General features: G+C 40.5%; 4 protein-coding genes and 2 long non-coding RNA genes across 8 annotated transcripts; 4 read left to right on the top strand and 2 right to left on the bottom strand.

Moving 5' to 3' along the window:
• Window positions 1-10,995: 10,995 nt before the first annotated feature.
• Window positions 10,996-11,730, bottom strand: LOC122773797. Its single transcript, XR_006360918.1, has 2 exons — window positions 11,638-11,730; window positions 10,996-11,534 (listed from the first exon to the last, which is right to left on the bottom strand). It is a non-coding gene; the product is annotated as an uncharacterized LOC122773797 (long non-coding RNA).
• Window positions 11,731-27,606: 15,876 nt separating this feature from the next.
• foxo1a (forkhead box O1 a) lies at window positions 27,607-61,759 on the bottom strand. Its single transcript, XM_044031644.1, has 3 exons — window positions 60,595-61,759; window positions 30,695-30,886; window positions 27,607-29,626 (listed from the first exon to the last, which is right to left on the bottom strand). The coding sequence occupies exons 1-3, from the start codon at window positions 61,297-61,299 to the stop codon at window positions 28,460-28,462; spliced, it is 2,064 nt and encodes a 687-aa protein (XP_043887579.1). The 5' UTR covers window positions 61,300-61,759; the 3' UTR covers window positions 27,607-28,459.
• LOC122773182 lies at window positions 41,088-44,909 on the top strand. Of its 2 annotated transcripts, none has more exons than XR_006360861.1 (3): window positions 41,088-41,264; window positions 41,362-41,447; window positions 44,711-44,909. It is a non-coding gene; the product is annotated as an uncharacterized LOC122773182 (long non-coding RNA). The 2 variants fall into 2 exon arrangements; XR_006360862.1 differs by having other exon boundaries at window positions 41,362-41,451.
• A 650-nt stretch (window positions 61,760-62,409) lies between the features above and the next one.
• Window positions 62,410-70,662, top strand: slc25a15a (solute carrier family 25 member 15a). 2 transcript variants are annotated; one of them, XM_044031646.1, is made up of 8 exons: window positions 62,410-63,056; window positions 63,139-63,425; window positions 63,624-63,692; window positions 66,018-66,276; window positions 66,831-66,971; window positions 67,077-67,252; window positions 67,966-68,124; window positions 69,300-70,662. In XM_044031646.1, exons 3-8 carry the CDS (start codon window positions 63,638-63,640, stop codon window positions 69,419-69,421), a joined length of 912 nt encoding a protein of 303 aa, XP_043887581.1. In that variant the 5' UTR covers window positions 62,410-63,056; window positions 63,139-63,425; window positions 63,624-63,637; the 3' UTR covers window positions 69,422-70,662. The 2 variants fall into 2 exon arrangements, with proteins under 2 accessions (XP_043887581.1, XP_043887580.1); XM_044031645.1 differs by having other exon boundaries at window positions 62,410-63,425.
• Window positions 70,663-71,363: 701 nt separating this feature from the next.
• Window positions 71,364-73,975, top strand: LOC122773938 (stomatin-like). Its single transcript, XM_044032932.1, has 5 exons — window positions 71,364-71,518; window positions 72,249-72,352; window positions 72,995-73,067; window positions 73,239-73,321; window positions 73,813-73,975. Exons 1-5 carry the CDS (start codon window positions 71,440-71,442, stop codon window positions 73,816-73,818), a joined length of 345 nt encoding a protein of 114 aa, XP_043888867.1. The 5' UTR covers window positions 71,364-71,439; the 3' UTR covers window positions 73,819-73,975.
• On the top strand, window positions 73,819-126,717 carry LOC122773533 (phospholipid-transporting ATPase ABCA1-like). Its single transcript, XM_044032293.1, has 17 exons — window positions 73,819-73,854; window positions 75,001-75,075; window positions 76,522-76,691; window positions 81,370-81,547; window positions 82,612-82,727; window positions 83,255-83,399; window positions 88,892-89,015; window positions 90,729-90,858; window positions 91,160-91,283; window positions 95,809-95,871; window positions 96,953-97,059; window positions 100,600-100,741; window positions 105,824-105,958; window positions 107,490-107,593; window positions 109,185-109,277; window positions 118,363-118,606; window positions 123,976-126,717. Exons 1-17 carry the CDS (start codon window positions 73,819-73,821, stop codon window positions 124,096-124,098), a joined length of 2,109 nt encoding a protein of 702 aa, XP_043888228.1. The 3' UTR covers window positions 124,099-126,717.
• The last annotated feature ends 13,791 nt before the right edge of the window (window positions 126,718-140,508 follow it).

The following is a 140,508-nucleotide window of genomic DNA, read 5'->3' as shown; positions in this document are numbered from 1 at the left end:
CAAGAACGTGAGATAGCACGGTATTTGATCGTCTTAGGAACCTCCAACTTTTGCTCTAGATCAATGAAATCATTTGGGTATGGCCATCATCGTGTTGACCTGATGTGAGGGTGTGACCATAGGGAGAGTTTACATTATTTCTGTAGTTTCCTTGGGAAAGGGATGAAGGAATCCTACATTTACTGCACTGTCTCCATTTAAATGTCACTAATTCTTACACACAAGACCTGTAGAACAATTATTAACCTTGCGAGATACAAGAGTGCTGTACAAGACTGTGGGAAACTGAGCGACCTTGGTGAAAGTTTGCACTCTCGCTGTGACTACTTTCTCAAGTTACTGATTCATTAAACTAAAGAAGCATCAAAGGACAGGAAAATAATGATAATTATAATATTTTTAAAAAGTCATGGTATATAGTGGAGGAGGTCGGGGTTTTATCCGCTTGATTTTCACTTTTTGATTTTTGCCATCAAAGATCTCCGTGTTCTCCGCCAGCACACGACCAAATCTTCGAGCTGAGGGACAGTCACTCCTCTTCACACCACCACAATCCGGAGAGAACAAGAACATGCAACAAATCCACCGTGACTAATTCCCTCTGTGAGTAATCTAACATGCTGTCAATCATTACTCACACAGCCAGCACTGTCTCTGCTCTCATTGGTCCGACTGCTGCCGTGCTCTGCGCTTCTTCAAAGCAGAAATCCCGTGACTTCCATACTGAGGCAAAAAGAACACAACCATTTTCACTGTGTGTGTGTGTGTGTGTGTGTGTTCAGGAGAGGAAGAAAGGGCAGCATTTATTATGGAGTTGTCCTTGTCACCACGGGTCACAGCCAAAGACTGGGTCAACCCGCTTTCATGTGTCCGTGTTCAGGGTCGATAAACAAACACGAGTGCGAGAACAAGGCTGCATCACACACACACACACACACGCGCGGTGTGTTTTTGAAGTTATGATTCCTGGACAGTGACGCAACAAGAAGTTGCTGTGAGCCAGTCACAGGTGGAAACATCCACACAGCTCCCAACTTCCACCACGTGTTCAATTAAAGGCTCATTGTCTCCCTTTTTTAAGTTAAAGTTCATTGTTTTTCATGTTTTAAGATGCACAATCATGTCACCACTGTTTTAGCTTCGCCTACACTGGCTCCTGTTTCGTTTTAGAGCTGATTTGAAGGTTTTATTCATCACTTTTAGGGCTCTACGTGGTCTCTGTCCAACATATAACCCTGTCTCTTTAATACCATATGCTCTGATGTGAACTTAAATATCCTCAGGCAGAGCCTTTTGAGATGTTCCAGCTGCACAGCTGACAACTCAAGGAGCACTTTACCCAAGACTCTGGAAAGACCTCCCTGAGAACATCAGGTCAGTGGATCCCTGAATTTAATTTTCTTACACTGTATAAGTTTTATTGACCAAATTCTTTAAAATTTTACTTGTAAAAGTGAAAACTTTATTTATTCTGCTGGTTAACCTGTTGATTAATGGTGAAGCACTAGTACTATTATTACATTTGTGGTCACATCAGCTGCGTCGGAACCAACTTCCAGATTATTACAACATTCGTTGAGATCAGTGGCACCTAATTTCTTTGAATTATATGTTTTATATGTTATAATATAAAACATAATATATTAATATTTGTTTTATAGCCCTCTAGAGTTAGAAAGCTATAAAACTGCATCCACACACCACATATTATGTCATGTACAACGGTTTTGTGGTGAGTCATTAGATTAGTTTTGTCTCAATACTAATTCTTTTTAGATAAATATCCTAAAGAAAGAGAGAACACACTGATACTGTTGTAGTGTGTGTGTGTGTGTGAGCGTGTGTAAGAAAGTCATGGTGGTTGCACAGAAACAGCCCCAGAGGCCTGAGAGGGGAAGGAGAAAGCCCCGGTTACTGAGTAACCCAGAGCAGCAGTCCCATGCTCACCTTTCCCCTAATAGCCCTTCACCTTCAGAACCACGTGAAGTGGGCCTGTATGCTGACTCCCCACAGTGTGCACACTCGAACACACACTCAAACACACACACACACACACCAAGAAAGCTTAGCCAGTGAAGGAGAGTCACGGCACACACACACATACAAACACAAGAGCGTTAAGTGGAATTTTCCCTTTGACAGCAGAAAAAAAGCAAAGTAGCAGGAGGAATATGTGTGACTGGCCAGTCCTAAACACTTAAAGCTGTGGTCAGTGAGTCACTTTAGTTCAAATCTGTGTTAAATCGCTGCTTATTTTGACAGCGGTCACCGCTCGAGCCCAGAGTCTCTCAGACTCAGAGCTGTGACATTGAATCAAGGAGAGACTGCGATACGTGATGCGGTTCGGGAGGCAGGTGGTCCTCTCACACACTCACACACTCATGAGGCGATGAGAACTAAAGAGAAGGTTACAGCTTTAACAGCCCAACATGCTGTTAAAGCTGTAACGTCTGTCACCCTTCCATTGTTTGGTCCATAAAATGTCAGAAAATGTTGATCCGTTGTTTCCAAACCTCAACATGATGATGTTCTCAGATGTCTTATTTTGTTCATAAACTGAAAATAATCAGTGCTAAGGATTTCTTTGTTATGTGGAGGAAAGAAACCGGAAAACGTTCACAATTAAGAAGCTGAAAAGTGGACTTATGAAACACTGCACTGTTTTTTATTTTGCTCCATGCAATGAAGAAATCATTGCAACTGATTAATATCAATTTATGGACAAAAGAGTGAATGAAATCTCCGTACTGTGGGCACCTGTAGCCTAAAATAAGAATCAGATTTTGATTTATCCAGCAGGCGAACAATAGCGTCAGCGCTTTCACGTCCTCTGACTGGACTGTATCTGTAGCTCCTTGGACAAGAGAAAATAGTTTTTTCTGAACATATTTGTTGCGATGTAACGTGGGTTTTCTCAACCCACAATGGCCGATGGAGGGTAAGAAACTGATTTGGTCGCAGAATTACTGACCAAGACATTTTCAAGAAGGACTTTACAAGAAAAGCTGGGCATTGTTGAGAATGGGCGGAAGTGAGACGCACAGCTCATCTTTACAATAGTGTGATTGAGGAAAGAAAAGAGGACGGATTTTGGTGAGTAAATGCATTTTGTTGTCATTTACTTAGGTTTATTGATGTTTTTTGATGTGTGTCACAGTGAGACTTGTTGAATTGTTGCTACGTGGGTTTGTTGCTTTAATAAACGCTTTTATTCTCACGACACCTGCGATGCAACGATTTGTTATACTGCATTCCTGCATCATACTGATGGATTCTGTAGCCATAACGATGCTATTAAGAGGTGGATTCATTCAGACAGGATTAGATTAAGAGATGCAGCCCTAATTTATATTAACATATATATATTGTGCTTTTTCTTGACTTTGTGACTGATTTTCTAACTGTGAAGATGTGACTTGTACTTACAGGCCTCAGTGAAGCCACTGAGGCAGAGTGAGTTTTCAGAGACTTACGACTTAAGTAGAACCTGACTGAACTTTATGGAGCATAAACTACAGTTTGGAATGAGAAGTGTGTGTGTTTGTGTGTGTGTGTGTGTGTGTGTGTGTGTGTGTGTCAGCACAAAGCCACTCCTTCCCATTGTAGCAGCTGAATGAGTGAGCTGTCAATGGAAAGTGTGAGTCACTGGATCTACAACTCACAACAATAATATTTAGCATGAGCAGGGAACTCGGAGCAGCCCGAGGAAGGTAGATGGGTGATTAGTGGCTTTATACGCAGACGGGGAGTGGCAGTGACAAAACTGCTCGCCTGACATCATTAATCCATCCCAGCCCACACACTCTCTCCATGACAGACTGGTGAGGGAGGAACGGGCTTAAACATTCAGTCCAGGGTGACGAGCAGAACCAGAGCGATCCAGATCGGCCGCACTGAAACCTTTTTGCACGTTCCCTCATCACATGGGTGTGACGGCGAGCGTTAAACGCCCTGTCTCCAAAAAAAGAGAAAGGAAAAAAAGAAGTGTGCTTTCCCACACTGTGGAGTGCCTTCTTCTGCGTCACTATAAAAATATGTAAATATTTTGCACCAGTCAAGGGTTTTATGTTTCATCAGTGTGGCCAGCAGCTCTGACAAAGGAGTTCTTCACTGTTTTTATGGAAAACTGGACGAAAACTGTCAAACAGTACGGTGAAAATGAGAAGCTTGAACCGTGAACTCCGTCACCTGACTCGGCTAAAAGAGCTTTGAACAACTGTCCGATTTTAACAAATTACAAAACATTTTCCACATCCATTATTTCTAAGGATTTGTTGAAAAGCCCAAACAGTTTGCGTTGGAAGGATCAACAAAGTCTCAAGGACGACCGATGATTCAGACATGGGTGTCGCATTCGAGGAAACGTCCTGTGTCTGCCCAGAAACAGGACATTATTCATGCACATTTGACATTTTGATTAGATTTGTATGTGTTCTGGTTTATTTTTCAGGGAAAAAACAAAGACAAAAGAACTTCTAAATGTAGAATAAATGTATTAAAACTTAGTTACACAAATAAACACATGATAAATGATAGTTTTTACATGTTTATATTTTGGCCAGAAATCAATAAGTGTCTCTGTTATCTGAAACATTCTTTAACTGCCATTTGTTAGACGTGCAAGAGTCGAGATATCAACAATTGTCTTCATAACTATTAGGTTCATATTCATATTGTGTTTTTTGTTCTTTGCTGTCAACAATACTGCAATTTATACTTATACTAAATTTGTCTCCTTCTACTTTCAGGTCAAAGAAACGGGGAGGAGCGCCAAGTCCAACTCCAGTCCGACTAAGCGTATGCATGCAGGAGTAATCGGACTATGCATCGCATTATCCAGGTATGTTAGTCTGACTAAGACTAGCTGGATGTTAGTCGGACTAACGTGTTTACGTGACTTTAGGAAAACCAAATTATTGTCTTAGTCCGACTGAAATTAGACTTTTAAGTGTAGTAATGTTGTCCATATCGTACATGACGAGAGACTGTGACATATGTCGTTTAGTCATTTTTATAGTTGATGTACCATCAAAATGATCTTGTGCTTGAAGGTCGAATGTCTTTCACAGATTTTCAGGAAACGTTGTTGAAGAATTGGGATCTGAGCCAAGAACGTTTGCTGCACGTCCAGGAATTGAAGTGTTGTTTCCAGTTTGTAAATAGGTTTGTTGACGAACATGCGCGCCATGTTTACCCACAAACCCATGAACTAATTGGCAGTCTTCCAAATGTTGACCCCACGCTCCTTCCTTCCTTGAGAGTTCAAATACAGTAACAAGCATCTAATCCCTCGTGTTGGTGGTCTTTCTTGGCCTTTATGTCAGATAAACACTCGTAGTATTCAAGCCTGATACACAGCGCATTCAGTTACTATTGAAATGCACTCATCGGCCCGTGAATCACGACTGTGTCGAAGCTGAAGCTCAAGTTCGTGATGTTGACTCAGAAAATGAATCATGGAACCTGCAGAGAGTCCAGATCATCTGAGCAGCTGTCCCAACAAGCCGGGGGCCGGGGCCAGATCGGGCCCTGTTTTTACTGAGGAGGGGGGGCAGAGAGAGAGAGAGAGAGAGAGAGAGAGATCTGCAAGCTTTCCACATAATCATGGAAGCAAATCTGTGCTGGGAAAACAAGCGTTTGGTATTTAACCTGAACACGGAGAAGCAAAGAAAGAGTGTTATTTTGGAATGACTGGCACGGCGGGTAAACTCTCCAGTCATTTCCTCCCATTCAAACTCTGAAAGGTCTTGACTTTCTCTTAAGTGATGTCTTGGCCGCGACGTATGAACTGATCAAGAGGTAGGAAACAGCGTTTGACCTGAAATAGGAAATCGTGGTAGGAAGTAAGATAAAAAAGTTAAGAATGGGGGTGATCGGGCTCTCGGAGAACACTCTTCCACGTGTCAAACGTGCAGGATTTATGTGGATTTTTTTCAACATCTGTACGAACATGCCAAATTATTGAAAGGATCCTTTCAAAGGCTCCATTTTTAATCAGTGCTAATGTGAGAGAGGAACTCGGGCCTTTTGTGATTATTTTTTGCTGAAATGTTGCAAAAAAAAGTCCAGAAATTGACATTTGGAGCCCAGAAGCTGGTTTCTAATTAAAATGTCTTTTTGTGCAAGATGAAAGGAAAAAAGTTGTTTGGAAGGTATGAATTATGGTTGTCGTGGAAACAGTGTGTGATTTTAGCTTGCCGCTCTCATACGTGGGTGGCCCAAACATGTGAGTCAGTGAAGCAGACCGCTCGCATTGCATCTGCTGTCACGATATGAGAGAGATCGTGAACTCCATCTTCGAGTTGTTTTTTTTTTTTTAATATTTTAATCCCTGACGAGCGGCCATATGGTCCATCCTCGTCTCCGCTTGGTGCAAACCCTCAAACTGCGCCGTCTCGTCCAGGTCAAAGATGGAGAGTCAACTGAATGGGGAGCAGGAATCTGCTGCGTTATGCAATCACAATAGGTAATAAATGTGGCCATCGTCAGTGTGTGTAAGCGGTGTGTCAGTGTGTATCTTGGAACTAAACTGCTCTTTAAAAGAATTGGAGTTGTTTCTTTGGTGATTTTCTTCTTTTATTTTAGTTTTTTGGGATTATCCCAACACGTGTGCTGTCAGCACAAGTGTCATTTTGTTAAATTGAGTGATTCATTAGTGGGCGATGGTGGACGAGTGGTCGCACGAGTCGTCTTTCAATTAAGTGTTCGACTCCTGCTAGTCTACATTCTGATGTAGGAGACACTTAAAGACACTTAACCACAAGCGATTTACGCTCCTGGCGGCTGTGTCGGCACTGTCTGAGGGATTATTTGGAAGATGTGTGATAGGAAAAGCGCCGTGTAAATGGGCGAATGGCAAAACCGGAGTGTAAAGTGGCTTTGATTGGTCATCAAGCCTCGAGAAGTGCTACATAAACGCAGACCTTTTGCTGTAATTGTCTCATTTATTCAACAACTGATTCTTTTTTTCTGTTGTTAAATTCTGACCCCCTGGTCACCTTATTGGGTTAGGGTCAGGGTTAGACCTGATAAAGTGACACCTGGTGTTGTTCTTTCTCCTCGTGTATACGTGGGTTCTCTCCAGGTTCCCCAGCTTCCTCCCACAGTCCAAGGACATGTAGATTAGGTGAACGGAACACTCTAGATTTACTGTCTGTGTCATTTCCTTGTGATGGACTGGTGACACCCTGTGTCAGCTGGGAGTCACTCCCACTCAATGCCCCCTGTGACCTTCATGTGGAGGAAAAAGATGTAGAAAATAGATGGAAAATGGTCTTTAAATGAGCACCTCAGACCATTAACTGATTGGGAAAAGGTTCAAAAATCAAGTGAGAGGTTGAGGCTCATTTTCCCATAGACTTCCAGTCAAATGCAGCTCTTTATTTGCAACCAGCAGATTCGCCACCTGGTGGCTATTCAGTATATTTTTACCTCCACATTGGCGTCATTGGAGGAACCAAAACTGAAATGTCCAGTCTTTTAGTGCTATCTATCATTTAAAGCTAATTAAATGACCTTCTTCCTCATTCTGATGCTCAGTTTGAACTTCAGCAGGTCGTCTTGACCATGTCTACATATTCGAATGCACTGAGTTGCTGCTATGTGATTGGCTAATTAGATATTCACAGTTGAACAGGTATACCTAATAAAGTGACAGGTGAATATGATACATTTTCAATCTTCCAATGAAAGGGTTTACACGTACAGATTGAGTTTCAAATCTCCATCAAGAAAATCCCTTGGTTGAAAGAATGTGGTGATAATAAGAACCCGTTGGCAGGACTCCTACTCACCTTCCTTCTTCCCTGTAGACGGTGAAAAAGTCTGGGCCACTGATGAGCTCAGGGAGTCAAAGAGGCAGCGAGACCTTCCACCTGCTCCCTGGCTCAGGCTCCTATGGGAACCGGTCAGGATCTCACCTTGCATGCAGAGATTTGCCCCAGGAGATGCCAGCTACGGAAGACCGTGTCCAGACTTGCCAGCTTACATTCAGTCTGACTCCCACTGCTGTACAGGTCAGGCCTGTTTTCCTCCCGTCTAGCCCCGAGCCCTTGTATGAGATAATTAGCCAACTTTCAAGGATGAGTATAACATTGGATTAAGTGTAACCACCTGAGCCACCGTCACCTCCCGCCTCGCCGTGTGTGACTTTGTGTGTGAAATGATCACGGCGGTGTGAAATCAGTCATAATCTGCTGCTTTTACAGTTTCTGTTTCTGCTTTTTTTCCTCACATTTAACTCTTTAATCTATCTGTACGGTTTGGTTAAAACGCATATAAATAAATGTATATATGATTTAGCTTTTAGGTCAAAACCTCACAACTCTTCAGAATATAACAAAAGTAGATGAACAACACTCAGGCTTACTGATATTTGAGCCCTTAATAAGGATAATTATAACCTTTTATTATTTACTTAGCTTAAGGGCTAAGTAAGTCAATAACTCTTTGTCACTTAAGCCCAAAAAAAATCCCCATAACATGGATTTCTGACATTTTTCTCCCTTTAAAGGACCAGTGTGTAACATTGAGGAGAGTTTATTGACAGAAAACACTTCCTCATAAGCGTGTTTGTAAAAGTGTAGAATTGCGTCGTCAGCTGACATGCTTTCTGATAATTATGTGAAGGCCACCATAGTTTCCTGACACACGCCCACATTAGATGTCGCTCATTCTTACGCACTGGACCTTTTATTCTGTTGTTACACATCTAAGTAACATTATTTGTTTTGTTTAAAACAGGCTCTGTCAAGCACAACTATCAGACCTGACTGAGGGAGCATTTGTGTGTATACAGCAGCAGCGCACAGGTGGGTGGAGACAAGAAGCATCCATCCAGTCGTAGAATTCACTTCTGAAACTTTTTTTATCTGAGTTTCTTTGTGTTTTCAGTCAGACTTCAACCTATTTGCAGTCGCACAATGTTACTGTCACGTCCGTCTGTTTTAACATGACACAAATCACTTCCTGTGTGCAGCATGCTAATGTTGCCGGCGCGCGAGACGAGAGCTAAACATCACTATTTTGCGAACTACAGAGAGAATCAAAGTGTTTGAAAGTAACATTGACATTTAAAAGTTGCACATTACAGCTTTAACATTAAAAACAATCCATTTGTTTCATAAAGCTGATGCTTTTATTTGTAGTTGCCGGGGGACAGATAAATGGATTTAAGATAGCACATCCATTTGCTGTCACCATTAGTACATAGAGCTCTCACTGAATAACCACTTAAGACCAACAAGCTATAAATCATGCTCCACATGCCTCTCTGGATTCTGTCTGTCATTGCATGCAATCACAAGCCTCCCACACTCTCACCTGATGCTGCATTAGTGTGCTGCAGGTCCCCCGGAGGCCTCGGGCCTCTGGGGGACTAATAATGTCTGTCATGCGTGCTGCAATGGCCCCGCAAATGCAAATGCAAAAAAAAAAGGTTAGAAGCGTTATTAGCGAGCAGCCGTGACAGATCCCTGCAAGAGTGTGGCTGCGTTACACCAGGCCTGTGGGCATCAGCTGGGAAAACAAGCTGAGACTGATAACAGATCAGGCCCACATTCCATCCCGGGCTGTGCCGAGGGACAAAGCAGACCACCACACGCGCACGCGGCGGCTGCAGCAGCAGCAGCAGCAGCAGCGGGCGTGGGAGTGAAGGTGAGGTCTGAGGAGGTGCAAGGTTGGCGGTGTTTCACAGAACTCCTCTGGCTTTGACATGTATCTCGTGTCACGTCTAGGTTGCATGTGAATGCCTCTGTGAGAGGGGGAAAACACAAACATAAATCTCAGTGGCTTCGTTCGGTATCAGTTTTGGGCCTGATCTGTTTTTAATCACGCGAGGAATCAGCTTAAGGCCCAGGTGCTGACAGGCGTCCCGCCGCGCCGAGCAGACTCTCCGCGTCCATGCTGCGCCGGCCTGGCTGGGCCCTGCTGGACGGCTGAGTGCAGGTTGCCCAGCAGGCTGTGTTGTCTCAGCCTTCAGCCAGGGATGATGGATGGAGCTGGAAATGCTCCCAGAGAGGGGGTGAGCACATGTGTGACAAGACGTGGCAGGTGGTGAGCGCTGACTTGACAGCAATTAAATGTACAAATCTTTGATTAAGCTCATGGGAAGGCAGTCATTAGCAACAGTGAATCGGTTCTCCCACAACACTTAACACACATGCACGGCCTCTCTGTCTCTCACAAACACACACACACACACAGAATACAGTACAGTCAATTTTTTCATACTGTTGATTTCAAGACGTTTTGTTGATTTTTAACGTGTGAAAAGCTAAATTGACATGAGTCACAAGTAATGTCTTAAAAATGGGAATGATGACAATTAACTGCAGGTTGTAAAACTGTACAAGGATCCAAGGGTCTCCATTAAGTCCCCTAAAAGGACTGAAATGAAAGCACCACGACTCAGCCATCACAGCACTTTGGGCAGAAATGGTTCATAAATGGCAATACATGCACTCCATAATGCGTTTTAAAATGTACTGTGTGTGGAGTCTCTCACAGAACTATAATTACGTCTCATTCCAAATCATTTTCATCATGGCATCAGCAGCCTGCTTTAGTAGAAGACTGGTGAATTTAGACTAAAAGTAAATGCACGGCTTATTTTGCTCAAATCACTCGGCTTGTGCTTCAACAGTCTGTGAACAGTGAGCGCAGTCGGCCTGTTTTATTTGATGAAGAAACAAATACATAATGTTGTACTCCTCTTTGGGTTTGTATCACATAGTATATATAGTATAGTATAAGTACTGTAAAGTAGGGTAGTGTAATTTTATATAGTATAGTAGAGTGAGTATAGTATACTATAGTATATACAGTAGAGTACATTATAGTAGAGTAGAGTAGAATATAGTAGAATACAATATCACATAGTACAGTATATTATAAAGTATTGTACTGTAGTTTTGTGTAGTATAGAGTAGAGCAAAGTATAGTATAGAGTATTGTACTGTACTTTTGTAAAGTAGAGTACACTATAGAGTAGTGTAATGTAGTTTTCTAGATTACAGTAGATTTTAGTATTGTACAGTAGAGTACAGTACATTAGAATACAGTAAAGATAGTACAGTGCAATAGAGTAGTAGATTGCAGTGTCGTACAGTAGAGTGCAATACAGTAAAGTACTATACAGTACATTAGAGTATAATACTGTAGATTACAGTACATTAGAGTAGAGTAGAGTATATCCAGTATATCCAGTATGTCAGTGTTTGAGATGAGGAAAAGCTTTCACAGTTACTTTATCCACCTTCTAATAAATTCCCCCTTGGATTTCGTTTCCTTGTGGGACTCGTTGCCTCCGTCTCCTCCGCTCGCTAATGAGAGCTCGGTCATTTCCTACATCCATATCCACACCATGTATCTCACTGTCTATATCCCATAATCCCATTGTCTAGGAAACAGAGGAATGCTTGCAGCATTGCACCTGACGAGCCTCCACTGACTTTGATCCGCTCTCTGTGGCGACGCAGCATCACTGCGCACTCATTACAGCGGGAGTTAAAACTTCCCGCCTCTGTTCATCTCAGCTTTAATGGAAACAGACGGTCATTTCGTTTTTTTCTTACCCAGCATCACCTACAGCTGATCGATGTTTTATGAAGAAGTAGTTTAAACACCCGTCTGTCTCACATTAGGACAAAGAAGCTCGTCTTCTGTGTTGCTCTCCTGCTTTCATGGGAATCTGTCACCGTGGAGATGTGGAGGTGTTCCCTCCCTGCCACAGCCAAGAGAGACAGCATTAACTCCCCCACTCCCCCCCCATTACACCAGTGAATCTATGTGAGGATGAGTTCATATCAGACTGTTTGATCTAAACCTCCTCCTCCAGATTTCAAATATGAACTTGCAGAACTCTAAAGTAACACGAGGCAAGGCAAGTTTACTTGTGTCGCATTAGTCGTACACAAGGCGACTCAGAATGACACTAAATACATTAAAATGACACTAAAAAATAACATTAAAATTAAAATAGACATTAAAATCAAAAGAGGTTGAAGTGTCGTTTGGCAGTAAAAGTGCACTCTAAAAACAGGAATGCACTGATAACTTAAAAAAAGCTGTTTTCAGAGTCTACAATAATAATTTATATAATAATGTAAAATAATTAATCATTGAAAATAATTCATTAATTGTTTAAAAGAGTGTAAAATGTATTGAGAGTTTAAAAGGGTTAAAAATGTTCAAAGATGTAAAGTGAGCAACATAAATAGATAAAGGTCATAAAATGGTTAAAAAAAAGTAATGTGATAAATAAAAGTCAAATAGAAAAATAAGATTAGATTTAGTAAAAAATAATACAACAGATAAAGTGAAAACAAAATATTTAACAAAGAAAATCATTAAGATTATAAATAAGTCATTTTAATATGTAAAAAAACCCTAATCTAATCTTTCCTATAAGAAGCAGCAAATTTAAAATAAATGAATAAATAAACTTCATTATGCATGTTATTTAAAACATACACATAAATCTTAACTAAAAGAAAACTCTGCCAATTAGTTTAGGTCCGCAAAAAATCTCCCACGGCCAATCTGAGGGTATCGGCCCAGTGTTTGGGAACCACAGTTCTACATGTTTTATTGAAAACACAATTTATTTTTTTCCAGTGGCCGTTTCGAGCAGATATCATGATGTTGAGATGAAATGTGTTCCCGATTGTTTATTTTTCATGATACATTTGCTTTAATGGAGTCAGGATGTTGCTCTGAGGCCGTGTCACGCTATCATATTGAGACAGTTCATGTCATCAACAGCATTTCCTGGGTTTTTGTTTTATTTCCACCCATGTTTTCCTGCTCCTCCCCTCTTCTAAGAATACGCTGCCAGGCCTAATCACAGGAACCGACCCAGGCTGGAGGTGCATGCCTTTGCACATGGCAGCACAAATTAAAATGTCTCCCGCCGCCCGCCTCTCTAATTCCCTGGCACTGTGCCGTGGCCTGTCCCACGAATTACAACCAGGCCTCTCCATATGGTGCAGCCAGCGTGAGGCAGAGCGGCTTATTGACACCAGCTCCTCCCTGAACTCTCCGTGTCAATAACAGAGCAGCTCACAACACATTGTATGGCCGTGCAGCCACGGAGCACTAACTCCATTTCATGTTATTAGGAGCAAAGAGTAGAAAGGCTAAAGGGGATTTTTTTTTTTTTCTTGTCCCATTAAACTTAAAGAGTCAATACCACAAGCCAAGATTTGTATAGAGAAGAAAAAAAACCCAGAATTTATCCAATTCTGGCTCATTTAATCCACCAAGAGCTGCACAGTATGGTTCTTGGGCAAAGGTTCTGCAGGTCATTTGCCAGTTTGGGCTGAAAACAAAGAGACTGGACTGTTTCCAGAGTGCACTTTGGCTTTTTAATCCCACATTTATTGTCCTGCTCACGGTTTCAAGGGGTGGGCGGCTACCTTTCAGGTTTTTTCGTAGTACTTTTGGAGTACTTTTCATACTGATAAAACTGAATTAATTAAAAAAAAAGGAAAAAAAAAATGGGGTGTAAAATTAAAATATGCCAGACTAAATTAGGCTGAGAAATGATAGACATCATGATGACAGGCGATCGGACAATTCGCCGAGTCTGAGTATACGGGAGAAAATGGATTTATTGGCCGTGTACATCTGACTCTGCCTCCGTAGGTGGCGCTATATCTCTCTACAGAGGGGACAACATTTTGGTGCATGCGCTGAACACCAAGTCAAGTCTGACTAAGTGTGTACATGCAGGAGTAATCAGACTATGAATCACATTATCCAGATATGTTAGTCCGACTAAGACTAAGCTCGATTCAAGTTGGACTAACCTGTTTACATGACATTAACCGAATCAAATTTTTGTCTTAATCCGACTTTTAACTGTGCATGTAAACGCATGAAAGAGTTGCCACCTTTCAGGTTTTTTGTAGTGTTTTTCAAGTACTTTTCATACTGATAAAATACACACCATGCTTCCCACCCCCCCACACACACATACAGACACATTCACACACCTCAGTGTGTACGAGTACACCATAATAAGGTGACAATTAATCATACATGAGAGCAATTTATGAATTGAAACACTAGGTTACAGATAACAAAAAAACTGGATACCAAAATTCAAAATGGCCGACTTCCTGTTGCGTTGAGGCCATGGTTCCAATGGACTTTTTTGTTCGTCTTGGGCTCTAACATCTTCACACCGAGTTTTGGGAAATTCGGTGGAACTCATATTTGGCTCAGTTTTTTTGGTTTTTTTATGCATGTTAACCTCAAAAATGACCACAAAGCCACGTAATAATGATTGAATATTGAACATTGAAAATCAACAGATTGAATATGTCAGTTAATTACAATATTAATTGAATGAAAATAAAGCATAAAATCAGGCTGAGAAACGATAGAAATCCAATTAAATGTCAGATTTAAATGGTATGTATTCCATCAACACTCACACTATTGTTATCATCATTATTAATATTATTATTATTGTTATTATTATTATGACCTACTTGAAAGCCACTGGAAAATGTAATGACACATAAATGACACACAGCGTTATTTATTTTTTTATAGTTTCCCTTAAATTCAAAACAGGAATTTCCCACTTTGATTAAGTTATTTGTTTTGAAGCTGTTTCGGCCAAATTGGGAGCATCCGTGGGGTGTTGCCATGGCGACGGTGCAGAGTTGGTGGCGACACTTGTTTTATAACTGCAGCAGAGGCAGTTACTGAACATAATGATGTTTTAGTGTCAGTGTAAAATAAACAGATAGAATCAACAGATGTGTTAAATAAGGAAGTAAAAAGATCACACGCCGTCTGATTACTACGACTCTGAGGAGCGTATATTAATAGATTTAGTTGTAAAACATTTCAGTTTGAGAGCATTTTTCAGTCACAAGGCATAAACACATTTCTTTATAGCCTAATCCGTATAAATCCTTCAGGAATAAAAGTTTAGACCATAAATTGCAGCATGAAAGAAGTGAGTGGAGGTTACATGGTGGGAGTTTAAGCTTTGATAATTGATAACTTGAAATAAAAGTGTGAACCACAACAAAGCGGAGGCTTAAAAAACTTAACAAAAATGGTTACTTACAGATGAAAATAGAATACATGCTATAAATTTGAAAAAAAAAAAAGGCGGGTTATGGTTAGCGTTTCCTTTGCTTTGTTCTCTTTGTTTATTTCCCCCCCACTTGTCTTATGTTTGCAGATGATGGCGTTGGTGCTCAGAGTGCCATGGCTTCCTCTGTTTGCTGCTTGGAACACAGGTACGTTGGCATATTCTGCCTATTTTAAGCTTGCATTGATAAAAATCAAGTCAAATTCCTGAGGTAAGAGTAGTGAGGAAGAATCCTGATGCCAAGCCAAGACCCGCAAAAACAAAAACAAAACCCTCTACAACTGGCGAGGCGATTATCAGACGGCAAATCTTTGATCTCAACAGAAATTGGACGACTCCCGCGGACGGAACTGCTTCCACATGCAGCTCAGTGCCAGACTCTTTTCCCAAACACACACACATGTTGCTTTGTTGGGATCCGTGTTTGTCTCACGGTACCGGGTTGTTGTTGAGGGTGTTGTTTTCAAATGTCCTGCTGGTACCTGGTTCTCGCCAACGCGTACCCTGGATGCAGATGATTTGGCCGAGCCTCAGGTAACCGATATGTTCCTGGATGACACGTAAACAAGCGTGAAACACCTCCCGACACACAGAGGCGACGACACAGGATCTAATTCGCTAATGAATAATTTCATCCCCCTGGTTGAATGACCTACAGCTGCAGCAGGATACCTTTCCCCTGCCATTGATGAGTAACACCTCAACACTCGCGACTTACGGCAAGCTACAGCCAACCTGTAATGAATACTAACAAGTGTGTCAGTTTGCTGCGCACATACAACGGAAGTAAACTCTGAGTCACAGTGATATTTTGATAGCAACAAACTAAAAAAAAAATAGTGATTTAAAATCTACACCCTATGAAATGGAACATCCCTTCACAGAGACGCTGTATCTCTCTATAAGCTAGTTTCCTGTTGACCTCCTGTTGACAGAAAATGGTCGTGATTAAAAATTAGATGGAGCATGTGGTTACTGTGTTGTCTGAAGGAAGACACGGCTGTAATTTGAACGTTGTCTCCTTCTACTTCCAGGTCCAAGACTGGGGAGGACATTTTGATGCATGCACAGAACGCCCAGTCCGACTCCAGTCCGACTCCAGTCCAACTAAGCGCATACACGCAGGAGTAATCGGACTATGCATCACATTATCCAGGTATGTTAGTCTGACGAAGACTAACTTGATTTTAGGTGGACTAACGCGTTTGACGTGATATTAAGAAAACCAAAATCTAATTTTTGTCTTAGTCCGACTAAAATTGGACTTTTGACTTTGTAAACACACTGAATAAAATGCAGCTACGCGGCTGTGACATCATCACAATTAGTTAAGGTAAGGGCGGTGATAAATAACAGCACGTATTCTGTCATTAGGGGTAGGGTTACCAAGCTACACTATACCAAGAACATCCTCAGATTAGGAGGTGGCTCATTTTTCAGAAGGAGAAATGTGTTTTGACATAATTAACTGCCTTAAACTAAAGGCAAATTCAATGTAAAACCATAGGTGTCTACTGGTTTTGAACGTGAAAGAAGTAGGACTAAAAAAGCAGTTAGCCACCAGGGGGCGTCTCCGCTGATTGCAAAAAAAAACTTAAAAAAACAGCTTGAATGGAAATCTATGGGAAAATCGTTAATCATCTTCCTGTGGAGTAAATTGTCCCAATCACTACTTTCAGGTCTTCATCATGATGTCCACTTGGTCCCATCCATCCATCCATCCATCCATCCATCCATCCATCTATCTGCCGCTTATTCCCCAAGCCCAGCTGACATGGATTGAAAGGTGGGTTAAACCCTGGACAGGAGTCCATCACAGGGTCACACATAGAGACAAAAATCCATCCACTCTCACATTATGGTCAATTTAGAGTGTCCAATTTGCCTAATCCCCAAATGTGCATGTTTTTGGACTGTGGGAGGAAACTGGAGAACCACCACTCCACCAACAAAGGTCCCATTTAGAGTCAAATAAAAGCATGACACATCTGCGCGGACACCAGTGTGATTGACAGTTGGTATCGTCCAATAGGAGACATACTAACAAGGCGACGCTCGAATCACAAAATCTTGAGACATTAGATCTGGAGTTCCTTTTGAAACCAGAAACCATTGTTATATACAGTTTAAAATGCAGCACGCACACACACACACACACATGCACCCAGTATAACCCAGTGTGGCCCCGGTCTGATGCTCTGCAGCTAAATGAGCCGTTCAGCAAATGTTAACATGAACACCTCTCTTTCAACGGGAAGCCAGACAAACCACAAGCCATAGTTGTCGGGTCTTAAAAATGTCCCGGGGGCGGCAGCGGCGTCCACAAAAAGAGGGGCAGACGATCCGTGTGGGTGTATTATGGGGTATAAAGTTAAACATGCAAACGAGCAGAGGCTACTCCAGCACAGGAACTGCACTGTCTGTGTTTTCGTTTGAGTCCGTGTACGGCGGCAGGTTACGAGTTCGCCGCTGGATTGATGAGCACGAGAGAAGCAGACGGAGTTTTTCTTTTGTTTTCTCTTTTAGAGACAATTTTAAAAGGCATCGCTGCGTCTGTGAATCCCGACTATTCAAAGCTCTTTTTTGCCTTTGTGTCTGAAAGGTGCTACACAAATAAACCTGCCTCAGCTTACTTCTCTTTCAGCTGGCGTTTCACATTTAGCCATGTTTTTTTTCCCCCTCTCCCTCCATCTTTCCCTCTTTGTTCTCTTGTCATTTTACCATAGAGACTCCAGTGTTTACATCCTGTGTGCCTTTCAAGAAGACTTTGTTTATTCTTGAGAGTGCCGGTGTGTGACTCTCTTACTATCATTCTGGAGGAAATGCCATGAGTCGCGTGCCAGTCGCAGCTAACCACAAAGCCGAGCTGGGTGGAGAGGGGGCATTTTTCATATAAATCATGGAAATATGACTGTGGCTGAGTTTTTTTTCGCCCAGGCTGAGTGAGTGAACAGCCATAAATAGAGTCCAATCGCATGCCATGTAGTAACAGCTCTGAGCGACACAAAGGCAGACTGTAGTAACCATTGCCTGTGGTACAGCGCAGGGAAAAAGGGCTCCGATTGTTTCTGTGTGCTGCAGATTTTGGGTCACAAGACATGACCAGGCTGTCAGATCCAGTTCAATCTGTTTCCAATGCTTCACATTCCCTGAATTCTCGCTTCATGTGTGCGTAAAGTGACAAAAAAAAAAAAAGTGCTCTCTTCCGCAGGCCGGAATGTAATTCTGTATACAGCCAAGGTTCTCAAAATGTGGTACGTGTCCCCACCAGTGGTGCGCCAGATTTCTGTGGTGGCACTTGGAGGAAAATCTGAAAAATGGTGAAAATGAAGCGCAAAAAAAAAAAAATAATAATAATAATTATTTGTCTCTTGTTCTATCTTAATCTAATTTCACCATTGAAGTGTGTGAAGTATATGTGAGGAAGAGGAGGATGATGAGAAGGCAAATGATCTTATTGGGGATAAATCTGACTCCTGTGAAAAGTCTTTAGCTGCCTTTTGCTCAGAAAATCAATCCAATCCAACTTTATTTATAAAGCACTTTAAAAACAACAACAACAGATGAAACAAAGTGATGTACGTCAGCGATAAATAAAGCAAATACAATATAAAAACATAACGTCCAAACAGACCTAATACAATAATATAAAAACAAAAAAACTGTTGAAAATAAACAACATACAATGAAACTATAAAAAAATGTCTCACACCATGGTTCTACGGGGTTGCCGGTTTGAATCCCGAAACAGCCACAGGTACATCCAGCGTACTTTTAGTGCCTGGATAAATGGGCAGGGTTGCGCCAGGAAGGAGGCCATACGGCGTAAAAACTCTCTGCCAAATCAAATATGCACACCACTGAAAAGCCCTATAAAGGGAGAGGCCGCGCTTTTACTCGACTCCTCCCTGCACTGGAGAGTCTTGACAGCAACTATGACAGAAAACTGCAGACATGAAAAGCCCACTTGAGATGTCAGGGAAGCAGCAGCGGCATCTTTGACACACAAAAAGACTCTGCTCTGTCTGGCTTCATTTCCCAAGAATGCTTACTTCACATGACATAAACGACGCTCCCAGGGATATAGATATAGATATAGATATATATCTATATCTATATATACATACAGTATATATATATATAGATATATATTTATATATACATACAGTATATATATCAATGTTATACATCTGGTGCGGTGATAGATAGTAAAACAATGTCAAAGGTGGTTAACAAGGGGCGAGGAGAATGTGACAGTACAAAGGCTGCAGGGAGCAGAGAGTGATGTGGAATGTAACAAACCGAGAAGTTAAAGTCATACGATGCTAATCGGTTCCAGCGAAGAATAAATGACAGAAGGAGAATTGGTCAGCAGCACGGTCAGAGAGACACGGTCAAGATTAAACAGAGAGAGAGAGAGAGAGAGAGAGGGGACGGAAAAAAGAGAAACAATCACATCTGTGTGTGTGTGTGTGTGTGTGTGTGTGTGTGTGTGTGTGTGTGTGTGTTCTGCCTGTTGGGTGTCTTATCGGCGCAGCTACAGAGGTCAAGTCAGGACACAATTCACAACCCCAGGCTGGGCTCACTCCTCTCAACTTACTCAACAGTTGGGCTACATCTGTTTCTCTTTTACTCGCTCTATCTCTCAGCATCTCTCTCTCTCTCTCTCCCGTCTCCTGAAATGTGGTGCTGCACACTGACGTCTGTTGGCCCCCAGTGTGAGGCTTCTTTGGAGGAGCCATGACGTGATGTGGATCAGTAGAACGTAAAAAAAAAAAAAAGGGAAAGGGATCATCTGATCAGTGGCATCTGCGGGCTTTCGTGGGACAGGAAGTGTGACGGGGGCAGACATATGTTTAGTTTTACGGTTTATTTATCCACAAGTTCACTTGACATTAAAACTAAGTCAACCGCAGGGTCACGGGGCTGCCAGAGGAGCAACAAAACTGGCTTTAAAACCAGGGTTCTTGTGATGGTGGACCGGAGTGGTTTAGGGCCAACCAACGGGGATTTAGACCAACAACAAGGGGTACTTCAACATAATAACAACCACAAGAACACATTGGTCAACCACAGGGACACTTGTCAAACCAAAGGGGTATTTGACCAAGTGGCCCAGTGAAAGCATTTAACATTTAAGTGGATGTAGAGCAGATGGAGCTGAAGCAGCAAATATTAAGCACACAGCACAACATCTACACAAACTAGAGCAGCCTGTGTGATAACTAGAGTGGTGCACGTGCCTACACGTCAGGCATATGGGCTTACCAGAGCATTTTTAGACGTTAATCTGGACCTACTTGGGCCCACCTGAGAACCACTTCAAAATGCCATCACTCCAGTTGTGGCGTCCAAAATAACACCTGAAACATCACCTGGTGGTTTTAGAACCATAACAATGGAGAAGCATTGTTCAGGTTTAGCCGCGCTTTAGTGTGGACGGGCAGAAATGGAGAACTTTGGAGCACGACTTTGCAGTTACCCACGGTTGCTTTGTGACTGGTTCTTATCGGACAAGAAAAGCTGTGTTAAAATGAAACCCTCAGTTTCTGTTGTCAGTCGTTTTCCATAGTTTGAAAGTTGTAATAGTTTCTGAAACTATAACCGTGTTTTCACCGAGTGGAACAGTTCGCTTCAGTTTGGTGTGGGTGGAGCTCCACTGGCTCCACCCATGCAGTCAGCTGATTGGTCAACGGAAAAAAACGGAACTCCCTTGCAACCGGTGTTTCTTCTACAAAACCTTGACGTCATGTTGAGACTATGTCCTCCGTGGTTGTCCGTGTTGTGTCGTTGTTTGTTTGTTGTTGTTTGTTGTTTTTATGTGAAAACAGAATGTATGTAATGTAACATACAGACACAAACCAGTTTAAATCAGGCAATAAATCAACAAATATCAACATGTGAAATGACGGCAGGGTCAGCTGCGCCCGGTGTCCACCCATGGGTTCTGTCATCCACATCGGCACTTCACTAGTTACAAGCCCCAACGCTGGGTGTCTTTTGAGCCCAAAGTCTCTGTGAGACTTATTTGTGCTGCCAAGAGAGCGCTGGGGGACGTCTGACACACACACACACACACACACACGTTGTCATAGATCACCTTTGGGGATCGAACTCTAACCTAACCTACCTTATCTTCCTTTCCTCCAGACTACAGTACCTTAACCTCACCCTGCGTTAAATCTCCGATTTTACCCAATTAGAGAGACGGAGACCAACCTTTCTTTTTTTCTCCACTTTTTCTCCAACCTGACCTGAACTGACTTTTTGTTATTGTGGTAGAAACACACACACACACACACACACACACACAGTCTTGCGTGTTAGCTGAACAGGATAAAGTGCAGTAAATAAGTCTCAAAATGCAATTTAGGTTCAATTTAATCTTAAACGTTTGGGTTTTTTTCATTACACTGTCAAACTGTTCAAATCAACAATTCAAACCTTTATCTGAAATCTAGACAAACCCTTTGAAGTTACTTGTAAGGCAAGAGAGTAATGACTTTAAATATCCTGACTTTTTTTCTCCTTTTTATTTTGAGAAACTTTATATATACATATGTATGTATATACGTACTGTATATGTATATATATATATACCTTTTGGTCCCTCGAGAGAGGCCACCAGTAGTTTGTTAGTGTCAATGTACTCCAAAACTGCAGGGGGAGCTCTGTAGAGGAAGAAGTTCCCACTTACACAGACAAGCACATTGTACAGTAAATCAGGGGGGTTACCAAAGACTGGGTCGGAACCCAAAGATGGGTCACGGGAGATCTTGTTTGGGTCCCCAAAGTGATTTTGTCATTTAAGATTGACGTGTGTATGTTTTAAATAACGTGCATGAAGTTGCTCTACATAAATACGTATAAGGAGATGATTTGTTTACAAATTTCTAAATGGTGTAAATGAGTCACTACATTATGTGTTTTTATTTGTTGATGATGATTTATATTGTGATTCAGGACATGCACCATGTGAGTGTCTTTGCCGTCTTGTGAAGCTTTCCTTCTCTCTTTGTGTGCGTGTGTGATAATTTCACCCACTTCAGCAATATCCAGTTCAAACGAGGGGCACACACACACACACACAGACACACACACACACACACAAACTCAGTGGATGGAAAGACGAGTTTGCAGCAAAGAATGTGAACTCCATGGCCCTGCTACTCTGTCCTCACGCTGCATCTGTGTCCTGATACGGACCCAGCCGTCTAACCGCATTTTACCTCCTTTCACCCAGGGGAACATAAGGATCGCATATGCGTTTGGCAACAGTCCACACCCACATTCCTGCGCTGTGTGCTCACAAGCGCCCCCACCCCTCCACCACCCTCCTCACCACCAACCAACCCCTCTCTCTCTCTCTCTCTCTCTCTCTCTATATCCCACTTCGCTCTGACACCAAAACCTTGGCCTGCATTGCATTGCATTTCTTCTCTCTGGACACTGAAAAGTGTGTCAGCGCGTGAACTGAGACGTCGCTGTGACAAAGTGAATGTGACGGCGTTCGCGTAGGCTTTCCCGACATTCGATTATCGGCGGTCGCTGGAGGAGGAAGAGCGGAACTTCCAGAGAAGCCTTTCTTAGAAAGAGTTTGTGTCGGTGGCTTTGTTTCCCGTGCGTGTAGATTATGTGTGGACGTACGAGTCAGAGGCAAAGACAGGGAGGCGGTGCAGTTTGCAGTTTGCAGTTTTGCAGTTTGCAGTCTGGGGTGACTGAGTTCAGTGGTAGGGGGTGTATGGTGCGGAATGTGGCTGTAAGGAAAAGCCAGGAGGAATCATTATAGGGAAGAAATGAGACGCCAGAAACTGGGAGTGTAAGCACACGAGCTGAGAACTTTTCTTCTTTCTTTTTTTTCTTTATAATACAACAATACAAGCGTGTGCACATGGATTAAATCTCCTCTTCTGTGACCCTTTATCCTCGCAGGTTAGGTTTTAAGCACAGAATTTTGGGTCAAAGATAGGAAACAAACGTAGGACGTAAGATCGTAGACCTTGAATGTACAGGTTTAATGTTTTCACAGCACGTTTTACTTGTGTGTATTTGTATTTGCATCCACGCCAGTGTCTCCCCCAACTGTGATAAAGAGCTCATTTGTGCCTCATGTAGCGACACATTTACAGCCACATCTGTAAGAAAACATATCCAAACAAGTCATTTCCAAAAAGAAGTTTGGTAACTTGGTTTTATGCATAGTATTTAAAACATACATTTTTATTTACTTTTGGGAAATGTCCTGCAAAGTTGTCTTCAGGGACCTCAAAAAAAATCTTCCGCGACCCATGTGAGGGGCCCCGACCCAGTCTTTGGGAATCACTGCTACTGGAACTGTCAGAAATGTATCAAAGACGGTGTGAGGACACAACTGCAGGGAGACGTAATCAGATTAGAGCGGGATACATGTACATGGACAGCAATAATCTGACTATTCTGGAGTCAGGGTTGTTGTGGTCCATCTCCTGACACCATGTTACCTCTGGTGATGTGGAAGAAAGAGAAGGTTCCGTGTGCAGATTAGATGAAAGCGTATGAACTAGAGCGACTGACAACAACTTGACGACACTTTGAGCGATTGTTACGACTAAAAAAAGCAACTACAGCCCTTAATGCTTCAGCTACTTTATCTCGTCAGCACAGTTTTTCCTCCATGTTTACATTTGAATCACTCTGTGCTCATAAATACAGTCTAACATCTCACTCCTTGTATCAACAGATTTAATCCTGAACTTCATACTTTAATCTCTTCCACAGAAACACGGTTACATTTATAAATTGTTTCTGTTTCGTTTGTCAAATCCTTTTTTGATAAGATTGTCTTGACGAAGTGTAGTTTTAATGTTTTAATGTAAGAATTCTGATTTTTTTTCTCAGAATTCTGAATTTAATCTCAGAATTCAGACTTTAATCTCAGGAATTCATGTTTAATTCAATTTTTACTCCTCCATACAGACCTTTACTCTTAAAAGATATTTCTTATTACCTTTGTTATATTCTATATTTATATTATCTTATTGTATATTGACTTAAATCGTCCTCTGCCACTGGCTGTTTCGTTGAATTTAAATATGTAATGACATTCAAGGTTTCTGCTCCAGTTTACCGAGACGCACCCTCGGTAAATTGCCACGGGAAAAATAAACAGCTCCTTATATGGATGTCCTGGGGGCGTGTGTTTATAGGTCACATCTTCAGGCTTTAAGGTATTTTGTTCGTTGTGGAGTCAAAGATTTTTGTTCATAAAAATGAGCCAAATTTCACAAATTCAATCTGATTTTAAAACATTTTGAGTACCTTTTGGTGAGTTTATATCGTTGGGGAAAATGACAACAATAATAAATTCATGAGGTTGCATGTAAGACACTATACGTTGCAGTTTTTTATAGCCTCTGTATATACGTTTACACATTTTTCCAGTTTATAAAAGTTATTTTCTGTTCTATATGCTTTATCTTAACCATAATATCCACTTCTTCACCCCCTGAAAGACAGACGGGACACAGCATTAACACAGAAAGTACATTTATTCAGGTCTTAATACATTAATATTGAACAAGTTACATATTTGTATTGATTGCAAATCACACAGCATCATTCCAAATTATTCCTGCATAAGTTAAATGTAACAGATTTTGTATTTTAAAATATGTATTGTTGTTTTTTTTTTCTTCCCCGTGTTTCGAGGAGCACTTTATTAAAAAAACGTAAGTAAAAGTGCAATATGTTTCCATTCATAAAATTACAAAAAAATTGGTCCAGAATCTGCTTTTTTTTCTCCGAGCAGGAATTCCTCCGACAGACTAAATATGTTTTTTTTTCATTTTAAAAATGCAATATATCTGATCTTTTTTTTTTTTTCCTTTTTCTTTCAATAATCGATGCTATTTTCTAGAAACGGTAGCTAAATACAAGAAGTACGACATCGTCAGTTTACAAAAGCTTAGCCTATCAATCACTGCATCATCTAGTTTCTAAATAAACTTCATTTATTGTCTTTTTCTTTTTTTATTATTATTATTCCCCACCATAGAACTATTCTGGAACATAGAGTTTTGACAACGACGACAACACCATAATATCTCACAGCGCTATGTTACAATAAAATATCTCTGTCATAAGTTGAAAATGAAGAAAACAAAAGACAAAATATAACAACAGCAACATAAAATTAAGGAATACAATGCATAGATTTTAATTTTTTTTTTTTTTTTAAATGTAGAGATATAATTTACTTAGTACAGCTCTTTTTTGTTTACTTTATCGCATGAACCCTGTGACACTGACTACATGGATCCATTACAGTTTATCCTGACTTAAGTGACCGGCACAAATATATATATATGTATATATATATATATATATTTATAATTCTTGAAAATATCACATGATAAAAATGCTAAATATATCACTTTTAACTTCAAAAGGCAAATTTTGGCTATAGTACATTACATTATGGCATGTTTGGGTAAGAAAAGAAGGCAACACCTGGCACCAGAGCCAAACAGCAGCGTCTTTATCGGCTTCTCTGCGGAGCCTTTTTCTTTTTTTGTTTTTTTTGAAATGTTAAGAATTCCATGTTAGTCTTCGTAAACCTGCTCGCTCCCAGGCTTTTTTTTTTCTTTCTTCTTCAAACCCTTTTGTCAGTGCGGTGACAGGATCATGTGTTATTCCTGCTGCTGCTGCTGCTGCACAAAAAACACAAAAGGCGTGTGATAGAGCTTTTCTCCCCCGCGGTTGGTTTGGAGGTGAACTTGACTGCACGCTCCCTCCCAGTTCTTGACGACACATGACCTGACACACACACACACACACACACGTATGTGGTTTCTGTACAAATCAATCCATAAAACGCAATAAAAGGCAGTCTTTAGTAAGTTTTCCTGCTCTAAGCCATTTGGTCTTTTTCTTTTTTCAGCCACCGACACCCAAGTCGACTTCATGTTCACGTTGTACACCTGCGATGAGATGAGTCGCCGACTGGCTGACGATGTTCGGGAGAAGCGAGCGAGGTGAAATTATGCAAATGTACAAGCGAGATAAGATACTTAACACTTAGCGTAGCGCCTTTTTCCAGGGGAGGCAGAAACGTACGATTAAGAAAAGACGTTTGGAGCCTTTTACACGTGACCGTTACAAAGACGGGTAAGAGAGGTAGAGTGAAAGTGGAGTCTTGGTGAGCGAGGTGAAGCCGGCATCAGGTGGGAATCGGGCTGAACGCGTTTAAATCAGGAGGAAAATGAACCACGGTGGGACGACGACGACAACGCACAGTGTCTTCAGCGAGATCTCCAAGTGAAAACAAAACAGTAGCACTGAGAATTCTCTCTCTCTACTTCGTTTTTCTACGACCTGCCGTGACACGCAACATTCACAAAGTGTTCGGGGGGGCCGGGGGGGCCGGGGGGGCCGGGAACCTAACAATAACACTCGACAGTCTTCTTGTGGAAAAAAATAAAGAATTCACTGTGCTTCTCTTCAAGGATTTGAGTATCTTCTGGACCATAGACATCAACAATATATATATACATATGTATATACATATATATATATATATATATATATATATTTAAAAAACAACAACACAACAACCTTCAAGCCTGCAGTCAATATCTAGTTAGGCACAATTAATAGGCCTCTGTGGTATTAAGGTTCAGAGTGACAGACGACTCTTCTTTAAGGTCTGAGTGCCAGTTTTAGCACCGGCGTAATAATAACAATAATCTATCTTCACCTCCAAATAATTTAGGCGTCAAAATAAAATCTAGTAGTAAAAACACCTACTGCATCCTTTTTAATATACATTCTTAATATATATATATATATATATACATATATATGTATATGTATATATTACATACAAGAGATCAGATTTTACAGCCTGATTGAGAAGGATTCGCCGAGCGCGCGCACGTCTGACGGAATCTGCTCCAGTTTTTCTCTGCGTCTGTGAACTAGCTCGCTCTGCTGCTGCTGCTGCTGCCTCAAATTTTTGCTTCAATTCTGTAAACACTATTTACAGTCTTCAAAAAATACACTACCGGCCTGATTTTACAAACTATACCATGACTTTGTATTTATATTTATATTTATATATATGTATGTACATTCAGGCAATGACAAAGTGAGTTTTCTTTGTTTTGTTTCTTTTGTTTTTTTTCCATGTAACATCGTCCGAGAATCCCCTGAAATCTGTCCATGAGCCACGTTACCTTCATAACTTGTCCGTAGTGGAGATCGATGATCACTACAACGCGCGCACAAAGACACAAAGAAAGGTTGATTGTGGGAACAGTAAACGGCGTGGTGTGAGTCTGTGCGACCTCCACGGATTGTGCTGCTGCTGCTGCTGCTGCTGCTGCTGCTGCTGCTGATGATGATGATGATGTTGGCAGTGTAATATTTCCAGCCTTGGTGAGTAAACCAGAGAGAGGTGTGTGCTTCCGTTTGGCTCTTAGGTTAAGGCAAAAATGTTTGGCACTTTTTTTTTTTACTTTATTTTTAACTTAAAGGTCCAGTGTGAAACAGTTAGGAGGCGGAAATGTCATTTAAGAATGAGTGACTGCTTTAAAAATAATAATTGTTTAGGTTTAGAATGAGTACTTTTACAAGTCCTGCAGGCAGGGTCTTGCTTTACAGAGGCCGCCATCTTGACATGTTTCTACGGCAGCCTGAAAGGACATGTGAAGTCAAAGTTTACGACCATAGACCGTATATAAGAAGTGGGCGTAGTCTTTTCCAGTTGTAAAATGTGTTAAAAACTCGGTACGTGCTGAACAATACGAGCTGTCAATCATGCGCTGAAGGTTTGCTGATGTTATGAATCAAGTTAGCAGTAGGCTATTAACCATGGTTATCGCCCCCTGGTGGCTACTCAGTAAATTGTGACTTCCCTGCAAACCAGAAGACTACTTGTTATAAACGGTCTGTGGTTGCTACGCAAATGAAGAGCGGCTAACGTCAGCGTAAAAACCAAGAAAGAAGGAGGTGTTTACATTCTTTTGAGCCGCGAAGGCCACCGTAGTTCCCTGATTGCGATATGTTTTGAAACATTTGTTGCGATCTGCCGCCTCGCCATTAGATGTCACTAATTCTTACACACTGGACCTTTAAGGTTTGATATTTTCAAAATGAACTGATTGATGATGTCATTGTCTTCAGCTCAGAGCCTCTGAGGATGTCGTGTCTTCAGCTGGTCTCGGTCTACAGACGAGTCTCTTTTGAAGTGCGCATGATGATTAATCTGAGATGAAATTGAAACGTCACATTTTGTTTTTGACCAAAACAGCAACAACAACCACAGTCCAGAAGTTCAGGTGAACTTTCGTTTTTCTGTCCACAGTTTGTCTACCCGGACACCCAGCTGTGTGTGGTGGTCTTTACCCCGTGAGGGAAACTTTGCTGGGTCACCATTGGCTCAAAGTTGAAGTCCAGCGAGTCCCCGTCCATCAGCGTGTCATGGAGGACCGTCTCCATGTCAAACTCAAACTTCTCGATGGACATGTCGTCCAGGTCGCTGGGCAGCTTCTCTGAGTGCGACAGCGGCGGCGGACCCGGTCGACCGTATCCGTTTGTGTTGAGGGGACAGAAGCCTCCGGGCATCCCTACCCCGCCGAGGTGCCCGGGGAGGCCGTACGGCATCTGCATGGGGCCCTTGGTGGCAGGCAAACGCGCTGAGCCCCCGCTGTGGTGTAAGGACATGAGCAAATGGCCGTTCTTGGCCTGGCTGTGCATGCCGTGCGGATGAGAGTGAGGGAGCGCGTGCAGGTGACTGTTCCCTCCGGCCATGAGTTTGGCCGCATGCTGACTGCTGCTGTACGGTGGCAGCATGCAGCCGCCGCTGGACTGAGACACCACGGTGTCCACTGACGGCATCAGCTCGCTGTGCTGGTCAGAGTCTGATGTCAGCAGCTCCTTCAGGAGACCCGCGGGGCAGCTGTACTGACCCATGGGCACAAAGCTGGGCTTACTCTCTGGCAGAGTCTGCAGCGGCATGGACGACAGGCTGTTCATTCCCGCTTGGCCGTATGCACACTTGCGATACTCCTGCGGAGGCTGCGGGGCCATACTGGGGGAGCTGTAGGTGGGGTAGCCCGGGCTCGGCTGCATCATGGCAGACGGGGAGGACTGGGAGGAGCCGGGGGTCGTGGCCCCGCCGCCGACCTGAGAGTTGTTAGGCGAGAGCAAGTTCAGGTTGTCCAGAAGGTTCTCCATAACGTTCTCAGTACTGTGTCCCAGAGAGCCAGTCATCTCCGTCAGGCTGGGCAGCGTGGCCGTCATTTTGCTCCCAGGAGCTCCCGGGTAGCCCATGTGCACGTCTGCCTCCCCGAGGTCGTCCTCCGGCATGAAGGGCGAGAGGCGGCCGCTCAGAGTGCTGGCGTTGGAGCTCGTCCGAGGCCTGAAGCTGTTCCACGCATCGAAGTCGTCATTGCTGTGGGAATTGGGGCTGCCGGGCCATTTGGAGTAAGAGCCCGGACTGTCGGCGCCTCCGTCAGGGCCGCCCTGCAGGGACAGCTGTGGGGAGACAGAGAGAGACACACATGCTTTAGACTTGGAATACAGCAGAGGGCTGCGTGATGCTTCAGACATCCACAACAAAATAATCATGTGAAATACCACAATATGATAATAGGAGTGGCTCTTCAGAAAACAAGATCGAAACGAATCCATATTATTGAGTTATTATCAAACACAGAATAATAGTTGAATTAACTGTTAATTGTAATGAATCTTTCAGGACCTCTCCTCCGCTTTGGCTTCATCGCTGTCTCTAATTAAAAGAAGTGAAAGATACAAATACATGAAAACGCTGAGCACTTTATTGATCTAAATGCAACGTAAAGCGATCAATCACCCGTCTTTTGATATTTTGGATCCGTTAAATTAAGCAGCTCTGTTGTTAAATCCTCACAACATGTCACGTCATTCACAGATTTAATAAATTGGATTTTTTTGGGTCTTTTATAAAATCGACCTATTTGAAGGTATTTTTATCATAATATGAAAAAAGAAATTGGATTTTTTGGGTCTTTTATAAAATCGACCTATTTGAAGGTTCTCGAAAAAGAATGTTATTTAGCAAAGTATTGTATTGTATTTTTGTTCCATAATGTAAAATATCTTGCCATAATCGTATCATAGCCCATGCATCTAGATACTGTAGGTAATGAATCATCCTCTACACACATGAACACTGTCGTGTATATGCCGACATTTGTCTAACTGAAGCAAACGAAACGTCTGAGAGAAGTTCAAAATGTAGGATTTCTCTATTTATTCACATCATAGAGAACAAAGTGCATAAAGTCTATGTATTGAACGTGGATGGAGCCTCGCTTAACTCCCTCTTCTTCCGCCAGGCAACTTCAGCCTAAGTTCCCCTCATTTATTGGAGCAGCTCCACCGTGTGGAGACATGAAGTAGTGACGGTGAGTAAAACGGGCAGAGACTGTTTACTTTAGAACGCCTTCATTTGTCAATTAAAACTTCAATTGATCGTATTGCAAGAGGAAGGACGGCGATATATGACCGTATCGGTATTTTGACCCACATACAAAACTGTCTCTGGTGTCCTTTGTTTACCTTTTTCTTCGCCGCTCGTCCTCTGCTCTTGGTGAACTTGCTGTTGTTGTCCATGGAGGCGGCTCTGCGGCGCGGGGACTTGCCGCTCTTCCCGCCCTCGGGGTTCAGCATCCACCACGAGCTCTTCCCCGTGCCCTCGTTCTGGACGCGGATGAAGCGGCTGTGCAGCGACAGGTTGTGTCTGATGGAGTTCTGGAGAGGAGGCAGAAAACAGACGGTGAAGTGTTAGAAACAAACAAACCGGTAGAGAGAGAGAGAGGGAGAGAGATTTGTGTTTGCCCTTTCCTCCCCCCCCCCAAAAAAAACAAAAAACTCCTCAGTTCTGCTTTATCATCCCAGTGTAAATCCCCCTGTACAGGTGCTCCTCTTTTTTTTTTTCGCTTGGCTCGACAGCTGACACGGAAGAGAAAGGGCGGATTTTAAGGTCTGTTTACAATCTAATGCCAGTCGTTATTTTAAGACACACAATAGGTGTCAATAAGTTTACTCCATGAGCAGTACTTCCCGAACAGAACAGGGATTAAGCTGCAGACGCGCTTATCTCCAAACCTACTGTACAAGTGGGCCTTTATTTCCTTTTACAACAACAGAGGGGCCCTTTGTGAAACGCTGTTGTACCAACACACACATTCCACCTGGGTACGTGTCTCGTCGACAGCAGCAGCAGAATCAAAGGGAGGAAACAGACTAATCTTTCCTTCTTACTGTCACATTAATTCTGCACTCGAGCGTTGCTTGGTGACACCCCCAGTGGAAAAACTAATTTTTTGTGCAGGAAGCTAGTGATGCGTTATTAAACCAGTGCAAACAAAAAGAGCTAGAATATTGTGCGAACGTCTGCAGAGCAAACCACAGAAAGTGACACACACACACACAGAGAGAGAGAGTTTCTGTCCTGCTTTACTGGAACGGCAGCCGCGCCGGGACACAAGTGTGTGTTGTTGTTGTTGGTTTTTTTTTTAGCCCGTTTTAAACCGTCAAGACTCAACAAAGTGTCGTTTAAGTGACCGTTTACACTCTGACTCTCTGTTATGACCGGCCTTGTTTTGTGTCCAGGCCATAACATGAAGTAATGAGCCTTGGTCAGACATTATCGTGCATGCGTAGAGCTTGTTGTTTTGGAAGGCGCACACACACACACACACACACGCACACACACACGCATGCAGAGCTTAGCGTGCATAGTGGCTCACGTCATCAAGCCTATTCCTGCCGTGAGTCACTGCTTCACATCTGGCGCGCAGCCTACCCACTGCTTCTCCTCATCTCCACCGTCTCTTCTTCTCCTTCTTCACTCTGAACTCTCATCACACTCCAGCCTACAACATTCATCACTACGGTGAAATCGCAGCAGGAGAGCTTGAACTTTAAACTGTGTTTAAAGTTGAGTTTAAGGACAAAATGCAGTATTTCAATAACGATATTTATCTATTTCATTTTCTTCAACAGCAATATAGCTTCTTTTTTTCTATTTTCTGTCAGTAAAAAACAGTTCAAACCCACAAATTGTTGCTTTCTATTTAAAGGGCCAGAAACTATACAGTTTTCTTTTACTCATTTCCAGAGATAAATGTGTTATTCGATCATCGGACAGTGGATCTGAGATACGCTCGTTCCCACATCAACAGGGGAAGATGGAATTGCAAAAACAAATAGAATTGAGTCAAAAACAAAAGTCCTACACTGGTCTTTACTGTATTTTATGAGTAAAAGATTAAAAAAAATTATCCTCCAGCTCGTCTAATATGTACGAATACATATATATATATGTCAATTCATTTTTCAGTGCTAACTTTTTTTTTAACTTTAATTAATAGGTCATTCATTTTGTCTTGTGGTGTGGGCTTCCAGCTGGTGCTGCACTAGCTGTTACCTTGGTTACCAAGGTGATGGGCAAAAATGACTTGATTTGAGACTCTACTGTGGGTCACTGGATGATTTCCCCCCCCCAAAACAACTTCAGTTTGTCCTTTATTAAAACCCTTTCTACTGGTTAAATAATAAAACAATGTAACTTGGTTGTAACAAAGACTTTCTGCTGACACCTATTAGTACAATCAGTGCAGTGCCTTGTTAATCCATGAGTAACGTTGCCAGTTTCTAACCATCGTCTGCTAATCTGATTCTCTCTCTGCATTTGCGTCTCCCTTTCCTTTCGTCCTCCTCTGTCGTCCCCTCGCTGCAGGACACAAACACCGGCCCTTCAACAAATGAATGAAATTACCACCAAATCAAATGACCCGGCCGCCTCAGCCGACGGTCTCCGGGCTTGTTTGCGTGGTAAATACATCCCTCCTCCCCTCCCCGCCCCGCACATCAGAAGTTCTAACAAAAGGCGACGGAGTAAATTCTGGTCATATGCCTCTGTCTCCCATGACCACTAAGAGCGCTGGTAATTTCAGCTGTGCTGCAACAAGGAATGACTGCAATGTGAGCACAGAAATGTCCTGTCCTGAAGACACGAAAACGCCGTTTTGGCTTATGTCACATATGACGCGCTGGCTGAACATGCAGCTCGTAACAATACCATTCCATTAGTGTCACTCAAACATCATTCAGGAAGCATTACGCTCACTTGGTTCCACCTGTAAACGTCACAAACCTTCATTTTCAATCAGTCTCATTCATGCTGCTCTTCAATCATGAGTCAGATTATAAAACAGGGCTTCAAGTGACTTTAACTCAGTGTTTCCTTTGTTATCTTTTTACATCTGCGTGCTCATTTTCTTTTCTTCTTTTCTGTTGCATAAAACTAACTGGAGCATGTAAATGCTATTTCACAACAACAAATCAATACACAAGGTGAAGGAAACTAGTAGTGACAGTAAGAATATGGGGATACTTCTACTAATGTAGTAATATTATGGTCATTCTATGTTATTTCTACAGGAATAGTACTCAAATAATGTGTGTTTGTGTTGTCACGACTGCTTGACAACTCATTGTATGTAGCTAAGCTAGCAAGGCAGCAAGCTAACACTATGTCGAGCAGTGTACGTAGATGCTAGTTTTTTTGTTTTTTTTTTACAATATTCTTGGTATTTCAATTTTTTGCTTTGAACATCTTGGTTTGCAGGTTAGAAATAAGTAGTAGTTTGGTAAAAAAAGGTATAGAAAAATAAAGAATTTAACTTTATAGATGAGCAGATAGTGACTGTGTGTGTAGTTTTGATGGAAGGGATCAGTTTTGAGTGGAGAGATTTTTGACAAAGTAGTTTTCAGACTGAGTTTTGAGAGTTTTCTGGAAAAGTGTTGAGGAAAAAACGTAAAAGTCTTGATGTAAAGCGGGAGCATGAGTAAGGAGGTCATTAAAAAACTGCTCTGATACGAAATACCAGACGTCAGTGCTGTGTTATAATGTGGGAGTGAGACTGAGGGTGTCTGGTGGTGGAGCCAATGGAAAAGCCCTGTGTGAGTGTGTGTGTGTGTGTGTTTAAGTGCCGTTGATTTGGTTGCTCCCTCCATTGCAGCCCAGTTATGTAACACACTTAAATTTAATCTGCTATTTTTCATTTTTAATCAAGACCTTCTTCTTCGCCTCTCGAGCCGTGCGTCTCTCTGTGTGATGTGACACAGATTTATCTCGGGCTGCCCTGCGCAGGAATCCTAACATTCCAGCTAATCACTGTGTGCAAAGTTCAATCGTAATCACACCCAACTTGTTCGTATCTCTTAGGAAACAGTAAAGGCCAGGATTCCCAGCCGACCAGCCAGCCATCACAATCAACATTCCTCAGCAAGGTTACAAAACCTGTGATTTCTCACAACTGAACTCTGATGATTGCTCGCCTGGAGGACGATCCTATCTTGTTTTGTGCTCAAAAGTATGACAATAACTTTGCCCCATTTTCGAAAAAGAGTGCAGTTTCCAGCCACTCCTGGCAAAGAAGCCTGCTCTTAACACAACATCAGCGCAGCTGAATGAGTGGTTCAACTTTTGTTTTCGCCCGGACTGGAATTTAATCAGACTCATAATAATTGGTAGTTGTCCGCAGCCAGAGATAATAACAACAATAATAAAACTCTTCACTGCGAGGAGCGGACCACGTCCATTCTCACGAGTCAAAGAAAGGAGAAAAAAAAAAGGAAAAGAAACACACCAGGAAGTGACACATGAAAGCGGACAGTGACAGGAAACGGCGCTGACTTCCTGCCTCGCAGGAAACAAGGCGATCGTGAGGGAGAGAGAAAAAAAGGCATGGAATGTGGAGCCGCAGAAGCGGTGTGAGCCGAGTGGACGCTGCAAATTTAGCCTTCAGACCCCCCTTCAACCCCCCCATCAACACACACACACACACACACACACACTGCCAGACAGTTTATGTTTAGCACCAGGCACAAATCCATGATGTCACACTATATCACGTCAATCACTTCTCTCACTAGTGCAGAAAATGAATGACATCCCTGAATATGTCATGACTCAACAAGTGACTGCAGAGTGTGAGTACTTGTATTTGTTACCACTTTAGGACCTATTCTGGCATAAACACTGACCTCGTCAGGACCACTAGGAGACCGAAACCTGGTCCTACTCAAAGATATTATAGTTAACGAAAACTAACAAAAACAAAAATTGAAAAAAACTTGCAGTGTCCTCAGAAGAATATCTGTGCAAACCTGTGTGTGTGTGAGCATTAGAGTGTGTATGTGTTCTGAGTGACGGCTGAAATAGACAAAGTGTGTGTGTGTGTGTGTGTGTGTGTGACCAGTAAAGAACACACTGTGCTGGTTTAAAGTCCCTCCCTGGACTGGCAGCACAGCTGAAAGGCCACAGTGTTTGCTGCATCACCCTCTCCCTCTCCGTCTTCTCCTCTCTTTATTCCTCCCTCCCTTTCCGGTCTCCTCCCTCTCTTGGTTTCCTCCCCTTCTTGCCTGCTCTGACCTCCTTTCACCCCCTTTTCCTATTCTTGTCCTCTCGTCTCCTCTGTCCCCTCCTCTGCCTCGTCTTCTGTCACCGCTCCTTCTCCTTTCACCTCCGTCCTTCACATTTTTTTCCTTCCTCTTCCTCATCTCATCTCCTGTCTTGTCTTTCTTCCTTATCTCCTCTTCCTCTGCATGTTTTCCCTCCTTCTTCTCCTCTCCCTCTCTGCACTTGCCCTTTACTCTTAGACTTTATCTTTACAGAAAGTGGCAAAAAAAACCCACTGGAGACAATTTTCTTTTTGCCTCATTAGATGAAAAGGACTGTTCCTGTCATCCTATCTCCTTTGTCCACTCCTTCTCACCTTGTCTCCTGACACCTCACAGCGGTTAGTCACTTCTTCTCTTTCCTCTCTCCTCCCCTCTCCTTATATTTTTCCTTAACTCCTCCTGCCTTCTCATCTCCTTACCTCCTTGTCCCTTTTCTTGTCCTCTTTCTTACAGACTTCTGACAAACTATATACTTTAAATTAAAGGTTCAGTTCAGTATTTTTACAGTGTATTTACTACTGCAAAGATATGAATTCATTGTCATTTTCATTCTTTCAAACTCTGAGTTCTACGTGAAAACGATGAATTGTCCGCACTCATTACAGACGGCAGCAAAGCAAAGGAAAATACAGGAGACCAACCAGACTGCACCAGACCGGACCCAGTGACCGAGGTGCTGACGCTCGCAGAGAAGCTCAAATGTCAACTGATCTAACGAGAAAAAAAGAGAAGGAAGAAGAAGAAGAGGAGAAAAAAAAATCCCCAGCCGACTGCGACACCTCCCACACGCAGAGGCTGCTTTGAATCAAGCGAAGCCACAAGTGAAACCTCAGCTGCAAAGGCCACACAGCTCCAGGTATGAAGAGCGTGCAGCACAACTCCCTCCACGCCGACATGAAAGCGTGCAGCAGGTACAAAAACCCACACATGATCAGGTTTTATAAGCAGTTTCACATGCTCTTATCAAAGATCTGGGTACTGATGAAATTGAGAGAAAAAAACCCTGTGGTTTGCCTGCTCTACATTTCCGATGAACTCATTAGAGAACGGTGCTGTCCTGACGCCGCCGCTTCACCTTTTCATTATCTACGTTTTTTTGGAGCCTTAACTGTAGGTTTGTTCTCACACTGAAAGCAGCTATTTTCTGTGTAACGTCTGCGGCCGCGAGGAGAACCTATAGCGGCCGTTCCTAACCGCCGCAGTAAGTGGCCCGTAAAGCTGTAGCCTGATTACGTCTGGAGCTTTGTGCTGAGTCCGGCTGAGTTTGGCGCGGTGTGGTTAACACGGTGGGGGGCGGGGCGGAACCTGTTATTAGGCGAACACCAGCTCAGCAGGTCTCGCTGCGTCACACCAGCACCAGGCCTGATCACACAGCTCCAGGTGAGAGGGTGAGGACAACTAGCAATCACCGCGGATCACAGAGTCATCATGTCTTTCCACATGTATTCCAGACGCCGCGTCCATGAGATCACGACAGCGGGTTCACTAAAAGTAGCGCTTTGTGGTGAACGGGTGATAGAAAATGAGTGAAATAATGATACAGAGAGAAAAGGGAAGACAGACATGAGCAAGAGGGAAGAGGCTACGGTTATTTTTAGAGATTCAGGTGTTTTGGGCTTCAAATAATTTGAGCTAACGTTTTTGAAGTTGCTATCATCGCATTAGGGTTGAGTACACAATCAGTCAATTAAGCAATTAGTCAACTATTCTGTTTTCAAGTTTTCAGATCTTCTTAAATGTGAATATTTTAGGTTGTTTTGCTCCATATAACAAGAAATCATCAAGTTATGCAAATAATTATTAGTTGCAGCCCTGACGCAACTTCAAATAATTATTTGAGTGCAGAAAGAAAAATGTCCGCGGTCCACAGAACCAAACACTATCATCGCAGTAGGGTTGAGTACAAAACTCTGTAACTTTAATGCTACTTTAATTAATCAATTATTGAATCAAATAATCAACTCATTTGAACGTCAATCAATTTTCAGATTCTTTTTTGCTCTATATGACAAATAAATCATTAAAACTAAATAAGTTTGGTTTGTGGGCCAAACCAGACATTTAAGAACTCCATCATTTCAAGGTTTCAGATCAAACAACTGATAGATGAATCAGTTATGAAAATAATCTTTAGTTGTAGCCGAGGCGACCAAATAACATCAGTAAAATCACTTTGTGCCCAAGAAGCTACATCTAAAAGAAGACAGTGACGTGAACTTCCGCTCCAACAAAACAATGTATTTTTAGATTCTTAAACGTAAACATTGGGTTCGTACGCACACACTATCTGTGAACACATGAACTACAACAAACATTTCAGAATACTCATGTCTCCATCTGCGATTATTCATTTTGAAACGTAAATTCACCACAATCAACTTTTTGCGATTAGCTTAGCTTCACCTTTGCTACAAAGAGAGTAAAAGTACTTTAAAAACCAGTACAAATCAAACAGCTGCTTGTTTTTCTTTTCTTTTTTTTCTGTCTGGGCCGTTTAATGAAAGGAGATCTGTGATTTACTCGACATCAAACGTCAGTAATGACAAGATCCAATTATTTCAATTGCAAACGTCTGCGCCTACATTTTTTTTTTTCGTGGAGTTTCTGTATCATGTGATTTTTTTTAGTGATTTTAGTTGCATTGAATAGACTCATGGTTTTTCTGTACCTCTCATCATCTTAATGTCGTGTTTCATGGTAAACTGAAGGGAAGTGACAGGGAAACTGCTGCAGGCTGTACATACACTGGGTCTCACACATGCTTGGCGACACACAAGGAAACGCTCTCTCACACACACACACACACACACTGGTTTCCATCACTTCAGAGGGCATTGCATTGACTTAGAATAGAAAATATAAATAGACTAAAGACTTTATTGTCATTGCAAAACGTGCTCTTTAAGATGCTCAACAATAATAAAACATATAAATAAAATAAAAAAACATAACAATATAAAAAAAATATATAGTATAATGCCGCTTTTCCACTACATGACTCGACTCGGCACGACTCGACACGGTAATTTTTGCTTTATCATAAGTGATAGTACCGTCCGACACAAGAATCAAAGCGAACAACGTTGAACTGTAGATCAGTTACAAAGAATTAGAAAATCCTGAAAATGAATATCCAACATTTAGCTCAAGGAAATGTCTAAAAAAAAAGACGTATTTAGCGACAGCACTGCTGAACGACGGCGATCGTGAGCCGAATCGCAACCCGTTCAGTCGTATTAAGGAGGACTGAACAAATCTTTTTAATTCTAATGATTCAGTTACACCGAAAACAACTGCTTTACAAGTCACTAGTTTGTGTGTCTGTGTCGCGCAGAAAACTCCGCCCATGTTTAGGAGGTACTAACGTATTTGAAACCGAACCAAACTGCGTAGAGCCGTGCCGAGCCAGGCTGAGGCGTGGCAGGAAAAGCGGTATAAGTAAGACTAAGCTTTGCAATGTTAGCGGAAATTGTGCAAAGGTAAATATAAGTATATGTATAAAAATAAAATCCAATTTCCTGCCGACTTACTCTAACCTTAACCATAATTACTACTGGCTTAATCCTAATCCTGACTTTAACCTCACTTTAAAACATGTCTTCACCTTAAAATGTAGTCATTTACATTACAGGGACTTGATTTTTGTCTCCAAAATGGATAACATGTTCCCATAAATGTGACTGTGTAAACAGATTTAGGTCCCCACAACATCAGGAATACCAGACACACACACACACATTCAATCTGACTGTAACCTGTGGTGACGACTTCATGTGTTTGATAAGTTATCAACATCAGTGAGCGGTGATAACCACAGACCTATTTACTTGAGTCAATAGAGCAATGATCATAAAAAGCTGTGGAAATAAAACGACAGGTACAGGAAATGTAGAGGAAACGTCTGGGGCCTTTTTTAAAAAAAAAAAATAATAATGATAATAATAATTCACACCACCAGTTTCATTAAAAAGGAAATGACTGTTGTGATTAATGTTGCACAGCACCTTCAGGGGAAAAAAGCACAATCACGTTTGCTGTGACAAAAGACAGAAATCTGTGAAACCACAATTTCATTAAATTAAAAATAGAAACCGACCCCAGGATATGGTTTGGAGACGGAATCAGGTCCTCAACTTCCATCCCACCCTCATCCCCCCCCCCTTCCCATTTCACTTGTTCCTCTGGGACATCACGCACGTACACTGCCGGCCACAGCTGATCGCACACTCGTGTTGCAGCGGGAAAAAAAAGAAAAAGCCCAAAGGAAAAAAAAAAAAGCTCCCTTTCTCACCCGCTGACGCCAACGTCCAATAATTCAATTTGGCAGGGAGTGGAGGGAGAGAGGAGGAGGAGGAGGCCCAGGAGGCCCAGGACAGAGAGCGCTCAGTGTGGAGCTCCTCAAATTCACTTTGGAGTTCATATGATCTCGAGTCGCAGCCGATGACTTCCAGAAAGTACCTCATCAAAATGGTCATTATCAGATGCTTCAGGAGTTATATGACCATTGAGAAGCACACATGGAAAAAGAGAAAAAAAAAAAACGCAAGTCATGCAGAAGCAAATCTGTCTGCAAATGTATTTACTGATGACGTCGTCCTGGCAGCAGCTACTTTGCTTTTTTTTTCACAAGCCTCTGCGAGGAAGGAAGGAGTGCAAAGGCACACACACACACACACGCACACGACCAACTGCTGCACATTAGACATTTATGTCATAAACGCTGCCATAAAGTTGGGATTTAACTAACTGTAATTGTTTGCGTGACCTATTCCACCTACAATATTTAATATTCAATATCACAAAGTCCGATACAAACATTTTGAACATGTCAAACACATTTGTGCTGAGTCATTACGAGCCATTTCAATGCCATACTTTTCCAACTTTTAAAGTCTGTAGACTATAATGTGTATAGATCAGGACAATAATATTTGATCTAGCATGCTTTGATTTATGTTTCATGAATTTGTTCTTACCATCTGCTTTTAATGCTGTGTGTCTCTAACGCTTTTATTTTGTACAGCACTTTGCGCTATAGAAATACAGGATATTACATTAAAATGGTAACTTATTGTGCATTGTGAAGTTTGAAAATTGCAGTAGGTTTTATTGCAATTTTGATAAAAGTTTGATTAATTGTTCAAGCCCTAAATCAGACCGATACTGAGTATGTATCGGCTCACCCCTATTTAATATCAGGTTTATACATTTTGTACTATTTAAACTATTATTAACTGTTTTATTTCATTAAATGGAGTAAAAAAGACACATTGGCTGCACTGATTTCTAAAGACTGGCATCAGGTACAGCAAATATCCACGTGGTGAACTTGGTGACTGTTTCACAGACGCTGCAGGCAAACCATCCTACGAGTCACTGACACTCCGTCTCTCATCGCCGCATGATAGTGTGAGACGCGTGACGGAGTGGACGGGATAATAGCAAACTTCCTGCCGCATTGTATCCGCACAGGAAGAGCTGGCGGGTCCTGATACTGATCCCGCCGATGGATTCTGGATTCTGTGCGGAACAAAAACGAGGCCCTGCCCGGTCGCGTCGACGTAAGAGACCAGCTGAAGAAAACAGCAGGTTCAAGAGCCACCACTTCCTAATCAAAACTCTGCAGCCTGACGGGGCAAAACAAGAGGAAGTGCAGGTAGACTTTTCCAATAACAGATAAAGCTCTCACTGTACATCTTAGAAACAGTTCCACACACTTAAGCTTTGCCCTTGTTATGGATCCAAATAAACAGAACCCTCAGCTGCTTCCCCGTGGTTTGGTCGAGTCGGACGTTTGGACCAACGGCTCCTGAAGGACAACTTATGACCGACTGAGCAAGTGAGTGAGTAATCACAGCTGAATATCTCTCACCTCACTCTTCCCTTCCTCACGTGTGAGAGAACTTATCTCACGTTCAGTTATCGTTAAACACTCGATGATGTTTAAAAAAGGGCTCCTGATATAAATGGACATGTTAAAAGGTCATTCTGGGGTCATGAAACACAACAATTGATGCAATCGGGCGATCATTGCGACGGAATAAAGTCGTAATATTATGATGTTTTGTCTTGACGCAGTTCGCAGCTGATCATCTGAGATTTTGCTTGTATACAAATTTATTCTCATAATCTTACGACTTTATTCTCATAATCTTACAACTTTATTCTCATAATCTTACGACTTTATTTTCATAATATTACAACTTTATTCTCGAAAGATTACCACTTTAATTCTCGAAAGACGACTTTATTCTCATAATCTTACCACTTTATTCTCAAAATATTACGACTTCATTCTCGAAAGATTACGACTTTATTCTCGAAAGACTACGACTTTATTCTCATAATCTTACCACTTCATTTCTTCTTCAGTTCGGCCCTAATACTCAAATCAAAAATAATTCACCTAACTCTTGCACTGGGACCTTTAAATCTTCAATGATACATCATTAATGAGTGAAATTGTAAGAGAGGTTGTTGTTTTACGAGAAGCAAGTCAAACTATTTGTGTGGGTTGGCTGTAAAACCTTAAAAATCCAATCTGGTTTACGCTCTCCGTTGTTTTCATTTCAACAGCCTTGCAGGAGACGGAACTAGAAAGAGTGAGAGTATTTAAGACAAGTCAGTGGCAGTTAACATCTAATAGAATGATAGATGATAAAAACTAATACATGTTCTCTCAGCTTAGTTTGGCCAAAACGCCACAGAAATCAAATGTTGCATACAAGCTGTTGTCTTTAAGAAATGTGAATCATGCAACGTGACTGTAACTGACTTTAGACCAAACTCTAAGTAAAAGTATTCTACGTATTCTGTGTTTTTAAACGTGAAATAAATCACAACAAAACAACTAAACTGAAGAAAAGAACTCGCTTCTGTCGAAAAGAAGAAGGAAATGCACTTTCATACAATAAAACCACTGCTTTTCTTTCACTGCCATATAATCTAATCCGACATTGATGAAAAAAATAACAAACTGCGTGATTCCCATTAGATTCAGCTGATTAACCATATGCTGTTGGTGATAAATGTTGCACCAGTCGTTTTGGAAATAAGCAGCGTGTGTTATCAGCCGCAGCCTCGCTCGGGTGTTTTCTCCACACTCACTCTCTCTCTCTCTCTCTCTCTCTCTCAGGCGCTCGCTGATTTCCTGACTCAGACTTAAGCAGCACGTTGTTCATGTGTACAGACAGGGACCGGGCTGTGCTGGCGGAGCTCGCCATGCTAAAATATGTGCATGTGTTTTCCGTGCGCGACACAATGCGGGTCTGTAAAATGCACAGAGCTGCGTCTGTGATATTTTTCGCCTCTGATCGGCGGAACGACCGGGCTGGGCCCGCTGCCTGCTCGGCCGGGATAAAGCTGCAGTGTGCGCATCGCTTCTGGGTGCATGTGTGGTGGCCTGCGTCCACAGGTCTGACCCGACATGGTGGGGAGGGGAGTGTGAGGAGAGAGTATGGGCTCTATATGTGTGTGCCTGTTGGCCCAGTTCGACCTGTATATCGAATATCGCCATTCGAACAAAAAAATATCTACAAAAAATGTAGAAAACAGTGCATTTTTGCATTGGAGTCATTGTATGTGAGACTCTCCTGCTGTCCTGCACAGCATCTCTGCTCATGTTTCATATCAAACTTGACCAGTGTACAGTTTGTTGACATTACACCAGCACTGTTTGATTAAAAGCCTCGTGTTGTTATGTTAAATAAAAGTGTTTATTTTGCTGGAAATAAAAGACCAGTGATTAGAAAATAAGGATAAAATAATGCTAAACATTCACAATCTCCTCAGTGACCTCAACTAATCAGTCACAGTCTGACATTAAACCAGGGCACGGAGACCGGGACTTCCCAATCAGAGAGGCCATTATCGAGCTCGTCCACAGGCAGGGACGTGCACATGAGTGGGCCTCCTTCTAGCATTTCTCCTGGCTCCATTTAACTGATGCCCATGCAGTATTCTTTAATCCGTTTATGAGCGAACCACAGAGTATCTCAATATGAGCATTGTCATCATTAGAGATGATGATACCGATCACTGAAAACCAGTCAAACTGATTTGTTTCACAAATCTGAGTGGAACTAAAAGGGAAGAATGAGAGAGAGAGAGAGAGAGAGAGAGAGAATGATGCAGGAAGAGGAAGAAGCCACTGAATCTGGTGTCGCACACACACACACACACACACACACACACACACACACACACACACGGCTGTGCATGTCTTCCTCTCGCTGGTGACATCACTGCCCTGTTGCTGCATCGTTTCAGCTGCTCACACAGCACTCACTTCCTGTCAGGCTGAAAACGGCCTCTCTGAGCATGCAGGGTCAGGAGAGGAGGAGGAGGAGGAGAGTGACAGAGAGAAATCATTCATTCATTCACTCACTCACTGCACTTCACTGCAGTGTGTGTGTGCTGACTCATAACCAGGCTCACAATCAGTCTTGTTTTAAGTACCATAAAAGTGGTACTTTTTGATAATGTTACTTAAGTAAAAGTCTTAAAGTATATGACATTTACTGTACTAAGCGAGTTGTCTTTCAACTAGAAGGTTGTGGGTTCAATTCCTGGCTCTGCTAGTCTATACAGTATGTTTCTATGAGCAAGACACTTAACCCCATGTTGCAGCATGTGCCAAAAACTAGAGTGTAAAGCAGCTCATCAAGGCTAGAAAAGCTCTATATAAATACAGACCATAATACCAAATCTTCTTCTTTCGCTTTTATTTGGTAGTAACGAGTCACAAAGAGAGTTAGAGGAAATGTAAATGCGGAGTAAAAGTAAAAGTAAAAGTACAAGTTGCAAGAAATATTAATAACAAACTGTACTTTGTTCCATAACAACACTGCAAAATATAACAAATGGTGTTAATTCTGTGAGATAATACAGTGTCATCTATTATTTATTTGAACCTTTTATCTTATTTTATCACTGAGGCTGAAAATGAAGCATCAAGTGATTAGAAAAGATAAAAGGTTTCCATAAATGATTGCTTAAACTAAATTGCTTTATTGTCTACTTTTACATTCTCCATTTTATTGTAGATCTATTGTTATATTTTTATTGATTTTCTTCTTTTCTTCTCCTCCTGTTCAATTTCAGAATTTTACCTTTGGCGACTTTTCATCATTTGGGAGGAGATGAGTAATTGGTGAGTGAGAGGCTTTATTTTCTATCTTGTGAAGCACTTTGAGATCCATCATTTGTATGAAAGTTGCTATAAAAATAAAGTTTGACTGATTATTTGATTAGTTTTAGGGGCCTTAAGCAAATCACGGCTGACGCTGAATCTGTCAATCACTTTTGCGATGAATTGATTATTTCTTTGGTCCATATCATGACATAAAACGATGAAAGATTCTCAAAATTGTAATTGTTGCAGCCATCCCAACGCAAGACCGACACACAAAAGAAAACAACCATTCACACCTACTGTCTCCACTTAATCTAATCTGGACTGAGAAACTGCAGAATTTGACGAGAATCAACGTAAAATGCCGCAGAATAAAGGGTTGTAACAACCAGAAATCTTGTTTTAATCATAAAAAAGCTTCAAAATGATTAATCGATGATCAAAAATCTAAATAATAATCAATAATCCATTCATGGAGTAATTGTTTCAGCTCTAGTGTTTATACAAACCACTTTTTTCTTCTTTGTCATCAAATAAGCAAGAAAAGTGAAGGAGCGGAAGATCAGGAAATAACAAACAAATTCATTTCAGTTACGACTGAATTCCACTTGTATCCGGTTTTGCCCGCATTTTTAAATCATAATCAAGATAAATGAACAAATGCAATGTGTTTACAACAGTGATTCTAGATTCTTAACCACAAATATCTCCCGTGTTGTCACCAGCACAAGGTTTCCCCTTTTCTCCTGTCACTCTCTCGTCAGTGGTGTCAAACCCGATGTCAGTGCGTGATTCATTCATAGAAAAAAGAAAAACCTATTCCACGTGAATGTTACAAGCGTAAATCTGCCCGACTGGCACTACTGCATTTTCTCCAACCCATTCCAGAGAATGAAGAGAACGAGGCGCCGCCCTTGGATGCGTCCATGCCAAGTTCAGACTGTACTATTATCAAGCAGAGGCCCCAACGCAAACTACAGGAAAAATAAATAATGTCACTTTTTTAATCAGTCTCAGCTATCAGGCAAGGTGAGAGAATAAAAACATCACAAGCTTTACTTGGAAGTTGCTATCCGATATCTATTTTGAGCTTAAAACAAAACAGTTTTAAAGTTAGTAAGTATTAATCCCCTTAGGGAAAGTATTCCTCTGTATTATGACCCATCCTAGAATTAGGAGCAGTGGGCTGCCACACTGAGTGGCACCTGGAGAGCATTGGGGGGGGGTTGGGTACCTTGCTCAGAGGGACCCCAGCCCTTTTTGGCCAGGTGGGGATTTGAACCGGCAACCCTCTGGTTACAAATCAAGTTCCCTTTCCACTTGGCCACAGGCTGCCCCCCGTAGTCGCCGTAGTGTGAGATAACAGAGGCTGAGTTTGACACAGAAACCCTTTTAATGCTGGGAAAAGATAAGAGTAAGAAAGGTGGTCGCGCGAAATGATGTCAGCGCAAGGCCGAGTGGAAAAAGAACTTGAGTTGCCAGTTTGAATCCCTGGCAGGTCAAGGGCTGGGGTACCCCTGAGCAAATGGCCCACTTGTCCAAGTGTGGATGAATGTGAGGGTTGTGTTAGGAAGAAAACACATCTCTGCCAATTCAAATATGCGGCTCATCCACTGTGGCAAAAAAATCAAAAGAGAACATTCTGGACGCCAACTGCCGTAAATCACCGAAGAAGGAGAATAAGAAGAATTTTCTGATTTTCACTTCCAGCGTTGGACCACGGGGATTTGGTTTCATTGATAAATATTCACCTGTTCACGTGCACATGGTCATTTTTAGACAATGAGGGTGAGTTTCTGGCACTATTAATATCCGTTATAGATCTCAGTTTTTTTGTATCATAATATTCACTTTCATCCGTTACAGTTTGTCTTATAATAAACTGCATAAACATAAATGGAATTCTCAGCCTCATAGTGGCGTTTTCATTAGGGATGTCCCGATACCACGTTTTTGTGTCCGATACTGATACCGATTTCAAAAACATAAGAATCTACCAATACGTTTGGACCATTTATAAACGTAGGGAGCTGCTGCACATTTGTGCCGAGTCATCTCACAGCCATGATTCTCCAAAAGGACAAACATGACTCAGCTAAAATGGTTTTGCTGACTTTTATTTACATTGACATTATAGGATTTTTGGATTGTATCCGATTACCTGTCCGATAGCCGACCCAGTACCGATTCCCATCCCTAGTTTTCATTTAGGCTTCAAAGACTCAGGACAGAACCATAGTTTAATTAGTGCAGGGTTAAATATGGGAAAATATTTTCTAAAATTGACACTGTGGAATTGAAAAAGAAGAAGAAGAGAACTAGTGACCATTCAGCCGTCATGAAAGAGTTGGCTTGTGAATAAAGTGATAAGTAGCCTCATTTTCCCATGGACTTCCATTCAAGAGGACTTCTTTTTGCAACTCTAACCCTAAATCTAACCCTGGAGGAGCGGAAGACTACGACGGTCTTCAGTGAAACCACACTGTGGTGAGTTGTAAACACTCTGTCAAGAGTCTTTCTCTGTCTATACAATGCATACCATAGTGTCACAATGCTGCAATCACAATGCAAAACTAAATTAAACACTATACCGAGGGCAGACTGGTTACACTGCTGTGCACTTTGACCTTGAAAACAAACTATCAGTAACTATGGCAACAGAAGCGGAGGGGTAGGTGTGGAGGAGGAAGGGGAGGGGCTTCTGTCCACTATTCACTTAAGGCCGCATTTAAATCTCACCCCAGCTGCAGTGAGCGCTCATGTATGTCACAGAGAGCACTGGGCGCTGCGGGCGTGCGTGTGTGATTGTGTGATAATGCCAGTCCAGCCTGACAGGCACCGCGTATAATCGCTTCAGGGCAGGAGTTGCACAACAATGTGGATCTGGGCAATGCCTGTGGTTTTGGGGCCCTCGGTGGTGGGCGGTACTGTAAAAGTGTTGCTCTGCTCACTCCCTGTGAGACTTGTTTTTATATCATAGTGAGGACACATCATTAACATAATGCATTCCCCAGCCTCTTACCCTAACCTTAAAACCAGGTCTTAACCCTGAAAAAGCCAAAGACAAAATGTCTCCACATAGATTTTCTGGACCTCACATCAAATCACTTTTATTTGTTCAGCCCAAATTCCTCAGTGCCCTTCACAATCTGTACATATCACAACGTTGTTTGTCCTTTGAACAATGAAAACAATGAAGTTTGACTCAAAATTACATTTTTCATGTCCAATATTGACATCAGAATCTTGAATATTTGTACGGAAAGTCACTTTTTTATCCGAAATTCAGCTATCCATTTATAACAAGGGTAGCAATCTTCATAATGCAACATTAAAATCCCAATTGAGTTGAAAAGAAACAGCCTAGAAGTGCATTACACCATTTGAAGTAATTGCAGAGGGCGCTGTGAGCACAGCTTACCTTAAATCCATTTAATTCAAGGTATTTGTAAAATATACTCTGTTTCTCACCGGCTTCTGAAAAAATAACACAGTATAATAATAATAAGAAAAGCTAAGACTAAAACTCTAAAAAGAGTGTAACACTATATTGTCCTCAGTAATGTGGTTGATTTTAAACCATACGATTCATTCAAGATCATGCTGCTTTTTCTATTTCCAGTGACAAATATCAGCCAAAAAAACGCAGGAGGAGCCACAGAGAACCGACGCGTCTTCCAGGATGGACCGTGGACGTCATGGTCAAAGTCATGGTAAACTGACGGGACACCGCATGTGTCATGTGTGAAGAAGAGTTGAAGGCTTTCACTTCTCACTCGTGTGGTGAAATGACTGAAAATTCCATAAAAAATAGTTCCTCTTCTCACAAAACAAAAACCCACTGAGGTCTTCCTGTTAACCCCACGGGAGATTTATTCAATCGTTGTGATGACAGGCGGAGCAACGGCATACGCTGTGAAACAAACTGTGCCATGCCACGGGCGAACCCTCTGCCAAAACAGGCGATCACATGCTCTCTCATCCCACTACAACCAAACCCACACTCAGAAAAACAAAACACAGTGACTCATCCTAAATGACTGTTTACCTGAGTGTGGCGTTGGGTGTAGAGCGGCGAGGCCAGTGAGTGAGTGAGCGAGCGAGCGAGCGCCCTGTGTGGCATCTTTCCTGAATGAGACCTGACACTTCGTCGGTTTGTATCACTTACACTCAGTGTGCACTTTACTACACCCACTGAATAACCTGTGCTCTGGTCTACAGCCAAAACAAAAAAAAGAAAGAAGGGGACTAACAAAACAAAAACTCCTGGCAGAGGAGCTGCAGGGTCGTGTGACGCCAGAGTCTGAGGTGGGTGGAAACACCTGCGTGCAGGTTTGACACAATTTGTTTGAATTCACTAAATGAAAGGGGGGGCGACTTTTTACGGGGGTTTCCTGGGTCCTTTCCAGTGAGATAAAGGCTCTGTCAGTGTCAAGTCAGCACAGGTTGTTTACACCAGGTTGTCACCTATGATCTAACCATAAAAACAGTTTGAATGGACTGACCTAGTGTGTTTAACGTCATAATTATCAGTTTTAGGGAAACAATCTTATTAAGACAGAAATGTCTTAATAAGATTTTTAAAAGCAAAAATCATTCATGAGGGGCGCCACAACCCAACCCAACTGCTGCTGGAGGTTCCTAAAACCAGACTTAAGTCTAGACATGACAGGGCCTTTGTCGCGGCTCCCTGTCTATATTAGAACCTCCCAGACCCTAGAGACTTTTAAATCCTCCCTTAAAACCCACTTCTTCTCCCTGGTGTCTCATTGCTGTAATCTTATTGTTTTTATTCTCATCTATTTATGTATTTACATATTTTTGTCTGTAACCTGTGCCCCCTTCTGTGCAGCACTTAACCCCACGTTGCTCCTGACGGCTGTGCCGGCGGCGTGTGAACGGTTATGAAAGATGAGTGCTAGATGAAAGTGTGAGTGAATGCATGTGAGAGGGTGTGAATGGCAAAACTGTAGTGGAAAGCAGCTTTGAGTGGTCGTCAAGACTAGAAAAGTGCTATGAAAATAGAAACCATTTACCATTCACAATGTAACAAAGAAAAACGTGAGCTTTCATAAAATCTGGATTCATTCAATCAAAAGTATTCGTGAAAGGAATTCAAATGCAAATTCAATCAGTGGAGTGGAACAAAAGCCCTCCTCTGTCTGCTGTGATGATAACAATAAGAATCCATCACAAAACATTTCACTGAATCATAAATCGTATTAAGAAAGAATCTCAAGGATGTTCCTCTTAGTTGTGGCTCAGATTGACGCAGCCACACAGTTATTAGTGAAGTGGAAAAACTGACAGACTCCACTGGGTAATGTTTCACAGAGCAGAGCACAAAGAAAGAGAGAAGCCACCCCCGCCCCATGCATTACTCAATTTTAATTATTGCCCATTATTTGCATGATGAAGAGGTTCTTCTGAGTGGACTTCATTGAAACTACTGGGCAATAAAGCCTTGAAAATAATATCTCATTCTGTCTTGATCTATATGAGAAACATGGTGCACATGTCACTTAGCAATTACTCTTTCAATACTCTGCACAAAGTGCATATTGGTTTTTTACTCATGATTCATTCTAATATAATATCATATTCATTTGGTTTGTTTATCTGGTTAGATTTTAATTTCCTTCCTTGTACAGCTGTGGTGTTGCCCTCACACTGAACACTTTATTAAAATAATAATTTTATATTCTTGTGTAACACTTTTACATTCTTTATCTTATCACTTATCTATCTATCTATCTGATAGCAGCTAGCTAACTACAAAGCTAGCTAGATATAGCATCTATCTATCTATTAGCTAAAAGCTAGCTTAAAGTTAGCTAACACTACTGTTATCCATCGATCTGATAGCAGCTAGCTAACTACAAAGCTATGAAAAGTGTCTTTTTAGAGGTTTTTTGTGTCTTATGAGACAGTGAAAACACACTGTAAATACTGAAGCCCCTCCACAGAGTCAGCATGACGTACGGTAAACTTCATTAAATATCCAGGGTCTGCACTGATCCCTACGTGGTTAAATACGCGCACAACCTGCATGCACAGACCCCACATGCTCCCTGTAGTGCAACACTTTAGTGCAACATCCGGTTGTTGGCACTCTTTATTTTGGTCAAAAGACACAGCAAAGACGATGGTACCCATGGGAACTTGCCCGATACAGGGTAAGACTTATGCGGACCCTATTTTAAGTATAAAAGAAGCAGAACACTGTAACTATGACTCTACCATGATCCGTGTGAAGTAATTAAAATTAAAGAAGAGTTGTTTCATTTAATATTAATATGAGGTTATATGAGGGCATATACAGTTTTACTGCAGAACCTGGTTTGACCGACGCAGGCAGCACCGGCACATGGAATCAATTTCCACGCGTCCCTTCAGCCTGAAGTGACGTGACTTCATAACTACACGCACATGTGCCACACACAGATAAAAACATTCAAACAGCGTGTGTGATGTCCCTGCTGTGCCACACTGACCTGTTTTCATGCCCCGCTTTCCTTGACTTCTGTGAGCTGAGGTTTGACTCAGTGATTAACTTCCTAAAATGCAAAGAGACAGACGGCAGCAGAGGATAATGATGATGCTGCTGCTGCCGCTGCTGCTGCTGAGGCCGAAGGGAAAACATATGCGGAGAGGACAACATGAGGGAAAACACAAGGTTGTGAAATAATCTGCAGGGCCACGCGGCTGCGCAACCAAGTGAGCGTGCCAGCGGATGGTTACATAAGTCTGAAAATGATACTTTTTCACTCAATCTGTGTCACATTTTGTGAGTGAAGGAAAACCTGACCAAAACAAAACTTGTATAATCATTAAAATTTTTTTACAAACCATATAAATCACAGGTTCATCTGAAATAAAACACATTTGGATATTTTCTCTCGTTACAAATTAAGTCGTTTTTGAACTTTTAAGCCACGTCAGCTTTAGTTTTTGGCATTCAAACAAATGTCTTTTGCATTGAAACCACTGTCACATCATGCTGATTAGGCATAAAATAGGACCCTCTCTGTGTTTGTGGAGTATGGTGGTGTTTAGAGCCGGCGTTGCCCGGTGACATTCCCACACTGCACCCAGGAAGTGATGTATTTTATGTCAAGACAAAGAGGGGCAAAAGAAGTGCCCACGAAAACTTTCTGAAACCTGAATTCGACAGATCAAAACACCCAATGGTTCAGCAATTCTTGTACCTGCCTGCCTCAAATGCTCCCTCGGTCAGGACTGATAGTTTTGCCTGTCAGAGGAAACACATAAACAGGCAGACTAATAACATACAGAAAAAAAGCGTTAACCACTGCAGCTTTGAAGGAGAATTAAAACAACACGTTAACCTGGAAAAACTGAAAATAATCATTAATGCAGGCCTCGTTTCTTGAGGGCATGTGACACTTAGCAGAACAAAGACTAACAGGTTTTGTTCACTGATACTCACACATGCTTTTTCTACAACCCCGGTGTGCGAGACGTGGTGATTCAGCACGTCAAAGCGTTAAGTGGTATGAGAAGCACGGGGTGGGGGTGGGGGTGAGGATTAAAATCATGTGGAGAGAAAAGGAACGGCAGAATTTTTGAGATATAAAAGCGAGTGCTGCTGGAATGCTCCATGTGTCGGCCTGTCTGCCTGCCATCGTGTCTGTGCATCTGCCAGCAGCAGGGCTTTAATTATGAGGCCCAGGTTATGTGAACACACACACACACACACAGGAGACTTAAATCCCACATATCTCTAACACAGTGCCTCACAGTTCCGCTGACTAACCAGTGGCACCAGACTTTGGCCTGCGGCTCCCTGATTCCAGTAAATGTCTTGTTATGCAACTCCAAACAAGTGTCACCCAGTCTGAACTTAGAGCATCCTCAGCCTCTGCTGCTTCCTCGCTTTCTCTTTATCTCTCATCGGGGGTTTTGGGGGTGCTGTGTTCTTGAAGCGCCATGAAAACTTTTAAGTGTGCTCTGTGTTTTGTGGCAGAAAACCGGGAATGGAGAGGCGGGCAATGCTGGCAGGAAATAGGGGAGGAGGGTGAGGAGAGCTCCTTCCATCTCATTGCCTGAGAAACGCAGCTGCCCCTCATGTCTTGGGCCAACGCCAAGGTTGGACTCCGTGACGGCCTCAAGTGGGGAGGGAGGTGTGTATCCGTGTGTGTCAGTTGAAACAGGAGCACTGCTGTTTCATCCAACTCCCCTGTCCTACCAACACACTTTCAGACCCAGAGAAACACGTGGTGTGTGACTGTTGATCAACTGAGACGAGGCGTGACACCTTTCTTTACTTAGGGATAGATATGGCTGAACAATTCATCATTTTTGTTAATTTAACCCTTAATAGTTCCTAGGGACATTTTACGCCATTCCGTTTTAAAATGTTAAGCCATTTTGGCTGTGTTGAATGAATGTAGCTCAAATTTGGCAGAGGATATTCATTTCGTGGCTAAGCTACGGACAAACTTAGTAATTTGTTCCTTGCAGCAGAAAACGTTACCAGTAGTTGCAAGGATGAGAAGAAGATTAAGGGTTTTAAGTGTTCCTTTAAAAACTCACTAATTTGTTCCTTGTGGCAAAAAATGTCACCTCCCCAAAAACTGTTGTAAAAATAATATATATTAATATTTTTTTCCACTTTAAATGACTCAATCTTTCAAAACTACACCAAAATATAAAATATATTTGTTTCTGTTTCTGCCAATCATTGACCCACCTCAGGGCCTAATGATAATTATAATCAACTTCTGGAAATTATTTTTTTGTGGAGTTGTGTAAACAAACTGGCTTTTAAAGCCAAAAGTAAAAAAAAAAACTATTATTAATATTTGATATGTATATTATTTTTACAGCAGTTTTTGGGAAGGTGACATTTTTTGCCACTAGGAACAAATTAGTCAGGTTTTTTTTTAAATAAAGGAACTCTTAAGGGTTAATTGTTCTACTTGTTCAATGTAAAAAAAAATCTTTAAGTTCTTTTCATCCTTGCAGCTAGTGTACTTATTCATCTATAACGTGATTTATATCGCAAATCAAACTGAAATCTCGGCCCATGTCAGAAAAATGACTATTACATAAGTTTTCCATTCCCCTTTTTCCGTGTCTGATACCAATATCACAACCTTGAGTTATTTACTGATTCCGATATCAGTCAGATAAACGAAAACAAAACATGCTGTGTCACATTTGTGCACACGCGTGCATTTATCAACGAGCCATAACCAGCCATTTCAAAAACAGAGTGCTCCAAATAAAAGGAAAAACAGATAAAACAAAACTTGACTTGATTAAAATAAGTAAGTCTCAATCGCTGAAGTGAAGCGAATTTTAAGTTTACAGATCACTTTACTCAGTTTACTTTTGTCTTTTTCCAATATCTAATCCAGTTCATTACATCAAGTATATCACGTACACACACACACACATCACTGCTTCATCCGCTTACACGCAAAGAGCCTTAAAACAATCCTTAACTATCATTGAATTAATCTTAAAGCTATAATTAACCATAATGTGATGACAAACCACGACAAATCCGAGTTAATTCCAGGGAATGGCAGAACTGGGTTGACGGTTCACACAATCATAACTAAGTGTTGCATCTGACTTTTATGAGACACACTGATGCTTTTCTACGTCATCGACAACAACAGATAACAGCAAAGTTGTGTGAAAGTGAAGATATAAAGATATAGAGATATAAAGGTGTAGGTCGATGACATCCACGCTCACGGATGCTGATGTGACATATGCGTGTGTCTAGTATGACAATCTGGATTGCTCATCACATTTCTGTGCGAAAAATCAGATCTGAGTCACATCAATGGAAAAAAGAAATCAGTCAGAATCAGTGAGTCACTTCACAAAAGTCACTGGGACGTATCACGATACATGGGGTCATATAAATAAACCATTCATCCATCGGTTACTACATCGGTTGAGAGTCTTAAATGTGAATATTTGCTGGTTTTGTTTGTGCCATTTAACAAAGACAGAGACATTTTCAACATTTGGGAAACACGGATCAACTTTTTCGGACATCTTATGGACCAAAGATGATGAAATAATCAGTAGTTGCAGCCCTATTCAGATACAATTATGAAATCCCTCTAGTTTGTCGTCAGGAAAGTAGTGTATATCTTGGACACAAACTCAAATAAATCTTGCACAAAGTGTAACGCTGCTCCGTCCACACTTTCAATACACTCTCCTGTCTCGCAAAGTTAGCAATCGCTATTGAAAATCCTGAAAACGAATTCCGGTTATGACCAAAACCTTTTCATTTCCCAACCCTTGAGATTTCATTGAAATCCCACTGCTCACAGACAAATGCAACAAACAACAAAAACCTCCTTAGTGGAGGTAAAAATACTGTGAAGGCTGAAGTCCTCCTGAATGAAGCCGTCATGTCTCCAGGATCAGGACCCATGAGGCCCATCCTGTTTCCCAACACACGCTTTCCCCCCCGCTCATCCTGACCGAGTGCACAACCTGAGCCTCCGCTCTGGCCGATGCCTCTCCCCGTGTTTACTGTAAGCCCGAGTGGGCTCGGAGTCAGCGGGTGCACATGCATGTTAATGACCCCCGTGTCACTCGGCGTACACTCTGCTCGGACTTGCGTGTTTGTCTGATCCGGCACAGTTTGTTTTGGGACCCGTGGGAGTGTTTACCAGCGTAGGCTGTGGAATTCCAGGTCAAGAGAGCAGCATGTACAGAGAAAACCTATGACCGCATTGATCTTGATACTGACATCAAAGAGGTTCCTGAGCCTTCAGCTGCGCTGACTGAAAACCAAATATTTATCCTGCGGTGACGTACGAATACTAGAGAAATACAAGAAAGCAAAACGATTTTGCCAGGTACGTCAGGACGACTGTGTTAATACATAAGTGTGTGTGTGGGCTGCAGTCATTTTTGATTAAAGTGTGGTTGTTAAAGGTATATAACCACTTGTTTGGCCTGAAAACTGAAGCTTTTAAACTCTTCATTCTCCTGCACCAAAGCGCATAGGTAAAATCTATATTATTTAGCTCACAGAGACACAGCAGGCCGCTGTCACCTGTTGCTTTAGTTGTTAAGTTTGTGCCACTTATGAATAAAAAGTCACAAGATAACACATGGAGTTGCTGATGGAGGCAGCAGGTGATTAGTAACTCATGTGTTATCTTGTGATGTAAAATGGCTGATTTTCTCTATGGGCTTTGGTGTGGCAGCGTGAGTGCCATACAAGCAGCAAAAGATTGTCTAACGGCGAGGAAAACATCCTTCCAAAAGATCACATACTTGAGCGGGGGGTGATTTTATCAGGAAAAAGCCTTTGTTAAGTGGCTAAAATCAGTTTTTTCCTTCTGTCGCTGCTGGCAGCCATTTTTTGCCAGTGAGAGCAATTGTTTCGGCTTAAAGACGTGCGTCTTGAGAAACTATCGCTTTAGCGCGGTTTCGCAGAGGGAAACTGGGAAAAATAGGACTAAGAAGTAAGCGTCTCTGCAGAAAGGCTTTGGTGATACATAATTTGTGCCATCTGCTGCTCTTCCTGTTGGAAGGCGTCTCGTGCCAGGGCCAGTGTCCAGTCCACTCGGAGAGCTTCTCCAAGCTGGTCCCACCTGGCACAACTGTCCTGAAAATTCACACTGTTGCAGACGGAGAGAGAAAGAGAGAGGAGTGCGGAGGCTGTCATGACTCAGTTTCAGAAACGGCCGAGGGTGGAGGATCAGCAGCGTGCAGTAAAAAAAAAAAACATGCTTGGCCTTGAACAATTACAGAGTAGACAGCCTTAATAATGGATTAATGAAAACTTCATGTGCCTCAGCTACAGATCCCTTCGGGAGAGACACATGTGCTCGGTGAGAGCAGTCACATGAAGACATGATCTGTGTCTCATACAGCAGACGCCACCCCAAAAACAACAAAAAAAAAAGAAAATCAGTCTTTGTATGACTTACCGGACGACCAGAGAATTTCCACAAACCACAACGTAGTCTTGTTTTGAGCATTGTTTTATTCTCTCCTCAGGGTTCACGAGGTTCACACCGTGTGTGTTTCCAGTGATATTTTCAATATGCCACTTCTGACAAGGTCGTCGCAAGTAAACCCGGATTCATTCGTTCAAAAAGAGAGAAAGAATGACTCTCAAAACACAAATGGAGAGACATTTATAGCGAGGTCCACACAAATTGATTAATTGGACAATGTGAGAATAACCGCATACATCAAAGGGCCATTAATAAGGAGGAATCACCAGTCCACACTGTCATGTTCACAACAGAGGAGACATTCTGTCCTCGGCGTGCCCTGTCTCATAAGCGAGCTCATGCCGCAGAGACAATGTGCCGTAGCCCCCCTGTGAGGAACCGAGGGGAGCTCTATGAATAACTCCCCCTTTGCAGCAGTGAATGGCACTTTTCTTTCCCACAGTATTACTCAGCCTACACCCCCAACATGGCAGGATAAGCAGCGAGCCCAGGCGGTGGCTGAGTGCCCCCTCTCCAAGACGCCAATCACACAGAAAACTGTTAGACAGACGGAATGGCGGCGGGGAGAGACTTGGACTCTCTATGCATGTGCATGGGCGCTACGTGAAAGTGTGACTCTGTCGCGTTGCTTTACAAAATGTAAATGATCTACTATTATAGTTAATAATGCAAGAGGCTATTAACTCACAGTCACTTATCTTCAGCTACACTCTGCTATATAATAAACACTAATCACAGTGTGACCAGCGAGTGTCGGTCGGCCTGTGTTTCTTGGTCTTTAATACCAAAATAAATGATATGGTCTGCACAAAAAAAGGCACAGGAGATTAATGGAACATTATTCTGCCTCAACTGCACTCAAATGCTAATTGTGAACATGCCACTGTTTGGCTTTCATGGACAAAAACTATATAAAAAAAATGATTTGTAAGCTGCCTCCGTCATCTGCAAACAGGCTCTCTTTTACAATCAGACACTGATTATTTGAGCTTTTTTATCATCTACAGCAGCAGAACAGCGGCGGGCGGAGACAAAAAGCATCTAAACTGCGGAATGACTAGGTCTTTTGAGCAGTTGAGTTCACTTGTGAAACTTTTCGTGGGCGCTTTTTTCCGTGCGTTTTCAGGCAGACTCCAACCAGTCGTCTCGCTTTACTCGCTCAATGTTGTTCAGCTTTACTCGCTCAATGTTGTTCTGCTGGGCTTTCATGGACAGAAACTATATAAAAACTGATTTGTATGCTGCCTCCTTCGTCTGAAAACAGAGCATTGCGTCCATATACTTGCCACTACGGTAGCCCTCAGGACTTCCGTGTGAACGACCAACGTCCAATCACAGACGAGATACAACCAGCGTGTCACACGTTTGCGACGTCAGATCCCTCTCATTACCGTTTTTCCTAAAAAACTGCCAGATATCGAAAGTGAAAGTTGTCCTTTTTGACAATTCTGCAGCCGTAAAGTCCAAAATAAATCTTAAAAAACACATCACCGCGGTGGTCATAAGAGGGGTTAACGACGAATTAAATGAAAGGTGCTGGACTGAAAAGCCGCAGAGCAACAGCAGAGATGACCTTTAACCAATATGTGTGATGAATAATGAATGAATGAAGTCATGTTGCTTTTCTTTATGTAGCCAAACCTACGGAACAATGTCACCTCCCTGGTAACGGCACCTGTGTTTACACTGGATGGGGTTTTTCCACTGATAAACCACTAAATCCACTCTGGATTTACATTGACAGCTCCACGCATGATTGATGCTTTTTGTAAACACAGTTTAGATAGCGTGGACAAATTGGATGTAAATATTTTAAAGTTGTTGTTTTTTGTGTCATTTGAAAGGTATTTATGAGTAGTAAAATGGTTATTTTTCATACCTGTACTTTGTGAGTAAGAAAAGAAATTCTTGGTGACTGACATGACTCAGACACTGGAGTCTGGTCTGAGAGGGGGGAAAACACTTCACAACTGCTTTTAATTTTATCAGCATCCCAGACAGCGTTTAACACAGGGAAGCCACCATAAATCTCTCACTGCGCGACTACAGGCTCAATATGATTTCCCCACTGGGAGAGTAGACTGTCATCAATTCATTGTCAGACACCAGTGAAACTGTTGCGTCTCCAAGAGGGCCGGTCCACGCCCTTCAATAGTGTTCAGTGGGAGGGCTCGTCACACACAACACCACATCACAAACGTCTAAGTCCCCTCTTGTGTAATATTCTGGAGCGTTTCCAGGACACGTGAGTGAAATGGCATCTCGTTACACCACAGTCATCCCAACACTTTGATCACCCACACGAATATGGAAAAGCCTGAAAAAGTACCACTTCTTTCTCGTCTTAATCAAACTAAGAACTTTTTTTCTTTTCTTTTTTTTTAAAGAAGCAGCAGCAGATTTCAGGATCCGTGTTGAGTCAGCAGACTCGTATAAATTACATACAGCAGGGGAGAAGTCAGATGACTGTCTCAGGTCACGGGAGCAATTGGTCAGCTTACATGTGGACGGATGACAATGAAGGGATAGTTTCACAAGACCTCAAAGGAGGAGGAGGAGGAGGAGGAGGGTGGGAAATGATTTACAGTCATTTAAGTCACCATGTGTGTGTGTGTGCTCGCTCTACAGTCAGTGTGAATTAAGTGTGTGAATGATAGACTTTAGTACTTATACTGTATCATCACAATAAAATGACTATTTAATGTAGCAGATGAGCCAGAAACGCCTCAAGGGACTTTAATATGAGACCAAAAAAACAAATATATACTGTATTTTAACCAACGGTCCCCACTGGAAAACTGTCTCACTGCTTTATCAGACATTCATGTGAAGTCCCATCACTCACATTTGCCATCGCACTGCTCTTTTACTCACACTGCAAAACTGTCTCTTGCATTTCCCCGCTGTTTGCACAGTTCCAGTGATTGTGTTTTGTTTGTAACATCAGGTCATGGATTACAGACGAAACCTGAAGCTGTTTTTTTAGGTTAATATCTCTGTTGGCTGCAAGATAACAATACTTTTTTATTGAATCAGATGATCCTGAGGCCAAAATGTTTCTTACAAGAATCATGGTTATGTGAATTTTTCTTAATCGTCATCTCGGCATGGAACGTGATTAGATATGAACCGGGATCAATAGCGGCGTTTCAGCGTTGCAAAGTTTGGACTGATGTATTGATTACTACAGCTCTATACCACGTTTACATGTTCCTGCATGTGGCTCAGTGTGTGCTAACAGTATATGAATATGGAGGATATTAGTATTTTTGTATGAACTACTTTTGATCATTTCCCGTCACAATTATCTTCACCAGAATCATGGAAATGATTGTGATTACTGTAAACATATGCTCTAATATAGTTTTTCTCATTTCTAGACTGCATTGTCACGCGAATTATTAGCAATTTTCATCACGAAAATTCACCATAAGCAACTTATTGTGAGAGCTATTCAAGCGTAAATCAATACATCGTGAAAATGTGGACCAGGCCCCCCTGGTGGACACAGAAGGCACTGCATATGGACCGTAAAGACAGGTCATAAAAAGAAAAACAAATGCAGAGCTGTTATTTATGTTTACATGATCATCCATGTGTATGATGCTTTGGAAAGTGTTATTACAACTGGATTATGGATTATAATGGACAACTATTATGGATTTTGTTTAAATTATAGATATGAGTCAATGTATCTTACATTGACTCATACTCACTTACATTAAGTTGACTCTTTTGCATTAGAAAAAAGAGTTCAATTCAACTTTGTTTGTGTATTTTGGACACTGCAAGAATTACGTTAACTTAAAAGTGTGTGTTGATCAGAGTTTGTTTTGGAAGAGAAATCAATGTGACAAACACACAGACACAGACTTAAAACTTACCTTCCATCCTGCAGAGCTGTTGCTGTCTCCTTTATCCTTGAAATATGGCACACTCTTCACCATCCAGTCATAGATCTGTGACAGGGTGAGTCGGTTCTCGGGAGAACTTTCTATCGCTTTGGTTATGAGGTCTGCATATGACATATTCCCCCATGCGTTTCGCCGGGAGGAGCTGCTCTTCCTCTGGGCAGCGGCGGCGGCGGCTGCGGCCGCAGAGGACGACGATCCGACCGGAGAGGAGAGCAGAGGCACCTGCTGCTGCTGCTGATGCTGCTGCTGCTGCTGATGCTGCTGCTGCTGCTGATGCGGGAGTTGCGGGTTCTGGTGCTGCTGGTGTTGCTGCTGCTGCTGTTGTTGCAGAGGTTGTTGCTGCTGCTGTTGCTGCTGCTGCTGCTGGTGGTGCACACAGTTCTCCTGACACTGGAAGTCATCGGCGCACAGGATGACAGGCTTCTGCTCCGGGAAGTCCTCGCTCTCCTCCAGCAGACTCAAGCTGCTGATGAAGTCGCCGTTGTTGCTGCCGCTGCCGCAGCCGCCCGCGGGCTCCTGCTTCACGGAGGGCACCGGCGACGACGTGTTGGAGTCGCCCGGGTTGAGGAACTCCGGCCGGGGCAGCGGCCAAGTGCAGGAGCGGGGCCGCGACAGGGGCTCGAAATCCGGGTCTATGTCCACCAGGTGTGGCTGCTGCTGAGCCGCTTCCGCCATGGTCGAGTGGTGACGGAGCCGAACGAGTTTGTTACAATGTCATGAAAATGTCGCCGCTTTATGCGTGTGTGTGTGTGTGTGTGTGTGCGCGCGTGTGTGTATAAAAAAAAGTTACAACTTCGCCTTTGAAATGTGAGACAAAATGGAAACAAGTCTCCGCCTGGACGCAGAAAAAACACCAAACTCCTCAGTGATTCTTACATCCCAAAAAACTCAAACAGTCAACAATGATTTAGAAACAAAAACTAGATTTTAAGTAAAAAAAAGAAAAAAGAAAAAAAAAAGACGTTCGTGAAGGAAAAAAGTTGAGTAAAAGTGTCCGCAGTGTGTGTGTGTGTGTGTGTGTGTGTGTTGACGTGCCGGTTTGTTTTCGTAGTGATGTTGTTGTGTCCTCCTCTCTCTCCCGGTCTGTCTCTCTCTCTCCGTGTCTGTCTGTGTCTCTCTGTATTCTCCGTGTGTGTTGTTGAGCATGTGAGCGTGAGGACTTTACTGGAAGTATCATTTCTCAGTTGACACCGCCCACACGCTTGATTGACAGCGGAGCTGCGCCAATGAGAGGCGTGCACAATCGTCGTTTTCAGTCTTTCACCCAGCAAACATCATGGGGACCAAATAATTTACTTTTATTTATGTGTTTTCTCTTGCCAGCTGTGTTTGTCAATAACAGATGATAGAAAAATCATTTTAAAAAACCCAGTGTGTAATATTTATTAGCTTTTATTGACATAAATTGAACATAATACCTATAATTATGCTTGTATGGGTGGATAATGTTTTGAAAATAGGAATAACTTGGCTCTCATAGCCCTAAAATAAGTCATGTTTTGTTATCAGATCAGAGTATGATCACCAACAAAGAACAAATAATAAAATATGAATGTTTTTAATGTTGGTATAAAACAACAAAACCAGAAGAATTAGCCTTTTATATGTTCTTTCAGCAAGAGCCTTGCTATCAAGAACGAACAACATCCTTTCTGGTATGTGAGGGCCACCATAGTTCATGACACACTTAGGAAAGGGAAGCGTGAGGTGAAGTCTCACCTTTAGATGTCACTAATTCTTACACCCTGGACCAACATTTAAATATAAACAAACGCGGTTACAGTATGTGAGAATTAGTGACATCTAATGGTGAGAGTGCAGATTACAACAGTGGCTTCATGTACCAGAGAGGATGCTTTTCTTCATTCTCTGATACAAAACACACACATATGCCTAAAACACATATAAAAGGCAAATTATGTTTTATTTTAAAGCAGTTATACACTTAAATAAACACATGTATGAGCTCTATTCAATTGCTCCCAATAAAAACCTCCTTAATGTTACACACAAGCTTTCCCTTTTCCAAATGACAACACTGTGATCCATGAATTATGATCATTCACCATTTCCAGTGATAAGCCCACAGACTGACACCTAAGCAAATACTATTATATTATAATACTAAGTCATTGATCACAATTTATAAGTTTAATATTACAAATATTAATGATCAAATTGTCATCAAACTGTCTCAAAAGTATATATAAGATCCTTAAAAATGACTAATTCTGACTTTAACTCAAAGACAAAGATTTTAAGAGTTAAACCGTGATAGTTTTTGGAGAATGATTATTTATCTGCACATTTCTGAGTTGGATCTTTTCTCTGTGTGTCTTAAATCAATTAAGTGTTTTGTAATTTTTCAAAGACAAAGAAGCTCCTCTGTGGTCAACTCATGAGACAAAGCTGCTCCTGTCCCCACTTCGCAGGTGGATTGTCATTTTTTTGGGGGTCTCAGTTTTGTCCCCGTGTAACTCTTGAACTATACTGACATCTTGTGGCCATTCGTAGACACTACAACCGGAGCGCCTCTCTTCCGCATTCAACTCAATCTAGACTATTACATCAGCATCGTGAAGACTTTCTCCTCAGGCTTCAGGTGGAAATGCTTGAGCAACTCTCTGAAGACGTTGCTGAGAAAACGGAAGTACAACCTCTCACGAGTTTACGTCTGCGCGCGTGAGATGGGGTGTAAACGCATCGTGTGGTAGTGAATGTGGGGATATTTCATCAGGTCACGCTCGCTCGTGTTGCGCTGCCCGTGGGTCAACGACAAGAAGACTGCGAGGACGGCACAGGTGAGCGTCACATGACCTGTCCCACATAATCCTTGTTTTGTGGGGTTTTATTTTTTTAACTTGAAACAATTGAACAACTTTGCATATGTGTGTGTGTGTGTGTGTGTGTCATCTGAAGTCACGTGAGTGTGTGTGAAGACAAAGTTGTTAAATATTTTTAAAATAAATATATATAAATGGCATTTTCTTGTTTCACAGTATCTGATGAAATCATGGCTCCACACCCTGCAGTCCAGGCAATCATTGACTTCACAGCTGGAGCAGCAGGTGCGTTTAATCTACACTCAGCAGATCAGACAAAAAAACAACAACATTGTAAAAACATATAGCTGTATATATTTTTAAACTTAGTTTTTTCATTAAAAAAAGGGGATAAAAGGCTTAATTAATTTCTGATTAATTTCTTAAATAATTATCAAGTAAAACACATTTAACTCAATTTTTATTGATGGCATATTTATTTTGAAGACTGCCTGTACAATTCATGCTCAGTTTATGAGATTTTGATTATTATTGTGTTAGCACTGAAAAATAGCATTTAAATAATAACAACCAGTGTTTTGATGGCCTTCAGTGTAATTCTTAATCAGTTTATCATATTTTAAATGAGTATTATTAGGTTAGTGGTGTAAAACACCACCTATAGCTCATAAATATATGGTTTTTATTTATGCTATATTCGTTTTGGGGATGGCATTTAGTAAAATTATTTATCAGTTTATGATATTGTAAACAAGCATTAGGGTTATATATTATATATTAGGCTGTATCTGCACACACTGGTGCCATTAGTAAGTCACCTGCCAGGTTTGAAGCCTGTCAAGTGACGGATAGTTAAACAAATGTCTCCTGAGTTAATAAATGAGTGACTGTATGATTCATCTTTGGCTCCGTCACATTTAGGAATTTTAAAAACTGCATTTCGATGTTTTAAAAATGGTTTCAGCTGACTCAGCGTCACAGTGAGACATCAAAGCAACACTAAATGTTGCCATGACTTCAAAGAGTTACCATGACATCAAAAAAGCGTCTGGACACAGGTTGACAGACCGACTACCACACACACACACACAGGCGTTCCTTGAATTAATAAGAGAGAGATATATTTACTGTGGGGACCAATCACAGTGACATTCACGGAATTATTAATTACCACAAATATAGATTTCACCTCAGCCAATTTCAGACAACACACTAAAATACTGATATTTATCTATGATAGACCAGTGCTGTATCTACTAGCCTTGACTGCATATTAATTCTGTTTGTATCAGTTGAATTTTGTATTTAGAATATTCATTTTTGAAGCACGTGACCCCCGGCAAGCCAGACTCAATATTTGCTATAGTAATGTCATGTCTGTTTACACTCAGGCAAAGCAGCATAGCTGACAGGCTAAATGTTTTTTAGCGCAAATGTATAATTGACAAACCTGGGGACATGTCCGCTCGCAGACAAACACAGAAACGCACAACTCCTTCTTACCTCATTTTGTGTGAAGGAGGAGCATGGAGTGGTAGCAGCTGCTATCAGTGATGTTACATGTTAAACTACTTATGTTATTGGTTGGATTTGAAGTTTTCCCCTTTAGTTTCAGTGATGATTGATACAAATAAAGCATCTGTGGTCTGGCCCAGACTTCATTTAAAATCCTGAAACTGACACAAGATCTAGTGAGCCCTTCAAGAAGTGGTCTTGAGATGTAGACCAGTCTCTTGAGTCCTGCAACAAGAACATGAAAATAAAAATGAAGCTATATGAAGATCATGAATCCAGTTATATATACAACTTCTATAATCAAACTCCTTAACTTGTGGTCAGTTAAGGGCAAACTTGGACTTTATTAAGCTTACGTTAGCGATTCAAATTTCTGCTATAGATTGAAAACGTTTGCATTGTGTTAGAGTACCGAAAATGTGTCCTTCTGCTTTCAACTTCCAAATTCCTCGCTAAATATTCTTGGTAACTTCTGCAGACAACGATTGTAGAACTGGCTCATTGACAACCAGGAAGAGACTGTGCATATCGTCAATTCCACCTCTCCCCAAAGGTCTGTTTTATAAGAATTAGTGACATGTAGTGGTGAGACTGCTCACGCCTCCCTTTCCCAAGAGCGTCAGGGAACTACGGTGGCCTTCGCAGGACCAGAAAGAACTTCATTCTTCTTAGTTTGCGTAGTAAGCTCCTGCTACACATTTTAAAATGCCATTTTGCATCACAGCAAGAAGGTTGCTGGTTGGGATCCTGTATGTTCTCCCCATGTTTCTCCAGGTTTTCTCTGGTTACTCTGGTTTCCTCTCACAATCCAAAATGTGTAGAGGTCAACTGGACACTCTAAATTGACCATAGGTGTGGTCGTATGTTGACCCTACAATGGACTTGTGACCTGTCCAGGTTTTAGGATAAGGCGGTAGAAAATGAATGAATGAATGAATGAATGAATGGATGGTTGTCAAGGTCGTTTATGCGTGTGGTGGTACAAGATTGTTGCCTCAAAGCTTTTTAATTTTGATTATACATTTGTATTAGTATTATGATCCAGTTCTACCCACATGTTAAACAGTGGACCTGTGTCTTGTCCCGACTCCTCAGGCGGGACGGCCTGTGTGCTGAGTGGTCAGCCGTTCGACACGGCAAAGGTGAAGATGCAGACGTTCCCCTCCATGTACCGCAGCTTCGTCCACTGCTTCGCGTCCATCTACAGACAGGTGGGACTGCGCGGCCTCTACAAAGGCACCACACCGGCACTGATAGCCAACATCTCTGAGAACGCTGTGCTCTTCCTGAGTTATGGCCTCTGTCAGGACGCCGTCCGCCTCATGTCCCGGATGGACAAAGGAGCAGAACTCAGGTTTGCTTTTACTGATTATGTGTTTGTGATAGAGCAGTGCTGCATATACTGTCGTAGAATGCATAATCTATTCAAACATAAAAATTTTTTCCAAAAAGTTGAACTTTTTTGTAAAATAGAGTAACACACTGTTCATTAAATTCACCTTTCAGATCAATTTTTCTGAATTAATGTGACATTTCTGTGCTTCCATTTCCTTCTTTAGAGCTCGATTGGAAGCGTACATGTTCTGTGCAGTTTAAATTATGCATTTTTCTTCTCAGAATTTAGTTTATATGTTATTTTTATTTATTGAAAAGGCTTTTATACATTTGAACTGCTGACATGAAATTGGAGAGATCGGAAAGACAGACTAGTAGATTAGTGCTGTTCAATAACTGGTTACTGAAGTTAATGCACTGTAACAGTTAGAATTTATCAGATGGAGAAAAAAGACTAAATGTCAAGTATATGGCAACCTTTAATTGGTTAATTTTCTGAGCTCTTTTTTACTTGTGTTTCTGTCTCATAATGTCATTTTCCCGTGTATCAAACTCCTCTCCCTTGCTCATCAGCGATGTTCAGAGGGCATCAGCAGGATCTTTAGCCTCCATCTTCTCTGCCATGGCGTTGTGTCCCACTGAGCTGGTGAAGTGTCGCATGCAGGCCATGCATGAAATGGAAGCGTCCGGCAAGGTCCCGAGTGGACAGCGGAGGTCGGTGTGAGACGCTGAAACGATGAGCTGTGAATGAAGTGTTGAATTTTTGGGGGCTGACGCACACTTGACCACTGTGTTGTGCTTTGTGCTGTGTGACCTCAGCACAGTGTGGTCAGTAGTGAAGACGGTGCTGAGAACCAACGGCCCTCTGGGCTTTTACCAAGGACTGACGTCCACCGTCGTGAGGGAGATGCCGGGATACTTCTGCTTCTTTGGGGCCTACGAACTGTGCCGGTCCACGTTTGCAAAGCACATGGGCACAGATAAAGACGGTATAGGTAAGATGATGGTATTTTTCCTTGGTGTTTATAGGTCCGGTGTGTAAGAATTAGTGACATCATGCAGTGAGACTGCAGGCTGCAACTGATGGTTCCATCCCAGAAAGAATTTTTGCAATTTCAAACCTTTAGTCCAGCTGGTTTGTTTGGTTGGGCTGCTCTAAAAACACGGTATTGCAACCTTACAGCCTTTATAAAGCAGGTCCCTTACCTAAACTACATTAAAAAAGCATATTCTAAGCAGAGTTTACACTAGAAAATAATATTAACGGCCCATGTGGCCGTTAACACGCAAGTTTTCATTGAATTCTGGAAAGCAAACATTCCACTAACTGTAAAGTGAGCAGGCAAAAATGTAATTATTATAAACTAAATGAGAAATAAACAATGAATGCCCTGCTGATTTAACCACAAATACATTATGCAGAGTACGACTCTTTTCAATTAACTCCTAACTTCTTTACACGCTTATCTCTTGCGTTAAAGTCGAAATAAATAATGATAATAAGGGAAATAAGTGCAACGAGTCACCACATGATGACAGGGGAAACTCTCAAAGGTTATTTTATAGTTAGGTTCGCTTGTCAACATTTCTCATATGTATCTGAATATTTAATACTTTATCACTGATTTAATTATTTGGCATTTTTGGACAAAAGCCGGCATTTATCGGCTCACGTAAAGGACATTTTTGTGATCTTTGATCTTTGCAGGTATTCTTCCACTCATGTTCAGCGGCGGATTTGGGGGAGCTTGTCTTTGGCTGGTGATTTATCCCATAGACTCTGTAAAGTCCAGGATCCAGGTGCACTCCTTAGCCGGGAGGCAAGAGGGCTTCATGAAAACCTTCCTGGGCATCGTACGCACCGAAGGTAAATATTACATTGTGAATTCGACACAACCTCACAGTTATCAAAAATATAAAAAAGATTTGTCACATGACCATTTAATCCTAGTGTGATGGACCACAACTGTATAATTTGGCTCTTTGTAAACAGACCGAATATTAAAGTGAGATTATTTCAGAAATTCACGACATAAAATGCTGCATCAATGCAGCCGTTATGTCTGTTTTTCCTTCTTTATAGTTGGACATTATTCACATTTACCTTTGTTTAATAGTTCAGAATTCGTTTTTTAATGATTTCATCCAAAAAAATAGAGAAAAGTGAAGAAGAAGCCCCAGCCCTGATGTTATTTGCTGCTTGTTTTGTTGATTCAAATCAGGTAAACAGAGCAGTTATATTTTAATATTAGTAAGTACATAAGGGTTTCAGACCCACAGAGTCAGTTCTATGAAGTTTAACTCCTGAGCTATTAACAAAAACATTGATGTGTTGACGTGTTTACCACCAGACATTACAAATAACAAATATTCTCATCCCATGAAACTTGTTAGAATAGTGTTGTATTTTTATTTGTATAGTCTATAAAGTGTTTCTATGATATTTACGTTAAGGACTGGGTCTGATTTTACGTTTTGGTGGTAAGTTGGTATGGGAATAATACACAACTCCTTATATGGACATCCTGGGCGTGTGTGTTCATAGGTCACATAGTCAGGCTTTTAAAAAAGGTTCTTCTTATGTGTTGTTGAGTCAAAGTTATGATTCACTTTGTATCGCAGTTTTAGTAGCGATATAAAGTAGCAATAACTGTGCAGAAGTCGCACATTTAGAGCGTTTTTCTTCATAAAAATTAGCCAAGTCAATTTTGAACTGTGTCAAATTCAATCCAATTTAAACATTTTGGGTACTTTTTGCTCAGGTGTGTTTATATTGTTGGGGAAAATAAAAATAAAATGCTGAAATAAGGATACAAGACACTCTATATTGCACATTCTTAAAGCCTCTCTGTATATACTGTATGTTTAAACATATTGTGTTGTGCAGATGTGAAAATGCTCCACTCCTGACGAGTCGTGACGTGTTGATGCGTCTTGTGACTGAGCCGAGGACTCGCCTGACTCGTCTCTGGGGAATGAGCTGTCTGTCTGTCTGTCTGACTGTCTGTCTGACTGACTGTCGTCTCTCTCTTTGTCCCGCAGGTTTCCCTGCTCTGTACTCTGGCCTCACTCCTACCATGATACGCACCTTCCCTGCCAACGGCGCCCTCTTCCTGGCTTATGAGTTCACTCGCAAGAGTATGATGGAAGCAGCTGGCGCCTGACGCGGCGCGTCACACGTATTGTTTAAAATGACACGACTACGCGGTTTAAAGTGTTCTCATTTTGAGTGACGTAAGCTAAAGTATAATACATTTCTATTGGTGCTGTTTGAGAATATGCCATGAACTGTGTAACGTGAAATAAAATGTTGTTTGTTTCAGTCACAAGTCGAGGCTTGATATTTAACGTGTAGTAAAGGAAACACGATCTTGGTTGGATTTCAGTGCGTGTTTCACAGTAACCACTTACAAGTGTTTTGAATATGGAATCAGAGGAGAAAGAACAAAAGAAACACTAACAGCTACTTCAGAAAACAGTCAATGAATCAGTAAAAGTTGTCTCACAGAAGAAAAACACAAGATACAAGGAATAAAACACTTCATCTTTACTTATATATATATATACATTAATAATACTGTTCATTCAATTTTGGGAATACTTGTTTGTTTTGTTAAGTTAAAACATTTCATTTGTTTTAAATACATACTTGTATTCTATTTAAAATGATTTAACTTAAAATCCTGTGGAATCAGGGTCTGAAATTAGTTTAGTAATGATTTCTTTATTGAGATTCATTTCTGGTTGCACTAAAGCATGAAATCAAATAATTCAATTATACAAGAAAGTAGAAATGTATCCAGAGCCTTATTTAATCATAATGAGACAAAGTGGAAATCAAAGGTTAGGGTCTTTAGTGGAGTCTGTGTGGAGTCAGAAAATGTACCTAGACATTTTGCTTCATTTTAAATCAAAAGGCAAAAATAAAACATTTCTCGAACTCATTTTTTTTTTGGGCAAAAACTCATGTTTTACAGGGAACTGGGTGTCATGTGACCACACATCAGCATCCTCACAAGAAATGATGCTAATGTGCTGCTCACATGTCAGTGAGTGTGACTGTGCAGCTTTACTGTCACTCCCAGTGGATCTGTGGCTCTGATTGCACTTTAAAAGCTCTTATGTTATGTAACGGAGATACAGAAACATAAGTTATTAACTTGTAATTACACAATGTTAAAACGATTTAACTTTTTGCCGTATTTCTCTTTCTTTTGGCATTTTGAAATAACTTATTGTAGAAATGTGCTATAAAAATAGACTTAATACAATACAATAAGTGTTCCTTTTGGCCCACTGGTCCTTTATTAAGTTTCAATTTTGGCTCTCAAATGGAAAAAGTTTGGGATTCCCTGATCTAATCACGACACAGCAGGTGAAAATTACTTTTAACTCATCTATTTTTTAAATATTTTTTTTTTTCAAATGTGAGGTTATGTCATCCTGATAGTATTTTTTTTTAAATATGTCACATATTTTGTATTTAATGTAAAGCTATTATCAGAATCAGGTTTATTGGCAGGTAAAAATGTACACAATATGAGGAATGTGTTCAGATTAGTGGTGGATTAGAGACAGATGAATAATGAGGAAAATAATTTATATCATTTTTTAACCTAATCTTACATTTTTAGTGATTTAAACTTCTTGTACACCTTTAAGACTTTAGAAAATGTGCGTATTTTTCAACACTTTCATTCTCCTCTATTCTAATCTTTTAATTTCTCTTATTCTCTCATTAAAATCTGTTAAAATTTTCCATCCTGTGTCTCCGTGGCCGTTTCTTGTGTATGAAAAAGCCTTGTTCCTGCAGCATGGAGCTCTCGTGTTTCGCGACATGGACGCCACCTATTGTTTATTCATGAGCTGCACTCATCAGGTGTAAGACTCGTGGTCGTGGAAAAGCACAGGAGCCGAACTATGAGCTTCCCTCCACAGGAACCACCACCGCTGAGGCTTGTAAAAGGCTCCACAGCTCATGTTACATACAGTGTGTACTGTACTGTAGTGGAGAGACTGAGATGTAGTGTGTGTGTGTGTGTGTGCGTTGCTCATGGAAAGACACTAGTGATGATGAGGGAAGAAGGCAGGCCACACCCAGCAGAGAGTAGAGACCAGTAAACAAGTGCACAGCTGCAGCTCAGAGCGGCTCCATCACACACAGACACCAACACCGTCACTAATGATCTCCACCACATCCAGCACAGCAGAGATGGTCACGCAGGGGAAACTTCAGATCAACGCTGTGGACAACGTTGAAGGTAAATACTATCTTTTTTTTGACCGTGGTGAGTAAATATGATCTAACAAGCCTCAAGTAAGTTGTATTTAAGGTTCCCCATGAAGCTATTTGTCCTCGTAGTGGATTCATGTTCATGATTACACTGCAAAACCTGAAATCTAACAAAGATGAATTATCTAAAATCAATGTTTTTTTGTCAGACAGGGTATTTCTTCTTCCCGCTATTTCACTTGCTATACTCTAAGTGGTTTCTTTTGTTCGTTTTTCTGTGGTTCTGGGCGACTGATTGCTTGAAACTATATTTACTAGAGTTAAAAAGTTGTTGGAAAAGCATTAAATAGTTTTGTCAAGGTCGTATTTTCTTATTTTTAAAAGTAATATCCTTGTCGTCTGTCCATGCGCTTGTCTTCACAAACAGATAAAGACTCAATATGGTTTTTTATCATCATCTCGATGCGTTACAGTCGCTGATTTCGAGAGCGTTATCGGTCGTCGAGAAGTCTCACATTCAGTGACTCAGCTGAATGTGAAGTGGTGTGACCTCCCTCGGAGATGAATAATACATGCGGCGGCTTTAATACCACACCTCGCCGCCCGATTGCACGAATGTTTCTTGTCACCTTTGTGAAAAGGCAGGACCTTAGTAAATGTGTGACGATGAAAATAAGTTGCAACAAAAATATCTGGCTGCTGTGAGTTAGGGTTAAATGTGCAAAGTCATTGAGACATGATGTCCGTTCTCTCCACAGATAAAAAAGCAGGCAAACTGGGATGTTGTGGCTGGCTGTTGGTCATCATATCCCTCCTCTTCATCATTCCTCTCTTCCCAATCACACTTTTTATGTGTGTTAAGGTACGCTCGTTCTTATTGGTGGAAAACTACTAATTAAGATGAGATCAAGTTTCCCCTCATGAATGTTTTAAAGTCTTAAACCAGGCGCTGCTGTCTGGCTGTTGAAAAGTCAATGACCTTTGAGGCAGAAATGCCGTTTTTTGGCCATTTAAGGCAACATTTAGGTGGATTTATTGGCAGAAATTTGATAAAATACATATATATAGTAATATAATAAAGTCCAACACTTACAGCATATACAGCAGAAAAAGTTACAGGTCAAAACGATTTTTCTTCCACACTTTATTTTAATTGATTAACAGTTTTCTTGTTTTCATTGATAATAGACTCATCAAAGGTTCTATTTATTAATGCATTTGTTAATTCAAATAAGCATCCCTTTTATTTGAATGATCAATGTAGTAGCTAATTTGTTTATTTTGTTAAATTTGAAGAAAAAAAACTGTCATAAAATGATGAAAACAGAAAAAAATGAGTCAACTGATATCTAAAGAAAAAAATCATTCATTAAGAATTAATCATTCGTTTGCTGATTCTAACCTTTACAAGAATGTATTTGCCTGTAAAGTTCACTCACTCATCTATACATTAGTTTACACTAATTTAACTGAGGTGTTTTTAAATGTTCTTTGTTTGACCCAGATTGTGCAGGAATATGAGCGAGCCGTCATTTTCAGACTCGGCCGGATCATTGACAGGAAGCCGAAAGGACCAGGTTTGTTATTTAATATGTTAAATCACCATAGACATGTTGTATGGTTAGCACAAGGTTAAGGTTAGGTCAGTTGTTGTTATGTTGTAATTTCCTACAAATGTGTGCGATACAGGATGCCCCCAAAAAGATTAATAGAACAAAATTCAAAACAGAAATTGTGTTTCCTTCCAGGACTTTTCTTTGTGTTGCCCTGCACTGACACCTTTGTGAAAGTTGATCTGAGGACTGTGTCCTTTGACATCCCTCCACAAGAGGTAACCTCATTTCTTTCTCCTTGTTGTTTTATTATTAAAGGACCAGTGTGTAACATTTAGTCCAATTTACAGACAAGACAGACTAGGTTGCGTTCAGGCTAGCATACTGGAAGTGAGACATTTTTACGGTACAATTTTAGAGACGGAAGCAAATCGCATTCATTTGAAAAGAAAAAAACAACTCAGTTTTTTCTGAGTAATTAATTTTTTGGTTTGTTTTTTTATTTATTTTTTTCTTCTGTTTTTCTGACTCATTTTTTTTCTGTTTCACGTGCTAATTTTTTTTCCCCTCCTGTTTTTCTGAGTAATTTTTTTATCTGAATTATCGAGAACTCTTGTGAGAACCTCCAACCTGCAAGTGACTCCCATATTTTCTCTTGAGTCACCATGTAGCCAGCCTGAATGCATTTTAAATGCATTATCTTGCATCCATGGTGCATGCCATATCTGTCCAACTGATCCAGGAGAAACTGTCTGTTTATGTCTAGCAGATCTGAATGGGCTCTCCTTCTGAACAACCACAAAGTCCTCAGGTATCTGCTTAAAGTCGACAAACTAATGGTAATACCATCTATGTGACTTAAGGGCAGGACTATCTCCCAGTGTCTAAAACCAAGATCAAAGTAAAACTTGATTAAACTAAATGAGCCGTCTATTTTGTTTTTTTTTGTCAAACTCTCAATAAAAGAATGGACGTGTTTATTGTTTCAAATGTGCTCTAAACTCAAGAAAAAAAATTCAGTAGAAAAAAATACTCTAAAAAACAGAAAAAATATTAATAACTCCGAAAAACAGACCCAAAAAAATTTACTCAGAAAAACAGACCAAACAATACATTTCTCAGAAAAACAGACCAAAAAATAAATTACTCAGAAAAACAGAAATAATTACTGCTGTGAATGCTATGTGCTTCCATAACATGTCCCACATTAGGATTTTTTTTTTTATTAGTGTCAACTTTGAGATGCAATAAAAACAAATTTTCTACATGTTCTGGTCAAAACTGATAAAGATGTGTTCAGGATAGCATACTGGAAATCAAACATTTTTACTGACCAGTTTTAGAGAATATTTAGAAATTATATTTTGAAAAAAAAAATCTTACATTTGAGATGAAATAAAAGCAAAATTTCCATAAATTCCAGCATGGTATCAACATGACAGTTTGGAAAAAGCGTGCCTGTCATCTCAAGCCATCATCCCAAGGCTCATTGCACATGAAGCACAAGTGGAGTATTGCAGATTTTAATGCAACCTGTCCAGTCAACCATTTACATGGTCACCATAAAAACAGACAGACGTTTTGGGCAATACTTTTGGAATAATATTTGGAGACTTTTGTTTCCGGCAACACTGGTTAATTTTTTAAAGGGACACCAGGTAATTAGCAAATTGATATTATTTCTTTTTTAGTCTTTCTCCTCTTATGTTTAAATTATTTCACACTATTTAATAACAGATGTGTCAGAGGAGGAAAAGGTAGCCAGAAAAACAGGGGACACCCTGGCCTTTGGGAAATTAGTGCCTCAGCACATCCGAATACTGTCCGAAAGTCTTAATTTTTGTCTCCCTCCTACACATGTTTTTGGATTTCAAAGAGCAGTAGTGGTTTCTCAAGTGTATCCAATTAAGTCTCCAACTAAGTGTTTCTTTTCTTGTTTTCCACATTTTTTTTGTAGGATAATGTCACCGATCAGCTTTTACAGAAGTCTGAGACGCTGCTGAAGAAGCTGGGAACCAGGAACAACGTCAAGGTATTAGAATAATTAGCAGGTGCCCCTTCTCTTTCATACATTAGAATAATAGAGGGAAGTTTTAATGATCATAGAAGTGACATTAGGGTGTTGCCTTTGAAATGTTTTGGAAAGAAATTATAATGGGGTGTATAAGATGGTAAAAGTGCACACAAAAACTACAGGGATAGTTTAATTCAAAACAGGTTATATGGCACACATCCTCTGCATTAAAAGTCAGGAATGGATGTGATGATAATGACAACTGGGATAGAGTCACAACACGGCACGGCGGTATGATGGGGCCATCTATTAATGCAAAAATTGACACAAGAATGGGAAACTTGATAATTAAATCAATTTTTATAGTGCAAGCCCAACCTTGAACTTTCTTGACAGTCATAAATTAAAGCAAAGTGTTTTTACATAATTCATTGTATAATGAATAGAAAGGCAGCCTTCAAACAAAGCACACTACATTTGTGTGCATAATTCAAAATGGGGACTGACGTAAAAATCTCATCAGCGTGTTGCCTCCTCCGTAAAACAAGGTGATGTTTTTTTAGAAGTGAAAACGTGAATTGCTGTCATACTTTCTCACATATTCTGTTCACTCCCTCTGTCTTGACGTCTTGTATTTCACAGACGAGCTTGTGCTCTTTACTGTTATCTTGAATACATCAAATGATATTTTAGCTGTAAGCGTTTCAGAAATTACAGGATGAAGGGAATATAATAAAGGGACATATTATTCCTTTTTGTCAATCAGCAGGGCGTTCTCTCTCACTGCATCTTTTTCATCCACATTTTTTTTCTTCTCTTCATTCCAGCAGCCACAGATCACTTGCATTAAAAATGAATGCAAACAATTAACGTATTTGACTCTCTTTACAGCTGGAATGCTCCACCATATCTGGAATTGGCAGCCATCACAGATGTTTATCTTTTATTAAATGAATGATTGCATATTCTGACAGAACAGTATCTCCAGCAAAACAGCTTGAAAATCAATTGACCACTTCTCCTCAGAGTGGCTTTTTAGCACAGAATGGACATAATGCATTGTATTTTCTACAGGACTGTACCCATTATATGAGATAATGATATACCTATACAACAGTACAACAGTAACAAAATACTGTGTTGCGCATCTTACGACAGCAAATCAATGCAAGTGTTTATAAGTGATCAAACACACATTTTTTATTGCCATATGGTGATTCACATCATCGTATTGTAACAACTCGGCTCTAAAACAAGATTCTGGCCCCTCATTGTTTCTAACTTGCGAACAGTAGTGGTGTTGTAAGAAGTTGTGATGTCCATTGTCTTTTTTCAAAACCTTTCTATTCGATCTTTAATTACAAAGAATTGTGTCAACCATAATAGTTGCTAGGAAGCGTCTCAAGCAAGTGCAAAGCCTCTACACGCTGTTTTTCATGCTTACACTTGTCTCTAACTCGGCAGGTGTGGTTCTACAACCAGGCATGGCACGCCGTGGTGTCTTTCCTCAGTGTGGCCAACAATGCCATCCTGAGGGGAAATCTGCCAGCAGACAAGAATCCCCGCCAGTTCGGCATTTCTGTGTCCAATCACCCCCTCAACCTCACCAAAGAGCAACTCTCCTTCATGGCCTTGTGAGTCATCAGTACAAAAAAAACAAAAAAACAATGATTAAAGGGTAAATCAGGTTCAAACAGCATGGAGTTAGTGAGTAGAGTCTTACATGGTGTCATGTTTCAGCTTTGTAGAGCACATGTCCATGTTTTATATAACTTATGTGATAACAATGGGCAAAGACCTGTCAAATATACAGCACAAAATTGGTTGACATAAAATTTCAACATACTATATTGCAACTATAATGCAGATTTTCTGACAATGCATCATGGGAGATGCACGAGAGAAACTGATGGTAACTGGGGATCTGACAGAGACTCGGCAGAGGGAGAGGGACAGAGCAATGGAGTGGGAAGGAAAAGCGAAGACAGCCCAGACAAAGGGAGAACAGATGACTAAGAGACAGTACAATAGAAAATGTAGGACGGATGATAGATAGATGAGGGATTTGTTAGACTGTGCACAGATTTTGAGACCCAGGGGAACTCCTAAAGGGGGTTTTTACTTCATGTCTTATCAAGGACTAGCAAAGGAGCAGATTCCCATGAGAATTAGAGATTTATGACGTGCTAAACCGCAAAATAGTAGCTCACACCATATGGATTTAGGCAGTTCTTTATATGTTGTGTACTGTTTTGTTTTCTTATTATGACCACAGATGTGAATGTGTATTTCTGAACATTACTGAATGTCAATATTTAGTATTTTGGCCATTCAGAGACCTAATTCGATGAAGGCTTTCAGTGGAAAGCCACTGGAACACATCTCACTGCAGCAAATTACCATGCAGTGTCATAATACAAGGCCTGACATTATACAGGAAATTCAGTGGCTGCTACCAATCACCACACAGCCACAGTTTTATTCCATATTCTGCTGCCACTCCAGCCCTGTCCTCAGTTAGGTATTTATGTAGTGATCAGGTGCTGACGACAGTCCTGAGTTAAAGAGGCAGACTGCGGCAGGTGCAGATAATTACGATGGCCTGCCTACCATAGATCCAGGATGAGCATCTTCCCTCTCTGCTCCCTCTCTGTGCAGGCTGTGACGACTAAAATTTATGAGCTGTGATCTTCAGATTAACTTAGACATCTCATAGATGAATAAGTGTGCAGATTTCACACAAGAATGGGGAAAAGGGAGTACCTGCGCAGATAATGAAGCACTATAGAGCTGGGATACTTATTTGTGCTTTTAGTCTTAAATGGATCAAGTCACAGAGGATTAGCACTCATCTGCATTTTAAGCCTCATTTAACCAATTCTTAAGTTATTTTCTTATCACATTACCCATAAGTAGATAGATAAATGAATTGATGGATCATAGTGAGAAAAGGATGCTTCACAATGGGTCCACGTTCTAAATTTGGGAATAATTACAAGACATCTACCAGAAGAACTGAGGGTTCCAGAGAGAGGACGGACGAGGTCCATGGTGTCCAAGGATTTTTAAATCGATTCTGAAGCATTGTTACACCAATGCTAAGTGGTGCAAAAATATTCAGTTTGTTTGCATAATACACAGTAGAAGCCATCCTTTGTGGAGCTAGTGGCATTGTGAGGTGAGCATAGTGAAGGTTTAGTTGTAGAGTTTTAGCATAATGGTGTCTCTAAGCTGCAAAAAAGCCCTTCATATAAAACTTAATAGATACAGGGTTTAAAAAAACCAAAAACCCTTGGTGGACATTTCCATATGTAAAAGCAAAAGGAACATTTCAGCGTCATGTTAGTATGCATGCTAATGCTTGTACTTTTCCTGCCTTGTTTTGGTCAAAATGTACTCTAAACTCATTTGGTAACGCCTGTTTCCTTGTGACCACTATTTTAATTTGCCTATTGACAACTGAAATGAAGTATTACTTTTCCGGTTCTATCCTTATTTTTCTCATAGACACGACCTGAATGTCATGCAGATACAATTGCTTGCGCTTTTATATTATTATTAATAATTCATCATTAAATAACTGGTCCCTCGCCTTTTATTTATTAGCATAAGTTATGAGACTGTGCCGTGATAATTTGAAGTAATATTCTCTCCTACTACACTTCACCCGAGTCGGAGTCAGAACACTTCTAATCGGGGGCATTAGGGTAAACTGCGGCAGGGCAGACAACTACCATTCGAGAAATCAATATATGATGTAAATGCTTCGATAAGGAATTTCCCAACTCGCCAACCCAATTCTAAAATATGCGGCAAAGTATTTTTCACACACACACACACACACACTGAGCAAAAGATGCCTCATCTCTCTCCCTCCCTCTCTCTCCCTCCCTCCCTCTCTCTCTTTCTCTCCGTCTCTCCATCTCAAACACACAAACACACTGCATGGTTTCTAGCACATTCGAAATAGACGACATAATATGTCGTCTATTATACGTCACACTGAAAATATTTCAGTGCTGCATAATAATAATCTTGAAGGCTAGCTTACCTTTAGAAGGGCTGCAGGCCTTGATATTAATTTCTCCTTGCAAATAGCACTTGGTTGCTTGATCTCCGAACAACATATTAGTGCCTGGCGCTGTTTATTTCCCATACAAACTTATTTTGACGTAATGACAACGTCAAATCATAAGGTCGTAGGTCGTACCAGTCGGCCTAATTCCCCAAACATGACCTTTTAGAATATGGGTTTTTATTATGATTATTGTATTTCACTTCTGAAACCCCAACCAATTCTAGTGCAAGTGATGTTATGAGCCACACAACTGTGGGAAGTATGCAGGTGGAAACAAATTGATGTTTTACACCTGTCAAATGTGCCACCTCATTTGTGTGATGTCTCCTTTTTGCTTTGGGAATGTCACAAAAACCTTCAAATATCTACTATTTTCTTGTGACATTTCTCACCTCTTAATTGCTCAGGAATATTAATGAAACTGACAAACGTCATGTCTTACCATCCATTTGAAATTGATGTGTAATTCCATTGCTATCAATTGATTAATATAATTTCTGACACATCTATCTGTCCATGTACATTTTTTTTTTTCCCTACTGCCAAATTGTAATTTACATCTACTCGAATCTACATGATTATATAATCCACATAATGCTGCCTGTCACAAATCCGTAACCTGTATATAATGCCTGGAGCCTCAGATTTGATAATTATCTCTTTTACCCCAAACCCCCCACACTTAAACATCGAAGCTGTCTGAGATTTGAAAGCAGTCCATGCTATAAAGCTTTACCCCCACAGCTCATCTTACTCGCTCTTCCATTATTAGTTAATTAGCAGATAGCATGCCCTCTTCTTTACAGCCATTAACCAGCTGTAACCCTTCAGGGTTAGATCCATCGCTTCTTCATACTCTTCCCTGCACCCAAACAGATATCACAGCCCTTGAAACCTGTTGAAATGCAGGGTTAGCACCCACTGATGTAAATTATTCCATATTCATGTGTTCTACTTGTGTCTGTTTGGCGATGATAAATACAGCTATGTATCCGCACAGGGTAACTTATTTAACATGCTAATTACGCAGTAGGAGGTCTTGTGAAGGGATTATTCTGGGCTGAGGGTGAGGAAGATAGTGGGGGTTAAAAGAATACACCACATACTAATTGCACAGGCACAATGAAGGACACTGTCATAGCTCGGGTGGCATTAATGAAGATATATAATTACATAATGAAGGTCGACATATTGGAGGAGAAAGGTATAATTTGTTCCTAACATGACAGAGAGAGACTATAACATATACAAGTCTGCACTCCTCTGTTCTTTGTACAGGAATTGGCCCATCATAATCTTTAAAAGCTTTTTTATTATGTACAAATAGCATTGGCAGTGCTTTCCATTAATGTATGTAATGCTTGTCTAATTAAGTCATCAATACCAACTAAATTATTTATATTGATTATTTTAGCAGGTGTAACAAGAGTGGTTTTAATGCATCCTAACTGTTGCCGAGTGATAAATCTAATTTGTTTATTGCATTACAGGAAATGAACTAAATGCTGCTTCAGCTCTGTAAGTGTCACCTGGCTTATTTCCAGGAGACGAGAGAAACTCTTCGCTTTTATACAGTTATTTGTATTTGTATTTCTGACCACAATACATGACCACAATATTTAAATGTTGACTGAGGAAGACAATAAACAGTTTACCACCTGCTACGTGGGATATGGCAATATATGCTACATGCTGTTAATGTAAAGCAATGTATATAACAGGTCCACCGAAGTAAATGCTACAGTATTTATACTACACGCTGTCGTATATAGATTTCCAATTTAAATGGAAAATCAAGTGAGCCTGTATTCTCCAGCTCTTATGTCAGTTTCATATGAACCATGAGACCATTTAATTTAGATTTGCATTGAGCTATAATTATGTAAATCATAAAGAGCTCACATTTCACTTCACAAACCGTTTTTTTCCAACGCTCTGAATGGCGCCCTAAGGTAAGAGCTTGGATATCGAAGCACACAAAAGCCCAGTGGTAACAGTAGGAATAGAAATAAAGTTAGCCCTTTTCTAATGAAATTATTTTCTTCTGTGAGGCCGTCTTTGGTTCACCTCATAAAGGATATGAATAATACATCACTTCAACAAGTCTCTTGTTGATTGAAATAAATGTTCACAGGCTAAAGTTTAATCTCGGCTCCTGTTTTCCTGTTTCGTTAACAGTCTCAGTAATAGCTCTCCCATCAACTTCCTGTTTACTGTGCTTTATTCAATCACAGGGCCACATCCTTCACAGACGTGGTAGTGTCCATCTGCGTTATCTTCGCCATGTCCTTCATCCCTGCCAGCTTTGTCCTCTTCCTCATCCAAGAGCGAGTGACCAAAGCCAAGCATCTGCAATTTGTCAGTGGAGTGAACCCCACTATTTACTGGCTGGCCAATTTTGCCTGGGACATGGTAAGTACCTGTTTTGTTAGGCTGCATCACCTCCTGACTGATCACTGCTTCTCGAGGTACAGTGTAGTATTCCCACTTTATTACTCAATTAATTAAATCTGGCTTTTGTGCCACAGGCCTCATTTTAGCCTAGTTTGATCATCTCCCACAACGCTAATGATATTTATTCCAAAAATGGCTATATTCAAATTTGAGGAAGAGATGCTGTAATTTATAATGTGGCTTTTAGATCAATTGCCTCTGGGAAGAGCTTCACCTGAGCAACAGTTATTGGCTGAGGCGTAATTATCGACACTAGCTACCCCTGCTGGTTATACTTAACAGGCTTACTTGCAGTTTCCCCGAGGCACAGTAGAAATAAACATTTTATCAGCCACCTTCAGTAAAGAAATGGCATCAGGGCACTCATCATTATGGGGATAAATGCTGTCTGAGTGCAAGACAAATGTACCAACGGTGCCAGTGTAATGATTCCAGCCTGAAGCTTTCAGCATCTGCACGCATGTTCCGTCAACAATAGAAAACAGGAAATCCACATTGAAAGCCTTTTTATGTAACTGGGCATATTTTCTTTTGCTGGGAACTGGACATACAGTAAACCACTCTTCCTCTATATTTACTGTTTCAATAAAAAGTTGAATGATATCAAAGTTGTCAAATATATTTATTGAGTTCTCTGGGAAGATAATAATTTTGAAAGCCTTTTTTGATACTGAATAGGTTGAATAGAAAAATTTCTTTTTCAGGTTTCGTGATTTGAAACTTTTTCAGGTTTCACTGAGCAACCACTTGCTTCCAATATGAGACCGATGAGTCTGTTATTCACTGAAAATTGAAGCCTGGCGCTTCTGAGTGCTAATTAAAAAGTCACTGACTGATTTTATAATTACACATTGTCTGAAATATAAAAAAAAAAAAAAAAACAGAGAGAAAAGCTCAAAACCGTACAATCTTTTGATTTAGTTATGAATACCCTGCAGCGCTTTTTCATCAAAACACCTTCATCTTCAACCTCTTCTGATAAGGACAGCTACTTATTTGCTTGTTTATGTTTGTTTTGACAGTGTAACTACATCATCCCTTGTTTGATTGTGATTGTGATCTTCCTCGCCTTTCAACAAAAAGCCTATGTTTCCCCTCCTAACCTGCCTGCACTGATTCTGCTGCTTATCCTCTATGGGTAAGTTCTGTTAAAAGCCTGATACTTCAAATGCATCTGTTGATGATCTTATTTTTGTCGTACAAGTTTTGATTTTTGAGAGATACATGGTGTTGCATTTAGTTTGACTGAGCCAGCAGCTCTGCTGATGTCTACTGATAAGCGGATAAGCAGAGTCTGGTGCTTAGTTGAATATGTATAGATATTTAGGAAGTAGAAATATTTCTGACAGAATGCTGTTTTAGAGACAAATGGCTTTCTGTCGTTGACAGAATATGTTGATTGTAAGTCATCTGCGTAATTTAGACGATGTGCTGAGCTGTAGTTCATAAGAATTAGTATCATTATAGCATTGTCTCACTTTAGCTCCCCTCAGTTGTGAACTATACTATGAAGTGTTGGTGTCATTTATGAAGCAGCAGTGCTGTTTTTGGTCAGATTGTGTTCATGCTGCCCATGAATGTGGTCCCATGTGTCAGTCAAACCACTTCCAAATGTGTTTGTGCTAGGCCTATAAGGTTTATGTGACTGTGTGTTGTTTTCTTCAGGTGGTCCATCACCCCCATGATGTATCCAGCCTCCTTCATCTTCAGTGTTCCCAGCACAGCTTACGTGGTTCTGACCTGCGTTAACCTCTTCATTGGTATTAATGGGAGCATCGCCACCTTTTTTATGGAGCTCTTTGATGATGATGTAAGTGCAAGCTTCAATCAAACACACATGCATGTGTGCATGTATACATACACACATTATGCAGTGAGTGTATTCACACATATATGTATATATGTATGTATATATATATATATATAAATATATATATATATCAAGTCAGGGCAAGTCAAGTATATATATATACATGCACAAATGTATAGTTAATATAAAGCAGCAGCACAGACAGTCACTCTTCAGTGACTGCACGGAAACTATATTTGGAAGCTATAGCACTACGTGCTAATTGACTCGAATCCTAGAATGCTGTGTTTTCAAAGAAGAGACTTTCGTACGCCTGTGGGTGGAGTGTGTACCTACCTGGCATAACTTTAAATGTATTTCCTTTATCCTCCCAAGGATTTTTCAAAGGAATTATTTTCCCCTTTCTCCTTAATGTTTAATCGTTTGGTGAGAATTGAGTCTTCTGAGAACTCTCCTTATCCATCTTTCAGCAACTGTTCATTTTAACTGTGAGCTGCTTTAGTCGCTGGGGAATCAAAAGACAAAGACACAAGAAAGGAACTGGAGAAGAAATGGAGAGCTTAGTTTGGTGAGAAAAGAACGAGAGGGTGATGTTGACTTGTCAGTCATTTCGTTTTTGATTGGTGCTGAAATCATTTTCCATTTTGAAAAAAAAGAAAAAGAAGAAGAAGACAGAAATTGGCCTGTTGTGACTATAAAATGTGTTTAAGTGCCAGGATTCTCAATAGCAAACTCCAGGTGGTGATAACTTTTCTACTTTTCCTCTGAATGGAATATATCTAATTTGGCTGATTGATTGTATATCTTGCAAAATTAGCTTCCTGCACCCCATTTGTTTTCACTTCATATTTTTAGCTTGGCACTGATCAGTCATTACTTCTTAACAGTCACAACGGTGCTTCACTCTCTGACGAGCTACTTGTACATCAGTTTCTTCATCAGAATGTCTCCCACAGCACTAATCCGACACTTCAGATGGAGGGTAATGTTGTCTGCTCAGAGTCCTCTGCACACTCTGTCCCCCTCCGACGTTCCTGCCCTGACTTGATGTCTCCTCTGGCACCATGTGGTGATGGCATGGGATGTTTTCTGTCTCCTAACGAGGCTGACTCATTTGCATTGCAATTTTATTATCACCAGCATCCATAATCAATTTGTTTTTTCAAGCTGGTGCATCTCTCCTCAAACAAAGTGGTTGTTGCCATTTTGTTGTCGCTGCATTCACTTTATTTATTGATACAGTGTTAGTGGAGCATATTACTCATAAAGGGCGCCACTGGTGATAATTTAATGGACAGCACGTTGCCCACGGGTAGAGTAAAGGGACAGATTTATGGTGCACTTCTCTTGTCCAAGGCAATAGGGACAGAGATAGTGTTTCTATGAGACTCGACAGGGACACAGGGTCCATGATAATTCAACTAATCTGACTTGATTTTACTACTGATAAAGGAACCTGATGGCTCAACATCAATCTGCAAATGTTATTTTGAAAGTTCATTAGGTCTTCTGATTGAACTTAGTTTTTTTATGTATTGTTTTTAGACAATAGTTAGTTTTCCTTTATCTTTGTTAGCCAGTTTCGTCAGTTTCACTTCTGCGTAAGGCGGAAGATTACCCACAAAAACTGGTTAACAAAGGTAAAGGAAAACTTACTATTGTCTAAAAAAAAAAGAAGAAGTACAATTGCAGCTTGTTTCTCGTTTTTGAAACCAGTAGTGCTCCAAAACAAACCATTTACAACGTAGCTAACACACTGTCGATACTACAATGATGCCCCACTGATCCTGCATGTCTAATCATTGTTAGATTCCTCACCAGTGACATTAGTTCAACAGTGCTGCGTCAAAGTTAACTATAGAGTTCTCTGTTTTCGAACACAGGGTGAATCTAGTTTGCTTTCGGGCATGGCACCATTTTTCTAAGTGAGGACGTCGCAAAAGGAAAAGAGTGAACAAGCACAGCTGCAGTGATACAGACTCTGTGCCCCAGTTTTGTCTCGAGACGAATGGGAGATTTTCTTCCCCCCAGGACTGTCCAGCTCCCTGTGGATTGCATCAATCCCAGTCTACCTTAAATGCTTGAAGCAGTGTCTGAGTCAATACCTCCACCATGTGCCACTCACAGATAACCACAGGCACAAACAGATTTTGCAGGATAAAAGTATAGGTGTGGCAGTATGACCAGATACTACCTACCTCATGTCGTGTAATTGGAGTCCAGCAGCCAGTACTGATGGTGTGTTTTATAATAAAAGATAGTTTTATAATGTACTGTCACAACAGACAGCTGACTGGTCTCTCCTCATTTTGTTTTTAAAAAATAATAGAGTAAAGACTAAAAACCAAAACAAATTAGCAAAAACTCTTCATATAATATCAAACTGGTCTTCGAGTGGGAGTTGTGTCTGTATGTCACTGTGATTCCCAGCATTACAAATGAGGCCCTGCTGTGGGAATTAGCACAAGTAGCGATGTGGGTCAGATAAGCACCTCGCAGACAATGCCACCTTCAAAACAATTTGAAAATGATTTATGAGTGTATAGCATGAACGTAAGGGGGGAAATTGTCCACCATTTCCATCTCCAGCTAAGAGTCTCTTAGATCTCATTGATGAACACCCAGTCAAGAAAAGATGTTATTTCATTGTATTGATCTCAAATTAGGTCTTGCCTCCCTTGCATTCATCTGCCAGATAGATGGTTTATATTCAGCCAAGGTCAGAACTATTTATTTGACTTTTGCTATCAGCTTAGTTTTAGTTGAATCTAAAGAACAGTGAAGTCGTCAGCAAACCCCGAGGTGTAATGTGTGTTTTTGTGTCTACTGTCTCTCATGTAATACAACCAGGTTAGTGAATGTAGTGTTTGATTCCACTCCAGTATAAAATTGCACTGCTGCTTCTACTCTGACAAGCAGCTGGTAAATAAAAGCTGTTTTACTGCAATAACAGGACAAACATGGATTAAATTATAACTGTTACAAGAAACTGGGTGCAAAATGTTGGTTAGAAATGCTGATGTGAAATGATGTTGTTGGATACACCTCAGTTCCAGTCATTCATGTGTGACCTTTTGCAAGAATAAGATATCAACCTTTATGCATTTTAACAAGCCATGTTTTTATTGTCTTATTCTTTATCGACTATTTTTTCTGTAAGGTGGATATTCATTTCTGAATGCTGGGAAAACCGAAGTATTTATATGATATCGATTTTTAAGTGTGTTTACTGCTCTTTGTTCCCAGCAAAGGTGTAAATATAGAAATGCACTGTTGATAAACACACAGTCGGAGATCTGAAGGTTTCCTTTGACATCACAGTCAATGAGGACTTTTCATCATGCTCTCGTATCTGCTGATGCACAAAATAAGCTCTCACATGCGTTTGTCCACTGCCGATCCTAAACAAAGGAAGTAACATGGAATGATTTCTTATTTTCGACCTTTATGCTCTTGAATTATGTGTTATGAACAGTAATACTATATGAATAATAAGAAATACATTACCTTTTCATGTAGCACACTTAGTTTATCAATGCGTGAATGTTATGAATGTATGGCTTTAGCTCAACTTTAGAACTACTGTCCTGGAGTTGCTTTTTCACATATCTGATCATATTTACCTATTTCATTCTATTTCTATTCATCATGAGTATTTGTGAAAAGAAGAAGCAGAGACAAATGCGCCTCTGCTCACCCCTTTTTTTTTTTCAAGAATATTTATTGTTTTTTGTTTGTTTGTTTAGATGGTGGCCTCTGTAAAGCAAGGCCTAAAGTTCATTTCCAACACTTATTCTCAGGCTTTAAAAACCAAACAAATTTTATTTGAAAGCAATTATACACTCGTACAAACATCTCACATTTAGTGTAATGCTTTCCTGCAAATAAACCCTCCGAAATGTTTCACAGTAGACCTATAAATGTAACATTTAAAAAAACAACAACAAACTTAGCTTATTTGTTTCCTTACCAAGAGTTGGGTTTGAAGAACAATAACAATGCCAGTGGCTATACCATTGTCATTGAAAATGCAACTAGCATTCAATTAGTTTAGCTTGGCATAAAAAAACACTTTTTTGCCATTTTATGTGGGTGTTTTATGGGATTATGTTTAGCCATGAACATCTAAACGCTGTGCCAGCAGAGATTGAAAGAAGCCACTAACACAGGGTGGAGCATGTTAATTAGTGAGCTTTAGGAGTGCTGGTGAGCAGATATTAAGTTTGGACAGAGCCAGGGGAGATTTCCACTCTTTATGTTTAGCTAAGCTAACTGTCCACTGCATCCTACTCTATATTTAATGTCAGCACATTAAATATGGAGTTGATTGAGTGAGTGGTGGGATCTAATTCTTAAAAGATTTGGGAAATGTCGACAGGTGATCAAGAAATGATATCTGAATTTGAATAGTTTTTAAAGCTCGGACTCCCGTGGTTATATGCATTCATCTTTTACTCCCTACTGAAAGCTTACTCAGTAAATCTAATAAATTACAGAACAGTTGCGCCCATCAGTGAATAAATTCTGACGTCCATCTGCAAATCTCTACATAGCTATAACGAAAAGCAACGCTTTCCCTGCCCCACCCTTCTTTGCTTTAGCACCCCCCTGAACAGAAATGATGGATTTGTCCAGTAGTCTCCCCATGTATGCAAAAGCTTCGAAGACTGTGCTGCAATAAAGCCGCATGCATAATGCATGAACTTGCATTTGAAAGCCATGCTGTGCCAAATGCAGTAATAGTTTGTGTTCCCTCTTTCTGACGTTTTCTACTCTCACCCTTTCCTCCTTTTCCTGACTTTCTGTACCATCTTCTCTGAGCTTGTTGCAGACTCTTCCATTGTGTCTTCATGTAATCAATTATTATTTGGGGAAGGACACATAGCTACAATATGCCCTGAGACAATGTTATCTTTTTGTTGTTGCCCTGTGAAACAGTGAAGCAATAATGTGTCGGCTTTGTGTTTGTGTGTACCTCTCTTTTTGTTCTTGTATACAGTATCAGAAGAAGGAAAAGAAACAGAAACATGCAAAGAGCCTGTGGGCGTTATGTACTTTTTTATTTCTTTTTCTCTTGTGTTTCTTTGGTTTTGTTCCGGTGATGCGCCTTCTTCACTCAGTGATGCTTTTCTGGATAAAAACCAGCATGTTTGCGCATGCAATATGTGTGCCATCTCACAGATCCCACCATATGTGCTGTGGTGTTTGCTTCATTTCAATATCAAGAAAGTAGATGAACTAATATTGCTCTCTGCTCCCTCTACGTATTATTTGCATCCCCACAGCAGTAGAGCACTCAGCATGCATGTCGAGGGAGAACAGGATGTTTGTTCACTATCCACACTTGCATCAGGGCAATGTATTGTCAAAGTGGCTAGTCAATCTATGAGGATTAGGACGGTGCAGCTGATCTCCCAGTCAGAGCTCACATAACCAAAGCTTTTACATGCTACTCATTTGTGTCTTGTTTGTGTGTGTGTTTGTCTCAACAGAATATTTCTCGCATCAATGACATAGTGAAGCAGGTGCTGCTCATTTTCCCACATTTCTGTCTGGGCAGAGGACTAATTGACATGGCCAAGAACCAGGCAATGGCCACACTCTTCAGCAGTTTTGGTGAGAGGCCACAACCACTATCGCATCATAATTAATCTGTGAGAAAATAAATGGCCACATTTTCCAGAAACAAAAGTGACCACATCTGCTAAGCACTATTGATAATAGAATTTTCCATTACACAGTCCAAACTTGCATCAGTTTCTCGTCACTCAAGAGATTATATTTTAAAACAAGAAAGATTTCACTCCTTGTCTAATACTGTTTCGTTAATGGAAACAGGACATGGACTCTTTTTTTTTTTTTTTATTCTTTAGCACAAAAAAATAAAATATAAGACCTGTAGTTGTACGTTTAGGCCCACGCTAAGTTTTAGTCATTGCGCTATTGCAGGGACATTGGGGTTTTGTAATGCTTTTCACTGATAGAATCGGGACACTCGGGAGCATTTCAAATGTGTGTGTATTTGTGTGAGGATTAGGGTGCAAATTGAAACAGTGCTGTTATATATCAGCACGGTTGTGAAATGCTGAGAACCACGCACGTCACGTGTGGACAAAAAAGTTGACTTAAAAATAGACAGAATATGACAGAACTCGCCAGGGACACTCACACCACGCAGTGGTAGCACCCAACAGCGTATTTAGTGATTATTATATGCAGAGTGATACGACAGGTATCAGGTAAGTCCCAGTGCTGTTATATTCAATATCAGCACTCATGGAATGCTTCTCATCCAATCAAATTGCTTGTTTGCAACGGGTTGGAGCTAACTGATGTTGAGATATTTCAATCTGGACCAAAGAGGTGGACCAACTACTATATTTTGTTTTGCCAACATCATTGTTACCCCTGTGCGTTGGTTTTCTCCGGGTTCACCAGTTTAAGAGGTGAGCTGGGATTGGCACCAGCAGCTCCATGACCCTCATCTGGAGGATAAAGCTGGAGATGTTACCCCTCATCTTCAGTATGTATTTGAGCCTTGAATACCACTTAAGCAACATAACCAGTAACACAAGGCTCATCTTTGTCTCTACTTTCCTCATGTATTAAATTTAGACCGGTGCAAGGGTGAAGAGGAAAACAGGGGCTTTGGGGGCATCAAGAGGCAAAGTGGCACATGAAAGAGGAAGAGGAGTCTTATCTGTAGAGAGATGGAGCAGGAAAAGGGGGTTTGAGGAATAATTTGCGGCAGTGGTTGAGAGCAGAAAGAGGAAAGCAATCACAACTTAAAAGGGCTAGTGTGGAGAGGTGCTATTTACCAGAGAATGAGACCAAAAGCACTTTCGTTTTTCTTGACTCTTTAGTCTCCCCTATCAGGCTCAAGGATTGTAGAAGTCGAGGGGAGAGAAGAAAATCGGCACTGATTAGAGGATGGGGCTGTCACTGCTTTACTTAACGTGTTCATTAGCTAAAAGAGGCGTTAGCAGGAAAAGTACAGGATATCAGCAATTTCCCCATATTACAGTGGTGACTCATATTTCTATTCTTAAGCCTGAGTAGCATTTAAACTACTGTTTCACTGTCAAATCTATCCCTGAAACACAACAAGAGATGACACATTCCACCGCTCTACTGAATTTTGACAAAAATATATTTGCTTCTAATATAAAACACACACGCTTTTGCTGAATCATTTGCTAAGCTTGTTGATAAGAGGTGGAGATCAACATGAACTTACATGTTTTTGATGTAACGCCCTCTGTTTGTATTTTGTAAATTCACACTCTTCCTCTTGTTTTCATCCTTTTTCCCTTGGTGCCATCTGTGCAGGTGAAGACCGTTTTGAGGATCCACTCAGTTGGGACATGGTGGGAAAGAATCTTTGTGCGATGTCCATCCAGGGAGTGGTGATGTTCGGGATCACATTCCTTATCCAGTACAAGTTCTTCTGTAAACCAAGGTACAAATGTTTGTCAACAATAGCAAAGTCAGATTTAATTCCAACAAAGTTACGTGATGTTTTCCAGTCAGCTCACCCCATGTCCCTCCTATTCTCCTCCATTTAAATTAGCAGGCTGAAACCAAGGTTGCCATGGAAACTAATCTCTGTGTGCTTCCGCTTCTACCGTTTCTACCATTTATGAAAATTGCAGAGATTCTTTCACAGAGCTTAAACTTTGACTGAGATAATTTGTCATGTGAGTTCATGTTAATTGTAATGAAGGGTGTCGTGCCAACTGTGGTTGACTTCTCTCTGCCAGGCTAACTTCAGGGAAATCATTACCTGCAGAGGAGGAGGAGGATGTCGATGTTGCTCAAGAACGTGATCGAGTGTATAGAGGCAAAGCCCAGAATGACCTTCTGAGGATGTGGGACCTCACTAAGGTACAGTGAACTCCAAATTCCAACTCAATGCAAACCTTTCTGGTTGTTTTCCAACATCATTTTGTTTCCTTCACACATCTTTTTTAACCTTTCGTTGACCTGAAATCTTCTGAGACTGAAGTATTTTGCAAGCAAGATCTTAAATTATAACAACCCACTTCATGCACAAAGATATTTCTGTGGATGGAAGTTTTCGTTTTCTTTTCTTTTTTTCCGTTCACCTGCAGCATCCAGTTTGCTGGGTGGTTTAATTACAGTGGGCATGGAAACCAGACCTGACTGCATTCACAGGAGTGTTAAGGTCTGTGTTCCTTTACAGCTCAGGCCCTCCCCTTATTCTGGTGGGTGAAGTCGAGCATGCTGTGAGCGTGCATGGCTCAACACCACCGAGATTAACGCTTCATCCATCCGCAGATGTTCCCTCCCTGCAGGCGCCGTGGCAGCAGGAAGTGTCACCACAGCTGCCTGCTTTGCAGCTTCAGTGCCAACAGCTGGACAATCTAACAGCCTTTTGCTTCTTACCACCTTTCTTCACTCTTTTACCCCCTCTGTCTTCTCAGTCTCATCATACTTAATCTGTCACTTCTTGCTCATGGGCACAGACGTGCACCACACTCCCTCGGGTAATTACTAAACAAGTGCTAGGTGAAACAGTTGGATGGGTAATGTGTTACACATCATCTCACAAGGTGAGAATGTTCCGTTGCTTGGGAAAAGTTGCACACTTAACTTTTTGGTGCACTACTGGAAACACTTAATCCCCCTTAATCAAAACACATCTACTGTACACCACGTGTCTGAGCTAGTCTTTTGTTGACTAGCAGCTCAGCCGTCGTTAATGTGCACCTTCATGGTTGACGACGTTCCTCTTAGATGAGACACAGTGGCCCGTCATCACACAAAACAGTGACAGAAGGCATCGGGATTCTTCCTGCGGTGCCCTCATTGACTCCCACCACAGCTGTGCCTCATCCATTTGGGGTGTGGATAACAAATTGATCAATGAGCGCGTGGTTTAGGTGGCCATGCTCCACAGGCTGGGCCCTGTCATAAATCTAAACATGCCTCTGAAGCGATCGACAGGCCATCAGTCATGTGTCATAGCCCTGCTCCTCCCTTTCCTTTTCCCGCCACTCTCAGCAGGAGGCTTTTGCTGTGGCCCCCACCTGCTAGCCTCCACTTAGCCGCTGCATTAGCAGTGGCATTGAAATCAATGGAGACTTTAATGGAAGTGTGTCTGCCTGTGAGCATTTTTCCGAGCCCAGTGCTGTCATTTTGCCGTCAGTCACTCACTAAGCTGACAGAGAAAGTCTTTAGGAACCTTGTGTTTATAGGACGGCCTGTAGCATCTTTGCTTACTAAGACCATATTCCTCAGGCTGGGCAATGTGGTCAGAAATATTTATCAGTGTCAGTGCTCAGGGGCACACTTTTTTTTTTGTTTTCATTTAAGTTACAACATAAACAAGCAAACTCCGCAGGACACCTTTTAATGTGACTACGTTTAGAATTGAATATAAAAATAATTGTTACAGCTCTGAAACACAATTCACTTATCTGTGACCAACACTTGCCACCTATAGTCCACCCACAGACCTCTTCTCAGGACTATGTGGGTGTGGACAAATAGGATGTTAATGGTTTTTAATGGCAGCATAATAAAACACACCTGTGTGGGTGTGAAATCACACAAAAGATGAACTTGCCAAGCCACACATATTGGCACACTGGCACTTTTATGTGGCATATAAAATATGAGTGGACTCACTTGACTTTTGGAGTCCATATTGTGTAATAAAGTAATGAGTGAAAAGGGAAACACGGCTTAAAATTAAGGAACAAAATGTTAAATGTTGTTGTCGTTCCTGCTGTTGTTTCCTGTCCAACCCCACAGGTCCCCAATAAATTCTCAGTGGGTTTGTGATGCATGTTCAGCATCAGTAAACTAATTACCATTTCCAATAGCCAGTGTTTTGTGACCTCTCTCCTACACAAATTATTCGTGATGTGCAGATATTTGGCTCTCCACACAGGTCTTGATCTTTTTTTTTTGTTTGTTTGTTTTTTTTTTCTCCTTGTTTACAGCTTAGTTGTTTTACCCATGAGGAATTTTAATCATGATTATTGTCAAAAAAGTTTTATTTTTCAGCTGTTTATGCTGCACTGACAATGTGTACTGTGGTTTATAAGACTTGTATTATATGAGTGAAGGAGGAAGTATTTTTTTTATATTCAGGCAGAGAGGATGGATACCAATTTTGTTTGAAACTTTTACAGCTTTGAGGTTTTTTCTTGGATTTCTTGAGTGATTATTCTTTCTTTCATCTTGACTAGGTTATATTTTTAGTATGTAGTGTTTTGGTTTAATCGCCCTAGACTTCTGGGCATCTGGGCAGTAATTCAGTTTATACTTCTCTAGTTGCCAGAGGTATTTGTAAAGATGGAGGGGGAAGGTGGGGAGCCACGTATTGCTGAAAAAATATAATTTCTCGACTGGATGGGACCACATTTTGGTCACTTCCTTTAAAAGAGAGAGAGAAAAAAAAAGGAGCTTCAGTATCATGGTTATATCTGAAGTGTAACATTCAGTGCTGAAGGCATGCAATTTTCCTACCTGTTTTTAGTCTGTATTTAAGGCTTGCAAAACTGCTACCATCACATTCTCCTAACTGTCTCAACTGATTAGACGTTGGCCTGCTTATCATGACAGCTGCTGTGGTGCTCGAGTCAGAGGAGATTTATCCATTAATTGCCTTCCTCCTGACACGTATCCGCTACTTTCCTGTAGCGTAAGCACTGCAAACTATCACTAAAATCTTATGTATAATACAGGTTGATAAGTTCTGAGTGCAGCTGCCAGGTGGCACTGAAATAATGATGGATCCTTGCAACTCCTGCTTTTATTCAAACTATTTTCAAGTGCCAATTGTGTAATATATACATTGTTTTTTTAGGCTTGAAGTGACTCTTCTAAATATATTTGCAACAGCTTACTCTTTCTGATGGCGGTTAGTTAGTTTATATATTCTATATAGTATATGTACTGTATGCTTCCGACAGACAAAAACATGTGCTGTCGCTTTTCCATTTTATTGAACATTGTTTCGGTGTCTGACACATACAAGCATGTAAACAAACGGATAAATATGTCTTCTACTTTTAAAAACCGGGGGGAAAAACAGACAAAAGTAGTCATTCTTTTGTCCTTGAATTCAAATGCTAAAAATCTTAACTGTCACACTCAGCAACAACAACAAACACCTTGTCTCGTCTTTTTGAGCTAGACCTAGACAACATTGCCTTCAAACCACTTTGAAACTAGATCAAACCCTTGCCTAGTCTTGGATGTGGAAAAAAAACAACTTCATGAAATACCTTATTTTGTTTAATGTGTGCGCGCGCAATACAGATTTTAATAAATCCTGTTCTCTTGAAGTGGAAGTTTCCTTGCCTCCTCTGGTGAGGTTCCTCAGATAATACAGACTTAGAATGCAAACGTGTATGGAGGAAGCTGGTCAGCGTGGGAGGATGTGGATGCAGCGTGGAAAGTTTTCAAGTGAGATGTGAAAAACATCAAGTGCCTTCTCATTCCCAGTGCCGCTTTATGATCTTAGCAGGATACTGACTCACAGTCAAAAAGTTTTATTCTCCCTCATATCCTGAGAGATGGGACCCTGGCGTTCTTTTTAGCCTTTTTTCCAGTGTGGCACTGTTGGCCTGCCTAAAAGTGTTTTTTTTTTCTCTTTCTTTTATTGTACTTGTTGAAATATGCTTAGCAAATGAACACTTACCACATTGATCAAGATAGAAATGGTTTGGATTACCATGTGGAAAATTTAGTAGTGGGGAATTCTGGTGCCAATTCCTCGAGGGTGAAGAGCAAAAATAAATAATGTGAGTTAATACTGCAGACTTTTCATGTATCAAGTAGCGAAGAAATACACCTTAAGGCAAGTGATTTTTCATCCCTACGTCAGTGTGTTTTTGCTCATTATATCAAATGTGTAGTGAGCACATCAGCACATCAAACCAATGACCCATTTCTTTTTTTGCTAAAGTCATCAGGTCGTATGTTAAGACCACTAAAAGCAGGTTAAAGTTGCTGTCTGTACATAAAATATTGGTGTGATTTACATAACCTTACTTCAGAAAAGTGAAGTGGCCTTCAAAGTGGCGACACATTTCCTCATGAATACCGTCACCGAAGTCACATATAATAATGTTCATGTCCTCCCTTTACCTCCGTGCAACTGTCTCACCATTTTTTTTTCTACCTTTTCCCATCTGGCGAGTCTTGAATGTTGTAAATTATCGCATTCTTGTTAAAAAAAAAAGAAGTCATCCTGTGTCTCTCTATCCTTCTTTTTCCACCTGCTTACTTCATCTCACCTCTTCCCTGCTGCTCTGGTCTATCGCTCCATATTTTCTCATGCCATCCTCTGCTATCTTTCTCACTGTCTCTGCTCTCCCTGCCTCCTCTCTCTTTCTCTGGCTGGCTGATTCATTTTATCGCCTGCTCCCGACAGGTGTACCCTCGGAAGAGCACCCCCGCTGTGGACAGGATATGTGTGGGCGTGCCTGCTGCAGAGGTGAGCCAAACGCTGTCACATCACACGAGGACCTTTTCAAGCCACATTTCTGCATTTGCCCATTTGTTAACATTTTTTTATCAGCGTCACCCATATGGAAGAAATTATTTTATGGCCTCTTGCCATTAAAAATACTAATTATGATTTGACAAGCATGAAAACAGGCACTGTTCAGAGAAAGTGTGAGGAAGAACATTAAAACACACAAGCAACAGCAGGGCTTCAGGGCCCAGTGCTGTTTAGTTCACTAAACCTGTAAATTGGCAGTAGGAAAAGACCAAATACAACATCGTTTGGGACAAATAAACCTTCAAATTGTCTGTGCAAAGTGTCTTTACTCTCACTGCTGCACACACAAATGCTGTGCCGCTGAAAGCTTGATTTGAACATAATCTCCAAAGCTGACAGGAGGTCGTGATTGGTGAGCTTTGCGCTGATATCCATCCTCTCTGCCACTGTTTACTCAAAGCCCGTGTAAATGCCAGTGGAATATTGTGATTCACAGGACTCTGGCTGATCACACACCACATTTCCATGCATTATTTACAGCGAGCTTAGTCCTCCTCTATGCATTCACAAGCACAGGTCGCAAACAAGCAGAGATCAATGAATGACAGGAATCAAATATTTATGCTGGAGCCAGAGCACCTATGGCAGGTCACATGATCACACAGTGTCACTGAGACAACTTCCTGCCACTTGCCGTCCAGAGAGAAATAAAATCAGCAGCATCAGGGAGAAAAGCAGAAGGGAGGGCGGTGTTTGTTGTAGCAATTTACACAAACAGAGATTTTGCAGGATGTGTTTATGTTTTCCTGTGTTGATTTTGTTTGTGTACAGGAATATTTGTTATTTTACACACTGACAACACTGAACTAGTCATGTTTAAACTGGAGCCAACTGTAGACCATTTACAATATTTGCACATTCGATAGAATCACGTCATTAAATGAATACAATTTTGTTCAAGAAAATCTTACTATGTACAGAATGTCTCATCATACAGCAGTTTGTTTTCTGATGAGGCTTGTGTCCACACCCGCTGTTTTTCTAATAAAGGCCTCCCCATTGTCTTTGTCAGTGTTTCGGCTTACTGGGAATCAATGGAGCTGGGAAGACCACCACATTCAAGATGCTGACAGGGGATATCCCGGTCTCCAGTGGAGAGGCCTTCCTAAATGGATACAGGTGAGGTTCTAACTCCCACTAGTGCGCCAAGAAACCCATCATAATTAGCCACCCAAGATGGCTGTTCAGATGGGGATCGAGCTGTGTTTTTTTTCCCCGAGCTGACACCTTTTCTGAGCCACTCGTTTTCACTGTAACACAGCTTTCTATTTCTCCATCTTTCACACTCACAGTCTTTGTTTTTCTTGGGTAGGTAGTTTCGATATCTCATACATTTTGCTGTCTCTGTCCCTTTTCAACTCGAGTTCTCTCATGTCTCCTCACTCAATATTCTCAGAAATGCTGAAGACTCTGCTCTCCCTTTCTTCCTGAGTGTTGCACAGCGTTCACACATATCATTCCTTTTCACTTCGTCGCCCTGTACCTTGCTCTATTTTTTTTTTTTCCGCAGGGCAGAATCAGACATGAGAAACTTTTGTACAAAAAATACCTTGACACCAGCGATACGTGACTCAAGAGCTTGAGCGTGGGAAGCCTTTCTCTTCCTTATATTTTGGAACAAACAAGTGTCTCTTTGCTTCAACATACATCTGTGAGGCAACACATCACAGCATGGTGTGAATCGTGCTTGGCTATGCATCAGAGCTGTTGCTGTAGTTGTAATGTATATCTGGTATTTGACTTTGTGTTCCACATAAACCTGAATGGACCATGGCTTAAAAAAGCAGTGTTAATGTTGATTAATGTGTGTAAGGGAGATAAAGGCAACTCCCAGATACCTTTGGAGGACACAAAACCTGAAAAGAAAGAAAAACAGCTGTGAATACTCCCACTACTTTTTTTTTCATCTCATTATGCTTTCTGTGCATCGGCGTGAAGACTGATCGGCAGAAGAGAACAAGCGGCATCTCTTAAATAGAAGTCTAACATCTCCTGACAATCTTGCCTCTTATTTGTGATTGTGAGCTCACAAAAAAGAGCTGGTTCTTCTTTATATAGACATATGTTTACCACCCAGTCTCAATCTGTTGAATGCTAAAAAGCTGGCTGCCTGTTATAGGCTGGCAACCACCAATAATCTCTCATTGGCTGACCAAGAACAAACAGTGAAGCACCTCATTTATTATTCAAAGCAAAAGGTTGATATCTGTGTTGTATGAAGTATAGCTAATTGGTGAAAGAAACTTTACTTTCTCTAAAAAACACCAAAAACATATCACTGAGTAGAACCATATGCCATTGTATTTCATGGATGATACAATTGCAAGAAAAAAGGTCACAGAATGAGACTTAGAGTCAGCGAAAGGACTAAAGGAGTCATTGAACCTGGTTTACATATCCGTTCAAAGGTCTACATGACTCCTCAAAGTATGAATGTCATGAAATAAAAAAAGAAAAACCTTCAGAGAGTGCTTGAAATTTGCAAAAGAGCACCTTGACTCTCCACAATGCATAGAGGAAAAGTTTTGCGAACTGATGAAAGTAAAGTTGAACATCCAGCACTTCACGTGGTGTAAAAGGCGATTGCATATCAAATTTAAAAGCAGCAAAGTACTGGATAGTAGCTGGACAGTATGACATCATCAAGGGGAAATAAATTCTCAAGTTGCTTCAAAGTTTCTTCCAGGATAACATCAGGGTGTCTGTAGAAGGACAATGACCCTAAACAAACAAAGTAAATCCAACTGACCAAATCTGCCTTTTGCAGCAGCCCAGTCAGAGTCCAGACCTCTTGAGGTTTGACTTTAAGAAAAATGTTTACACCAGAAATCCTTAGAATATGACTGAGACGAAGCAGATCTGTCGAGGTAGATCTGATCTGTTGCTATTAAAATGCAAGTTTGAGACAATCACTAACTGTTTCCCCTGCCACTGTGAATGTTCTCATGCAGGGTGTATGAATTCTGACTAAACAAGATAAACGATTGCCTTAGCCAATGAAGAGGTGAAGTAAATTTGACTATTTACTTCATTATACAGGCCAATAAACCAATACAAAACCATTGTCACGGTTCTTAATTAAAAAACAAACAAACAAACACTAATTTATATGGTAAATAATAATCAGTGTACATTGCCTAAATTAATCGTTGGTATGACTGCTCCCATTGTCGTTAACTTTAAAAATTTGACATTTTTAAATAAACATTTCAAAAAAGGAGTCATTCATTCATAAAATGTAACATCTCTAACATTGAATTTGCCAACTTATCTCACTGCTTTGATGATATTTTATCAGAACAAACATGTGATGTCATGAATAAAAATGGTAAGGAATATTTATTAATGGAAATGCCAAAAGACGATTGAGTTACCATTTGGAAACATGAATCAACACTAACAAAGTATCTAACAAAAGAAAAAATACGAAAATAGTGCAAAGCTGTAAATGCCTTAAGGCAGCACTATATTCTTTTGACCATTCTTTATAGAAAGTTAACTGGAAAGTGCTGGTAAGACAGATTTTAACCTGTGGCTAGAGCAGGTTCCTTCTGTTTCCAGCCTTTAGGCTAAGTTTGGTAGCTCATTGAAAGGAAGCAGTAAGCATTATGTAGAACTATCTACCCATATGTTAAAAAATACATATATGTATATACATATATATATATATACACATATAAAATAAATAAATAAATAAATAAAACTAAGCTCAAGGCAAACTGTATGTATGTTAGGACATGAATACATCTTTACAGCTGTCAGTAATGTGAAGGGTTAATTCTCTGTATGACATCCATCAGTAGAAACAGTCCAGCTTGCACTGTGCTAACAAACTGTTGTGGGTGGATGGAGGTTCCACAGTTAGGTAAATAAAGGCTGACCTACTCTCCAGCAACAACAAAACATCAAACTAGGTAAATCAAACCTTCTGTTCTTTACCTTGTTGAGATTTACTGTAGAAACCTACGAACACATCAGATCTCATTTAGCCTCACTGAGTGTGACCATTGCTCCAGTAAAATTAGATTCCGTGGCAAAGTCGGTTCCATTACTATCCCTGAAAAAAGCTAAGCAATTGAAATCAATAAAGTCTGGTGAAACATTTGCTCCCTGCATGTGGTGAAAGTATTGATATTATGGTTTACAAAAATTTTATTTACCCAGAACTTCTACTACTGTCATTATATGGCTGGACTTTATCAGATGAACGTCAACATGTCTGTCACAGCCATATTTTTGTGATTTGTTATTCTGTTCTATCTTATTTATTTATTTATTTATGTGTAAAGGCAGAGTTTTTGGGACATTTGCTTGATACCACGAGCGCAAACTGTAAACAAACCACTCTGCTTCACCCAATTATTTTTGGAAGAGTTTTAAATAGAAGCACAGGCCTCCATTCTCTCAGCTCTGATTTTCCTTTTCTTGTTACAAGTTGTTGTGAATATTTGATGAATCCTTCCAAGCAAATACATTTCAGTTTGAGCCCTCATTGTAATGCAAGAGAGAGAATGCATGTTGTATGCTCCTTGGCCTCAGAGCTGTTCATATTTCATGCTATAGTCTCTGTGTTGCTAAAAAATTTAATATAAACTTGAGACATTATCTTAAAAGTCGATGGCATCACTTGTCAAATAATACATGTGCTCTTTTCGCCAGCATACGAACAGAAATGAGGGATGTGCACCAGAATATGGGCTATTGTCCACAGTTTGATGCGATCGATGACCTGCTCACTGGACGAGAACATCTGGAGTTATACGCCAGGTTGCGGGGAGTACCAGAACACGAGGTCGCCATGGTAACTATTACTCCCTTTGGAACACGTTAATAAGTCAACTCACTGTTACTGTTAGTGTGACTACTACAGATGTGCTATTCATACATGGAGAAGCCAGTTAGGGGGGTTTAAGAAGCACTTATTTATTATTCCACGATACAGATTGGTTTTGCTGTTTGTGTTTTTACCGTCCAGCACTAATAGTTTTCAAGTAGGATGCATGGAGGGCAAGCCGAACCACACCTCAGTGTGATAGATAACTGCAATTGGAGAAGACATACACTCAAAAAAATAATTTGTTCAATGTACTTAATATAGTTATGTCAACAATTTCCACAAAACTGTCTTGTGTTCAAACTAATTGAATACTACTATTACAGAGGAAACAATTAATGTATGTGAAACCAACAAGACTGTATTAAGTAATTACAATATTATCTGGTCAAGTTAGCCTTAATTGATCAAAAAGTGTTCAGCTAACTAAGCAGGCATTCATTACACTGACCTAACCCACTAATGTAAATGTAACTCAGCTGCATTGAGTAACACTAATTGAACAACTCATTGTAGTTCCAATTTAAGTGACTTGAATAATCATTTCTTACATAGTTTTCATTGTTATCAAGCTAGTGAATTATGTTGGACTTACTAAACCTAGTTATGTCAACAATTTCCACACAATGTAGTTAAGTAAATTCAAATTACAATACCTTAGTTCTGTGAAAAATAATATTTATTACCAATGGTAACAAATGGTACTACAACCATCACAAACAAACACATTTAAAAACACATTGAATTTGCGTGAGTTATACCTTAAAATTGCTCCCACATATCAAACAAACCATTTCTCAACATGTATAGATTATTTTTGTTTCCCCATTTCTAAATAAAAATGTTTATATTAAAACGTTTTTTTATGCTATAAAATCCTCAATTTTGTTTCCAGTTAAATTTGTATAAAATGCCCAATGAAAACAAAAATGACCTACAAAACCAAAACCAAACCTTAAAGCTATATTCTTTAAGAAGCAGGCAGAATGAATATCACAATGAAACATTAGATACTGATTTTTTTAAGATGAACCATCTACATGAATACGGTGAACACATGTCAAGTAAAAATACTTACAGCATTGTAGGGGTAAAAAAAAATAATCACTGCAGTGTTTTCTAAAATGAACCCACAAAGGGAAAAAAAAGGGAAAAAAGTAGTTCAACGTACATTTTTTAACAGACAGTACCAAATCTTATGAACTCTGTTAAACATTAAGTGCATCTGATCCACTCCTCATTGTTCACAGTTCAACATGCAGATCCAAAAATTTGTTTTCTGCTAAATGGTTTGGGATGGAATCTGTCCTCCAAGTTTCCTCTGTGCTGCTCAGGAGCACGACACTTGTCTAAAATGTTCCTTCAAATAGTTTGTTCTTTAGCACTTGAGCCTTTGTTGAGAGTTTGTTGCCATCTAGTTCCATCACAAGTTTCTGCAGAACCTCAAATGTGTACTTCAGGTTTGTTGGATAGCTCAGGTCCCGTGAGTACATGACGCCAAACAAAACGGCGACTGCATTTGCAATGTTATCAAGGTCATGGAGCACTTCCATACCTTCAATGATTATTCCAACACCTGCCAGGCCATCTTTAGGCTCTGCACCTTCCATCTTTATGGCAAAGATTTCCAGGACTGTCTGGTCCATAGCCTCCTGGTTGTCTTCAACATCCTCAAAAACAGAACAAATGCACCTTCAGTTACAACATACACATCATTTATTATCTATCCAGTCTCCAATTTCCTATTGTTACAGACTACATTTAGTCTTGTCTAGAAGGATGTAGCACCATCCATAAATAATACCCAGACCTGCAAACTCCTCAGAGGAAAAAAAGGTGACAGTGTCCGGCGGCGGCAGGGTGAGGTCAACACCCGCTTTCCACTAAGACGCAGACTAGACACATTTTCAGTTTCTGGAGAGAAAGTACAGTAGAAACCAAAGGCCGAAATACAGTACTTACCATGTACTCTCTTATGCGATTTTCAGGGTCTTCATTGAGGTAAACCATTAGTGCTTTCAGTACACAGGCTTTTCTTGTTTCAACAGCTTCATTCTACAGCAGAGAACAAGGGAAGTGTGAGGGCTTATATTGTTATTGCATTGGGCAGCAATTACCACCACAGATAATCATTGTTCAGCCACACTGGTCAGACTACTAATTTTTACAATGCATTTTTTTTATATTTACAAGCAGCTTTAGATACTTTTTTTGGCATGCTGGAATGTGCATTTATTTGAGGTACATGAATACAAAAAACAAAACTGAAAAAAATGTTTCTCCGATCGTTTCACAAGACCACAACAGTGCGTGCTGCACATTTTTGGTTTTGGAGTGAATGGAGTTACATTATAATGTCAGCTATTTGCATCTCAACGCCACACTCTGTGGAACATGCACAGATCTGCAGGTAAGCTTCTACATGTTTGGAGTAGGGATGCACTGATATACCAGCGGCCGGTTTTCAGCCCTACAGTGACCAGCTGGTTGGTCTTCATCATAAAAAATACATAAAATAAAAAGTACCTTATCCAGGTCTACCATGATATTCCTCATTTTCCGCCCTGCTGCTCCTCCTTTGCGTTTGAAGATTGTCATCAGCTGTGTAGAATGATGATCCAGCTGTTGCATGAGTAAACTCTGCTTCTACCTACAGACATTTAACAAAGTATAAACATATCAACCAAATACAGCTCAAAGAAAACAATAATCAATTTACTGGACCAACAAAATGTTATTGTGACTTCCTAAGATGAAAACGTTGTCCCATGATCAGGTAGGTATTGTGTGGATCATTCTAAATTAATGCAATATAGGAGTATAACAAGGAAATCCCTTAGTTCCAGTTCCAATGACCACCACATGCTTGCAGTACAACACATTTGACACAATGCTGTTCTGGAAAATTACATCACATGAATAAAGACAGTTCACCTAGCATTTAATAAATGTATAATTATAATTTATAATATACTTAAAATATATTTATAATATACTTACACACAATGCTATATTCCTTTTCAAATGCTGACTCGGCTCTGAGTGAGCAGGGCAGCGGAGCTCCCTCACTCTTGGTCGCCCACTCACTCACTCCACCAGCATAAAAAAAAAGTCACTCAACTAGCTTACCATTAGCTGCTGGCATGAAACTAAAATACAAGCTAATGACACTGTTTTTTAACCAAGCTGTTTAAAAAAAATGCCATTAAAACTAAAAAAAATGTAATGTTGCATTTGGTGAGATGCTAAACTACAATTCCTGAGTGAAATTGTTATTGTAATGTATGTCTGTCATCTGGCATTTTGTTAATTGGCTAGCTCGTTAGCTAGCTAGCATGAGCTAACATGTTCTCATATATGCTAGATTTTGGCAAGTACAGTAGCACCGGCAATATCACTCTCTAACCATTTACAAATGTTCCAACAACAAAAAAATATACTTACTCAGACAGAGATAGATGTCATTTGATGAAAGCAGGGTAAGACCTTGACCACGAGCATGTTCACCCGCCAATTTGCACACAGCAACACTGGAGTTTGTGGAATCAGCTTCTGAGCATGCGCAGAAACCCATCTAGAACATTCTTAGTGTGATTGTGCAATTCACTTAACAGTGTTATGTTGAATTTACTTAGCTGGCTTCTTTTGCTTTGACAAGTTTTTATTTTAAGTTAGACTTATTAAAGTGCACTTGGTTTTAAAACCAAACACAGAAATGTTAATTAAATATAATATAGGATCATTTATTTCATTCAACAACTCACAGAGTTCACTTTTTTGAGTGTACATAATGAAAAATGACCAGTGGTAGAAAAGCAGCAGCTGTGGGTTACGGCTCTACATTATTCAGCATGCCTAGTAGAGTGGCCAGGCCGATGCGGCCCCCCTGTACTCCTTTTGCGCTGCCCTATTCTCCAACAGTAAGCTCAAACATGGAATACGCTGGCGGCGACTGCAGGCCTTAGACCCGGCGCCAGGGCTTTGATCTCTGAGCTGTAGTGCAAAGGAACTCACTTCTCTGCTGCTACCACAGCCATGAATTTTACAGTGGCCCCTTGTGGTTTTGGTAGCAATTCTCCAACCAAACTGCACTTGTCGTATTTACGTAATGAATAAGCAAATATTGATCTGTGTAAAGAATGTACAGCAAAAGAGAATTGCAGGTCTACATCTAGTATGACATGTAAACATGCCCTTTAAGTCCTGGTGACATTGTGCAGACGTTTGATGATACATTGTTGAAGTAGCAGGGAGAAAAGTGAAGGACTGCAGCAGCCTGTGATGAGGGTCATACAGTGATGCCAGCTGTCGTGTCTCGCCCTTGAAAGTGACAGAGCTTAAAGCTCTAGTGTGAAACTTTTACATATAAAAACGTCTGTTGCATTCAAATCACATGTCAAATGAGTTTACGCAATGCTGATTAAGCCTTTCAGCTCTACATGACTCTCTCAGTATAGTGTTATAGAGGCGACGGCAGCTCATTGGTAGAGCCAGTCCTCTTCCCGGATTCCCGGATCAGCTAGTCTACGTGCCCGTGTGTCCTTTGGCAAGATACTTTGCTACTGACAGCTGTGCTGGCAGCATGTGAATGGGTATAAAAGATGTGTCAATGTGCTGCACTGTATGAATGGCTGTGAATGGGTGAATGGCCAAAACTTTAGACTAAAGCAGCTTTGAGTGGTCATCAAGACAAGAAAAGCCCAATATAAATACAGACCAATTACCGTAGATCTTGTGTCACATGTTGAAGTTCCCATGTGACGCAACACTGCACAAGTTGACTGAAAACACAAAGAGGCACCCAGTAACATTTCCAGGAGGTTATTCAACTGCACATAAAACCTGGTCATCCATCCTCCTCACCCGTCTCTGTGCTGCCAGCCCATACACACAAACACTCCCTCAGTCAGGTCTGATAGTATTGCTCAGCAATGACAATGATCAAGGATGCATCATGCACACGTGCATGGAAAGATACCTGGTTGCTGCCCTTCAGCAAACACTGTTCTTGACATCGTAATGTTTACCTTTTCTTTCTGTATTCACTAGGTGGCTGAGTGGGGTATCCAGAAGTTGGGGCTGATCAAATATTCCAACAAGTCAGCAGGAACCTACAGCGGTGGGAACAAACGAAAACTTTCTACTGCTATAGCCCTGATTGGTTGTCCTCCAGTGATCTTCCTGGTAAGATACAGCTTCACTGATGTGGTTTACATTAGGGAACAATGTGCTACGCTTCTGTGTTATTAAGACTTATGAGTGCAATACTTAAAAATCAATATTTATGTGGTGCAGATTTGGTGTTACCTCAGATCAGTTATTTTCTTTTTACAAGTGCACAGAGACAAGACTGTAGTTGGAAGATGTTTGGGCTAATATACGCTTTCAAAAGTAAGTAGGCCAAAAACAAGTTATTGCAAATCCTCACTGAATTAACTTAGGGATGAAAAACACATTTCTTTTGAATAGACATGGTGTTTATTTCAGTGGTCAATTTCTGGTCATGTTTCAATGTTTGTGAGGGAAGAACCAATTTGTAATGCACACAGAACTTTATGTATGTATTAAATTTGTATTTATTAAGACTTTAAAATGAAAGCGTAAGCATTTCCTCACTGACTGACAGATTAATCAAATCATGATAGAGAATTTTCTACATCACATGCTTACAATAAAGTAGCGTTAGTGTGAAGTGGGTTGTCAAGTTACAGTCCCAACCACAGTGCCACATGGTCAAATAATGCGAAAAGTAAAAAGAATTGTTGACAGTCTATGCAGAAACATAACATTGAAATTATATATATTTATTTGTTAATGCTCTGCAATAAATATTTAACAGCTAGAATTCACTTTGTTGCTCATAAACTGATAAATATAAAATACGACTTTACATAATTTAAAGCAATTCTTTGAATTATGCCCCTAATAACAATTTTAGTCAGGTAATGGAATTCCACAGTAAATTACATTTACTGAATAATCTTTGCGGCCATTTCCGTTTTCTGGCTCTGTTTGCAGACTATAAAGCTCCTCTGTTCTGAAACTCCTGATTTACTCGCCTGAGCATGGCTCGCCTTCACTTTGAGGCAGTGGGATAATGTGTCGTCAGTGTCTGTGTCACTTTCAGTATTCTGTTACTATCCCAGGCAGCCTTGAAGCACTGCCATGTTCGGTTTGCAGAGGGACACATTGGGCACAGTGATGGAAATGCCCCATGGGATTTGTAGGATTCTGCTAGTGAGGCAAAACCAGACCTGGAACGAAACCAGGCAATGGACTGAGTACTGTCACTCTCTAATCATGCAAGGACAGACTGGCCTTAAGGAAAAGAAACAGCATTGAGTCACTGAGACTGTGTGTGAGAGTGTTTCTGTACACGTCTCCATTGTGTGTATTCTGTGAGTAGTCTGCGGATACACCAAGATTTATATGATGTATTGTCGATGGATAACAAATTAAATGAACATTCTCGTCTTCAAGACATTTGTTCAAGACATTTCATGTCAGGGCAAAAAATGACTTGTTGAATTTGTCACCTTCTTTGCGTTGTTTATTGTCACTCATAACAATTCTCTACTTGTTTATGTGGGTATTTCCTTTTGGTTATCACGTATTTCTGTGTAACACACGTAAACCATGACACAGTACATTCCACAATGATATACCAATGTGTCATGTAATATAAACAATGTTAAAGAGGTTGTATTTATTGTAGGATGAGCCAACGACTGGGATGGACCCCAAGGCCCGGCGCTTCTTGTGGGACTGCATCCTAAGTGTCATCAAAGAGGGACGCTCGGTCATTCTCACGTCGCACAGGTACACGCTCACTATTTATCTATTGATTTTCATTGACACATTCATGCTTCACCCAGCAAGATGTATTTTCAGTCATCATATAGAAAGCACAGCTGCCAAATTGTCCATAAAATGAATGTGCAGTGATTTGAGTTACACTTTAGCTGAAAGATATTGTTTCCTGTGTTTCAGTTACTGTTAGTTGCCTGAAAACACATTTGCTGTTCAAAAGCTTACATGAAGCACGAGGGCATATTGACTGATTGTTGCCATTTTTTCCACCATGAAAAGAAAAAAACTGTCAATAACTGTCTTGAATTCTGTTCCGTATCCTCGATTTCCTGGGGCAAATTTGAGTTCCCTTACTTTTGAGAGAGGAAAAAAATATAGATTTATTTGTGAAGCTTAAATCTATAGTCCACAACTTTTAAACATAAACATATGTACGTTACTTTTAAACCAGTGTCAAATGGATTCCCACAGTGCTGATGAAGCCTAACAGCTGTCGTGTGTTTCCCAGTATAGTCGTCTTTAGACCTTGTGTCACCCGGCCTCATTCCCACTCTGTACACAGGAAGGGATTTGTTTTAGGTCAAGACAGACGGAGACAGCTGTAACTCTACGTTAGTAGGGAAAGATGGCTGCAAAGGAGTTTCAGAAGTGGATTCTACTGCTCAAAAAGCACGGTCAATCAGCTGTTTGACGCTTCCAGTGTCCACCTGCTCTTGCACAGTCACTGTATACACAGAAATGCTCGCTCAGTCAGGGCTGATAGTATTGCATGACATAACTGGTTTTCAGATGAAGGACACAGCATGCAAGTAATGTTACATGTTACATAGTTATTTTCATCAGCAGAATAATAACAACAACAAAAATTGCACACTGTAGCTTAAAAACTTGATGGGCCAACCTGATATAGATCATTTTTTACAATTAAAATACCTCTTAATTTTCCAATTTCCCAAATTTAATTGCCTCAGTGTTTGTGTCATCAGTGTTCCTGGCAGTTCATGTGAATAATCTGTGCGGCTGTTTTATTTGGACTACATTGCCTTCATTACTTGTGTTGATTTCACTGAAAAAAAACATCCGTGTGACATGGTTGCAGTGTGTCAGAGCTGCCTCCAATTATTGTCCATGGCATGACCTGGTGTGAGATACACCAGGTTTTACAAAGTCATAATCCTAATTGAACAATTCTACAGAAAGGGTTCACAGGTTTTTGCCTGTGAACCCTATGACTCCAGTCCAACACCCAAAAAAAAGATCATAATAAAAATTGCAGACGGCCCCTTGCTGTCTCTCCAATTACAACATGTTTTGTTCATTTGAGGTGTCAGACATGTTTTCAAAGTCAAACTTAAACTAGCTGTGAAAGGAGAACATTGTGAGTGAACAAAGTCTAAAATTGTATGAGCTGTATCCATTATACAGACATCTGGGATCAGTGTTCTTGTCATGATCGAGTACATTTTAGCATTAGAATGAGAAAGACAGACATCTCAAAAACAGCCATTACACAGAGTTTCTATTGTCTCTCTCACTGTATCTGTAAAGGAAATAATATCCAAGGAAATGTATTATACTGTAATATTCCTCCTTTCAACAGCATGGAGGAGTGTGAGGCACTGTGCACACGAATGGCCATCATGGTCAATGGTCGCTTCAAGTGTCTCGGAAGCATCCAACATCTAAAGAGCAGGTTAGTGTCTTCTTTTTCCACCTAAAAATGGAACGTTCTGTAAAAACAGAACAATACATTTCATTGCCAGTGGAATGGCACCTAAACTCCACAGCTTAGCTCGTATATTAACTCTAGGGCTGCTGGTCTGTAGACTCCATCAAATTTTTGATTCTTATTTTTGATAAGCCAAGCTAACCAGCCGTTGGTTCCAGTCACAGAGAAAGAAACTTAGCGTCTGTGTGTTTCCTTAAGTTTTTATTTAGTGTATACAACTTCAGTTTCTGTCTCTTTGCAGCTTCATGTGTCTGTAACAATAATGTATTCATTTATTTTGCTTACCTGGAAGAGGTACGTCTCATGTGGTTTCGGTGCACTAAGCTAAATATGCCTCTCCCCTTTTTTGGCATAGACCCATAGAAAACATCGTATTGATTTTAAATGAAAAGATTCATATAAGGAGCCTTTGTGCTGACAGTCAGGTCTGTCTCTCAAATCTCTGACCATTATCTCATTTTCATAGTTGTTTCCCTCTAGACACATTGATTCAATTTTCACCATCCTTCTCCTTATGCACACCCTTAATAGGCTTTGTGTCTCTTAATGTGTTTTGCTACATCTCCACCGCAGATATCTCCTGCCGTTAGCTCTAAGCACTCAGGTTGGCTCTCTGATTTTCAGCTGACATTTCCCAAGGCCAGCACTTATGCCCCAAGCTCAGCGTGTAACAGTGAGGACGATCCATTACCTTAGGTACAGTCTGGTGACATTATTACCACTACATTGTGTGATCTTATAAGAGGAAGGACATTACACACACGCAAGGACTGCACTCACGACAAGAATATGCGGTGACAATCGTCGGGTGGAAAGAAAGATCAATACACCTGGGATGAGGGGTGGAGCAGACCATTTTTCAAGTCATACAGAGGTTTAGAGGAAACGCCTGAAAGAGCAAGGAGGGATACAAGTGTCAAGGGTATTTTCCTTTAAGAGCAGTTATGTTACATGATTGGCCATGCTTTAAGACCAATCTACAGGAGAAAATGTTTAAAAAGAATGCAAATAAGGGAGAGTTTACATGCAAAGAGTGGGAGAGCACTGTCCAAATCCGTCCCTCCCAGATGTTAAGGTAATTGCCAGATCTTCTGTGTCAATTGCATTCTGTCTGTAGGGGGAAGAGCAGGGTTGTAAATAATTTATGAGCTAAAAGCTAAAACAGGTCTGGAGAACAGAGGGTTAACACGTGTCCTACTTCACTCAACATACTATCGAGCAGAAGAGAATAGCTCTTCACTAGACAGGCAAGTGAGAAGGAGCCAGATAAGCATGACGTTTTTTGCGTGCTTATTTTATATCTCATGTTGGACAATTTACATGCCACTGAAATGTTATCTCTTAGTTCTCACCGCGCAGTGAATAATTTCTAATTAAGCATCCCTATCTCCAAAGCACTTTGTGTAATTAATGTTTCATGAGGTGTGGGACCCTGTTAATGACTGAAAAGGCAATTAAGGACTGTCTTCTCTGTTTTCCTTTCATGTCACTATGCTGCCACATGTTTGTGCTGCCCCCCAGCACACACACACATACACACAAACCCCTCCCACCCTTGTTTAAGCATGTGGTCTACATTCATTAAGGTTGCTTGAGCCTTATCAATTCAGCTTTGTGTGGGGTGAAACCAGTATTTCATGTTTATGTTCATGATGTGGTAATGGAGGGGCAGAGTCTGCTGCTGGTTTATAGATGGGAAGAGTTCCATCACACAGCAGGAGATGAAGCAGAGAGGGTGGAGGACTGACTGGTCAGTGAGGCAGACTGTGCACACTGTTGTCACACGGCGTGAGCAGCTGACCTGCAAAGCTGGGGGTCCTGCTTCTTCTTCCTGCCCCCACCCCCAGTTTCTCCATCTCTTTTTTGATTGCAATCGCCTGAAAGGGGTGTGGAATATCATCACATGGCATCTCTCACATGTTGACCCCCTATTGGGCGCATGTAATACATGTTCACCCAACTACATTCACATCAGCCCCTGCCTCTTTCACTCTCTTCCCCCTACCCATCTCCTTCAAAAACCTCTGACCATATTCCTCTTTTTTATTCTTCCTGCTGCTGCTGCTCTTAAGTGGCAAGACTTCCAACTGAGTCATGTACATGCTTGTTAGTGCGGCTTCAGTGGTAACCCCATCTTTATCACAGAGATGCCCTGCTGCTGCTTTAACAACCTCTCTGTGTATCAATCAAGCCTCATTCCAGCCAAAATAATCCATTTAAACTACTGTTGAAGTAGCTGGCATCTCAAAAGGGCTAGGGATGTGGTTTGACTCTTGTAATCTGAGCAGTAGTGTGGCTATTTTAAGAAACTCATTCATTATCTTTATCTTTGCTTGTTAAAAACATCCTCCTTACCTGTCCTGAGACTGAGCCCCTCAAATCAATCACCATTCAAGGTGTTTATGAAAGGCTGATGGAAAAGGAGGAATAAAGCTGAAAAAAGTACAAGAGGCTGTAAATAGTGCTTTAGCACCAGCAGCGTGTACAATATGAAAGTTCCCAGGTGTTAAGTAAACCCAAATGAAGTGGAGGAACCAATAAAAGCAGCTTCAAAAGCTCCCCTATAATCTTGTCAGTTAGGAAGGCCACCCACAAGCCAAGGCAGGATTTTCCAATGATTGATATCACTCACTGCTTCATATAGTACCCTCAGTAAGTACACACCACAGTCTGGAGTCTTATTTTCCCTTTGCTCAAAGCAAGGCATGATATAAAAGTTGGGGGTGGGGTGTGTTTAATGCATTAAGGTAATGCACTGAGGGCACAGGAGAGTTTTTACAAGAGCCGTGTTTAAAAGTTTGGATCAATCCCCTGAAGTTGATGTCGAGAAGTCCAATAAAGTTCTCCCCACTCTGTCTGCGCCACAGCTCTGCAGGTGTGCCATTATCTCAATAGTTTACAGCTTTTAAGTGCGTGTCACTGGCAGAGGCGGTGGACGAAATTGTTCTCCATACGGTTTACAATGCTTTCGCAATGAACGTGTAATTAAGACTTTGATGGACACAAAAGGAGAACTGTACATATGCCATGCATATCTGACTGCACTACAAAAATACATCGTCTTTATTCTTGTTGGTAGAATCTTATTTCATGTGTGAGCGTGGTTCTTGTACAGATATTAGATTTTGTATTTAAGCTTATTTTTTATGCTCAAGCAACAAGCAAGAAAGCACATTTACATAATGCCCTTCATGGTCTGCGCAGTGCTCTATATATCTTGGTATTTTATTAGGTCCTTGTTGAAGTATACTGTACATGTTTGAATAGCCCACAGTAATAACTTTTACAGGCCTCATGATGGCCTTCATGTTAGCTCACCTTTGATTCACAACATCGCAGGCAAACACCGTGTAAATACACTATAACACAGAGGCAGACAGACACCACTAATCTTTAAAAAACTGCTACCATGGACAGATCAAGGTCATGAATGAGTCTCTCACACCTTTATTCACAGTTCACTCATATTTATAATGTCTGAAGTCATCATTCCTTGAAGGCAGCACCCTTTCCTCTCCAACCACAATGATACATCCCACTGCAAATTGACACTAGTAACTTGTTATTTTGTTTTAAAGATACCTAGTTGAGTTTGTATATATGTGTATATATATACATATACACATATATACATATATGTATACAGTATATAGATATGTATATGTATATTTTCAGTTATGTTTTGATAAAAAGCATTGAAAGAAATCCTTTTTTTTTAAATTCTACAGTATTATTTCACATTTTTGATACACATTTTGATATCTTTTGACATCGAGTACATTTCTTAACTGACCAGACAAAAAAATCCACACATCTGTCTATTTGGTCAGATGGGTGCCCCCCCCCCCAGGAACCAAGGAAGTTTTTGGATGACTTCCTGCCTGATCAAAGCATCAGACCACCCCAGCCACAGCGTGACCTGTTGCCCCACGTTAGCCCTCACCCCCGTGGACTCAAATATTAGGTTTGCCAGTGGTGAGGGTGACCTTTCCAGACTCCCCCAGATGAAGGAAGGCAGCAGAATTATTTTGTGCCTGTCATGCCCTTATCTGTGTCTAGCTGTTGTTTGTTTTAAATTACATGGAGCAATGACTTTCCAGCAGACCAGTGTGCAGGAGAAGCCCGAATAATGAAAATGAAGAAGCAAGAGCTGCAGCATGGACATGGCTGCACAGAGGCTCAGCCATGCTGCTATGGTTGTAACAATGAGGTCCAACATTTAAACATAATCCATTGACTAAGATAATTAGTCATCCATTATATCAGTTAAAAAGCCAATCAGCTATTTCATACATGCAGTGCTGTTGCCATGATCATGCAGTGAAGTGTGGTTTTAGTTTCAGTCCAAGCTTGCCCTTGCCTGTACAGTCAGAGTTTATATGAGGAGAGGAGAGGCAGTGTATCATAAATGAAAGAAATTGTTTTGTTGGGAATGTGGAGGCAGACTAAAAATGATGAGAATGAAGGAAAGACATTTTCCCCAAAGTGCTGCCTGAAGCCCTGTGTAGCAGCACCAAGAAAGGAAATAAAAGTAAGTTAGACAAAGAGGAGAAGCTAATTTAGAAGCCCCTTTGCTGTTGCTAACAAGCACCATTTCATTATGCTCTCCCGCCCATTCACCACCCAAGCGGCATTGCTTCCTGACTCCATTGTTTTGTTTTGTCTTTTTGCATCTTGGCTGAGCCTGATGGCTGTGATGTTTTGGTGGCAGTTGTGTTGAAAGATTTATGCTGTACTTGATTGCATCATATAAAAACATCCATAATGATGCTTCTTTACAAAGCAGAATAACTATTCTGGCTGTTTTTCATATAACGTGTGTGCTTTACTGATGGTGGATGTTGCTTTGCGCAAATGGAAGATGATTTGCTTTGTTGAGGAGGCAGGTGGATGCTTTATGCTGGTATTGTGTCTTTACATTTGACTTGACGAGCATTTGGTAGTGTCTGTAGATGTAGATGATTTAGTCAGTAGCTCAGTTCCATACAAATATAATTGTTATTATGGTTAAAGAAAATGAAAAAGAAAAAAAAAAAACCTCCCTCTGCCAAGTTAGGAGATCCATTCTGTTGTTTTTCACTCACTCACAAATAAACCCAGTGACAACACAGGTGAAAACAACCTCTTTGGCAGAGTTATTATATATATTATTATTATCTTCATGTATTAATAAATGATCATGTCCACAGCCATGTTTTTAATATTTTACACTAAGTGGTCTGAGATGTACTAGGGATGGCTCAAAAACAACTTTCAACCTGGATTTTCTACCAATACCAGTATCAGCCCAATAAAGTTGTTTTTATGCCTTTTAAATTATCAAACTTTGAACAACGTATTTGTGATGATGTGTTTACCACCGAGTCACCATTTTAATATTTGTATCACAAATAATTTACACATTTAAAGAAAAAAGTAAACAGCCTACGTCTGTGCTGAATGAAACACTTATGGGATTTGAATAGTATTAGATTTTATGTTTTTCTTCTTCCAATATCTAATCCAGTGATTTTCACTAGTGTTGGGATGATCGCCATTTTATAGGATTATTTTCCACATACAGTGTGTGATGACGACTCTGCAGACAGAAAGCCGACCCGTCTCTGATGATTGAAGAGGTCTGGAACTCTTCATAACATAGCAGCCGATTAGGAATGCACTTTACCTCGAAACCATTCAGTGCTTTATAAACCAACAGCAATATTTTGGAATCAATCTTTTTGACATATAGGAAGCCAGTGTAAAGGTCTAAGAAGTGGAGTGATATCATCCACTTTCTTGGTCTTGGTGAAGACTCAAGTACCAGCATTGTGAGACCCACAAATAGTCACGTAGACAATGTCTCTCTGAGATCTGAAAAAAAACTCCATTTAATTGTCTATTTGTTCTCATGAGGATTGTAGATTGGTCTTGTGATTGTCTTAATGTGGCTGTTAAAATTAAAGTCTTCATCCATGACTTTACAAAGAGTTCAGGTAGTGTTTCTGGACTGGTTATGCAATTGGAAACATTTTGGAGACATCTTGGGGAATGTCCATTTGCAGCATGTCAAAGCAGCAGCAGGACAATTTCAGATGTTGTACAATTTGTTCAAATCAATGTAATTTATCCCATTCAACGTTTATCATTTGAATGGTGATTTTGCCACATGTGTTCAGCTTTTTGGCCCTTGTCTTTTTTCAGTTCTGACCACTGAGGTATTTATCCTTAATGTCTTACCAGCAACCTCCTTTGCCTATATGGAACCCAGCGGCATCAATTACATTTGTTGTTTTAATATTGAAGTTGAACTGAAAAACACAGTTATTGTCTGAGACACTGGAGAGTACGTGCTCGAGTGAAAGCCTGAAGAAGCACCTGTGTTTTCAGAGGCATGTCATGTGAATTTGTCTTTTTGAACACTGTACAAGAAAACACTAGAATGATCAAAGGGCTCAGCATCAATCACCCCAACCTTAGAAGTGTTCCGACCCTTGGACATAAACCAGTCCACAGTGTGTCCTTTGTTCTGTGTGGGCTCAGTCACATGCTGCTGTCAGTGCTTATTTCTCAAGCACAATTCCTCAGTGCCTTTAGTGCTTCCTGTCCATGAATTTGTCAACGTCAATGTTAAAACACGCTCACACCATAACTGCAAAATGTACAGATGTCAGTTCAGCAAAGTCATCAGAAAAGGTTGTGTAGTATTTAGATGGCCTGTACTGTAGATATTTATGAACATAACTTAAGAAGAGGAATCAAACTGAAGAGCCATAAATTCAACTTCACCTACATTTTCGTTAAATTGATTTCCAAAAAACAAACAAATTGAAGGTCAAGCTTTTTCTATAATTAGAATTAATGTGGAAATTGATATTCTGTTAATTTAAAACACACTGGTGGTTTTCTTCTTATCAAGACAGGAATTTTGTATGAGAGAGTATAATTTGTTTTGTGCTATGATACTGGAGATATTGTAAGAACCTATTATGAATGATTCTTTTCACTTTTGCCTCATGATGCCATTTGTGCATTAAATGCTTAGACAAGCCTTTCATGCCAATGTGGAGCACAGCTAAGGTCAGAGTGAAGTACAATTTGGTATGGTTGAAGGGTTGTCCACCAGGCAGCTGCTTAATGAAGTGCTAACGTTATGATACTTGCCGCGGTGTACTACATCATTTGTCGTAGAGTACACGAGGGAAGCTTTTGATCACCTTTGGTGTAAAGCCTCTGAGAAGATCACAGTATAGAAACAGTTCTCAGATCCCTCCAATACCTGGAGGCAGGTTTTGGAAGAATAGCACACCTCCAGGTCTATGCTATCATATTCAGTAGGATGGGAAATAACAAACTGTCTGCATCCTTGTGTGATATTTTAATATACTTACATTTTTTTCCATATCACAACTCGTTCAAAATGTCTGCATATCACAGATGTGTGATGTAAATCCGTTTGTGGTTCACAGTTGCAAATCAAGAACAGACTTAACTCAGTGAGCCTTATTCATCCTTAGTTGATAAGGATGAACTAGTACTGACCAAGTACTGTGAAGTACAGAAGCAGTTTAGTTCAACATAAGTCATTCAATGTGAGTCAAATGTGAGAAAATCTGCATATTCCTGATTCAGATGATTCAGCTCCTGTTAATTTACCATACACCATGTACTTTTTACATCCTGTAAGAGCGTTGGGCTGTTCCATAATCTTAATGAATCTGAGGATTTAATAGGCATTCTCCCTTTATGCACATTTACACTGTTCTTGCTCTGTAGATCGTCATCTTCAAGCAATCATGCTTTAACTAAAGGAACTCTGCTACCCAAGGGGTCATTGTTCTCCTCAGCACCAGCAGAGAGCCTCACTTTTCCTCTCACTCCCTTTGGGATCGTGCAGACCGACAGTTTATTCAGCATATCGTTAATTACCACTGAGGGGGCCTGTGACTCTTGTTGCATGCAGCTCTGTACTGGCCCACAATGGACATTTCCATGGGTAAATCCAACATTAGGGAATTAATTAGGTAGAAAACAATGGGTCATAAGAGGACTAACGACAGAATAACAAGGCACAGAGTCTTATTTGGTGCTCACGAGACGTAGCATATAACTGGGAAGATGCAGAATTATAATTAGGTTTAGAGATTAGCTACAGCCCATTTTCATCTGTGACAATGTTTATGTCTAAGGACGCTGCTCACACAGAAGAGCACATTGACATATTTTCAAAGTGATAGTTGTTCAATAATGCAAATGTACTCTGCTGTACTAATTTCACACATTACACCATAATGTTCACATTATTAAAACAGCAGTCACTGAGTTTTGCCTCTTTAAGGCAATGAAACAAGTTGTGACACATTATCAGTTCACTGATGAGGTCAGTCACTTGATGTTGGCCATGGAATGTAAATCTAGTATTCTCCAAGTATTTGACTCTAGGTTTATCAGACCTCTTTACTGAAGACAGCTGCTTCCTGCCGCTGCTAGAGGTAGTATTCCTGTACATGCATGTGGGAGTAGTGAGGCTTAACCTTAATAGAAGTGTCAAACCTGAATATCTCAGTGATAATGTTACACAAATTGCATTGCAAGCCACTTTTCATACTACAGGTGATTTAAACTTTATCCAAATAAATCTGTCAATTAAACATTAAACATTTCCCTACATGTTACTGATCACTGGCAAAATGCACCAGCTGCATTAAAGCTACTTCGGATTTAGAGTGGTTTTGACCCTCTGAGCTATTATGCTTTCCTTTTGTTCTACAGTAGGTGCAGGGCATTTTGCTAATTGCAAAAATGGAGGAGTTTATTATCCACCTAACACCAACTTCATTGAACTTTTGAAGTTGAGTTTCTTTTGTTCATAACTGCTTATGACTCACCCTACATGGAATACATGGAGTACATTCAATAAAATGAGACCAGTTTCATTTCAACAACTCCTTAGTTCCTTCACCCTGATTCATCACACTGCATAATGACTATTAAAGAAAGGTGAATTTCTTGGCGAGTACCATGCTTCTTTGTCCTTGGCCTTTTGTCCTGAACTGCTTATTTGTTCTAGATTCGGGGATGGCTACACGGTGATAGTGAGGGTTGGTGGTTCTCCTCCGGCCTTGAAGCTAGTCGAGGACTTTGTCCAGCAGACCTTCGCAGGCAGTGTCCTGAAGGAAAAGCATCACAACACGCTGCAGTATCAGCTGCCATATGCAGAGGGAGCGTTGGCCACCATCTTCAGCCAGTTCACCAGCCACCAGCAGAGGCTTGGTGTGGAGGATTATTCTGTGTCACAGACCACTCTGGATCAGGTAAGGCTTTTTTCTCGTCAACTTTAGGTGTTATTGTTTCCTTCTTTAGACTCAGAAAACTGCTTTTATGTTGGCTTTCTGTCATGCTGGGGCTCAAAGACCGAAGGTAATAAGTTTTATAGACTTTGGAAATATTTTTGCATTGGGTTAGTGCCTAATAAATATCCTTTCTTTTTATTACTATAGAAATGTAACAGTACATTATTCCAGTCTCTCTATTCACAAGACTATGGTTTTGTGATTTGTGCATATGCATTTTACAGTTGTGGATATGGATTAGGAAAACTCTTTTTTCCTAATCTCTTTTTTTCATGTATTTTATAGTCTTTACTTTTTAGCATTTTTTTTAATTATTGTTAGGTTTAGTCAATGTACGGCTGCAGTGATTAAATACTAAATTTAAACCAAAATAATGTGGTGTTAACCCCTCTCTCAATCCAGATGGAGAAACGGTTTTCTCTGTACTTGGATAAAAAGAGTGAAGCCCAAATTTTACACTTGGAGATGTTCAGTGATCATTTCTGTGATTATCCTTGAGAACAAAATAAAAATGTTTTTTGGAGCATATGCAGAGGAAACATGATCTGACTCCAAATGTCTCCTCTGACAGGAACAGAATTTAGGCGCCCTGTAAGGCATCTGAGGCCATGCTCTATTGTCGTACTGTAATTCTGTGCTGTGACAGCTCAGTTTAACAGATCATTAGGCCATTAATCAATGAATTCAGCATTGCAAGTGCTCTCAGTTAATGGTAGTCTGCTCATTCCAGGATAAGATTTGAAGATCTATCACTGCCTACACATTTTCTTCTCCCATTTAGGCTGTCAGACTGACCAATGAGGCCCACACAGAGTTTTTGCGTAGCCATAGTTCATCCACCAGCTCCCAGTATTGATCAAGACAGATTTTATATATTTATATACGCACACAAAGTTCCTCTCCACCAGAGCCCATATTGTACTCCAGCACAAGTGCACTACACAGCCCTGATTGTTGAGATATAGACTGGTTTCACCCTGTGTTTTCGAAATGCCCCCATTGACCTGATGCAATCAGTAGCTCAGGGTGTGAGCGTGTCTGGTCCTGCAAACTTACCATTAGCTCAGCAGCAGATGACCATGTGGGGGTGAGGATGTCCTCTGAGGGGTTGAGGAAGGTCAGTGCTCCATGCCACCGAGAGGGGATTAAAAAGCCTATCCTTGGATTAGAGGAAGACATGAGTGTCAGTGCTCAACCAAAATATGAGCCAAATGCATAACAACACTTTTTATTCAAAAACGGAGCACAAATGCAAACACGAGTGCAGGAACCAAACACAACAGATTAACAGATAAAGGCTTTGCTCAGATTACCAGGCACATTATGCAAATCTGATTCAACTGAGATCCATTACAGATCAGATATGAGGGCTCACATTCTTAACTACAGGTGTCGTGCATTTGAACACAGCTGCCCTCTCAAAAGGTGGGTTAGCTTTAGCTCTCGAGGACAACACTCTCCTCCGATGTTATTTGAGTTTGCCATGCTTCTGCGGTGTCGGTCAGAGACGACAACACTAAGCGCATGTGTATCAGCAAAAAGCCACATGGATTTTGATACGACTGCTCTCTCCCATGTCACATTGGCCACATATGGGGGATCACATACTAAAGTGAGGCGGATCAGATTTGACATTTGGAATTCATCCACTCAGGCCTGGAAAAGTCAAATCTTAGCCACATCTATCGCAAAAAGTTTAGGAGTCACTTCAGCCTGATAATCTGAACATAGTCCAGGACACCGAAGAGCACTGAGTCTAAATATACTAGGGAAGCAGGGATAATTGAACATCACGATGGGGCGGCCAATCATGGTGAACTGAAAATGTCAAACACAGGAAGCAAAACCAGATAGGGTGTACAGTGGGGAGGAACTACAAAATAAAACAGGAAACTAACAAGACATAATCAGAACAAACAACAGAGAAAACCAGGATGAAAGAACTTGAAGATCCACTGGAACCTGAAACAATGAAAACAAATAATAGAAACTAATTAAGTAAGTTGTCTGGATCTTCACAGACTGCATAACCATGGGTCAGAAGTCATGACACTGAGTTTTTCCTGCGTATTTAATTGAACTGCAGCTTTGTTATATTTAAATGAATTACATTGTGGTACAATACACACTACAGGGATTTCAAGCTTGCCATTAGCAACACAGTGGTAATTCAAGATAAATCCTTTTTTTTGCAGCATTATTTAAATAAATATATACCCTTCAGGGGGAGATTAGCCTTCCACTATGGCACGAAAGGAATTTAAGAAGATATAAATGCTTTTATCCAGTCTGGTTTACAGTCAGATTAGGTTTCTTCTGGAGGATATTTCAGCAGAACGCTGTTTATGCTGCACAGATCATTGGTGTTCAGCCGCACTATTAACTCTAACCTTGGGTAATTTTTTTTGTTTTCTTCTTTGTGAACTTGCGCCACATTGTGCTCTGGTCAATATTTACCAGATCAGAGGTAGTAAATAAATCATACTTGGTTCAGGAGGTCACAGAGGGGACAGCAGGAGAACCTGTGGAGGCTGAGACAGTCACTTTTCAGCTGGTGATTTATAGAGAAGAGCCCTGACCTATAGTATAACACACAACTTGCACTACAATTAATATTGATCCACACAGCCTGGAGCTGGGGCGTTAACATTGATGGCCAGGACAGTGCAGAACAGACGGAGCATTTCAAAGGAAAATGTGACTTTCTAGTGTGTCTTTTAAACACAGACTGTGTGGTGCAAATATGAAGTGTTTGCTGCTTTGTGTGTGTGTGACATTCACACTGTGACCTCTGCGGTGGAATGGCTGAACACTTTTCTATTTTTGTCAAATTTATTTAGCCTTTTTTTGGTTCCTTAATATGCAATAGGATTTAGAGAATGAACATTTCCTTAACATAGTCACACGGTCTCGTTAATGACTGGAATACCCAAACAAACTCAACATCATCATTTTAATACATCAGTTGCGGCTTCATATTAAACCCCATATGGAACATTGAGGAAGGAAATATTCCATTTGTATTAGTTAGCCAGTGTGTTCTTCTGTTTTTAACTTTATCCGAGTCTAATTTTAAATCTTTCACTAATGGATCGCGACTGATCACCGCTGTTTGCTGTCAGTTCAAACATATCATTCAGGTCTTTTGTCCTCGTTTTGAGTGAGAGACCAGTAACGGCAGAAATGAAAGCTCAGTCTTAAAGCATTGTTTTGTTTTGGGTTTTTTTTCTGCTGTCAACATTACAAAGAGCAGAATGAGCCCACTGTAAATGAATCATGTTGACAGAGACATGACTCCAAATGAGATTAGTGTTTTCCTTCCACATAATGATTTGAATCACTAACGTGATGCCCACATTAACCAATTATGACGAAAACATGTCAAGGGTTGCACTGCCACCAAAAATCATTAGTGCAGCTTCAAACTGTGTCCAATAATAATTGCGGGGACAGAACTCTTAATGTCAGCAGTATTAAGGGCAGCAAGAATGGCTTTTGTTTGATAATTAATGTAATTTAATGTTTTCCTTTCATATTCATTTGTAAGAGCCACAGCTTTTTCTATGTCTAATCATTTTGTGACGGGCAAAAATAAAGCAAACTCTAACGTCTTAAAAACGTTAAAAAATTGCTGCACTTTTATGACACAACATGGACACACAGTGTGAATGACGTAGATGCATATATGTGCCTTTTCCCATTGTGCACAGGCTCCTTTGCTACCTATGAGAAGTTAATTGGGAGATTGAGTGTCCTTCACCTCTTCTGTTCTGCCTCAACGAGCATCAAATAAACACTCAAATGCTTCCTCTGTAATGTAATTAATGCCCGTATCCATCTGTTATTAAGAGAATGTCACTCAGTAGCGCTGGTGCATGACTTTCAGGGCATGACTGGATGGTTGACTAAATACAGAAAGTGCAGAATGAGGGACAATCACATCACAATGCAGAGGAAGAATTTACCATAGTTGTCTTCGGCCTAAAATGCTGTCAACTTAAAGCCCTTTCGGAAAGTTAAATGTGAATTGTGCTGATAAATTATTGTACAAACTGTCTGGGCTTGACTATGAATATGAAATACAGAGCAAACCTCAGCACATCCAGCCAATATCAGCCCATGACAGGGTCAGAGGCCAAGACGGGAGTGATAGAAACAGATAGGCAGGCGATACGTTTGTTGAAGTGATGTCTGCACAACCCTGACCTTAACACACCTTGGCCGATGGTCTGATATCCCAGGAGCAGAAGCGAACTCTGGTCTCAGGTGTGCGACAGGTGTGACTTGCTTCTCTAGTCGTGAGATTATCTGCTATTTTACAGTTTCCATAACCCTCCCTTGCTTCCAGGATTAACGTAAGACCTATCTGGTAAACAGCAGATGTGCTCAGTGTCTCTGTCCTGCATAAGAACAAAGAAAAGAACGTTATACTACCAAATAGTTACTAACTGAGTAAGTTAAATAAAGTAAAATAGTCATTATCATGTCTGAAATTGTCAAACTAAATATCCTACATGTGTGACACCAATAAACGTATCGTAGAGATTTAGAAACAGTGCAGCACAGTCATTGAAAAGCCTTTTCCTTTGCTCAAAAATTACATTTTATAGATAAAATAACTTGTTTTTTGTTTTAGTTAAATTACATTATCAGGCTACACCTTATTCAATTACATCAGTGGTTGATTAAAAACAGACGTCTTTGTTTTTCCAAGCTTCTTTTAAACAAAAGCTTGAAAAGATCCCATTATTGTCACTCATTGTTGTATCAGTTTGTAGCCATGGAGATGACTGAGTAGTTTCTTTCAGAAATGGGCTTTTATTTTTTTATTAAGATTTTAAATACAATCCAGTAATCCACATGACTTTGGATATTCACGCAGCTGCTGAAAACCTCTCTTATCATTTTAGATTCTCTTTGTAGCTTGTGTCTGCAGAGAATGTGGTTAATTCGCAGCAGACAGCGAAAGCTAAGAGAACAAAAAGCCTGGACTGCAGCAGCGTTTACGGCACACACATGACTTTTTATGAACGACTTAAGATTGATTTCTTTTGACATGAAAATGTATCGCAGAGCGAAGAATGACTGTTTTTACTCCTTTTCTCAGCTGGTCAAAGATGTCAAACCGTGAGCCTCGATGCTTACTTGATGCTTCATAGCTCTCGTCTGATAACTCATTCACATGCACCCCATTGTCTGGACTACAATTTCTGTTTGGTTTAGAGGCAAATGTTGGAGTAGAGAAATGTCCTCAAGTGTTTCAGTCCTGCATGTCTTAAGTGTTCATCTTGCCTTCATCTTTGAGTAACCTTTCCTCATTAACATTCCAGGTCTTTGTGAATTTTGCGAGGCACCAGCACACAGAAGAGGAGTCTCAGGGCTACAACAACCCAGTGGACATTTCAGATGAGCTTCCTGTGCCACCTTCCATGGGGGGTAGAGAAGGTGTATAGTCCACACCTACAGTAGCCTGCAATATATTGTAATCAAAAGTGAATGCATGTGATTTTTCTCTGCAAAGATGCAGTCCTAATTAATACTCTTAACATAGGCACGACCTATTGTTTGTGATATACACTTTGCACTGTTTGTGAAGGTGTCTGTCTGTGTGTGTGTGTAAAAAAACAAAAGCTAAAAATGATCTCTAATGCAACAAATCAAAAACCTAAAATACTACAAATGTATAGCACTGTTAATATAGCCTCCATCCAGTGTGGACATGAATACAGTAGATTTAGTAGAGTTAGAATTAAGGGCCACATAGTTGAAATATTAATAAAGCACATGTGGACGTCAGATTTGAAAACTGCTGACACCATAGGCTGTATTTAAAAATGGATGTAGCTTTTTTTGGTAGCAAAACAAAAAAAACAAACTTCAGTTATGAGGCACTGAGATTGACAGTTTGACTGGCGCCATGTCAGTTTCTGAGACCAGAGGTTCACACCTGTTACCTGCAACCAGGCTTCTGTTGGACAATACCAGCTGTCAAACACTCAGGTGTTCTCTTATATTCGCTGTGCTCTCTTATCTATTTTTCTCTGTATCAGAAAATCGATTACAAAATTGCCATAATATTCTTTTGAAGAAGACACTGAACTCCTCAGGGAAAGGTTTACTGATCTTATAAATTTAGACAAAACATGGCTTATTTTCCCTTGGATTCTTGATTGAGAGTTCTTTTTGCAACCAGTAGAGTCGCCCCCTGGAGGCTAACTGCTACTTTTTCTCTACGTCTTGGTTTTCACTTTTCACACCAGTAGACTACATCCATTTTTATACAATATACCTCAAGAACATAAAGGGCTGAACTATTCCTGAGTACAGTTGTTTACATGTATTGTTGTATACATTATTATAGGTTGGCATTGGCTTTAGTGTGATGGATTATTGGTGACGTGGAACTGATCAGGTCAGGTGTTTGATGGCACTATCAAGAAAGTCGCGTCATATACGTTGACATTTAATCCCGCCTCAAAGCGAATCAACAAGAGACTGAAGTGAAATTCCTTCATCAACACACAAATCACAGGAGCTCAGTGAGTTTTCACCTCACACTGTGAGTCGCTGACAGGCAATGCATTGATTGCCACCAAGCATAAACGATTAATAACAACTCTGTCAAGTGTGTTGGCTTTGAATGCCTCAGTGAGCCTTCAGTCAGCTGTAGTTGGTGTTTAATGAAAGACATTGGGGTTAGTCACAGTCAAGCAGCTGTCAAACATGTTTGGTCTGAAATAAAGGAAACACATCTTGTAAGTGTTTCAACCACAGCTTACTGGCAACCTTTATTCCGAGCAATTAGACGCAGATTTTATTTATCTTTCTAATATTTCTTATTTAGTGTTTACCTGTTCTTTGTGTACTCTGTAGTAGTAAATATGTTTGTTACAGTGTCCCTCCAAAACAACTCGTAAAAAACTGAAATTTAGTGATGACGCTGCATAGAATTGTGTTAAAGTTCCTTATGTGGGATAGACAAGTAGATTGACAGGGATAGATGTCATTTCTTTCCAACTGTACCAAAGAAATTATTTAAAGTTTCTAAGCAACATTGATTAATTTTGCCTTAATAACAACCTTTTTTTTTTTACCAGCTTTACCCAACTAGTCAATAAAGCCAGAATCAGTTCTTATTGTGCTTTCAATTAAGTCATTTTAAAAAGAGAAGTCTGTAGAAGTGCCTTTAATGTAATATAACCACATAAACTTTATTTAGTTCATGAAACTGCCTTAGGAGCGTGATATGTAACAGGTCCTCAGTGCATTTAGTTACTTTTCAGTTGCTGTTCAGGGAAGGGAGGGAAACATTGTTTGTACCTCTTGATATTATGACCAAAAATATTTTAAATGTATCATGTAAACTTTTGATTTCACTATAATTGTGTCTAATGTATACAGATATTGTGTCATAACGTTTGAACAAACAATTCAAATAGTTTCTCAAAGCTATATTTTATTATACCCTACACTATAGATTTTAAGTGTCTTAATGTAAAGAATGTAAAACTAGGGATGTCATCATCATCGTACCACAGATCTGGTGTCTGGTCGTTGCCACACTCACTGAGATTCCACTTCACTGAATCTCTACTCAATTCAATACAATTCGAGCTGTTGCTCACAGACAAACTCTCCTCGATTTAATCAGTGTGCAAGCAGTCGTTTAGATTAACAAGATGAAAGGCCGCTTTGCCAGATTAGCTTAAAGAAAATATTATTAGTCACTGTGAAAGCTGTTTGTTTTTACTGTGCCTGCCTTCTTCCACTTCTTCTTGTCGCCAAACTAAAGTTGCAAGGACGCCACATATTTCATGCTGTCGTCAAAAGAACGTCCTGAGTTTTCACAATATTGGGTTTTGATTCGGTAACAAGGCGTTGTACGGGTGACGTCCCTGTTTAAATCACTAAAGCTATTTTTGTCAAAGCACTTTACTTCAAGTGAGACGTCGTTTGTATGCTTCTGTGTGAAGTCCTCACATGACTATCATCCACTGCAAAGATTAAGATCTCCTCTTTGTACTTGCCTCATGCCAAGCGAAATGATTATTAAACATTTGCACAAATTGTAATGTGACCCTGACTTTAATGTTCATCCATTGCTGCGTTCAGGCCACTAAAAATCTCTTTAGTTTGTTGTTATGTCCTTCGTTTTACGACACCTCTGTTGCAGGCTCACACATACGTCCACTCAGACCATTAGAGTGTGCTGATCGACAGTGGGTACGTTTGTTTTATTTTTATTTTTTTATTTATTTTTTTTTAAATGTATTTAGTGGAGACTGTGGTGACTTATTTTAATGTAATTAATTCCAGCACAAATTTCCATTTCTCCTCTGAAAATGACAACCAGCTGTTTCTGCTCTACTTTTCTTTTTACATGCTGATTCCACACTGATGTATTTGTCCTATCTGATACAAACATACTGGAAACCAAGAACAGAAGACAGCAGTCAAATTAAATAACATATGAAATGCACATGTGTTGCTTTTTTTTATCACAATTTACTTTCAATGACTTTGTTTTGTGTAGCTCTTCAATGGCAAACAAACTTTTTCTCTGACTTTGTCCACGTATCACAACACTGACTTCCAGGTCACCCTGGCCCACAGGTGGGAACTTCACAGATGTGGTGCAGCTCTTGTCTTAAGGTAAGATTGCTTGTCACTACTTCCCAGCGTTATTCACATGCATGTACATGGTAGGCATTCATTTATTTAAAGGTGACATAGAATGCTTGTATCACACATATATGTTAGTTATGGAGGTCTACTTACATATATTAACTTGTTTTCATGATTAAAAACCTGTTTCAGACCAAAACCACACCCCCAGAATGTGGACTGTGTTGTGATTGGCCAGCCAACGAGAGCTTTCCCACTGTCCTGTGATTAGCCAGGTACCTGGAAGTGACGTAATGGATAGGCAAGCTCTCAGATGCACAGCTCCCCCTCTGGCAAGGTGGATGCTCTGCATCTCAGCAGCTACAACAAGAGTAGTTCTTCTTCTTCTGCGGTTGAATGTACGCAACCGGATGTGCCCGGACTAGTGCCCGCACCGGGAGGCGCTACGGTGGTGAGAGGAGTGGTGAGGATTTCTGATGACGACATCAACCTACGAAAGTGCCGATCCGCTTCACAATAAAACCCTATTTTCTCAGCAGTGGCTGAAGTGTTTGTTCTGAAACTTTAGGGTTTCATAAACGAGGTAATGACGCAGATACACACACAAACGCAGCATTAATTGGAGCTTCCGGTGTATGTGGGCTTTAAACTCCTGATTGTCTCCCTGCAGCATTTCTCCTTCAAGTATTTATATTTGCATATGTACAAAACAGTTGAAGGCCTTTCATGAAATGTTCATTTCACTCTCTGCCGTCGTCCATGGCTACTCTTAAAAGAAAATATCCACTCTATGTGCAGTGCATTTGGCATGAAATGATGGGAAAATACAGACCGGAACACCAGAAAGCAACCCATAAGTGACATGTTCCATTTCAAGTATTTGAATGCTGTGCCTTTTTGCACAAGCATTACCAATGTATCCTCAGTTTGTCTTTCATTTATTACATTTTGTTTTACTTACATGTAAAATCACCCGTTCAGAAACAATCAGGTTTAGTTTTCTTTACTGCTCATCACATGCTGCACACTTGTTCGTGACTTGACTGACATTTTGCCAATCTAATTGTAAGGTACAAGAATACAGTTAAAGTCCACTGGAATGGGATGGTTGCAGGAGTTAGAGAAGATTCAATGATCTGCTCGACAGACAAGTGGTGCAGGAAGCTCCTGCCATCTCTCACACTGTAATCACCACTCTGTTCTCTAAGTTTGCTGTTCTCGCTTCAGGCTGCCTGGAATACAGTAATTGGAACAATCTCTGTTCATCTCACTGCAGTTAAACTGCCACGGACGCTTCAGAGGAACTTTTTTATTCGTCTAGAGTGCTTTTTAAGATAACCCTTTCATTTAAACAACAGTCCCTTTATTATTTGTCTTGGTCACTCACTATTATGTCCATTAACATTTTAAAAGAGATGCCATTACCTTTCGTAATTGTTCAACTTGAAAACTTGTGTATAACTGTCAGAATGTGGAGAGCCAACATGTTCACTGTTAAATACATAGAATGAACAAGTATAATTTACATTATATATGCATATATATACTTTGGAACATTAAGCTAACGTAAAGATAATTCCAAAGTGTTGCTGTACCATGTTTTCTGCACTATGGCAGTTGTATTTAGGCAGTCAAGCTTTGACAAGCACCTTGACTCTCTGCATTTAAAGAAATATTAAAGAAAGTTTTATTCTAAATGAACTATAAAACAAATAGAATTCACTTGGCCTGAGGCAAAAACAACGTTCTGCCTGAAGCTGCTTTGTACATAAAAGCAGGAAGTCAGCATAGTGTGTCATTGCCTCCAGTTGGTTTGCACTGCAAAGCCATTTTGAAACTTAGCGATGATTATGACCTTACTCTATTTATGTGTTTAATTTGTTATTTACATATGAAATAATTTGTTTACTTTTTGTCCCTGTAAAGGTGCATGAAGACCTTTCCCTGCAGGAGAGAGAGCTAGGTCTGTGCCAGCAGTGGACATGTTAAATGTTAATTTTGGCATATTGAATATGCACAATTCAGTTTAAAGCCGAAACCAAGCAGTGACTAGACTAATGCTTCCAAAATATAAGCCGTGTCATGATTTGCACTTATCATATCTGAAGCTCAATATGAAGCAGAGAAATTTGTGTTGTGGGCTGCAGTATATCTTCAGTGGTAATGAATGTCTCATAGAGCAGACCGCAGTGTGTGACCCTGTCTACAGCTGGTGTAAAATATCACTGTTGTCTTGTGGCGAAGCTTCTCCTCTCCTCCTCCATTTAATTGCCTTTGTTGACATTTTTATGCATGCATGTCGGGCTAAACTCTCCATCTTGTCTGCTCGTTTGATTTAGTGGATGAAAATACCTTCTCCTCTCTTGTCCTCTTGTCCTTTTTTCCTCACACAGGAAATGACCTAACAGCTTCTAGATTATTATTCCCACATTCTCTTGTCACTGATGTTCCTGGTTTTATTAAGTTAGATCTGTTTCTTTAATTTCCAAGTTGTTTTTTTTTTTTTTTTATCTGGCATGGAGTTGAAGCCTCAGATTAACTGGGTTTTCAGTCATTTGTATGCAGCGCTGCGTTGGGCGAGAACTTGCTTTGAGCAAGTTCAGAGCTTTATTGCGTCGACTTAATGTGGGCGAGCGACCCCGGTGGTATCAAGGGGTTGGGATGACGCATGCAGTGACAGGGTTCAGCTCAAACAGACAGCGCTGCATCAGAAGTTGCTGCCGTCAAGGTATCGTCACATTTGTCACAGAGCCTTTATTGTTCTTGTAACGGCATCACACCGCGCTGGTGCACGAGTTAGTAAAGTTCATCTAGTGTAAAGAGCAAAGTCACAAAAATTTTTAATTATGTTAGCGATAGCATCATAAAAGGTGATAATAGATGAGATGATGATGAGGGATGGAGTTTGCTATGCGGGCCTCAATTCCCTTTTTGATTGGTGTTCATTTAGGATCTCCTGCTCCCGAACGTGCAACAACACGTCTCTCTCGAAGTCACCTTTGCAGTTGGTGGTGAATTGGTTTTCTTCCCATTTCATTACATCATGTTTGTTTTTGCATTACTTAGCTAGCATGCTCAGGGGGAAGGGCGCTTGATTGTCACACTCCCACAATTACTGCGTAAACCTTATGCACAAATCTGATCAGCAGTTTAATTAAGCCAAGTACTTAACTAATTACTTTCTAACACTATAAATATGATTCATCATTGGTTTCGTGACACTTTCACTTTCATTCATTTCTTTTCACTCAGTGAACCACATATTGAAATCCACCATACACACATACATACATACATACAAACAAACGAACGGCCATTTTATTAGGAACACTTGTTTCACTGCTTGTTAACATTAATATCTAATAAGGCAATTACACGCTAGCAAGTCCATGCATTGAAGCGTGCTGAAGTTTAAACCGAGCACCGGAATGAGGAAGAAAGACGATTTAAATGACTTTGAACGTAGTTGACATGGATCATTGGCACCAAACGGGCTGGTCTGAGTATTTCAGAAACTGCTGATCTGCTGGGATTTTTTACACACAACCATCTCTAGGGTTTACAGAGAATGATCCCAAAAAAAAGAAATTATATTCAATATCCAATATAGTTTCTCTCTGGGAGATAATGCCTTGTTAATGGTCAGAGGAGAATGGTTCAAAATGATTTAAAGGCAACAATAATTCAAATAAGCACTCATTAAAATGTCAAACCTTGAAGCAGTTAGGCTCCAGCAGTTGAAGCTGCCACTTCATCAGGTGTCATCTGTACCTAATATAGTGGCTGGTGAGTAAAGATTTATATATTTACAGTGTAAGGAACATTATGGGTACGACACATCTTTTTAGACAGACCTGAAGGTTTGCATTGTAGGTTCCTACAACAAACTCTAATGTGAGATTTTTATTCCCTTATTTTTAAAAATAAGAAAATAAGATCTCAAACAAACAAAGTAAACAAAAAAAGCTGTACGGCTGTTAAAAAAAAAACCCAGCTCCACTGTCACATTACCTCAGCACAACCACCACTAAAGCTTTCAGCTGATTCCAACTTGAAATTTCGTTTGACATGCTTACCTCTTCTGCAAAAGCCTTTCGTCTCTTGAAAGTAGCATCTTGCAAAAACACGAGTATAAACAAACCGATGCTGTAAGGCAGAGCAGCCGATCGACTGGTTCACGTGTGTCCATGACAACCTCTCATTTAAACACATATAAGCTTGACCGAGGTGTTTACCGTTGCATTTCATATTGTAGAGAGTCAATGTGAGAATTTCTTGAACTTTGTGTCAAAATCGGACCAAAAACCCTTTTAAAGAATCCATCGAATCTGAAGTTGCAGAAGCCAGCTTTTTTTAGTATGTACAGTACTGTGCAACATTATATACTTTCTCAATCACACATGGAACACATTTGGTGAAAATCTGAGGAACATGTATGCAGTTTTAAAATATAAAACTTCACTGATTTGCATTCAGCTTTGTATTACTGGAATAGGGGTAGTATTTTTGAAAAATTATGCTTCCCAATTAAGTAAAATACCAATTAATTTTATGTAAAAAAATATATATATATATGTATATGTGTATATATATGTTAAATAGTGAATTATTTCACTATTTAATTAAATATTTCCGAGTCCTTGCTGCAGTGCATCATTAACTTATTTTATCCATCAAAGTCAGTGGGTGGCTTTCTAGCACCTGATTGGTTACCCTGCACATCAAGTCAAGGCAAATCAATTCCACATAATGGATTGATGCAGAGCTAGTGAACACATTCCTATACACTGGGTGGCACTATTCACCTCTGTATGTTTTTTTTTTTTTTAAATAAAATGAATTGGTATTTTAATTAATTAATGACACATTTAATTAATTATTTAATGGTGTATTTATTTCCCATAAATATTACCCCCATTCTAGTAATACAAAGCTAAATACAATTTGGTGAAGTATTCCTTTAATGTTATTGGTAAAAACCTGTGTATGCCCTGCCATATTATATATCATTTATATATTATATTACATATTATAATATTATATATTTATATTATTATTATAATATTGACAACTGTCTGCTCTGAAAATGGTCACACCAGGTTCTACAGACATATGTTGTGTGAGTTAAACTCATTAATAGATTTTTTAACAAATCAGACCAACTTTCCGTCATTATTCCCATCAAAATGGCAATGATCAAATAATGTGACAGACATAAAAACAACAAAGCTGGTAGTGCCCAAGAAAAATGACTCATTCCCTGACAAATCACCCCATCCTCATTTAAGACGTAAGAAAAGTCCAGGCAGCAATTAAATTTCCTTCCTCCCACATGTGGCAAGGAAATTTAGCAGTAATCTGTAAAGCATAGTTTTTAAGGAAAAGGTTGAATTATCTTCATTTATTTTACTTTCGTGTTTTACTTACGTTTTTTTCACACTGTGCTTAATTGTGCACTGCCAACAGGGAATCGGGGCTGAGCAGCAACAACTCCATGCACTGATAATTATTTCATTTGCCGGACAGAGTCTGTGTATCTTGAGGGCCAGAAGGTTACAGCAGTGTTTGGCATTGTGGGGGAGTCAAAACAAATGCAGAACACATAAAGACATTTTAAATTCAATAACCGTATATAATAAAAAATGAGGTTTATCCTTCAGTCAGTCAGGATTAAGAGCACGCAGACTTGCTCTAAAGAGTCTTGTTTACAGCCAAGGTTACTGTTTTCCTTTCAGAATCGTCCTCTTTCATCTTGTTGAGTGTGTTTTATCATGTTGTCCTGTTCATTGAAGAGTGCATTCAAGTCTCAACAGTGGTTGCGACTTTGTCTGAAATTGTAATACACTTGACTTGAAAGGACACCAGCGATCTTGTGGGCAAGATAGAGGCAAAATAACGAGTGGGCTCTTACTGCCAATTCAAAACTCACTGTCTAATAGTTTGGCCAAGCGGCTCAGTTTACCAGCGAGGTTGCTGGAGGAGGGGAAGGTGAGTAAAAGAGAAGGAAAAGAAGACTGACTGAGTTCAAGGCCCAAACACTCTCATGCCTCTCTTGTTCTAAAACCTCCTGATGTTTTCCAGGCTGTTTTGCTGCTGGATTTTGCTCCACTCCCAGTGTTAATCTGACATTATGAGGCATTCCGGCTTCCCCTCTCCGCTGACAGCCCAAACTCTTCAGAGGGCGCACACAAGCCAAAGTGCTGCTGAGCGTGTCGGCAGAACCATGCAGCTCCCAGCATGCTTTGCCATCATTGCGTCACCTACCTGGTCTGGCATGGACTGAGCCCCGGAGACCACCTCATTATTCACTTTGACAGGGTTTTAATGACCCAGCAGCTATGCCCAGATTTGTTCTGGGAGCGTGAGCAGATGCCTGAACCTGTAGCTATGGCACTGTCATCAACCTGCCTCTGAATGTGGATGCAGAACTTTTTCAAGTGAATAGACAGGAAGACAAATTGGTTAGTTGTTAACTGTGATCTATGTTTGTATAAAAATCCTAGAGATAGAGACGGTTTTCTTTCTGATGCTAAGCAGAATATATTCAATAGCCATTAGAACTCTGTTGGAAAATGAGCTTCTAATTCTCATGTGATTTATAACCCCAGTAAACATTTTCCTGAGGAGTTAATGTCTCAATCACTAGTTTCAAGTCTTCTTCAATAGAGCATGATGGTAATTTCGTAAATGATGTTCTCCCCATTGTGAGAAAAAACATGTTTACTGGAAAAAACATGGCATCAAAATTCAGATATTACTGTGGATGTCATCAAGACCAGCTGCTACTGGTTAAAAACACAAATTCTGTTCGCATATGCCCGACGTCCACATTAAGAGCCAACAATATGAAAAAGTTTAAAAAATGTATGGGAAAAAACCCACTGCTGGCTTTGTTTGTACAATCCAGACCTTCATTTTAATATAGACAGGCACCTGCATTCACTTCCTGAATGGATCTTAATCAGCGTGACTCGACTCTCAGCTGTGAACCAAAAGCACTGCTAAATCCCGTTCGCATATTATTAGTATGGACATCGATTACCTCTAAAACGGAGCTCCAAAAGACAAACGCGTCTGGATACAGATCATATTTATCTGAACAAACTAGAAGGGATATCACTAGACAATGAATGTTGTTGGGGATTAAAAAAACAAAAGGCCTGTTAATGCACCACACACATCTGCCTGCAGGTGCATACTGATCAGTCAAGCTTGACTGAGCACAGGGTGATTAACCCAAGCCTTTATTTTGATGGAGAGACTGAGGGCCACACTTGAAAATGCCACCTCACCGTCCCTTTCGTCTTTGCTGCCTCTTGAAACACAATTGTGCAGCCTGTTGCTAAGGACGCAAGCCCTAAATTTGCCACAAGCGAAGGGCTTTTCTTCCCCTAATATATTTTCCTCCTTTAAATCAAATGAGGTCTGACCTTATCATCGCTTGAATACAAAGAAGGCAGAAGAAGACAGAGGGTTCCCGTTTCAGGACGGACCTGAATGTGTTGCCACAGTCTCAGCAACCTGCACTTTGTCTCAAATGTTTGCCGTCACTGTACTTCACTGCATCGGGGGGGGAGGGAAGTGCTCTGGCCCCAAAAAAACTGCTGACCTTCAAAATGCAGCAGCTTCTGGACAAGCCCCTCAAATATGAGATCAATGGAGAAAGAAAGATTAGGACACAGGCCGGCATTCATATTGCTTCTTATGAAAGAGATCGAGAGCTTTCTGAGACGTTTGTCTTACAGATTATGCTGATGTGTCAAAACCTCAGTGCTACTTTTTGAATCTCCCTCAGAAGAGGTTTACATTTTATATTTCCTCGATATGTTCTATTACAGCTTCCCGTTCATGTGAGAAGTCGAGATATACTAAAAATCCTAGTGTGGCGTTACGAGCTTATCAAAGGGCATCGCCAAAAAATCAAAGGCTATCGTGATTACGTCTCTCCATGAATCTTGTGAATCGTGCGAGTCAAGGCCTTTGCTGCAATAAACAATATTAATAATTGAATGTGAGCAAACTTTGAGTTGTCCTCTGTGTCTTTCTATAAAGCATATTTTATAAAGTATAGTGTGAGCGTTGTCACCACAATGTTCTGTCCATGTGTGCGATTCTTTCCGGGGTTCTCCGTCTTTCTCTCGTAGTCCAAAAACTTTAGATTAACAACAGATTAGGTTCCTTTGACAATGTAAATTGAACGTAGATTTCTTGAGTTCCTGTTGTCTTGTGTAAATCCCAGGAAAGCCCAGTGGGACAGAAACAACAACCATGCCACAGTCGTCCTTATTCTGATGCTCAGTTTGAACTTCGACGGGTCTTTCTTGACCTTGTTTACCTGCCATGTGAGTGGCTGATGAGCAGTATTTGAATGAGCGGGTGTACCTAATAAAGTGGCTGGTCAGTGTAATAGGTTTACACGTGCTGCTTAAAGTCATACGTTTCGCTGCGGGCTTGTTATGAAGAGAAAACGACAGTTTCAAATGTATAGAGTGGTCTCAGACTTGGACCCGCACGAACAAGAGAGAACAATGTCCTGCTGTGTGCGTGTGTACAGTTGCAGTAAAAGGCCAGGCCAATCGATCAGCAGGGGCTTAACAGCTTAAGTCAAAGAGCACATTTCTGCTCGCTGCTCTGTGGGCCTCCCTTTGCTCTGCTTGTTCCAACATTGAATTCAAATGTCCAGACGGCGAATGCGCCCACTGAGCCCCTGTCAGACTAGGATTTATATCTTACAGTCTTATCTGACAGTGACCGACGCGCGCATGGTAAATACTCGACGGATGTTTTTTGTCATAGTTGAAATGAAAGCTACGTGTAACGTGGAGTGGACGTTATTAGGTCATTGAACCTTATTCCAAAAGCTCTGTCACCTGTCTGTTAATAACATCAGCAGCAGAACGGTCAGCTGGGACTGTGAAATCCACCCGTACCATCTCCTGAAGACCACTTCAACTAAATATTTGCATGAGAGCCCTGGCAGGCGAGATGCATTTTGGCAGAGGCCTGTCAATAACACCTCTGCAAAGCCTGCGAGTCAGCAAGTGTGGACTTTCTGTCCTCACTGCCTCCAGTTGTCTTTCTGCATCTGAAGCCTGCGAGGAAACAAAAGCCCTGAGCAGAGATACTCAGCTCGAGTGAGTGACTTCCAAGCAGCGCCAGTGTGCTCCAGGTTTTGCTTCATGGCACCCTGTGAGTGTGTGTGATAGTTAGTTTTTTTTTTTAGTCATAGATTTTTCAACATTTCAAAGTCAGCCTTTGAGCTTTGCGGGAAAAGTAAATAACCTGTCTGATCCGACACTATCCGCAGCATTAATAAGCAAGTACTACCTCATAATTGTGATGGATGATACGTGTCACCTTTTGTGTTTTCTTGACTTCAAACAAAAATGCTGATCGTGGAAAAGTTTTGGTGGTTGGTTTGTTGGCAGAAGCACTTTGTTCTGCTTCTGCTGAGGAACAGAAGCGCAGGTGTAATGTTTTATGAGCAGAGTGATTGCTTTTTAAAGGCGGGTGATTCGTTATCAGTGCTGCAAGTATTACAACCTGGGCATGTTCTTATCTTAACCCCGCTGTTAGACAGTTAATCAAACCGTTCCCACTTGTCATCGAAAGTCGAGCTCAATGGCTCTCGGCTTTAAAGGGGAAAAAGAAGCCTGTGCAGCGCGTGCGTGTGTTTGGTCTCTGCTTTTGCAGCTGCTTGTTTGTGTTTCCAGCGGCTTTGATTAGTGTGCTCCAGTCTACTTTGGCGTCCCACATCTCCGGAATATATTGAGGGCGCAGAGCAGGAGGAGGCGCTGAGGAGACGCTGAGGAGACGCTGAGGAGACGCTCCTCTGCATGCTGTCGTCTCTGAGGACGAGACTGACTGAAGGGAGAGATGCAGAAATGTGTAACATTCATACTGGGGCCTAAAAATAAACACGCTGGTGGCATCATGAGGTGCGAGTCAACAGAAACAGCAACCCCAACTTTGTGTGAAGCCATTCAGCCGGTCCGTGTTGTCCTGCTGCCAGGGAATTAATAGCGCTGTGTAAATGTTGATTTTCAATGTTTATTTTTAATGCTCAAAATGTCTTATTAGGTTGTATTTTGCACATAATTTAATAGGATTCTCAGCGTGAATGAAGAGGGATTTAATTAAGGGGATTGAGACAGCTCAACTAGCTAAAGAGCGAAAAATGGAATAGTAATTGTAAAAACTAGAATGAGCTGTTAAAACAAGTCAATGTTTCAGTGAAACAAGGAGAAGAGAGGTAGTTGATACTAAAGGTGATACCACATTGTCTCTCTCGGAAATAATACGATTTTTTAAGGTTGTTTTTAAGGTTCTCACTGAAGGTGAAAAAATATCTGTCGTTTTGTTGCAGTTTACACAGATGGGCGGTGCTACCTCTACTTTACTCTGTTATTCATATTTCTAGAAATTTTAACTTTTACGCCACTATATTTCCCCTAACTTTCTGTTACTCGTTACTACCAAATAAAATCAGAAGAAGAAGAGTTGAAAATGCTTTAAACTACAGTTTTGCCATTCACATGCAGCAACATGGGGTTCAGCATCTCGCTCCAGGAAACATTTAGCAGAGCCAGGAATTGAACCCACAGCCTTCTAGTTGAAAGACCACTGAACTACCGTGGCTCAATCCTAAATCCCCACCTTTTTAATACTTTTACTTCTAAAACTTAAGTACATTTTATGTCAGAAAATTACTTTTTATACTTAAGTACATACGGTAACTGTCATAGACTTTTACGCAAGTCATTTTATAAAAAAGTGACTTCAACTTCTACCAAAGTCATTTTCTAGTTACTTTATACAAGACTACAGATGGGACATTTTTAGCACTTTATGTGTTGGAGGGGAGTGAGTGACACTAAACCAAAAAATAATAATAATAATAATAAGAATAATAATAATAATAATAATAATAAAAATAATTAAAAAAAAACAAGGTTGTTGGCAATCAGTGACACATCCCAGGCTGTGTTAGCCCTATATGGTGAATCATAATGTGATGCAGTATGTAGACAATGTTAAATCTTTTGTTGTTTTTAAATATAATGCATGAATCAGTTTTGTGTGATTTTATTTTCCTAATTTTTTTCTGAAAGAGTAAAAAGAGAAAAAGTCGAGGTCGTTGCATGTTGTTCCCTGAATGGACTTTAAATATCACATAATGTCACGACCAAGAAACCTTCTCCCTGTTAACGTGTGTATATTATGGTCTGCGTCTCTCTTTGTTGCCACCAGAGAACCAACTCCTGTCAGGAATGATCAGTATTTGATGTCAGTGTTTTTTTGTTAAAAGAGTGATTTTGTTTGTGAGCTTTAGACATTTTTTGTTAGTATTTTTTCTCCTCTTAGGAGTGTTTTTTTTTTGTTGCACTTTGAAAATAATAGTTTGCTTATTCTCTCCCGAAGTCCTTGTCCCAGTGTGACACATATTGCTTTTATCACTGCTCTGATGGAATTATTTGACTCAATGCTAAAAGAATAATCGTTGTGTTGTCTTATACTTGACGCCCTCTGTTTTGTCTCCATACTGCAGCTGAAAATCTGCGACAGTAACAACGGGAAGCGAGAAACAGAATTAGACTCGGAAGTGGAGTTGATCAACTCTATGAATGACCTGCAGTGGGTTTATTTCCTTGCAGAGCCCATAATGACTGCTCTCAGGCAGAGATGATAGTTAGAAAGACGGACACTTTTGGTATTGGAAGGGTTGACAAGTTCACTGTGACTTCTATCACCCTCTGTACCATTTCAAAGCTCCAGCCACCCCTCGGTGGCCTCACATAGTGATGGTCAGGCTCTGCCCGTTGCTCATCCTCCTGCTCTTGCCGGACAGAAGGGGACATCTGGGATGACATTCCGAAGCAGATGCGAGGAGTCCATTACGGTTGCCCCCCCAGCTCCTCTGCCATATTTCCTCTGTCAGTGTAACCACCGCAATGAGATTCTGAGGGAGGTGACCAAGAGCTTGGCCTCATCTCCTTTGCAATCTGCTTTCAGGATGACAGAGCAGCCATACGCGGTGGTTCGAGGCATACATGCTCTCTCACACACACACACACATGCAGAGCGCCACACCACATAATGAGGGTCATTAAAGTGTTAGTGAAACGTGTGATTGACAGGTGGCGAGGTGCACTGAGTGGCAGGTCCATCCACAATCCGAGAGATAAAGATGACGGTGTCACTGCCACACAGACACACTTTATATTATAATGCAGCAGTGGCAATGTCGACGCTTTTACCTGCCGTGACGGAGCCAATCCCGCCGCGACGTCCGGATGAAATAGTTTACGTAAAAAAAGTTTAAGGAGCTTTTTCATCTTCCTAGGGCCAAAATAGTATTGATGCCATTTTAGTGCCTGTCTGTTCTGCTTGATTTGAAGTGCTGTCATGGCTCGATATGATTATATTAGGCCAGGGGAAGGGAAGAGAGCACTCTCCGGAATGTGAAGGCGGAAAAACTTGAAACATCGCCGGACCTTGAGAGGACGTCCTCTCTCCGCACGCCGCGTTTACTAATTGTTTTCTTCGACACATTCATTCACACGGAAATAATGCACTGAGTGGAATGATGCGTCAACTGCGGAGCCAAAAAAAATGCGATGAAATGTTAAAGGTCCAGTGTGTATAAGTGAGGCGGAATATATGGAAGTGTGCCATGGGGGCGCAATCAGTGCAAGTTCATCTGTGGCCTAAAGCTACGCTCAGAAATATGAAGGAGGCTTAAATTACTCCAATAAAACATTTTTATATGATTCCAGCGCATGAAGTGAATATTGAGAATGGTATAATATCTCAATAATCACATTCCTGTTTTTAATATTTTATGTTTAGCAGTCATAAGAGATCTATCCTCAAATGGCTCATAATTATGTGGATGGATGTCGGCTCTCCTGGGCTCATTACGACATCAGTCATGAATTGTGGCAAAGAAAGAAAAAAAAGAGAAAGATCTGATTAAACTTTTGCTAAATTGTAATTAAAAAAAGGGACATTATGAAACAGATGGGAGCAAACGCAGGATATGAACAGCCACAAAAACAGTTATAACACAACATGATGCCGCTGAACGAAAAACAACTCATTATCCTGATCAAAAAATTATTAAAGCAATCCATTAATTATGAATGGATTACTAAATGAATCGTCAATTATTTTGACAATCAATTAATTGATTTGAGGATTTTTCTTTTTCATTATTAAAAGAAGTTTTCTGCTTTCTT

This window comes from Solea senegalensis, linkage group LG8 (assembly GCF_019176455.1).
Source record: "Solea senegalensis isolate Sse05_10M linkage group LG8, IFAPA_SoseM_1, whole genome shotgun sequence".
Lineage (NCBI taxonomy): Eukaryota > Metazoa > Chordata > Actinopteri > Pleuronectiformes > Soleidae > Solea > Solea senegalensis.
This window is presented reverse-complemented; position numbering and strand designations above follow the sequence as displayed.

Bases quoted from the DNA above. Each gene is read 5' to 3' on its own strand.
- foxo1a (XM_044031644.1), bottom strand. From the start codon at position 61,299: ATGGCGGAAGCGGCTCAGCAGCAGCCACACCTGGTGGACATAGACCCG. The intron at 30,887-60,594 runs GTAAGTTTTAAG...CCTCCTCTCCAG, and splicing joins ACAGCTCTGCAGGATGGAAG to AACTCCATCAGACACAACCT. The intron at 29,627-30,694 runs GTAAACAAAGGA...GTCTCCCCACAG, and splicing joins GACGAGCGGCGAAGAAAAAG to CTGTCCCTGCAGGGCGGCCC.
- slc25a15a (XM_044031646.1), top strand. From the start codon at position 63,638: ATGGCTCCACACCCTGCAGTCCAGGCAATCATTGACTTCACAGCTGGA. The intron at 63,693-66,017 runs GTGCGTTTAATC...CCGACTCCTCAG, and splicing joins CTTCACAGCTGGAGCAGCAG to GCGGGACGGCCTGTGTGCTG. The intron at 67,253-67,965 runs GTAAGATGATGG...TGATCTTTGCAG, and splicing joins CACAGATAAAGACGGTATAG to GTATTCTTCCACTCATGTTC.
- LOC122773938 (XM_044032932.1), top strand. From the start codon at position 71,440: ATGATCTCCACCACATCCAGCACAGCAGAGATGGTCACGCAGGGGAAA. The intron at 71,519-72,248 runs GTAAATACTATC...TTCTCTCCACAG, and splicing joins CGCTGTGGACAACGTTGAAG to ATAAAAAAGCAGGCAAACTG. The intron at 72,353-72,994 runs GTACGCTCGTTC...TGTTTGACCCAG, and splicing joins CACTTTTTATGTGTGTTAAG to ATTGTGCAGGAATATGAGCG.
- LOC122773533 (XM_044032293.1), top strand. From the start codon at position 73,819: ATGGGCTCTCCTTCTGAACAACCACAAAGTCCTCAG. The intron at 75,076-76,521 runs GTATTAGAATAA...CTAACTCGGCAG, and splicing joins GAACCAGGAACAACGTCAAG to GTGTGGTTCTACAACCAGGC. The intron at 118,607-123,975 runs GTAAGGCTTTTT...TTAACATTCCAG, and splicing joins CACAGACCACTCTGGATCAG to GTCTTTGTGAATTTTGCGAG.